A 144,179-nucleotide genomic window follows, 5' to 3' on the forward strand; every position below is an offset into this window, starting at 1 on the left:
CCGTTCGTTTTATTTATTTTTTTCCCCAGCCCGAGGTCCTCAGTGATAGACTCCAGCGTGGATTTTAATTGCCTCAATCAGCAGTCTTTCTCCCCAGCCGTCACTCAAAACCTGGACGGTGGGTCCAGCGCTTGGCTGCGCAGGAATGGCATGCTCCAGGGCCAGCACGGCTCAGTAGGCACGCATTAGGTTCTACTTAGGAGCTGAAATGAGCCCTTCTGCGCTTAGACGCCCTTCCCCCATTATACCCTTCCCAGCTTCTGAATTGCGCCTGATTATGGCCTGACGGCTAGAGCGCTTGAGGTCGCAGCGACCTCCTCACCCGCTTGGAGGGAGAGGGCCAGGGAACCAGGTTTCCTTCCCAGAAGCCAGAGCCAGACCTCAAACAATACATTCTCCCAGGTCCGCCCCGCTCTAAGGCTAGCGCACGGTCGATCGCAGTAGGACCCTGGACAGCGCGCCTGGGCAGCAGTGGGCAGCTACCACCACAAGACGCTGGCTCTTCTGGGGCGCTCGTGCACGCCCCATTCTGTCTCCAGCTTAAGTGTACTGTCTGCCTCACACCGTAAGGATTCAGCTCCCTATCTCTCTCCCATTTTTCCCTCCTTCGCCTCCTCATCCATCCCCTCTAGGCTCCCTGTCCTTGAAAATCTCTCTGGCGCTTTGCGCTTTTTAATACCCAGTATGTGAGGAGCCTTCGGACCCCTTCCCCATTTAACCTCTGCAGCTTCCACGGCGTTACCACATCCCTAAGCCCCAACTCTAACACACGCGCCCACACGCAGACACGCACGTTTCCTGTCCCTGTGTGACACCCACCCTCGTCGCGCGTCCGCACCCGTCCCCGCGCAGTGCCCTCCTCCCGCCCCACACTCGCAAGCACGCGCGCGCAGGGCCGAGCCTAAGGCTGCTCGCCCCGCAGCCCGCACTCAAGACCTGCTCCAGTCTCGCAGCGCGGATGGCATCTCCGGGCTCCAGCTTTTGGTCCTTCGGGTCCGAAGATGGCTCCGGGGATCCTGAGAACCCCGGTACAGGTAGGAGAGTGGGGATCTGCAGCTGGCGAGCTTTGTAGGTGGCCCCGGGTTTTTCAGGGCTCCTGAGAAGACGAAGGAGGTTTTACCACCTGCAACAGGAAACTTCTTAGAATGCTTTGCCCTGCTCTCATGTTAAGTCCTGGTCCGCCCGAGAACCCAAGACCCCCACAGCCCTTTTCTCCCTTGGAAGATGACCAAAGAATCCCAGATCCTTTCCTCCTGAGGTTAGGAGAGCTCCTCAAACGCGGGGGCATCTCCAGAACAACAAATTCCGTGGACCTAGGACACTGCATCTTGGTGTCTAGATTCTGGTCTGGGACGGAGTGGCGGTGGGGAAGGGGAAAATGGGAAGGGGAGAGAATTGTTGGTCTGAAAAGAGAGCTTGCAAGGAAATGGACAGTTTATTGACTAGAAAAACTAGCTCAAGCGAGGCACGTAGGAGAGTTTTTCAGAACCCATCCGCACCTGGAAGGCAAGTACAAAGGGCCGCAGTGTGGGCTTCTCCTTTGAAAACAAATCAGTGTCCTGAGGGCTGGTCGGGGTTGTTAGGACCGCTCTAGCTCCCCGCACCTGTCTGCGCACTGTCCCAGGCGGCCCTTTCCCACATCCCTAGGTTGTTCACTTAGAACAAAATTTCACACGTCCATCAGCTGATCTCTTTATGGTTCCCTGTCCTCCTGCCTGTCTTTCTTTGCAGCGAGAGCCTGGTGCCAGGTGGCCCAAAAGTTCACAGGCGGCATCGGAAACAAGCTGTGCGGTAAGTGCTGGAGCCCAGGGAAGGGGAGCTGGCAAAGTCTGGTGCTCGCGGCCCGCGGGAGCAAAAACGTCTTTTCACCTCTGCACCCCATCTTTGAATAGGGGTGTATTGGCCGCGATGGGCGAGGGTGAGAGAGCTGGGCCTGTCAGGCCGTTGACCTAGGCCCGCGATCTGTGTTCTTATCCAGCTTTGCTCTACGGAGATGCTGAGAAGCCAGCGGAGAGCACCGGGAACGTGCCCCCGCGGGCCGCCTCCCGGAAGGTCGCCTGCACCTGTGACCAGAAACCTTGCAACTGCCCCAAAGCGGATGTCAACTATGCTTTTCTACACTCAACAGGTAAAGGAGTCTCACTGGACCCCAGGGCCCCCCTGCCTCTTGCTCTACCCCGCCCAACTCGGCCTGGGCGACACCCATTGCGCTGGGAGTTTTCGGGAGTAGAGTGGTGATTCCCAAAGGCTGGCCCTATAAGAATCTTGAACTATACGCGAGAAAAGCTTGATGGAGTCCCAGTCTCTTGCGCTGCAGCGCCCTTGCCCCAGCACCGGCCGGAGCTGCGGGTGGCCGAGGGGCCTGGCGCTCTGTGGATCCTTGTGGTCTTCGCTAGGTTGCTGGGGTCCTCGGGTGGGATTCAATTTCTAGATGTCCTGCGGGAGAATTCAAAATTGCTGAGATATTTTAGATCTTTAGATTAGATCGAAGGAGTAACGTGTAGCTGTGATTTCACAGGGGAAAGATTTTGTACGAGTGAGACCTACCCGCTAAATTTTACCCCGTGGGCTTATACCCTCAGTCTCGCAAACACGCGCATACACACACACACACACACACACACACACACACACACTGACTTGGGGAACAGCGGATCTTTAACAGGCCCATTCCACTATGCCTGGTTTGCCCAAAGGCATTTCGTAAATACTTTGGAAGTGAGATATTTCCATAAACATTTAAAATGTTTTAGGACAAGGTCCTGTGATCAGATAAATGGAGGCACAATTTCTGAAAAAGCAAAAGAAAGAAAGAAAGCAAACAATGTTGTGAACTAAAATGCAAGAGTTTTTTCCGGGAAGAGGAGAAATCATAATTGCTCTCATTCATTCCCTTTGAAAAATGCCTCTCCTTTAAAGAAAATGCTCTGCCTTTCCAAAAGTTTTTATTGTTGTTGTTGTTTGTTAATGTAAAATCTCTGGATTCAAAGATACATTGGTTGCCCGGTAGAGATCTCGCCTGAATATTTTCATAGTAAAATGGTGTCGTTTTAATTCCATTCTTTAGACCTACTGCCAGCGTGTGAAGGAGAAAGGCCCACTTTGACATTTCTGCAAGATGTTATGGACATTTTGCTTCAGTATGTGGTGAAAAGTTTCGATAGATCAACCAAAGTGATTGATTTCCATTATCCTAATGAGCTTCTTCAAGAGTATAATTGGGAATTGTCAGACCAGCCACAAAATTTGGAGGAAATTTTGATGCATTGCCAAACAACTCTAAAGTATGCAATTAAAACAGGTATTGTCCTATCAGAAATAATAAAGCTCTTTTTTTCTTTTAGAATTTTTATTTTTTCTATAAAATGTTTTGTTTTATGGAGTTACTGATATTTTCAAAATTGTAAAGCTATTTTCATCATTTAAAAATAGTAATGATTCAAATGACTCAAATCAAAAGCATTTTCTGTTATTGTTAATGCATCTGAAGTTGATAATATAAGAAATATCATCTTAGCATAAACTGTCAGCATTTACATTGCATGCCTTTGAGCATGGAGATTAACCACTGATGTAGAAGCAACTGTTTGTCAGCAGAGGACAGTAGATTTGACCCAAAAATAGAAAAAGAAAGGGAATATGGAAATGAAAGCTCAAAGGCATCCAAACAAAAGCCTGAATTCCAGTATGGTGCTGGTAATTTCCAGGCAAGAACTAGTCAGGGACCTAACCATGTTATGTAACTATTGAGCTGGAGCTATAATGTTGTGGCATTGTCTCAATTAGCCGGGACTTCAGATTTGAATTTCAGGTTTTCTCCTATTTTTTAAAGAAGTGCGTACATGCACGCACGCACACACACACACACACACACACACACACACAAACACAAACACACTATATACACTAGCTTAGCAATTCAGTCATAATATATGAGGATATAAGGATGTGTCCTTCACGGGCATTGTGTAAAAAGATAAAGAAAGGCAAGTGCGGGGATGGGTGAGGGTGGGCAAAACTGATATTCTTAGGAGCACATTTTAAAAAATGTATTTTGTAGCCTAGATTTGAGCAGTATTCTTTATTGTCCATCCATTTTATAGTTCCAGGTGTAACATTTATTTGGGTGCATTCCAACCTTTCTTTTTATCTACACAAAATCAATTGTTCATCAACCCAGGGCCTGATTACCCTTCTTTTTTCCTACATTGTCTCCTATCATCCTGATACAGGTTAGCGTGGCACTTCATTAAAGCAACAAAAATAAATGCAAATGAATTTCTGGGGAGAGAAAAGACCTACTGTATCTAAATTGATTTATAGCTTTAAAAGGATTTACTTACAGATAAAAAATGTGAAATATTATATAAACGTTAATTATCATAGACATGGCATATTTTATATTGCAATTTTTCTTGATGAATTATCAATATTGTCCTAATCAATGACAACCATTTGAAGAATGTTTGATGGGAGATTTTCAGCTTTTTTCATTTTTTATTTTGCACATTCTTTGTACCAACAAAGAAAGGTATGCACAGACAAAGCCTTGGAAAATTGATTTATTGTATTATTTCCCACTTTTGTGAAACTAGAGATTTAGAAGAAGATACACAGAGGAAAAAAAATTAACTTGTTGACTTCCATCAGACTGTGGAGTGTGGCTTTCAAAGGTTTATTAGATATCAATCAATTAACATTCCTGAAGAACACACAAGATGTATATACACCAGTCATTAAAAGATGTTTCTCCCCCACCAGCTTTTAATATACCTATAGATGCAAACCTGAGCAATATTTTAAATCATTTTTGTTTTACCCATGCCCCTTACCTAATATTTAAATGTTGATAGTAAATTGGAGTCTATTGACACCAAACCAAAAAGAATGTATAAAATGTTTTACATCTCCATCCTTGAAAGCTGGTGGTATTTGAAATGCAATTTAAAGGGTTGAGATAATGGCAATGCAAGTCAATAAAAGTAATAGTTCTGTCTATCAATGTTCCATTTAGCGTCAGGAAAAAAAAATGGGCCAATTCAATACTTAGATTTTGCCATAATGCACATGAAACTGTTCATCAAGTGTTGCTCTATTACTTTTTATTTAAAGTTTAGATAAATATCTGATGTAGTTGGATTTCTAAGTAAAGCATATCAATACTAATATAATATCTCAACAATATTCCTATCATATGTAGTATTCTGGCCTTCTTGTCCCAAATAGTATTTTAGAAATTTAACAATAGGCACCTTCTCTCTTCAACTGGTAAGTTTACAGATATTTATGCTTCAGCATATTTGTCAACCAGTACTATTTAGGGTCTCCATCAAAGTAGTTACCTTGCCTGCTACCATCCTGCATTTTCATAATCCTTGGGCAATTCCTTTAGAAAATGCTTGTTATCACCTGGTTTCCACTGAGAGTCCTTAGTTGACTTTCACTTGGGCTCCAAGCTTAAAGAGGAGGTAGGCACAGTGGGGGAATTCATTAAAATGAAGTCTGCATGTGTAGAGTTTTTTTTTTTTTTATGAATGTTGCAATAGGAAAACTTCAGTGAATGATAGGATTCTGGAATAGTTAGTGTTTGCAAGGATTATTAGATTTGGTGGGGGTAGAGGTAGTAAGAGGGGGTAGTAGGGACTAATATATCCTCGACTCTTCAATTGAGCCATCAGACAAAGGGAAGTGAAATATCAGTAAATGATGCTGTCCTTGTTTGGGTCACTACTACACAAAGAGCAGTATGTGGGGGCTGAGGTTATGGCTCAGCAGTAGAGCACTTGCCTAGCATTGGTTCTATCCTCAGCACCACATAAAAATAAATAAATAAAATAAAGCTATTGTGCCCAACTACAACTAAAAAATAAATATTTAGGAAAAAAAAAAAAAAAGAGCAGTTTGGATGTCTTTGGCCCCTCCCCAACTGATTGTGAACACCAAATCCGAGTTGCCAGAGGCTGGTAGTTCGAAGAGTCTGTGCATCCTTTTGAGCTCATTTGCTGATCTGTAGGGAATGTTCCAGCAGCGCCTGGAGCAATCCTAATCTCCTGTCACAAATGGCTGCTGTCTCCCTAGCTGCCCAAGCAGTGAGTGGCCACCAGATTCTCCTGTGCAGCCAGACCTAAGCTCAGGTTGCATGCCGCTGATGGTGCAGCTGGACGCCCAGCGCTGCTTGGGACAGCCCACCGGTTCAGAGGCAGGTCTCTCACACTTGCGGAGAGTCCTGTCTGGATTCACTAGGCAGCCCTAAGAGGCTGCCTGTAGGGGCCGCAGGTGGTGAGCAAATGTCATCAGGGGAATATTTCTGCCAGAAATCAAAAGGGCATGCAGTTCTCACCTGTCAAACTATATCCCTCATGTTTTCACATTATTATCAGTGAATGAGAAACTGGGGGCAGGAGAGATTCAGGTGAAATAGCAGGCCAAGGTCAAATAATATATACAGGGACAGAAAGCTAGTGATTGAAGCATCAAACTTGTATTCACAGTGGTCATCTGGGTGGATTGGTCTTCTGATTTCCAATCCACAGCACATACCTTGGCATTTTTTTCAGACTTATGCAGAGATTTTCATGCCAAATTTTCCATACAGTTGATTGCTGTGTGATAATAGTCACCAGGCTCATCTAGGAAATGCCTGAGCTGAGAAGTAGATTAATGGATAGATTTACTAATCTTTAATAATTTCCTTACTTAAAAAAATGACTCAGGGACAAAGAAATAGAGGGGCATCCGGAGGGAGAAATAGGCTGTGATTTCAGCTGTGAGCTGTAATGAAACGGGGAGTCAATGAGGCAGAGAGGAGTGGGGGGTTGTTCCAGATGTCAGCAGCATCACAGAAAGACTTTTCGCCTCTCCTGAAAGGGTAAACCGATGGGCTCAGCATCAAAGGGCCTGGAAAAGAGCAGAAAAGATGGAAGGGTGCCTCATGAGGCTTTAAAAGAGGTTAAAAAAAACCCCATAATGTTGCAGAATGAACAAGAGATGCTCAAATCCCAGTCTTTCTAAATGTGCTCTTTCTCAGCTCCTATCTTCTCCCTGTGTCTAACTCTCCAGCCTCATGCCTGGGCTGATAAGAATGCACTCTGTCCAGGAGATAAGCTATGTGTTGACTTTTGTCCCTGCTTTCCCCATTGCCTTCCTTTATCTTGTTTTGCCTGCACTGGTGATGAGAGACTACCACATCCCCAGGCATCAGATAGGTGTCCAGTAAGTGGCAGATACCTTTTAATCAGATGCTATTTCCATAATTGTTCATCTTCCCAAATTTTTGTTGCTAAGCAAAGCAGACTTATTGATAGGCTTTTTATGAGACATGATGAGGAAACACAATCCTAATGAAAATTTTATAATTATATTTTAAATAATAGCCTCAGGAGTATATGGATATCAACCCATTTAGGGAATTTTAGAGAAATCCAGAAGTTAATTAGATAAGCCTCTGCTAATGGACTAATCAGTCCCTTGAATACATCTTTATATATCTTGTTGACAAGACAGTGATGTTGACTGCATCCAGCTTTATTTTAAATCTCAACTATGAGAGACCTCTGTTGTTTATAATCAAATATTCAGACGGAGAAGAATTGACAAGAATGAGCTTTGTCTGTGCCATCTTTTTATGCTTATCACCTTTTGTATCCAGGGCAAATTACTCAGCAGTGTGTTCCATTTTCTCATTTTTGCCCTGTCTTTTGTAATCATCAGCCATTTGTCACTGATATTATTATGAATGTTGGCATGCCTGGCAGATGTCATGGTATGACCAATTCTTAGAATTCAACAAAAATAGGACTTTCAGCAGCATGAGTGAGAATAAGAACACTCCGTCTCTGACTTGCTTTGGGCTGCAATGACATTTTAGTTTGCAAAGATGTTGAAAACATGGTAGGACAATATTTAATGTTCACATGGCAAGCCACATCTATTGTTTTTTATAGGGCATGATTAAAGGAAATTTTTTAGAGTGTGTTTTAAAAAATACTAAAATCCAAAGTGGCCTCTGTGGTTAGAGGCAGTGTCCTTTGTGTGCATGTATATGTGTGTGAGCACATATACGTGTGCGCATCCTGGGTCTCTGAATGTGCATTTCCTGTTACTAAAAGATCTTTCAAGGTTCTTTAGTCAGAAAAATTACAAACTTGAGAAGTCTTTATTTTCATTGGATGCCATCTTGATTCTGCTATTCCATTTTACTCAGGGCACCCCAGATACTTCAATCAACTTTCCACTGGATTGGATATAGTCGGATTAGCAGCAGACTGGCTGACATCAACAGCTAACACTAACATGTAAGCAGATAAATGTGGTTTTGTGTAATCCAGGATAATTATTAGTGAGAGTCCATCATCTTAACTTCTTATGTGAAAATCTCCTTTTATTAGGTAGCCTCTAAAATAGTGATACCAACTTCAGAAGTATGAGTGTTTTCACTCTTGCTTAATAAAAAAGTCTGATATATCTTGATGCAAACTATACATGTATTTTAAAATACAAAAGGGACTTATTTCGGTGTTTGGGATTTATAATTACGTACAGTGTGAAAGAGAAATGAGACCAGATGTTGTATTTTACATAGTATGATTCTGCACTGTTCTTCATTCAATATGATAAACCACCCTTGTACATTATGCCAGTAATTAAAGTTCTTAACATTGGGGCTACAGAAAAATGAGAGAGCCTTTTGGAATAAGTTTTTAAAATAATTTTCTCTCCACTTAATATTATAATATTCTGTGAATGTAATATTTGAAGAGGGATATCATTCTGTAGATATTGTAATGGTGAATTATTTCTTTGAGATACATACATAAAATGTGGCCATTTCTACATTTCAGGTTCACCTATGAGATTGCCCCAGTATTTGTGCTATTGGAATATGTCACACTAAAGAAAATGAGAGAAATAATTGGCTGGCCAGGGGGCTCTGGCGATGGGATATTTTCTCCTGGTATATGATATTCCACCTTTTCTTTGTGTTTTTTTCCTCCTGATATGCCTTGTTATAAACCTAAGAAATTAAATACCTGGTTCATATTTCTGATTAGGTTACATAGGGTCTGTGTTGACCAAAAGAAGGAAATATGGCTAAATGCACAGGACCATTGAACCTGCCTACATGCCAACTACACTCTGTGTTTTAATATTAGTTACTTATGTTCAAAAGAAGTACAAGCAGAGACGATATTACCCAGTACTTCTTCCCATCATCCTACATTCAAGATGTATGGATAATATGGAACATAATATTACCCAGTACTTCTTCCCATCATCCTACATTCAAGATGTATGGATAATATGGAACAAAGAAATAAAGATTCTAATAAGGGAATTCATTCTTTGATGCTCTTCTCAGAGTTAGTGAAATAGAAAGGGTAGCCTCATTCAATAATACCTTCACTGTTCGAGGGTGCATAACAAGGCAGATCTATTCAGTAGAGCATATGTACTGCTGTAGTCTTTGAAATAACTAGGAGGGAAGCTGATTTACATTAATTTCAAGGGGGGCAGACAGTGCCTGGTGAGATCATTTCTTAGAGCTAAAAAAAGGGGGATGATGATTTCTTCAAGAGGTTTCTCATTCCTTTTCTTCATTATCATGCCGTTCAGTCTTTTCCATCTTGCTTTTTATAACCAGCCACTGCATTCTAAGCTCCAATGTTTACACCTCTCCCAGCCCAGAGAACCAACCTGAAACAACAAGCTGTGCCCTTGGCTCACGAGTGTGACCTTGGTTGGATACAGAAAAGAAATAGAAAGGCAGTGGGAAGAGAGAGTTACTGACCCAGGGAAAAGAAACCTGGTGTGCAGAGCATCACCTAATCAGTGACAGGGTTGGAGGGCATCAGTAGGCTGAGACAGTGGAGGGGAAGAGGCTGGAGCCATGGTGTCCAACATAGCAAAGGCCAAGTCCTGATCTCCCTTCAGCAAATCTGCAAAGGCAAGTGGATGATGAAAGAGAAGTGGGGAGGGGAAGAAAGAAAAAGGGAAAAGAAGAAATGACAGATAAGCAACAGTGGCCTCCCCCAGGCCCAGGCTTAAATTAAACATGTTTCATGTTTGCCTGCAAGTTCAGATCTGCTATTTTATGTTTTTAAGTATATAGAGCATTTTTTTAGGTGCTAAAGGAAAATGTGTTAGTTAAATGGAAAGGAAAATTAGCCTTTTTAAAAAAATGTCATTGAATACCAGCTGTGATGAATTTTATGCTGACTTTTATTTTATAGGGAATTTAGTAATTTTTCTTTGGTACTAAGTTTTTACCTTTGCCATCATTGCTTGACATTGATGCTGAAGGCATTTTTCATAGGGAACTCAGTAGGATTAGGAGATCAACATCATTTCTATCTTGATTTCTCCTTCCCTTACATGTTTGGTTGTAAGACTGAGCCGTCCCTGAGCCGGCATCCTCATCTCCATTTTAATAGCTCCAAGGAGTCAGGAAAGAATAACTGCACCTGTTGACCCTGAAAATTTGACTAATTTGACAGAGGGTCAGGTCTAATTAACCTGGTTGGTCATAGAAAACACACCCAAAGAAAGACTTCTCTTTGACAGTTACACTAGGCTAAGTATGGACTTAGGACTCACCCTTCCATCCTCATGGATAATGAGGAATTATTAGGAAGAAAACTGAAGCTTGATCATATAATCTCTCCCCTGGAGACTAAAGATCCATATTGCTCTCACCCAAGATGGAAGTCATAGAGGTCATGCTATAGTGTACCATAGATATTCCAAAGTTGAAGGGGCCGTGTCAACAGAGAAACCAATGGACAAAATGTGTTTTTTCTCTAATTCTTACACATCACAGAAGTGAGGCAGTTCATAGCATCCTTATTTTCTAATGGATGCTTTACTAAGTAGCCTCTAGCCTTGTTCCTGGGGTTCAAAGCATCTTATGATTTAAGCAGTAGGGATAGAGAAAATCACCCATCCCTTGTGGCTGTGATCTCAAAGTCCCACTCCTTGGACTAAATGTAAAAAGTTAGGTCTGTGAACTTGCATACAGAACTCAGCTCAGTTGATCTTACACTCCCATCTATAACACCCAGAGGCTTAGGACTCCTAGAAGAAACGTGCTTATGTGATCTCTTTGTGAACTAGAGAGAACTGGAGTATTCTTTGCTGCTCAGTAGGTTTTGAAGGACAAGAACTAAGGGGGGGGGACAGAAAGCTTTGCTTAGCTACAACTTTTCCTATCATAGGAGATAAGAGTATGTAGAGTTTGTGTATCTGTCTCCTGCCTATTTTGCACACAGGCTCTATATTCACTCAGGGCTGCAAAGCCTGAGGATGACTGAGCTACAAAAAGGAGTGAATAAAAGCAAGGACATTTCTTGGATAACTGCAGTGTGAAGATCACCTTCTTCATCTACATATTCCCCTTTCTCCTCTCCCTCTCTTCCTCCCCCAGACTCTTTGAGAAGAATGACTAGCAACAGCAGTTCTCAACTGGGAGGCTTCCCTTCCCCTGCCAAGGAACACTTGGCATTGTCTGGAGGCATATTTGGTTGTCATAACTGGGGATGGGGATGCCGCTGGTACCTGGTGGGTAGAGGCCAGGATGATGCTAAATAACCTATATTCCCCAGGACAACCCTCATCACAAAGAATTTTGTAGCACAAAATATCAGCAAGTTCCAGGATTGAGAAACCATGAGATAGACTGAAAATTTCTTTGACAGCTGGCCTCCCTGTCCAGCATCCCACAGTTAGCCTTTTAGACAGGGTTATCTGCTCAGTGCAGGTCTGACCCGGATTCTGCTTCTCCTGTGTCTCTGGGGTCCAAATCTGCCCTCGTTCTGACTGGTAGGAAGCCAGGATTTGGGTGATGACTATTCCATCCCAGGTGGCCTGTCTGGGTCAGAGCCCAGGGCTGGTGAGACAAAGGTCACAGCCCTGCATGGGCCATTAACCTGGCATGGAGCCCTCCTGCTCCTCAGCCCCCAGGAGAAAAGGCAACTCAAAGCATTCACATCATGGCTGGACCTGGGGGTGTCTCCCTTTGGGTGGGGGGGCACTATCTTCACTCTGCCTGACAGTCTCATGCCTCATGCCAGCATATTCATTTGCATTCATAACAATCTGTCTATTTCCTGGATGGCAAAACTTCGAAGCTTCCCCCACAGCTCTGGGGAAAGCTCACTTTTCTTTGCCTGTCAATTGAAATCCTACTTATAAGATACAAACCTTGTCTTATGAAATTCCTGACAGTCTTAGAAAAGTAGTTCCATATGGGCTTAACCTTTCTTAGTTGTGTATTTTCCTATAATTATGAAATGAGACTTTGTTAACTAATACTATTATATTTTTATATTGTCTTTAAGAGTAAAGAACTGTTTTGAGATGTGAATACATGACTGTGATACAGACTTGGATGTTTATCCTGAATTCTCTAAGAAATCAATTTAAAGTCCACATTGTTAACAGCAGCTTATTTGTCTCAAACATAAGTGGCTATGAATTCACTGGGACCACTGATGCTGTGTTCTATGTAAAAAAAAAAAAAAAAATCCACAGTGCCCTCTCGATACCATCTTTCTGATTAGGTGTTCAGTCAGCTGATCTTATAAATATTGTACCGTCATGGCACTTTGAACCATTTAACTTTTTTTAAAACTATCTTTTTAGTTGTAGACGGACATAATATCTTTATTTTTATTTATTTTATTTTTCTGTGGTGCTGAGGATTGAACCCTGGGCCTCACACATGCGAGGCAAGCGCACTACCACTGAACTACAACCACAGCCCGAGCCATTTAACTTTAATCTTTAACTGACTTGACCAAGGATTTTAGTGCAACAAAGAAATAGCATAGAGGTCCATCATATCTGACCTTTGGGGAAGGTCTGTCTCAGCATGAACTGAAATGAAAAGCAATAACTATTCTCAGGCCAAATGTGCCTTTTCTGAACCCTCTTGTTAGAGCCTTTAAGTCTGAGGATTCAGTTCAAGGGACAAGCAATAAGGTTCTCTCCTACATCTAAGGAGGACAGTGAAAATAAGGGATGTTGTTTGCGCATGAGGTGTTGATGGTAATGAACAGAAAAAGTCACTGTGTCTTGCTGTGCCCTGTAGGTGGCGCTATATCTAACATGTATGCCATGCTGATTGCTCGCTTTAAGATGTTCCCAGAAGTCAAGGAGAAAGGAATGGCTGCTGTCCCCCGGCTCATTGCCTTCACGTCGGAGCATGTATGTGTTTCTGTTCTTTCCAAGTTGAGGTTATATTCCATAAAAAGCTCAGTTGAAGGAATCACAGCTAAAAATGCATAAATCCCAGAGATTCTCTTTCTGGAAGATACTTCTTGGGAGAGAATGAGGGGGAGCAAACAGCTGAGTGGTACAATAGAGTATCCTCCTTGTCTCTAAAATTCAAGAAAAATGTGAAGATAGAGCAGAATGTTTTTATCTCTGGTTCCCATCCTTTGCTTCGCTGTAATGATGTTGTGTGTTGGGGGAAGGGGAGGAGGAGGAAGGTAGAGTGACTGTGAACTCTTTGAATCATCTGTGCTGTGCTCTTAAGTCAAAACTCCACAGAACCCTGTTGATATGTCTTTCCGTCAGCTGATTGGATAGATAGTCTACCATCATGGTGCCTTGAGCCATTTAATGTTAGTCTTTGGTTGACTTGACCAGAGGTTTTATTATCATGAAAAAAAAAATAGCATAGAGGTCTGTCATTTCTGATCTTTGGACCAGCTCCTTCTCAACCAAGCACAGGCTCCTGCCTATCACCTGGATGCTGGCCAAGCAGAAGCCAAGAACTCTGGTCTTTCTTGTGGAATGCTGTGGCATTGAACTTCACAGTCTTTCCATGGCCTTCAAAGAGTTCATGCCATTCTTCCTACATCCACTTTGGCAACGAAAAACGTGACCCAATCTGATCACATAACTAAAGGGCTTTAGCCTGCCTGTCAACCATCCAAACCCATCCTTCCCTCCCCCCACCTCTCTCCGCCTCCCTCTTTCTCTTTCTTCCTCCTCTTTCTCTTCCTCTATTTCTCTCTCCCTCTCTCTCTCACATGCTAGGGTCAAGCAGAAAGCAAGTTGCCAGCCACACTATAGCTGTTCCCCAACCCTCCTGCCACACAGACCCTGCAGTCAACCAGAGCTTCATTCCTTGACAGGTGTCAGATAAGCATTAGCTGCCAAGCAATTCATCAAACTGTTCCTTAATGACCTCTGCCTTAAAGTACCACAACAACTGCCTCAAAAAAGACCCAAAAGCCCTCTAATAGCTGGGGAAATGGGAGAGAGGGAGGACAGAGAGAAGTCTGTAAGAAGACTAAGGGCTTCTGCAAGGAGATGTTGGTGGGGAGAAGCTAGGAGCCATAACAGGTCGCAGGTATACCACAGACTGTTTCTTCTTTCTATTTCAAGTAGGGGGTGTGTCTGTGTGTTCATATCGGGGAAACAAAAGGAAAGTACAGACTGATAGCCAGTGGATACAATTCACTACCATCTCAGTAACCATGGAATTAATGATTGTTTAATTAATTCCATGATTAATACCTTATATCTGATTACTATTTCACAGTCTCCAAATACTTCCAATATTATAAACTTGTTTGATTCTCCTAACCTTGTGGGGCAGGTATTGTTACAAGCATTTTTAAATTGAAAAAGCTGAAGTTAGCCGGGTGGGTAGATCCAGAATTAAATGGGATTTCTCAATTCCCAGGCTGTTGGAGCCCTTGCCCGGACTACTGCTGTAAAAACTAAACTCAAAGATCAGAGTTTTATATACAACACTCTCATCAATTGACCTTGATCCCTAATCAAATTTCCTCCATGATCTTTTTTCTTAATGTGAAGGTTATTATTTTTATTCCCTCTCCCTACCAAAAGAAATCATCCTCTTTATCTCCTAGGTCTGGACTGTGGGGGGAGGGGCACTTTCAGAGCTCATCTGAAGCGCTTCCATGTCACCTTGAAGGCTAACCCATACGTTCTGGACAAATGAGTGCTTACCAGTGTGTCCTTTCCTTGAAGTGCTAGGTTTGGAAGTCACACAATTGCAATCTCTAGTTCCTTTGGGCTCTGTATCTCAGGCTTTTATGTTCAATTAATTATTTAGCATAGCTCTTTCTGGCTTCAGGCCAAAGGCACATATTCCTTTTCTAATTTTACAATAATTTTATTTCCACCTGTCCCAGAAATAGCTCTCTATAGGCTAACAATAGAATATTACCAAATCTTTTCTCAAATGCCTTTTTTTTTAGACTACATGATGTCAGTCCTTGTGTGGTGGGGGAGATTCTTTCTCATAGGGAGAAGGGTACCGGAATGGGAAGGGCTGCTACGTTTATCCAGTGAGGACATGGGGGGGACCAGTGGATGAGGAAGGTTTGCTGTAGGTATCTTTCTTCCTGTTCTTTGAGAGGCTTCCAGAACCCAGGACTTTTGGAAAATCAAGGAGAGCCTTAGAAAACATGTCCTTGCCTCAGTGCCAGAGACATAAAAAACTCTACATAAATATTAGGTACCTTTAAAAAATGACCTTGTTTTATAGATTGAAGTAACTAAGCCTCGGAGATGGGGAATGCTTTGCCTCAGGTTTCACAGTCAGTCCGTGGCAGAATCAGACCTACAGCTTCAACTTCCCACTCATCCAACCCAACTACCGGGCTGGAGGACCAAATGCCTCCTATAGCTGCTGGCTGCTCTAAATTCACTTGTAGCATCTTGTCCCAAATTCTATTATCTCCATGTTGGTTATTCTAGTGCTAATATAATTTCTTGATCTATTGAAGCAGGTCAAGTAACTGATCTTTTTTTCTATTCTGAGCACTGAATTTATAACTTGGCATGCCTAGAACCATAGAGATGGAAATGATGTTGACAGACTCTGTAGTCTACTGCACCCAACCAGAAGCTTCAGGAAGGGAAGAGTCATCTCTTTTCTAAGTGACACTTTACTCTGTCTCAGTCATACATCAGGGTTACCTTCCTCTTTTCTGGCCACCAATTTTGAATAAACCATCACCTAGCTGATAAGGAGGGCAAGGTGTTAAATTTTTCTATTTGTTAAGATCCACTGTTTTCTTATAAAACTTGAACAGAGCTAACTTAAATAATATAGCCAATAAGACTATTAGGAGAAGTAAACAAATCACTAAGTTGAAATAAGAGCTCATATTTAGCCCAAGACTGAGAAGTCCTTAGAGTATTTTCCTCCAAATTACAGAACCACAAAATCTCCCAACAAAAACTGAAAGAGGTCTTAAAGATCATTTGATCCCACCCTCATCCTTTTCTGGAATTTCCCTGATTCTTCAACGATAGAAAGGCTTGGCAAAAATTAAACTGAGGAATCCTAAGTCTTTTCTTGAAAGTAGGTTTAGAGGGAAGTTAAGTTCCCACCTCAATAGTTCACATCTGTAGCTTTGAATCCTTTGAAAGCCTAAACCATGAGCTTAATTTCACATTCCTCTATTTGCTAGTGTGACATAATCTCTTCCAGAGATAGCTTTCATGAAACAGTATATTATCATCTAGGAAAAATGTTCTTCATAATCATAACAGACAATGGGATTTCTTAGGCAAATCACCATAACTAACTCACTCCAGTCTTCACACACCAAACATAGCTCATGTCTGCATCTCACAGAACTGATCATCAGTATCTTACCCTTGTCCCTCCTGGCCCTGGGCCTCTTCCATGGAGAATTCTCACAGGTGCTTCAGAAAGATGGTTTTCACATATGCTGAGGGGGTTTCAATTCCAAGGGTAGATCTCAAAAGCAACAAAAAATACAAAAACATAAAAAATAAAAAAAAAAACAGTGACCCAGGAAGCTTTGAAAAAACCAACTCACACAAAAAAATGTAATTCTCTCCATTAGGCAAAAACTTAGCCTGACAGAATGGACGACAAGTAAAAATGTGAGCTAAGTTCAACACACCTGCTCTGCTTGGCACACCTACTCCCTTTTCATTTCAGAATGCCCATTGCTCCCATGCTCCATCCAGTCCCATCAAACCACACTCTCAGAAAAGAACCTGAAAGCCATGCAGAGGTGTAAATGATTAGGAGCCAAGTATTGCCTCTCCTGGTGGCATCTCCATTACAATGGATGACAAAGGATTGTGCAGTGAGACATTTTCCTGGTTCCTTTCTTCACCCATTCAGTGCTGCTCTGACTCGCACTGTGGAGACATCAATGAACAACACAGATCCAGTGCCTGGTCTCGGGAACATGTGTTGTCCTGGGGAAAAGAGGAAAGAGAGAGGGTCTGGAGGGGCAGTCACCTTTCTCAGTGCCCCCAAGGTCACACCAGGTGACTGATTGACTCCTCCTTGCTCCAAGGTCAGGTTAAAAGTGACAGACTTGTATTTCTTTAGATTAGTAGATTAAAGTCCATGAGCTTTGGAGTTGACCAGAAATGGTGACAAGCCCTTTTCTGCCACCTCCCAGGGCATGAATGTGGAATACTGACTTCATTTTCTCCATTTTTTTTTTTTTTGGTATTGGGGATTAAACTTGAACTCAGGGGCACTCAACCACTGAACCACATCCCAAGCCCAACTTTTTTGTATTTTTACAGTCTCTACAGGCTCTCACTGAGTTGCTTAGCACCTCACTGTTGCTGAGTCTGGCTTTGAATTCGTATCCTCCTCTGTCAGCCTCCAGAGCTGTTGGGATTACAGGCATGCACCACTGTGCCTGGCAATTTCCTCCTTGTTTGTAAGGTGGGAGTGATGATTCCTAGCTACATAGTTTTGGGGAGGATGAAGTGCAATGAGACATATATGCACAGTGCCCAGCATCATGAGCACTCCATAGAAAGTAGCCAACATTGTTGTTATTATAACCAGCCACCCACTGGTGTCCCACAAGGAGAAAGAACTGAGCCCATCCAGGTACCAAACTGGAGGCAACAGAGAAAGCAGTGATCTAGGGACATGTCAGATTATTTCCTTAAATTATGTCCCCAAATACCAGAGCAATACTCAAGATTGAGAGAGTTTAGATTCTCTATTGTTACTTGTAGAATTTTGAGATTCCCTATGTACTCTATATGACATATATGTGTGGGTATATATATTATTTTTTATTTTATTTCTAATTAGTTATACATGACAGTAGAATGCATTTTGACATATTGTACACAAATGGAGCACAACTTTCTCTGGCTGAATATGGTGCAGAGTCACACCAATAGTGTAATCATATATGTATATTGTACATGTGTATATAGGGTAATGATGTCTCTCATTCTACTGTCCTTCCCATCCCCACAGCCCCTCCCTTCACTCCCCTCTGCACAATATATTTTAAGAAATAAAGTGAATTGTTTATTTTAAGAAATAAAATCAATTTTGTTTGAAGGTTTCAAAATTCCATTCAGGCTAACTAGTAAAACCTGAGGATTTTGTCACATCAGGTAGAGGATATGTGACTAAGAAGGGATGGATACACCCTTGGGATCACCCATTGAGTGCTGGATGATCCATAGGCACCTCACGTATGATATCTACATTTCCCATAACAATTCTGCTCTAGAGAAGAAATCGTTGTTGTTGCTCAGCAAACAGTAGCTCAGAATCAGAAATTAATTTGTCTAAATAGAACCAGATGACAAAATCAGATCACTCTGCCTCATGTTACCTCTTTCCATCACATATTTTCATTCACTCCTCTCAGAATCCCCAAATCAAGGAAATGAATTGTTCATTGAGTGCCTCAAATGCCAGAATGCAGGCTCAGTACTAATGTCTGCATTTACGACCAAATATCATCCTTATATCTATTTCCTGTTAAAGAGATTTCCAAACCAGTGTGAAGAGTACACATTATTTCTTTCTTTTAATACATATTTCAATACATCTCACAATTGACTGCAGTTGACTGACCTTAAATGAATAATTAGAATTGGGTATAAATAATAAGGGAGCAGCTTCACAGAAATGCCTTCGGAGTCACATAGACTTTCCAAACATAGCTGAGTGACCTCCTCCTCTACAATAATGATAATTAGAAATCAATAAGGTGGTCTCAAGGAGTCCAGGCTTCTTTGTTCATCAGATGTCTTGGAAATCAGAATCTCTTTTAGGCCAGTTGATGATCAGGAGTAAGAGATGAAGATTCCACTTCCCTCCAATCTTAGGAGGTCTAGGAGGCAAACCAATGGGTATGTGGGAGGGGCGTGAATAGGGAGGAGGCCGAGGGGAATACTCTTGGTACTGCAGTCACTGAGCTGGTAAGGCAATCCAAGGCTTGGGGAAGGGTCAGAGAAGCAGATCAGCTCATTCATAGTTTGAGCTTCGAGATCTACTGTTGGGGATCTCCAATGTGTAATGATCTCACTCACCTCTGCTCATTGTTCCTCCACACTCCAGGGGAGGAGTACTGTACAAAAGGATCAAGTCCAAGGACAATGGATAGAGCGAAGGTAGAACACTTGATGGAATACTATAAGAGTTAAGAGCTGATTCCCAGACTAGTGGGTCCTTTCTTGAACATTATTTGAAGTCTCTGGGATGACTCTTACTTCACCCCACACAGCTGGTCTAGGTAGAAAGATCCATAGCTGCCTGCTGCTTAGGAAGGATCCCATCTTAAGTCTTCTTGGGTGAGTACCAAGAGAGAGTTTTCCAGAAAATTGAATAGCAAGTACAAAGGCGAAAACAAGTGATACAAGCTCATAGAAGACCAGGATGGCCAGAACCACCAGGTAGAGAGAGCAAATGGAGAGGAGGTGCTTAAAAAGGGGGTTAGGTGGATACTGAATATTGTCTTAATTGTCTTCATGTACGCCCAGCCTAGCAGAAGCTGTACCTGAAGCCTTGTGATCTGCTAGGCAGGGAAACCTGAGTCTCAGTTAAATACTTGGATGACTAATAATGGCTTGAAAGCACTAATGAAGCTTTTCATCTTCTCATCTGAACACTAATGGAGGAAGAGAAACTGACATGCAAAGATTCTGAGCTGGTTTGTCTCAGAGCTTTCTATCATTCAGCTTACTCTCCCATTATTCCCAAAGGATGTCCCCATTGAGAGTAAAGGAGCTCATGTTGCACCTACTGGTCATAGGGCTGAATGGAATGGTTGAGCTGGGCCCCTCCTCCAGCCCAATGCACTCTTGTTTTCTTTCATTCTCCCTCCCCCCCGCCCCCAACACACACTGGTACTAAAGATGGAACCCAGGGTACTTTACCACTGAGCTATATCCCCAGCCCTATTTATTTATTTATTTATTTATTTATTTATTTATTTATTTAGAGACAGGGGCTTGTTAAATTACTGAGACTGTCCTCAAACTTCTGATCCTCCTGCCTCAGCCTCCAGAGATGCTGGGATTATAGGTGTGCACCACTGCATCCAGCTATAAGAGTCTTTTTTTTTTTTTTTTTTTTTTTTTAAAGAGAGAGAGAGAGAGGAACAGAGAGAGAGAGAGAGAATTTTTAACATTTATTTATTTTTCTTAGTTCTCGGCGGACACAACATCTTCGTTTTTTTATGTGGTGCTGAGGATCGAACCCGGGCCGCACGCACACTAGGCGAGCGCGCTACCGCTTGAGCCACATCCCCAGCCCTAAGAGTCTTGATTGTTTATTAGTTATGGACAAATTTGGATTCGTGCATCTTCCCAGTTTTGTTCAGATGCAACTCAGAGCAATTTATTCCCCAGCCCCACACTGGCACAGCCTTTCAGATTTGAAAGTCACCTATACCACATGTCCCTAATGCCCTCTGCTCTTGATGAAGTATCCTTCCAGTTCTCTTTAGACACCTGTTTCCCAGGCTCCTTGGCCTTTTGGTAGTTGGTTTTTGGATGCTTTTCTCCTCTAGTTCATCCGCAAATGGTTCCATTAAACTTGGTGCCAAGGATTTAAAGATTCCCTGTGTGTCGTCTCACCAGCACGGAGAGACATGCCATTTAAGCTGTCTTCATCGCTTCTTCTTCATTAAGTAGTATCTCCCCAACCCAGTCAAACTCCCTCCTCTCCATGGGACACCATTTAGCTATTTCTCTACTCCCTTTTCCAGAAAATATAAACAGACTCAATGTTTGGTACCTAATTTTTCTTTTTCATGCCTCATCTCACCTTTGTTCCCCATCTTTAAGCGCTCTATTTGGGCATGTGCTTTTCTCTAAATCGGTGGCATTTGGTACAGTGATCAATTATGCTGGCTAATTGCTCCTCTTTTAAGAATCCCTATTCTTTCTCACTAAAGACCAGAAAGGAATTCGTCCTCTCATTGACCAGGTGCGCCAAATCTCTTACTTAGCCCCACTGTGACATTTTGCAGTTTAGTGCTCAAGAGCTCATTTAGAGAGGGTATAATTTGAGGAGCTTGTGTTTGCTCAGGGGGGCAGCTGGCTCCTCTGTTCTGGACCCTTCTATTTTCCTCTGCACTCCTTTTCTTTGGGGCCAACCAACCTCTGCTAAATACAAAAGAGAAAGCATTGTTTTTTTGGTGGGGGAGTCATTCATCTTTACAAACTCTGCTCCAATTAAGCTTTTCTCTTTCTCCTATTTCCTAGGTACCTTTGTAACAATCACTCTGAGGTTGTAAAATGAGTCTAATGGCCCTTTCTCATTATTTCTAGCTACACTGGGCTTTTAAAACTCTTCCCTTCAGACTGTCTCCTTTACGGGTTGATGTTATTTGCTGCTGTTGTAAATGGGATTCCTTCTGGCTTATTGAAATACCCCCTAAAAATAAGTGTGTTAAGAACTCTTGTGCTGCATATTTAAGAATTCCAATGAGTCAAAAGTGGGCATTTGAAGAAGAGAACAAACGTACACTCTTCGGGACCATCACTTAAAATTCCAGTCATCAGCCCTTTGGAGATGTAAATTGCGGAAGCAGCTCTCTTCTCTCCTTTGGACAGCTTAATGATCTGTAGTTAATGGTAAGAGGCTGATGGGCAGATGCAGTCCAGCTGGGCTTAGGTTAGCCTTTCCAGCTATCCAAATGGCACAGTGATTACAGCCATTGAGACACGAAATCCTAATCCAGAGTCAGCAACCCAAAGTGCAAAGATTGGGCGGTTGGGTGTCAGTGTGGCCTGTTCTCCACACAAACAAGTTATCCTGCTCCAGCCAGTAACTGATGTCACCTTCCTGAGTCTGTCCCAGACGAGTAGTTGCCTGAACAAAGAGCCCCTCTGGGAACTCGGAGATGAAGAGTGCTGGATTAGGACTAACTTCTCCTCTTACCCGAGTGCACAAAGTTTTACTGAACTTGGGGAAAAACTGAGTGTGATCTCTTAGTAGCCAGAAAAGGCTGAGGGCTACACAATACATAATAGCGCCTAGAGGCAGCTGGTATATAGTTATGCCTTTTATGTAAAATTGGCTTGGCGTTTATGTGTCCTGGGGTATCAGATCCAGTTACAATTGCCAGCATCTTTTCATCTTTCCCTAAAATAAATAAATAAATGAATAAAAAGCGGATTCAACAACAACAAACAATACCATTGAAAAGTGGACAAAGGAGCCAGCCGGGCATGGTGGCACATGCCTCTAATCGCAATGGCTCCGGAGGCTGAGGCAGGAAGATGGGGAGTTCAAAGTTAACCTCAGCAAAAGAGAGGCACTAAACAACTCAGTGAGACCTTGTCTCTAAAGAAAATACAAAATAGGGCTGGAAGTGTGGCTCAGTGATCAAGGACCCCTGAGTTTAATCTCCAGTACTAAAAAAAAAAAAAAAAAAAAAAAGTGGGCAGAGAATTTGACGACTTGAATAGACATTTCTCCAAAGGAAATGTACAGACAGCCAATAGGCGTATGAAAAGATGTTCAACCTCCCTCATTAAGAAAAATGCAAATCAAAGTCACAATGAGTGACTGCCTCACATTTCGTAGGATAATTATTATCAAAAAATAGAAAATCAGCAGACACAGTGGCATATTCCTATAGTTCGGCTACTCTGGAGTCTGACGCAGAGTCCAAGGAGTTTGAGATCAACCTGTGCAACACAGCAAGACCCTGCCTCAATAAAATAAAACAAAAAGACATTACAAATGTTGGTGAGGATGTGGGAATATGGGAGCCTTTGTGTGTTGCTGGTAGAAATGTAAAAGGGTGTATGTAGTAGTTGTGAAATGTAGCATCGTAGTTCTTCAAAAAATTAAAAACAGAATGGTCCAGCAGTTCTACTTCTGGGTATCCACTCAAAACAATTGAAAGTAGAGTCTCAAAGAAATATTTGTGTGCCCATGTTTCTAACAGCATTATTCACAAAAGCAAGAATGTGGAAGTAACCCAACTGCCTAGAAATGGAAGAATGTTTAAATAAAATATGGTTTATACACACGTGTAATATTATTCAGTCTTAAAAAAAGGACATTCTGGCACATGCTACTGCACTGATGGACCTTTACAACATTATGCTAGGTGAAATAAACCAATCAAAAAAAGTCAAATATTGATTGATTTGACTTATGTCAGGTATCTAGAGTAGTCAAATTCACACAGACAGGATATAGAATGATGGTGGCCAGGGCTTGGGATGAGAGAAAGAGAAATGGTTGTTTGGTGAGTACAGTTTTAGTTTTCCAAGATGGAAAGAGTTCTGGGGATGGATGGTGGTAGTGGTTGTACAACAATCTAAAAAGACTTAAGGCCCCTGGAATGGCATAACTAAAAAGTGGCAAAGATGAATTATGTGCCATTATATATGATGTATCAAGGTGCATTCTACTGTATGTAGAACTAATTAAAACAAATTTAAATTTAAAAAAAAATGGCTAAGATGGTATTTAAGTTATATATATTTAAGTTTTGCATATTTCACCACCATATTTTAAAAGGGGGCAAGTGAAGGATGCCACCATTTTTTAGCAGCTCATTTTGGAGAAATGAAAGGACACCAAGAAAAAGATTTTAAAAACCAGCAGTGGGAATGGATCTTGGCCATGTATGAAACTAATTACAAATTTACTTTTTTTTACAGAGTCATTTTTCTCTCAAGAAGGGAGCCGCAGCCTTAGGAATTGGAACAGACAGCGTGATTCTGATTAAATGTGATGAGAGGTGAGCATGAATCTGCAACCCTTGTAGGTTGGCAATTTGCAAATCCACACAAATACCCCTTGGTGTGCACACGGGTGATGACTACCAGGCAGGAAACCTGCTGTCACCCAGCCACTGACCTTCACTGTTTGTTTTCACATGGGCTCCTGCTTGGAGTCCACAGATGCTGTGCCTCTCTACCACACTCTTGACTCAATCAGAAACTTTGGTAAATCAATCAAAATATTCTTTACCAAGATGGTGCAGAAGGACATTTATCACCTGGGTGCTTTAGCGACAACTGGTAATTGGAACACTGATGTATAAGGGATCATCACTTGAGGCACCGTGGCCTGTGTAAACTTGTGGGAGTGATTACAGACGGGGGACAGTTTAGTGAGCAAGAAGTAAATAATGTTAGTTGTGGCTGACTCAGCAACTTTGTGCTGGGATCAAAGAGCTCTCTTGCAGGAAAATCCCTGTCTTAATTGTCACCCAAATTCCAGAGGTACATGGGTATTAGGTGTGGTGCTTTGCAGGATAGCTTTAAAGGCATTTTCAGAATATCTGTGTAAAATATTACCTGTCAATAAGCCTGAGAAACTGACAAAAATTAGATTCAGTTTCTAAAGGATTCAGTAAGAACTTTGACTAAATGAAAAGAAAGCTACTCAATTAACCATTTATTTATTCATCTATATGTATCAGAAAGCTGTGTACAAATTTCCCAGCGTGACACCAGGTTCTAGAAAAGCACAAGGCACATCTCAGTTCCCTGACAGCATGTCATCTAGGTGGGGAGATGTCAGTAGCATCAGAAGGTGATAATTGTATGGTTCAGTCTTGTGACACAGAGTACATAGTCGCATGTCGAGAAGACATCGAAAGCTTCATGCAGCACGGGGAAAGCTTCATGCAGCATGGGGGACTTGCTGAGTTTTTCAAATTAGCAATGAGTTGAATGGGTAGTGGGAAAGGCAGAAGCAATCGCAAAAGGTTGAGTAGCAGAGGCAAAGCCTCAGAAGAAATAGGAACAAGCACCTGGGGGGCTCAAGGAGGGGGCCTGACCAGAGGCAGGTGGAAGAGGACAATCATGGCAGATGCAGTTTACCACGTGGGACTTTAAAAGCTCTAAAAACCCAGCAGATTAGTCACTACATCTACCCCTTGGTGGTGAGATTAAAGAGGATCGGCACTTTCTTGCTTACACTTTTATGTATTGGCTGATTTTGTTTGATCAATAGCTCTGAACACATTGTTTTTATAATCAGGTAAAACCAAAAAAGATGTATTTTTCCTTTAGGGGAGGAGGAGCTAAATTTATCATTTGATCTTTATAGACCTGGAAGCAAGGTTGAAAGCATTTTTATCCAAGTAGAATGTGAATGAAGCCCCCCTTCAGGAAGCAAGGAAGGGGAAGGGTCTCTGATCATTAGACCCGTAAAAGACATAAACAATAAGAGAGGCATGAAGTTATAAAGGATTGGTATGAAGCAAACCCATCTTGAAGAAATAATTCCTATCTTTTGTTTTGTTGGTGGTACTAGGAATTGAACCCAGGAGTGCTCTACCACTGAGCTACATCCCTACCCTCTTTTTAAAAATTTATTTGTTTCTTATTTTTATTTTGAGACAGGTTCTCACCAGGTTGCTAAGGCGCATCTGGAACTTACAATCCTCCTGCCTTACCCTCTTAAAAAAAAAAATTGAAAATAATAGGAAAAAATAGTTTTGCCACCCCAAGATCATTACTAATACCATTATGGCATCTAAACCTTTGAATCTCCTTTTTCAAACTTACAAGTCCATTCTTTCTTTTCTTTTTATATATTTGTGATCATGTTTCTTTTTTCTAACTATACAGGATAACATAAATATTTTCCCACCTCATTACAAACACAAACACACTTAACTATATAATGTCAGAAGGTATCAGAGTGTTGTACAGAGTTGGGTCTGGAGCTGGACGGTTTGATTTCAAGTCTCAACTACAGCAGTAACTTGGGCAAGTGCCTCTATGTGCGTCAGTTTCTTTATCTGAACAAAGGAAAAAGGTCATGGCATCTGCTTCATAGGATTGTTACAATGACAAACATAAAATGCAGAAAGAATGGGGTAAGCGCAAAATATCAATCTGCTACTGTGTATGTTCTTATTTCTGAAATTACAATTATAAATAACCTTTCTATCCATCAGTGAGAATCCTTTGTTCCAAGATTTCTCTATTTGGACTATTTCTTCATTATAAATACTAGCTTAAATTATATGGATGCTTTTAAGGAAGGGGGATTTATAATACCAATTGCCTTTCAAAAGCCTTCACCCATTTATCCCCCTAACAGTATTGTACCTGAGTAGGTTGGGGGAGGAAATGAGAGCTGATTAATATCTACATTCACTCTTTAATTCTACATTGTTAATTCACATGCTTTGTTTTGTATGAGGTTAAGACAAAGATCCTGAGTGTGTGTGGTTGGCAGTGAAGAAGACCCTGGACAGGCATTTGCAGTCACCACTCCAGTCAGAATCAGTTAAGACACCGGGCAGCCATTTTGTTTTTGTTTCCCTGGGGGACAGACATGCAGTTTGGATGGCTCAAGCTGTCAAGCTGTCCCCCTGTGCTTCTTTTCCCTCAGCCTAGAAAGTTCTTCTAGGCTCTCCTCAAACACAAACCTGGACTTGCTATCTGGGGCCTTCTTTTCTTGTATTCACTCTTTCCGACTCTGCATGTTAGTCTGAAGGTGGGGAGACGGGTATTATCTTGTTATTCCATAGAAGGTTCACAACTGAAGGGGAACAGTCTGTGCCTTTCTAGTGGCACACACAAAGCCACACATGATGGAAGATCCCGGAAGAAATCTCCCTTCGTTAGCAGTCACAGGGGCTTACTTCAGTGACTCTCTTCTTCAAAGAGAAACACAGTTGTCAGTTAAGATGAAAAAAGAAAAATGTATATTAAATCCTCCTTTGTTTGGCCTAGGTTCTTTCAGAGCTGAAAATCAAAAAGCACTTTAATTTTATTATATATATATATATATATACATATATATATTTCAATAAGTAGAATGAGATATGGTAAAACAAGACTTCTGTTCAACATGACTTACATTTCAATGTGAAGGACTGTTTTCTAAAAATGACCTATTAAATTCAAAAGGGGGAAATGTGTAAAGTAAATCCTGGATTTCATAAATCCTGGTCTAGGAGTTTTCTTTCCCTGTTAGCAAAAATATTGAATATTCACAGGGACAGGATTAATAAATTTTTACTCTAATGTCACTGGGTCCAATATTTGTAAAATTTGAATTAGTAGAATCCAAATCAATGATGTCCTGATGGAGAAGAAGAGTGAATTAATGTTTAGAGGAAAGAAAACTGAGTGATATTTTGAGAACTGGATTAGACCACTGAGGAAAAAGATGTTTCCCAAAGATTCACTCAGAGGAGAAGAAAGGAACTCTCTATCATATGGATGATAATTTGAAAGAATATGAAATTCCTGTATGATAGCAGCAGGATTCCTTTGGCTCTAGGCAGTGTCCTTGGATGGAGCCCAGACAGACAAGATGGACATAGTCACAGACACAATGAAACTTAGTCTACTGTGAAACAAGCAATAACACTTGAGGAAAATAATCATTGTGGAAGGAGAAGTTACTGATATTCATTAATTCTACATCTAGAGGATCATGAGAGTTAGCCAGATGAAGAAGAAAGGAAAGAATGTTCCAGGAAGAGTCACAGCACATTGGAAACTGAGAGAAGGGGTGGAGTGGTGGAGTGGGAGGGTGGCGGGGGGAAGCAAGCATATTTGGCTTGTTCAAAGAACAGGAACAAGTGCTGGGAAGGTGTGGTCAGGATGTCCTTGTCATGAAAGGCCTTCTGAGCCATAGCGAGCTGTTTAACTTTTGGTTAGAAGACATGGGACATCTCTTAAGGGTTTTCAGCAGGAGGGCAACATTGAAGTTTCTTGTTAGAGCATTTTTAAATGCAGAGTGGCATGTGGGTTAGAGACTGCCAGTCGGTGGCTATTGTAGAGATAAGAATGGGAGATGGTGGATGGTGGGCTGACTGGGTGTAGAACAGAGGAGATGGAGTGCTGGGTAGCGGGAAGTGTTGACTGAGTGGTGCACAGGTTGAGCGAGGAGTCAAGGGTGAATGCCAGGCTTCTGGCTTGGCAGCTAAGTCCATGCAGGGCTGTTCTCTAAGTCACCCTGGCCTGCGTGGCATATTCAGATGTGCAAGATATTGAGTTTGAAGAGCTTATTAGATATTCAAGCAAGAGGGGGAAATAGGCACTTGGAAATATGAGCCTAGTGCTCAGGACATAAATGGAAGAACTCTGAGGTGCCTCCATGTTTCAGGGACAGGTAGAGTAAGAAGAAACAGCCAGAGTTGTCAGAGAAGATTCAGGAACCAGGTCCAGAAGGGTTATGAGAATATTTCTTTAGGAAATGAGAATATTTCTGTGGTGAATTGTCAGATGTTACCACTAGGTGAAATGAGAGCCACCAACTGCCCACTGCCTTTCCTTATAAGGAGGAGTCTGGTGAAGTGGGCAAGAGTCATTTCAACAGAAGGATGAAGGCAGTTTGCAGTGGGTTGATGGGTGAGAGGTAGATGAGGAAAGAGGGAGACAACACAGGGTAGGTTCCCTGGAAATTGAGCTGTGAAGGAGAGGACAGGGCAGAAGCTGGAGGGGAGCATTCAATCTAGGTTTTGCTGATTCTTGGTTGTCCATTGTCATGGGTAGCACAGGTGGTAAAAAGGAATGTTCAATCCAAAAGGGTTTTGGGTTTTATTGTGGTCTTGTTTATTTGTTTTCATTTAATAAATAGGTAAGTATTTATTGAACATTTACTATATGTACAGTGATAGGCCCCATGGAAAATACAAACATTAAAGAAACTCAATCTTTTTTTTCTTAAAGATGTTGTAAATATAATTTAGAAATGATATGTAACAATAAAAAGACAATTCAGTTGAAGTTGATAAATTGGTGAATAGTAGACCATAATATCAATAATGATTTATTTTTACAATTTTCATATTTTAATTATATAGATTTATGGGGTATGGTGTTATACTTTGATACGTGTATACAGTGTATCAATGGTTTTCTTGTCTTAAGCAGAAGGTTAAGGTCTTTGTCACTGTAAGGTGAAGGACATGCTAGAGAGGAAATATAAATTATGTGAAAAATGGGGGTGAAGTAGACAGGTATCTTATTGAGTAATTTATCCTTTTAAAAAATATTGATGTGTACTTGTGTTTATGGAGGAATAGATAATAATTGAATGGGAGAAATTAGAAATTAGATGTAGTGTTCTATAGCACAGTGGAGTTCTTTATTCTTTTTTTTAACTTTCACAATTGTTAATATTTATTTTTTGTAGTTGTAGTTGGACACAATAACTTTATTTTATTTATTTATATGTGGTGCTGAGGATCAAACCCAGGGCCTCGAACGTGTGAGGCGAGAGCTCTACTGCTGAGCCATAACCCCAGCCCCGAATTCCATATTATTTTGGCTAAAATTGTGTAGGATCTTCATCTGAGGAGCTTATTCTGAAATTATCTCACATCATAAAACTGGAAGGGAAACAGGGAGGAGGCAACAGGAGTTGTATGAGGAGGACAGGCCCTGCCTTAGACTGCAAAAACATTCGCTAACAGACTTCTAACCAGATCCCCCTTAGAGTTGGAAAGGTTCTTAGACGTTAACTCATCTGACCTTTTTTTTTATTTTGAATTTTTAAAATAATTTCAAACATAAAAATTGCAATAGTAACAAGAATTCCTATATTCCCTATACCCCAGATTCACCAACTTTAAACATTCAGACACATTTACTTTTTCCCTCTCTTCTTTGCCATGTGTCTGTGATTCAGTATTCCATATTGAATATAATAAATATTACATTATAATTACATTATACATATATACATACCTATATTTTTCTGAACCATCTGAGAATTCCTTTCAGGCATCATGTCCCATTACCCCTTAACACATTAATATGTATTTACTAGAACAAGGATGTTCACTTACACAATCACAGGCAAATTAGCAGAATCAGGAAATTTGACACCAACACTGCTAACATTAAATCTACATACCTTATTCAAATTTCATCAATTGTTCCAATAACATTCTTCAGAGCATTTTTGTTGTTGTTATTTTTTCCCACATATGTCCTTCAGTTGTCTCCTTAGTTTCCTTTAATCTGGAGCATTTCCTCACCTTCCTTTGACATTGATATTTTTGGAGAGCGTAGACCATTTATGTTGTGGTTAGTTTGAATTGGCTGATACTTCCTCATGGCTAGACTCCCATGATGCACCTGGGCAGGACTTCCAGAGAGCTGATGCCTGTCTTTCTCCTTCCTGTGCATCTCCTCGGGAGATTTGTCCCTTTATCAGTAACCTTCGCTTTGACTGTTTGGTTAAGATGCTGCCTGCCAGGTTTCCCCACTATAAAATGTCTATTATTTCCTCTACAGCTAAGAAGTGTCTTGTAGCAGAGTCCTTGGGACTGTAAATATCCTGTTCTCCTGAAACATTCACCCATAGTTTAGCATCTATTCATGATTCTTGTCTGAATTATAGTTATGATGATTACAAAATAGTGATTTTCTAACTCCATCATTTCTTCCTATTTATTAGTTCCTGCATTCCACTGTGGGGAAGGCCTATCCCTTTTTTCATGTATGTGGGCTTGTTCTTTCTCATTTATTATCAATGTGGACTCACAGGGGACTCGTGGGTACTTTTAGAATTCATTCTCTCTTACACTCTCTCTTGCTCTCTGCTCTCTCTTCCATTTCTCCATCTTTTTCTCCTCCCTTCAGGATTCCCTTTACATTATCTGAAGTGCTAATAATTTGCTGGAACCTTACAGAAAACAAATCTAACAAAAACATATGCTATCTGGTTGGCATAGGACTAGAAGAGTCATTGGCTATCCTATCTCCTACTATAAAAATTCTGTTGTTTTAATTAATGCTTTTACACCACAAATTAACTACTTGTGTTTTGTGTACATTTTAGTCTTTTTAAAAAAAAAATCACTAGCTTTATAAATCACAATTCGATTACATTTCTCTATATTTGATAATTATCACATTTATCATATAATTGATTTAGACTATTCAAAATATAAATAGTCTACAGTCATTATACTCTTTTTATTAAATTAGCTAAATTGTGGCCGGTGCCTGAAGGTAGTTAGGGATGCTCATTCACTCTTTCAGGTCCCTGGGGAGCTGTGGAGAGCCCTGCAATAGAATAGGCTTTGAAGAGACACCAAATCAATTATTATCAAACAGTGTGTGGGGGAGCTGTCTGAGTGTCAGATTTCCTAAGAGTTTAGATGCAGAGAACTTGGGCACTAGTGGTGTGTGTGCTTCATTAAACCTCTGTGAGAACAGATTTAAAATAACAATAGCTGGTACTCATAGTGTTTTTCATATGCAAGGCACAGTCCAAGGCACTTTATACAAATGAACTAATGCATTTCATTGGAGACACAACAGAGTTATTCCCTTACATTTATTTATCTGGTGCTAACATAGTTTATGAAGGGTTTCCATATATGCAACAATTTTAAGCAGTATGGCAAGTTTTCCTTTCTCCATTTGACTCAACACCTCACAGGTGCCATGTCCAAGATCACAATGCTTGTTCACTGGGAGGACTGAGACTCAGAAGAGAACTAGCATTCGCCAGCTAAACATGCCTCCCCTCTTTACAATTTTAAAAATTGTGGCAAAATACACATAGCAAAGAATTTACCATTTTAACTATCTATAAGTGTACATTTCAGGGGTGCTAAGTACTCTCACATAGTTGTACAACCATCACCATGACGGTTTAATCACTCTTTAATCTTTTAATCTTGCAAAACTGAAACTCTCTGCCCATTAAATAATAACGCCCATCACTCCCTCTTCCCAGCCCCTGGCAACCGCCATTATGCTTTCTGTCTTGATGGATTTAGCTACTCTAGTATCTCACTCATATAATCAAGATATTTGGCTTCTTGTGACTGCCGTATTACACTTAGTATAATAGTTTATCATATTGTAATATGTCAGAATTTCTTCCTTTTTAAAACTGAAGAATATTCCCTTGTATATGTTCATACCACATTTGTTGATTCATCCATCCATCCATGAACATTTTGGCTGTTGTGAAGAATGCTGCTAAGAACGTGGGTGTACAATTACCTCTTCAAGACTCAACTTCACTTATTTTGGGTGATGCCTAGCAGGGGAATTGTTGGGTCATATGATAATTCTATTTTTAACTTTTTAAGGAATCCCCATATTGCTTTTCACAAATGCTGTACTTATCCTGTTGAAAGTGTCTTTTGGTGCACAGAAGTTTTTAATTTTTGTGAAGTCCAATTTGGCTTTTCTTTTCTTTCTTGTCTTGCCTTGGTATCATAATCAAGAAATCATTGGCAAATCCAATGTCATGAAAGTTTTCTCCTCCTATATTTTCTTCTATATTTTACATTCCCACCAGCAGAGCACAGAAGGCCAGTTTCTGCACATCCTCACCAATGCTTTTTGTTTGTAAGTAGCCATTCTAATAGGTGAGATCCTATTGACCTAACAACTAGTGATGATGGGCATCTTTTCACGTGCATATTCACCATCTGTTCATCTTCATTGGAAAATACGTGTATTTAAGTCCTTTGCTTATTTTTGAATTGGGCTGTTTTGTTATTCTTGTTGTTAGTTTTAGGAGTTATCTGTGTATATTCTGGGTATTAATTGTTTATCAGATAGATGATTTTTTTGTAAATATTTTCTCCCAGTTTGTGGGTTACCTTCTTATCCTGTTGACAGTGTCTTTTGGTGCACAGAAGTTTTTAATTTTGATAATAACCATCCTAACACTGTGAAGCTATATCTTATTATGGTTTTAATTTGCATTTCCCTAATGATTAAGTGATATTGAACACCTTTTCATATACTTACCTGATGGCCATGTCCCTGTCTTCTTTGAAAAATGTCAATTCAGATTCTTTGCCCATTTTTCAATCAATTAAAATTGAAAGATCAATTTTTCAATCAAATTACGTGGGGGGGGTCTTTGCTATATAGTTGCTTGAATTCTTTTTATATTTTGGGTATTAACCTCTTATCTAACATTTGTTTGCAAATATATTTTCCTGTTCCATAGATTGCTTTTTTCCTTTTCTTAACTGTTTCCTTTGCTGTGCAGGAATTTTTAGTTCGACATAGTCTCATTTGTTTTTTGCTTTTTATTATCTGTAGTTTTAGTGTCACATTAAAAAAAAAAATCATTGCCAAGACCAATGCCCCTGTTTTCTTCTAGGAGTTATATAGTTTTAGGTCTTATATTTATGTGTCTTCAATCCATGTCAAGTTAATTTTTGTGTGTAGGGCAAAATAAGGACCCAATTTCATTGTTTTGCTGCAGATACCCAGTTTTCCAAGCATTATTTATTTAAGAGACTGTACTTACCCCATTGTGCATTGTTACAACCTTCGAGGCAATTAGTTGACCACTTATGCATGGATTTATCTCTGGACTTTCTATTTTGTTCTGTTGGTTTGTGTGTGTTTACAACAGTCTCATATTTTTTATTACTATAGCTTTGAAATTTAATTTGAAATCAGGGAATGTGATATATCTAGTTTTGTTCTTCTTTCTCTGAATTTCTATAGCTATTCTCAATTTTTGTGTTTCCACATAATTTTTTGAATCATTTCTCTATTTCTGTGGGGAAAAAAACATTGGAATTTTAATAGGGACTTCATTGAATCCATAGAATGCTTTGAGGAATATGGAAATTTTGACAATATTGATTTTTCCAATTCATAAACCCAGGATATCTTTCCATTATTTGTGTTAATTTTTTTTCCTTCTTAAGTTTCTTCAATTTCTTTTGCCAATGTTTTATAGCTTTCATTGCACATATCTTTTACTTCCTTTGTTAAATTTTCTCCTAAGTATTTAATTATCTTCAATGCTCTTATAAATGAAATTGTTTTCTTATTTTTTTGGACAGTTCACCTTAGAATATAGTTATGCAGCTGATTTTTATGTGCTGATTTTTGTATCTTGCAACTTTATATAGTTTGTTTATTAGTTCAAAATGACTTTTTGGTGGAGTCTGTAGGATTTTCTATATATCACATCACAGCTTCTGAAAACAGAGATAACTTTTTCCAGTCTGTTTTGGATATCTTTTGTTTATTTTTCTTGTCTAATCTAATCTGGCTAAGACTTCCTATAACGTGCCTGGTAAATGTGCCAAGAGATGGCATCCTTGACTTGCTCCTCACCTTAGAGGAACAGCTTTCAGTGTTTCACCATTGAATGTGGTGTGTTTGAGGGCTTGTCATATATGGCCTGATTGCACTGAGGTAGATTCCCTCCACACCTAATTTGTTGAGAGTTTATCATGAAGGGCTATTGAATCTTGTCAAGCGCTTTTCTACATCTCTTGAAATGATCATATGGATTTTTTTCCTTTTCTTTTCTCAATACTAGGGATTGAACCGAGGGACACTCTGTCACTGAGCTACATCCTCAACCCTTTTGAAATTATTATTTCAAGACAGGGTTCTGCTAAATTGCCAAGGCTGGCCTTGAACCCTCAATCCTCCTGCCTGAGTCTCCCAGGTAGCTGGATTATAGGCATGCATCATGGCACCCAGCTGATCATATAGTTTTTATCTTCTATGTTGTTAATATAGTGTATCACATTTACTGATTCAAATGTGTTGATTTATCTTTATATCCCAAGGATAAATCCCAGGTGGTTAGTGTTTATGATCCTTCTAAAAGTGCTGTTGACTTAATCTGGTAATCTTTGAAGATTTTAACTTTGGTATCCTTCAAAGATATCAGCCTATAATTTTCTTTTCTTGTAATGCCCTTTTTCTGGCTTTGTTATCAGAATAATTCTGGTCTTGTGGAATAAGTTTGAAAGTTTTCCTTCCTCTTCAATTCTATGTAAGAATTTGGGAAGCATTGTTATTAGTCCTTCTTTAAGTGTTTGTGTGTTTGATAAAGCTCACCAGAGAAGCAATTAGATCCTGGGTTTTTTTTTTTTTTTAATGGAAGATTTTTGGCTGCTGATTTAATTTCCTTACTAGTTAATGTTTGAATTTTCTATTCCTTTAAGAAGAACATTCTTATTCCTAAATTTAATGGAAATGGATCTAGGATTTTTCATTAAATATGATGTTTTTAAAAAAATATTTCTTTTTGTTGTAGTTGAACACAAGACCTTTATTTTATTTATTTGTTTTTATGTGGTGTTGAGGATCAAACCCAGGGCCTCCCACATGCTTGGCAAGCGCTCTACTGCTGAGCCACAACCCCAGCTCCTAGATATGATTTTAATTTTGGATTTGAAATGGATGTTCCTCACTGTGTCAAAGAAGTGCCCCTTTTTCTTTATTCACCAAAAATTGTTTCTTCTTTTTCTATTTTCACGTTTCCTCTCTCCTGTTCTTCTCTCCTCCCTTTCTCCTCTTCTGAAATAGATGATGACTTTCTTAAAATGCCTTTTATTCATCAATTGAAAGGACACTATAATTTTCTCACTTTGGTCATAATTTTCTCACTTTGGTCTACCAGTTGGATGACTTGTGCTAAAAAGGTTTTATTTGCATTCTTGTCCTATGCTAATATTTAATTTCCTTCTGAATTATATTTTCTAATATTAAGTTCAGGATCTTTTGTAGCTGTATTTGTAAAATACACTTGTATGCTTTTCTGGGATATATTTAACACATTTTTGTTTCAGAAAGTGAATTCTTCGCTTCCCCTTGTCTTCTCTATGAGTTTAAAACACATTATTTGCTAATAGTATACTGATTAAAGTTCTCCAGCAAAACATAGGAGCCTGATATTTTTGTTGAGGAGTGGAGTAGATTTCAGGGAACTTTCTTTCTAGTTATTTCTTGGAAATTAATTTTTTTCAAATTTTCTATATTGTTTCATCAATTCTTATTATTTACATTTTCTTGGGGGGAAAATATGTATAACCTCAAAAAATAAGTTAACATAAATAGTTACACATAGTTCTTTGATAGTATTCAAATATATTTATTGGATGAGTAGATATAGAAAATGTGATACACACACACACACACACATACATACACTCTATACATACAGACACACACACACAATAGAATTTTGTTCAACCACAAAGAAAAATAAAATTATGTCATTTGCAGGAAAATGGATGGAACTAGAGACCATCGTGTTAAGCGAAATAAGTGAAACTCAGAACGTTAAGGGTGATATGCTTGCTCTCATATGTGAAAACTAGAGAGGAAAAAGGAAAAGATGGAAGGGGTCTATCTCATGACAATCAAAGGCAAATCAGTAGAGTAAAGGGACTAAGAAGTGGGAGTCAGGGAAGGAGGAGGAAAGTCCTGGGTGGTGATATTGGCCAAATTATATAGTTATGTTGTGTGAATGTAAAATATATAACAATGCATCCCATCATTATGTACAAATAGAATGCACCGATAAAAATGTGGGGAAAATATGTTTATCAATAACCTCCTTTCTCATTTCAAATACTGCATTTTCTTTCTTTTTTATTATACTAATCAGATATTTATGTATCTATTGGTCATTTCAATGTGACACTTTTATTTTTATTTTTAATTTATTTTTTATTGGTTCATTTTAGTTTAATAATGACAGTAGATTCCATTTTGATATAATTGTACAAGCATGAATATATCTTATTCTAATAGGACCCCTTTTTGTGGATGTACATGATGGTGAGATTTACTGTGGTGTCTTCAAATATTCATAGGAAAGTTATGTCAGATTCATTCCACCATCTTTCCTCGATGTCACAGTTTTTAAGTTTTAAATTAAGTCAACTTTAAGTTTTCTAATTCATTGAAAAATTTATTCTTTCTTTCTACCTACATTTTTTCTTCTATGATCTTTGTATTGGTGCATTATAGTTGTATATAATGGTAGGATTCATTGTTACACATGCCTACATGCACACAATAAACAACACAATTTGGCCAATATCATTCCCCAGTATTTCCGCTTTTACTTCTGTCTACATTGTTTGGTATTGTTTCTCAAGCTTCTTGAATTAAATATTTCATTATTTTTTTCTGTTTATTTTTAAAAAAATATTTAGGACTGTACATTGTTCTCTGAGAATGATTCCGTATCCTTCCCATATTTTTATATGTAGTATTGTCATGTCACTACCTTTTAATGTTCTGTAATTGCCATTTTTATTTTCTCCTGACCTCAAAATTTCTATATAATAGCCAAAATGATTTCTTGCATGGCAAATTGAAACTTTTGTCATGACCCTTCTCTCTATAGACACTTTCAGGGAAGAGGGATGGTAGTTTGGGAAGAGGTATGAGGTGGTCAGCGCTCCTTGCCCACACCGACACTATCCTTCACTACTGACTTCCTTACCAGATCTCATTCTAGTCCTCAGTGTCAGCAAATGGGAAGTTTCATGTGAAAAGGAGCATGGTTCCTTCCCACATCGTGGCTGGGGTCCCTAGGTGCTCATACTGGGATCCTTGTGTAGTGACAGTGGTGTGTATTAATAAGTGCTTTTGGATAAAGTCAACAAAAAGGACACATTTTACAGAATTACACAAAATAACAACAACAAAAAAATCCTACTCCCATAATCTGACCATGTGTGAACTGAACCCGTTGTCCGTATTGGAAAACAAATCTCAAAGGGAAAAATATAGTTAATCATTATAGTTCATTTTTCCCCAAAATCAAAGTATATATCAAAGGGATGAAGAAATTCTACACTTTAGAAGTATGATAAAATTCTCTACAAAGAGGTTGGCTTTTGTAATGCTAATACTTCTTAAATGATCTCTTTTGATTTCTGTTTGTTCATTTCTCTTAGGGACCTTTCCTAAGACAGGCTGCCCATGTTAGTGACAGTCGTGCAAAGACACAAGCAACCCTTTTCCCCAGGGAAATACTCTGATCACTTTACCACTGTTCTGCGCTTCATCATCAATAATCTTTCCCTCAGTCAGTCTGTGCGATTTCTCTAGTGACCAGGCAGTCCGATCAGTTCAAAAATTCACGTGGGTCTTGAATTCCCCTTCCCATCTACATATTGCAATCATGTAAGGATCATGGATTTGCTTAGTATTGACTAATTCAAAAACAAAACAAAAGCCAGTAGATTTTCTCTTATTCCTGTGGCATTTGGGTGCTGCACTGGAAAGAACATCATCAAAGGATGATAAAATACTATGTTTTGGAGTGAAGTTATATGTCTTTCTTATTTACTAGCCAGTGTCGATAGCAGTAAGAGTCAAGGTCAAGGAACTATTCAATTCAGGGAACTTTCAGGAAACCAAATGGGAAATTTTCATAAATCACTGCAGTTCTAGAGCTGAACTTGAAAAGTTTCATGTTAAGTCAATACTGTTATGTAGGGCTAGGAACCTGAATTTTGATATCAGACAGCTGTAGATTTGAAATCTGCCTCCTACTAGCTTTATGATATTCTGGCATCTACATGATTCTTGTACTACTACTGAGAATATCTAATCTGTGCTTATCATTTCCAAGAGTGTGATACTCAGGGTTTTATGGTGTTTATACTTACTCTCATTTAATCCTCATACAAACCTCATGAAGAAAGAAGCTAATTCTTCTAGTACATTTAGTTGGCATTGATTCTGGGGCAGGTATTCAGTTATTTCAACTCCATATTCTAAGCTTTTAGTCACATTCAGCTGCCTTTCTGAACATCTGTCTCCCTATCGACAAGGTAAGTACAATAAAAAACTTTCTTGTAAGTTTATCAGGAGAATGAGGGATCACGTAGTAAGGCATAGCTTCTAAGACTGGTTATTCACCAACTCTGTTGGTGATGCCACTATTAGTAGTGATTTAAGACTTGGTCAGTGTCTGGTAGGAAGCATTCGCCATCTTTTCTTCTTTGAACACTATGCTATGAACCGAATCAAACTCTACTAACTTAGGAAAGTCTGGTAGAATTTCAATGGTTTGGGCAGGGTCAGCCAATGGGATCCTGCCTGGAAGTACACACACTCCGGTAATGTACTTGTAGATAAGATAGTCATTTCTTTCCTTTGGAGCCACAGGAACACAGACATGGGTCTGAACCCACAGTCCACAGTGTAATCTTTTTCTTCCCACAAAGAGAAGATCTTTCTCTCTGGTAGTTCTACAAGGCATGCTGCCTGGGATTTTGCCAGACAACATTTTAAAGTTATCTGGCCCAATAGCATCAAATGACTTTTTAAAAGATACTGGTAACCAAGAATCCCAATGCAAATATGGGCCTCTGGTCACATCCAAAGCAACAGCATCACTTTGGTGGCAATCCCTTCCTAAGCACAACAACTAACTGAGGCCAGTGTTAGAAAGCACCAGTGACTGTTACCTGTGAGCTTAAAGGCTGGATGTGTAAATGTTCAAGATACGCATTTATGCTATAGAAATACTTTCAGACCAGACATAGTAGGTACAGCACGGTCCTCCAAGCCTCCCATGCACCAAAGGAAAAGCCAGGACTGGACAGACAGCTTCTAATCCTTACATGAGCCTGCTGGTTGTCACCCAATGTTCTCTCACCCCACAATATACGGGCAGGCAGAGAACGTGCAATGCTACATCTGGAGCGCCTTCTGCTTGCTGCCCTGCAGCCATAATGGCTCCAGACCCTGGGTCATATGAAAAATACTTAACTAGTATATTACACAATTATTTAAATATGTCCCAGGCTAAAATTTCCATTTCTAAATAGTATTTCTCAACATGCAAACGTGGATCTCCCTACATCAGAGTCACCTGAGTGCTTGTCAGAAATGCAGATTCCTAAGCATATCTGTCTATTTATCAGTTTATTGTCTCCCTTTTGAGCATGTAAGAAGACCCTTGGAGTAGAAACTGGTCTGTTTATCCTAATACACCAGATTCTAAAACTTGTCAGCTCATAGTAAGCGTTCAATAAACAAAGTAACTCCACAAGCCTACACTGACCTGCTGAATTAAAATCCCAGGAACGGAGTCCAGAATCTGCACCTTAGACAAGTATTTATTTGATTGTTGTGTATACTAAGTTGCAGGAACCAGTGTTCCAAAGTAGTTCAGTTAATCCTAAGATCAAGAAAGAAAAGGCATTATTTTCAGAGGCCCCCCCCCCATATTCACTGTCTGGTCAGATATTAAGGTATAATAAACATTTTAATATCCTGGGGCTAAACTTTTCCTTCTAGTCTATACCTGAGACAAATGTCTGTCTACCCTCTGCCTTATGCCAGGCTCTAGGTTTCTCAGGGACAAGACACAAATGGGCTTGGAAGACAGAATGTCTAGGAAAGACTAGGGCCACTCCCACCTCTCTCCACTAAGCCAGAGGCAAACACTCAGTTGATTATTGAACAAGCTCCCTCCCCCTGCCCAAAGCTCACTGATAGAAAATGAAACACACTCTGTGTTCATTCCTGTTTCCAGACAAGCTTGGATGACACCTCTCATTCACCAAAATCAGATACTGTCTTATCCTGAAGGAATCCAATCTTTCCACAAGGCCCCTTCAAGTTTATTATGGAAGCTTGGCGTTTTATGTCTAGTTCCAGCCCATCTTTAACCATCAGCAACTTGTCTTGGGTAGGTGACTTGACTTTGACAGTCACTGCACCTCTCAACCCATTTCTTGTTTGGAAAAAAATGAGGTTTGACTAGTATCATGTCTGGAGCCTCTTCCAATTCAGGTGTTCTCTAACCTCTGGCTTCTCAGTGATACTTCACTGCCTTACAGTTAACAAAATGATCTGATGGGATTTGATGAGAAAATAATGATTGTCAAGCTTGTCTACTCAAATTTCTCCAAGCTTCTGGCAAACTAGGTAAATTTCAAGATTTGTAAAACAATTTCTAAGAATGCTTCTCTCGAGTTCCATGTTTACTTATGAAATTACTATGACAGTACTAATGTGCTCAGAACTGTTTGTAAAGGATTGATATAATGCCCAAATTTCCTCTGAAATGTGAACAGAGTTCACAATGTTCATAGCAGGACCAGAACATCACCTGGTCTTGGAAAGGTTGAATGTCACTGCTTGGCACAGTTTGCCCCCCCCCCAGCTGTGAAGGATAGCAAAAATATAGGGAGCAAGACACCCTCCCTCTTCTCCCAAGTCTCCTGGGAATTCCTCAAAGGTGGGCCGCTCTGAATCTGAGCCCTTCCCTTTGCACCAAATGTATCTGTAATGCCCTTTGTCTGATTCCAGCCCAACAAACTAATCACTACTAACTCGTCCATTACCATTGCCCAGGTAATTACATGTGAATTGCTTTGCTTTGGAAAACAATTTCACCTAAATCAATGATTCTCAGTGCTTTGAGGTTTATTGCCTGCTTTATATTCTAATTATTTTGTCACACCTCCTTTATTAGTCTGAAATAAAAATGGTACACAATATACCTACTCGATACTCACTGTATAATGCCCAAATTATTTTTAAAAATGAAGAAAAGTAGCTGGGAACAGTGGCTCACACCAGGAATCCCAGCAGCAGGAGGACCAGGAGTTCAAAGCCAGCCTCAACAATTTAGCAAGGCCCTAAGCAACTTAGTGAGCCCTGTCTCTAAATAAAATATAGAAAAGGTCTGGGGATGTGCTTCAATGGCGAAATACCCCAGGGTTCAATCCCTGATACCAAAAGAAAAAAAAAATGGAGAAGTAATTTGTAATAAAATAACATATTTCAATATGTTAAAGCTTAGGCAAGACAACACCATAAGATGTAATAAAGTCGCCCAGTACACCTTATTTTTCCAAATTCTTTATGATCCTGATATGAAAATCTTAGTAACCTTAGTGACTGTTTCACTGCCTGAAGCACCTTGTAACTACTCTGGTTTTTGTTTGTTATTTTCTTCTACTTGTAGTCTTGAAGTAGGAATGGCACACTACGTACAAACAATCTGGACAATTGAAGCTAACATTTATTGAATGCTTACCATATGCCACGTCCTTTTAAATCATTTCGCATTTGTTAACTTATTTAATTCTCGTAACTCGCTGTTATTTTCCAGGGATATTTGGCAAAGAAAATTAAGAAATTTTAGTGTAAGTTCACACTCCCAGCCATTTCTAGCTTTCTAGAAATCATCTCCAATTATCATAAAAATCAGCCAAGCTCTATCTATGTTTCTATCATAGAAAAGAAACATTTGGGGAATGAAATGATGTTCCTTGTTCCAATGCCATTTTACAGTTTGAGCCCAGGAGTCGCTGGCCTATTTTTTGCTTTTAGCCCTGGGAATCTACTTAGAGGGCTTTTGGACTTAATATTTTCATATGAATGTTTCAGAATGGATTCTTCTTGGCATTTTATCTTTATATGAATTGCAGATCCATTCACTAGACATTTTGGAATAAAAATTTTCTTTGTACACTCTCCATTCATTGCCAAATGCTTGCTCTGAATCAGACTTGTTTTAAGTGAATTAAGAGGATGAGTTAGAAAGCAGAGTAGGGGGACCCCATGACCATTTTACCAAGAACAACACAGCATGGTCAGGAGTCTCCCACATGTGCTAAGAAATTGTACTCTGACGTCACTCAGGAAAGTAAATGTGTTTTGTTTTCTTGGAAACTGCCAAGGAATTGTTTTAACTGAGCATTGTAATCAACAATATAGGGCTCAATTTTACCCTCATGTGGCTGCTTACATCATTGTCATGAAAGTAAATTATTCTAAACAAACCTATAATATATATATATATTTTTTTTTTCTTTCAGAGGGAAAATGATCCCATCTGATCTTGAAAGAAGAATCCTTGAAGCAAAACAGAAAGTAAGTTTTTGCAGAGATCTTTATCTAGCCCGTAACAAATCGAGGATCCAAATTTGTAATGAGGAGATCTCATTTATCTTTTATTTTTAAAACGGGATCCAATCCCAAACTCCCAGCTTTAATGAGAATCTGGAATTCTGCATCCAGCCTGTGTCTCTGAGTTATGTATAGGCTCTGCTTTAGAGAAACTTAAGTTCCTGAATAAAATATTTGCACAGAAATATTGTCAGAGTTCCCAAAGCTTTTGTCTCCCTGTGTGTCGAGGGTTGGCATTAAGCAGACACACATTTGGAAGATCATCTTCACAAGTAGGAAGCAGCAGAATGCATTTTCCTGCCCTCAGCACATGCCTAGATGATTGGTGCTCCATATATCTCATTTTACTGGCAACCATTTAGAAGTCTTTTTAGAAGTTAACAAGTTCTGAAGAATCACCACAAAGCTCTGGAAAGTCATCCCCTCCCTGGATTGGTTTGTAAGTCAGAGAGTTTGGTTTTAGAATTCTCTGTTTAATATTTGGTTTTAGAATTCTCTGTCAATATAATCTATGGTTCCTGGTTCGGTACAATATTTGTGCATTTTATTATTAAGAACTCAGAAATAATTATTTTCCGTATACTTTTCTCCCTACAACCTGATTTTTGCACCAGAATATTTCCAGTCACATAAACCATAAAATTAAACCTTTGCTGCCACCTAAAGACCGATTCTGTAACATCATGTTCTATAAATCAACAGGACACAGTCATAGGATGAGTGACTAGACTGATCCTATTTGTGGCATTCTTCCCCGGATGCCTTCAGCCACAGCCTATTATTTCCATCAATTTTCATTTAGCCATGGCCAGACAGACTGAGGGATACTTAGATGGATGAAAGCCCTGGCTTATTGTTTAGCTCCATGTGAACCATCCCTTCTGAAAGGCTCCACATAAATTATTGGAGCATTTTCCAAATAGCATTTTCCAAACAGGCTAGTCAGGGTTCCTTCTCTTCCTTCTGCCTGCTCATGCTGGGAGATGTATTAAGTTCAAAGACCCCCACGGTACAAAAGGAAGACTAGAAAATTAGCAAAGAGAGTAAAGGGAGCCAGAAAGTCCACCTGGAGCACACAAATGTCTTGTGGACACCACTCACAACCTTGGGTTCCACTTAGCCTCTTTGAGGAACAGAATGTCTGTTTTCACAAGACAATGGTCAGGACCAGCAGAATGACCTGGATTCTGTGGAGTGGACATTGATTTGTACCAAGCTTCAGGGGGGTGATAACCCTTCTGAGGGTTTCAAAGGGGCAAAGGAGTATGAGAGGGGATGGGGTTCCATTGATTTTAAATCAGCTTTTAGAAGAAACCTTGAACCCCTAATTACATTATTTGGGGCTCTCTCATTTGTGTAGGGATATGTTCCTTTCCTTGTGAGTGCCACAGCTGGAACCACTGTGTATGGAGCATTCGATCCCCTCTTGGCGGTTGCTGACATTTGCAAAAAGTATAAGATTTGGATGCACGTGGATGTAAGTATCCCTCAGGGACTGGCCAGTAAAATGTCCTTGCACATTTTTCATCTGGGTCTCATGGAATATAATTTCTTTTTTTTTTAACTTATGCAGCTTTGTTTTCAGAATAGTGGTATTTAAGCTTTTCACAGTTTCACAGGCAAATTAACACACAACTGATATGTCATACAGAATTTGCTCAAATAGTTGTCTACATTCTCAATCTCAGATTGCTAATCCAATTTTAAATATCTCAAATAAATCTTGTGTATCATTCCCCCCCAAAAAAAAATTTGCTCAAGCAGCCTGAGGTGATTCTGTTTTAAATTTCCCAACACGAAGATATTCTTATTTCTATGGTCAGTGCTCAAACTGATCACGGTTCTCAATTCTTTGAGCCATATGCCTTGGAGGAACATATCCTGCTCAGTCAGGTGCATGCAGCTCTTCCTTCCTTAAAAGAATAAAAAGGTAAAAAAAATTCATTTATATAGGAAATTCAGAGAATAAATGACTTTGGCCCAAGTTAAATATTTGTATATTTGGGGAGGAAAGCAAGTTTGACAACTTAATAGGAAATACAGATTATCAGATTTCTAGTCTCTCAGCTTGGTCAACCAAGAAGCTGAATTATATTTGAGATGTTTTGATTCCAGATTTAATCACACACAAAAAATAATGGAAGCATACCACCTTTTTCAAATAAAAAAAAAAGAGTCAAGTTTTAGAAGGATGAATTGAAGGGATTTAAGTTTAGATCCTTTTTACTCAAAGGCTGGCTTGAAGATCAGCTGTTATCTGCAAATTGTTTGCTAATAATCCATGGTGAGGTAAAGAGAGTGCCAAACCATCACTAATAACAAACCACCACAAACTAATCACAATGTTTAGTTTCCTTGTCTTGTTTTCATTGTAAACTCTCTCAATAAAGGAAGCTGTAAGTTGATATATATTCTGGTGCAAGATCCTTATGCTGCTATGGGTCTGGGATCATTTTGGCTTGCCACTTTAACTGTAGTAATGGGTGACCTTAGTGATTCTCAGTGATAGTAATGAGGTTGGGGGAAGGATCTATCTCCTTCTCATGTAAACTGAACTGTGCCTCAAAATTTGGCTTCTTATACCCACATAAGTGTAGGAAAAAATCTGAGACCTTAGGATGTTTCTCTAACTCAAACTTTAATGGTCTGCTCCCTTCATTTGCCTGGGGTCAAGCAGATCATTTTCATACTATGAGACTCTTCATCTGTAAGATACCAAACTATAGACATCTAGGTAATTAAAAACGGCTACTTTTTCCTTTGTCTGATCCTTTTCAGGCAGCTTGGGGAGGGGGATTACTGATGTCCCGGAAACATAAGTGGAAGCTGAGCGGCGTGGAGAGGTACGTGCATTTTCTCTTGTTAACAACATAAAGCATTGAAAGATAAATGTGAAAAGCAAATGCATTGCATTTTCAGTATCTTTAGGATGTAGCTGAGCCCCCTCTGCTCCATTCTCATGTGCCTTGCCTTGTGTGAATCACATTCAGGAATACTATGTGTAAGCTACAAAAATAAATAAAATGAAATCCCATATCGAGTGACCTCAATAGAACAGTTCTCAGGCATAAAAATTCTTACTTGGGCTCCATTCTTGAGATCTCTGAACCAACTACCAGTATCATTTAAAATCTTCAAGTAGTCCATATTTTCCTAGGAAGGAAGAGGTTCTATAGCTTTCAAGTTCCTTAAACAGATAACATGCACTGCTTTCCAGAAGGCTGTAAATAAATTTTTCACACCAAATAAGCACCTTGGAAGTTATCAATGTTGAAAGTTCAGATTTGGAATTAAATATAGTCAGTTAACTTAAAGTGAGGCATGCTCAAGATAACCTCATGTCATGGCTTCGTCCCATAGTAACCCTTTTCTTGCATAGTTCTGATTGATGCTGGAAAGTAGCTCTTATTTAGAGACTAAGCAGTAGACCATTGAGAAAAGCTGAAAAACACAAAGGAGGTCATATCTGATTATCATGAAGCAAATTCAGGTCCAAAGGGGGGGAATGCAGAATGTAAGCTACAGCCGCAGGCTCTGGTTCTGGACCATGTGCAAAGGGAGTAGAGTTTTCCCATCACGACATGGCCAGTCAGCCAGGTCAACCACAGTTGTGAGCTCTGACACTCTCTCTGACACTGAGAAAGGCTGAATTCATTAGAGGCTGCCAAATGCCCACCATGCCCTGCCAAGTAGCCAGATGCTACCCAGGAAAAGGTTCACACTGGCTCTGCCCCCAGACATTTTGGCACAATTTCTGTTCCAGGGCAAGGAGAAAGGCTGATGAAGTTTTAGAGCATCTGTCAACATTGGTCATACAGGGCACGCAGGCCAGAGAGAATGTGTGGAGTGTGCTGTGTGACACCCAGGCCAGAGGGAATGTGCAGAGTGTGTTGTGTGTCAGGCAGACCTATCATGTGCAGAGAACTCAATGTGGAGATGGACGTGTATTCCCTGCTAAATTAGTAGAAAAAAGATTAGGGAAGTATTGGGACAGACCAACCAAACCCCATGTCACAGGGTGACTGTCCCAGATCTGCTCATTAACGTAAAGTCTAGCCTAGGCATTTCTGAGTTAAGGCACTAGAGCTGCCCATGCTTGAATGGCAGGACATATTAAATGAGGAGGAATATCGGCAGGGATCATCATCCTCCCACAGTCTATCAGTTCTAGGGCTCTGCTCCTGGCCCTTCAGGCTTCTTCCAAGTCTAATATCTTAAGAAAGGTACAATGAACTAAACAAGGAGAGACAATGGAGAGAGAGAGAGAGAGAGAGAGAGAGAGAGAGAGAGAGAGAGAGAGCTTGAAAGGTGCTGCCCAATGCTGAGAATAATTAAATTCAGAGCTATGGGTGTGACTCAGTGGTAGAGTATTTGCCTAGCATGCTTGAAGCCATAGTTAAATCCCCAGCAACACACACACACACACACACACACACACACACACATACATACACACACACACACACCTCGACCTGCGTGGCTGTTAATTCAGAAACCAGTGAAAGGCAATGGCGGATGGAGAAAAGACAAACAGATACACATAGAAAAATCTGGGGCCCAATGGTCATTACACCCTGATAGAGATATAATGACCCAAGCTAGCTCAGCACATTTATTATATTATTATTATTTTAACATCAAAAGGATTTTGTGTGTGTGTGAGAGAAAGTTTATTCAAAGCATGTAGGACAAAAGATGAACTTCTGGGCAGCCCAATTATAATTACCAACTTTGCACTCATAATTGTTTATCCCCAGCAGCTGATGTTTGATCTCAGGGTCAAGACTGAGAGTCCACGTGGCAAGCATGGAAACTCCTTTGAACAGGGTGTCACCACAGTGTCACAATCAGAGACCATGATTCAAATCACCCTTACACACACACACACACACACACACACACACACACACACTAAATCCAAGTACTTTCAGCCTATGTACAGTACTTTCTTTTCTGTGAGTTTCTTTCTGACTAGAACAAAAGGTGAGCACTTATATTTTACCTCTAATGCCACCCATGGCTGCAAAATCTGGAAACTACAGAGGCAACCTCCCCTTGAAGGCTCTCTAAATTACCTATCCAAAGCCTCAGAAAAACAAACACCCACACACTTTTGTACTGAAGACTATTATTTGAAAGCAAAGCTTGGAATGTTCATCATGGAACACAGAGTCCTCTATGTTCTTATACCACAATTCCTGATACTTGTTATAATTAAATATACTACCGGAATAAACAGATACAGAGCCTAAAGTAAGGGAACTGTCGGTGTTCTGCTTCAAGCAGGACTCCCTTAGTTACATTTACCTGAAAGGGTACATCTTGCTGACTTCTTAGCATGAGGCACACTCTTCTTTGGTGAATTAAGGCTGTAGGACCAGTGTCATCTACTGGGGCCTCATGTGCAGGGGCTTGAGTTTAGGAATTGCCTCACTTGAGGCAATTACTCTTTTCTGAGCATCACAAACCAAGCTAAAGAACTCATTCTACAAGTGAAGGGAAAATCTATGGTTAATTTCTGTACCCAAATCCAGCTCTTTCTCGTGGTCACAGAGATCCCCAAATGGCATCCTCCAAGATGGCAAAGCCCTGGAGTCCTGCCTGGTAACCCCTTTCAGAATCAACCGAATCCTCATAAGATGGCTCTCATCCTTCCTAGTTCTGTCAAAATTGCTAGAACTGGTGTATCTGGGGGGCACGCCACAAGCCCTGCCTCTCCCGAGCGTGTTGCTACATTGTTCACCAATATTCCTTTAGTCCCCCTCCTCTGGGAAACCCCTTGCCTGTAAGAGTTCTTTGCCATTCTCAAGTCCACTCCCAAGGCTTTAAGGCCCCGCTGAAGGAACCAGGGCTGCAGCTGCTGCATGACCAGCTGCCCTCATTCCCAGCTGAGAACCGAGGGCCCAGACATTCATTCAACAGTTGCAGACCCAAGATGAGTATGAGATGAAGCCTATCTTGAAGGAGCTTCAAATCCAGTAGGAAAGACTGACAATTAACAATGGATTAAAATTCAAGGCAGTGGCAGTGAAGTCTCAAGAGACAGGCAAGTGAGCTGACTGGAGAGCAAGGGAGAAGGAAAGACCTAGGCAGCATTTTTATAGGGAATGTCCATCATGCATCAGCATTGGAGCTTAGAAGCATACCGTGAGGGATAAGTAGAAATGAAAAAATGTCTTCAGGCTGAAGAGCAGAGACCCAAAAGTTTAAAAGTGCATAGGGTCCTTGGAGAAATTTAAGACAAATTTAGTTGAAGGAAGAGGTAGATCCATGGCGGTGGTTAGGAGGAGACTGATGGAAAGTACAGAGTCCTGTCCAGGGGGTGCTGTCCACATAACTAGACCCCTCAGCTGGAAATCAAGGTAATGTGTTTTTGTCCTCCAGTCGGGACAAAAAAGATGGAAACCCTGAGCTGTAGGATCCATAGCCAGGTTTTGAGCAGAGGAGGGATGCCTCACTTGTGTTTGGAAAGACAGCTGCGCATTAGGGAGCAGATGGAAGCTGGGCACTAGATCTGTGAGACAGCACCTGCCCATCCAGGTGCGGGAGGTGAGAGCAGCTGACATTGGCTGCAGTAGCAACTGGAGAGGGGTGAGTGGATGGCCCAGGAAAGGAAAGTGAAACCACAAAGGGTGACATCAGGAGAGGAGGGGAGAGTGAAACCAAACCAGTACTGAAGTTTGGGGGCTGAAAGCCTAGGAGGAAAGTGGTGCCAGGAACCAGGATCTAGAGAAGAGAGAATAGCTCTGAAAGGCTGAGCTGTAGGAAGCTACTGGGTTCATTTGGGAGCTGCTGATTTGAGGTATAGACAGAGGAACAAGGGTCTGTCTTAAAATAGCCCTAAAGGATTCAGTTCTTATGGAACTTAGGGAAAACTACAGAAGCCACATAGCCGAATCCCACCGCAGAGCATTTTGCAATGAACCCGAGTCTGTTTTACGTAAATTGCCAACATTTCTCAAATAAACTAAGGCCATGTCATCGAATCATTCCGTGCAGCTTTTTGTCATCTTTATGAGACATCTTTATGCCTTGGAGAGAAAGGCAAGACAGAATTAAGAGACAAGTGGTTGTGTACCTTGGAAGCTTCTGTCCCCAAAAGACAAATAGGCCATGCATGCAAATAAATACTCACTATCACAGGAATGAAACTGAGGTTTTGTTGTCCTAGCAGGCATCTTTATTGATAAAGCCAAGTTCATCAGGATTAGACAGATAGCTATAAATTGTTATAGAATGATGGCATGCATGTACCCATTGTCACAGAGCTTATGAATGACAGGGATGAAATCAATAGCAAGATCCAACCATATTTAATGCTTACAGCTACAAAACTCTTACCCATACTATTTACTACTATTTCTTCTCTTACAGAGGAGCCATCTAGGTACAGAGAGATTAAGTAACTTGTTCAAGGTCACACAGCTAGGAAGTAATGAAACCTTAATTCCTTGAAGGAAGTTGAATGGGGCTGCAGAGATAATACTTCAAGAATCTGAGACCTTAAAGAACAAGTAAGAGTTAACCAACCCAGTGAAGCCAAGGAAGACAACATTCTAGGACAAGGAGATAGCATTAAAGGACCTGGGAGCACAGGAATATAATTTTCTGGGAACAAAAAAAAATCTGGCATGATGAAAATAGATAAAGCGAAGGGACACAAGCCTGAACACACAATATCAGAGCTCACTCTGGGGGCATCATGAACCATGCCTTACAGTTTGGAATTTGGGCTGAAGGCAACAGGGAGCCACCAACGATTAAGAGAGTTCAGAGACTTGAGATGTAGCTTGGTGGTACAGTGTTTGCCTAGCATGTGCAAGGCCTTGGGTTCAATCCCCAGAATAATAATAATAATAGAAGAAGAAGAAGAAGAAGAAAAACAAAAGAGAGCAATAAACAGCTAGAAGATAATTCTGATACCAGGTAGAGGAAAGAGGCAGCTAAGACACCAGATTAAAATAACAATAATTCTTATTAAAGAAATCTGAATCAGGACTATGGTTCAGGCTTTTCAAACAGCATAAGCCCCTGAGCCGGGCACCACCATTGTGTGAGAAGCACTGGATCGCTCAGTGATTTAATCTCAGGAAAGATTAAAAGTCTCTGCTGTGGGAGCCACAGCATGGCTCACCCAGGGGCTGGAAAGACAGCTCTGGGTTAGAGAAGACATGGATGCAGGGGACGAGGCAGAATGTCCTACAAAAGGACACCTTTGAGAAGTCTGGTCACTGATCAATAAGAAGGAGAAAGTAGGTACAGGAAACAGGTATATTGTGCAGTGGAAGGAGTGTCCCCTCTGAGCTGCAGGCCACGGCCACAGTGACAGCACAGGAGCAGTGGAGGTACACAAGGTACTGATCACCAGTGACCAAGGGCAGGACCCTGAGCTCTGTGACTCTGGTCTCTTTGAGGCTGAGACCACCTTGGAGGCAGAACTCAGGTTTGCCTGGGGCTTGGGAGAGGAGACACATGGAGAACCATGCCCTCACCTGCCATGTCCTTGGACAGAACACTCGTACAGTTAGAAGTGCATCTCAGTTTTGTGACCGTGGTGTCATCCTGGAGTGGCAGAGGCGGTGCCAGCACACTGAAGCTCACGGCCCCTGTGCAGAGCCTCAGCAATCTGCGCCTGACATGGGTGCCACCTGCTTACCTAATGTGTTTGTCTTAGGGCCAACTCTGTGACATGGAATCCACACAAGATGATGGGAGTCCCTCTGCAGTGCTCCGCCTTCCTGGTTAGAGAAGAGGTAGGTCTTCCCTGATTCTGTGTCCCAGCCCTTGGGTGGGGTTTGGTGGTCTTTGCAGAGAAGACTTTCTTTGGAACCATCAGGATCTTTAGGTCTTCCTTCCTGCGTGGCTCACACTCTCCAGAAAGCACTCCTCCAAACTGCTGTCGGGAGGGTGGGCAGCAGGTGTCAGGAGGTCCAAAAAGGCTCAGGAGACCTAAACCTTCAGAATAGAAACTTCAGACTAATCTCCATGCTTTCAGTATAAGCCTCCTTTCCTCAGCTACACTTGGTGTCCCTGACCCAGAGACCCTCCATGCTACTCTCTTAGAAAATTAAATTTCCAGTTTTCTTCTAGAATATGAGAAGAAGCAATTTTTTACCATAAGAAAAAAAGAAAAATTATAGTTTTTACCATAAGGAAAAATATGCATGATATAGGATTAGTGTATTATATATCAAATAATTCTGTCCTATTTGATTTAATATTTAATACCACAATCGGAATGTAAGGCATCTGCATATGTATATATGTATTAATCAGCAAAGAAGAGAATAAGCAAAGACCATTTTTATTAAAGATTCTTCTATGAATAAAGTCTAAAGTCACTGTGCAGATATTTACTGTGCCTCTGTGTCTCCCTCGTATGAGGGAGAAAGGAGGCAGAAGCCACAGCTCACTCCTATGCTTATTTTGTTGATAAGACCCATCAAATAAAGAGTTTTTATTTTGTTAGAATCAATAAGGCAACCTCACATTGAAGAGACTTTTAAGTATTTATCTTTACTTGCTTTAAAATATTTTGTTTTTCTATTATAAACTCGATGTATAATTATTTAAGAAAATTTGGGCAGGACAGAAAATAGAATTTAGAGTTGGCCAAAATTCTGTCATTTGAAGATAAAAGTTATTTACTGTCTTAAAATATTTTCTCCTACAATTTTCTAGGAATATATATATATCATATGTTTATATATGTATTTATAATAAATACATATATTAAGTAGCCTTGCTATCATCTACATCATATATACATTTTTCTTTTTATACTTAATATCATATTATAAACATGATATTCCATAATGTGATTTTTCATGGCCTCAATATATCCTATTTTATGAGACATAATGGTTTGATAAAATCCTTAAACATGTATCTTTGATCACATTCCTGATTATTTTCTTAAAGTAGATTCTTCAGAGTGGAATTGCTAGGTCAAGGCATATTATTTCTATGGTTCTTAATACCTCCTCTTGGCAACTGCAAATTTCAGCAACGTGCCTTCTGTCTGCATCAAATAAATTAAAATTTTGACACAGGATTGAAGACAGACTGCCTTTCCAAAACAAGATGAATGCATTGAAAAAAACCTTTCAAACTGGTTGTTCATCAAGTAAACATCCAGTTTGATATATTCTCATCAATTCTAGCTCATGCATACTCCAGCTGTATTACCTGAAGGGAAAAACAAGTTTGTTTGTTTTTTTAATATTTATCCTTAAGTTTTAGGTGGACACAATATCTTTTTTTTTTTTCTTTTATATATTTTTATTCATTTTCTAAGCGATATTTGGCAAAATTATTTCCATTTCTTCAGAAGCTCATTGAAATTTTAAGTGATAAATCATTGGAAAAAGCAATATCTTTTTCCCTTCAAATATAGCGAGAAATGTGATTTCATTTTCAATTGCTCACTTGTTTACTTTTACAAAATACAAAGTGTTTCCAAAATACAAAGTAATATTTTTTTATTTATCTGACTAATTTAAATTTAAAAGTTCCTTTAAAGGCTGGGGATGTAGCTTATTGGTAGAGTGCTTGACTAGCACACACAAGGCCCTGGGTTTGACCCCAGCACACATAAAAAAAATTTCTGTAAAATGGTAGTTTTTACTCTGAACACATCAAATTTTCAGATAGACCATAATTATTATTTTTACATATTCCTTTTTTTTTATTGGTCCTTCATAACATTACATAGTTCTTAATACATCATATTACACGGTTTGATTCAAGTGGATTATGAACTCCCGCTTTTACCCCGTATACAAATTGCTGTATCACATCAGTTACCCTTCCATTGATTGACATATTGCCTTTCTAGTGTCTGATGTATTCTGCTGTCTGTCCTATTGTCTACTATCCCCCCTCCCCTCCCCTCCCCTCCCCTCCCCTTTTCTCTCTCTACCCCTTCTACTGTAAATCATGTCTTCCATTTGTATTCTCTTGACTTACCCCTCCTTACCTCTTATATGACATTTTGTATAACCCTGAGGATCGCCTTCCATTTCCATGCAATTTCCCTTCTCACTCCCTTTCCCTCCCACCTCTCATCCCTGTTTACTGTAAATATTCTTCTCAAGCTCTTCGTCCCTACCCTGTCCTTGTTTACACCCCTTATATCAAAGGAGTCATTTGGTATTTGTTTTTTAAAGATTGACTAGCTTCACTTAGCATAATCTGCTCTAATGCCATCCATTTCCCTCCAAATTCTATAATTTTGTCATTTTTTAATGCAGAGTAATACTCCATAGTGTATAAATGCCACATTTTTTTTATCCATTCATCTATTGAAGGGCATCTAGGCTGGTTCCACAGTCTTGCTATCGTGAATTGAGCTGCTATGAACATCGATGTAGCAGTGTCCCTGTAGCATGCTCTTGTTAGGGCTTTAGGGAATAGACCGAGAAGGGGAATAGCTGGGTCAAATGGTGGTTCCATTCCCAGCTTTCCAAGAAATCTCCATACTGCTTTCCAAATTGGCTGCACCAATTTGCAGTCCCACCAGCAATGAACAAGAGTGCCCTTTTCCCCGCATCCTCTCCAGCACTTATTGTTGTTTGACTTCCTAATGGCTGCCAGTCTTACTGGAGTGAGATGGTATCTTAGGGTAGTTTTGATTTGCATTTCTCTGACTGCTAGCGATGGTGAGCATTTTTTCATGTACTTGTTGATTGATTGTATGTCCTCCTCTGAGAAGTGTCTGTTCAGGTCCTTGGCCCATTTATTGATTGGGTTATTTGTTATCTTATTGTCTAATTTTTTGAGTTCTTTGTATATTCTGGTTATTAGGGCTCTATCTGAAGTGTGTGGAGTAAAGATTTGTTCCCAGGATGTAGGCTCCCTATTTATCTCTCTTATTGTTTCTTTTGCTGAGAAAAAACTTTTTAGTTTGAGTAAGTCCCATTTGTTGATTCTATTTGTTAACTCTAGCGCTATGGGTGTCCTATTGAGGAATTTGGAGCCCGATCCCACAGCGTGTAGATCATAACCAACTTTTTCTTCTATCAGATGCCGTGTCTCTGATTTAATATCAAGCTCCTTGATCCATTTTGAGTTAACTTTTGTGCACGGCGAGAGATAGGGATTCAGATTCATTTTGGTGCAAATGGATTTCCAGTTTTCCCAGCACCATTTGTTGAAGATGCTATCCTTCCTCCATTGCATGCTTTTAGCCCCTTTATCAAAAATAAGATAGTTGTAGTTTTGTGGATTGGTTACTGTGTCCTCTATTCTATACCATTGGTCCACCCGCCTGTTTTGGTACCAGTACCATGCTGTTTTTGTAACTATTGCTCTGTAGTATAGTTTGAAGTCTGGTATCGCTATACCGCCTGATTCACACTTCCTGCTTAGTATTGTTTTTGCTATTCTGGGTCTTTTATTATTCCATATGAATTTCATGATTCTTTTATCTATTTCTACAAGATATGCTGTTGGGATTTTGATTGGTATTGCATTGAACTTATAGAGAACTTTTGGTAATATCGCCATTTTGATGATGTTAGTTCTGCCTATCCATGAGCAGGGTATGTTTTTCCATCTTCTAAGGTCTTCTTCTATGTCTTTCTTTAGGGTTCTGTAATTTTCATTGTATAAATCTTTCACCTCTTTTGTTAGGTTGATTCCCAAGTATTTTATTTTTTGGGGGGATATTGTGAATGGAGTAGTTGTCCTCATTTCCATTTCAGAGGATTTGTCGCTCATATACAGGAATGCCTTTGATTTCTGCGTGTTGATCTTATATCCTGCCACTTTGCTGAATTCATTTATTAGCTCTAATAGCTTCTTTGTAGACCCTTTTGGGTCTGCTAGGTATAGAATCATATCATCTGCAAATAGTGATAATTTAAGTTCTTCTTTTCCTATTTTTATGCCTTTAATTTCTTTTGACTGTCTAATTGCTCTGGCCAGTGTTTCGAGGACTATGTTGAACAGAAGTGGTGAGAGAGGGCATCCCTGTCTTGTACCAGATCTTAGAGGGAATGCCTTCAATTTTTCTCCATTCAGAATGATGCTGGCCTGTGGCTTATCATAGATTGCTTTTACAATGTTGAGGTATGATCCTGTTATCCCTAATTTTTCTAGGTTTTGAACATAAAGGGATGCTGTACTTTGTCGAATGCTTTTTCTGCATCTATTGAGATGATCATATGGTTCTTATTTTTAAGTCTATTGATGTGGTGAATAACATTTATTGATTTCCGTATATTAAACCAGCCTTGCATCCCAGGGATGAATCCTACTTGATCATGATGTATAATTTTTTTGATATGTATTTGAATCCGATTCACCAGAATTTTATTGAGGATTTTTGCGTCAAGGTTCATTAGAGATATTGGTCTGTAGTTTTCTTTCTTTGAAGTGTCTTTGTCTGGTTTCGGAATCAGGGTGATGTTGGCCTCGTAGAATGAATTTGGAAGTTCTCCCTCTTTTTCTATTTCCTGAAATAGCTTGAAAAGTATTGGTGTTAGTTCCTCTTTAAAGGTTTTGTAAAACTCTGCTGTATACCCATCCGGTCCTGGGCTTTTCTTAGTTGGTAGTCTTTTGATGGTTTCTTCTATTTCCTCTATTGTTATTGGTCTGTTTAGGTTGTCTATATCCTCCTGGCTCAATCTGGGCAGATCATAGGACTCAAGGAATTTATCTATGCCTTCACTATCTTCTATTTTATTGGAGTATAAGGATTCAAAGTAATTTCTGATTATCTTCTGTATTTCTGAAGTGTCTGTTGTGATATTGCCTTTTTCATCCCGTATGCTAGTAATTTGGGTTCTCTCTCTTCTTCTCTTCGTTAGCATGGCTAAGGGTCTGTCAATTTTATTTATTTTTTCAAAGAACCAGCTTTTAGTTTTGTCAATTTTTTCAATTGTTTCTTTTGTTTCAATTTCATTAATTTCAGCTCTGATTTTAATTATTTCTTGCCTTCTACTTCTTTTGCTGTTGTTTTGCTCTTCTTTTTCTAGGATTTTGAGATGAAGTATGAGATCATTTATTTGTTGGTTTTTTCTTTTTTTGAGGAATGAACTCCAAGCAATGAATTTTCCTCTTAGAACTGCTTTCAATGTGTCCCATAGATTCCGATATGTTGTGTCTGTGTTTTCATTTAACTCTAGGAATTTTTTAATTTCCTCCTTGATGTCTTCTAAAACCCATTGGTCACTCAGCAACCTATTGTTCATTCTCCAGGTGATGCTTGCTTTTTCCTTTCTTCTTTTATCATTGATTTTCAGTTTCATTCCATTATGATCAGATAAGATGCATGGTATTATCTCTACCCCTTTGTATTGTCTAAGAGTTGCCCTGTGACATAGTATATGGTCTATTTTTGAGAAGGTTCCATGTGCTGCTGAGAAAAAAGTGTAGCTACTTGATGTTGGGTGGTATAGTCTATATATGTCAATTAAGTCTAGGTTGTTAATTGTGTTATTGAGTTCTATAGTTTCCTTATTTAACTTTTGTTTGGAAGATCTGTCCAGTGGTGAGAGAGGTGTGTTGAAGTCTCCCATGATTATTGTATGTTGGTCTATTAGACTCTTGAACTTGAGAAGAGTTTGCTTGATGAACACGGCTGCACCATTATTTGGGGCATATATATTTATGATTGTTATGTCTTGTTGGTGTATGGTTCCCTTGAGCAGTGTGAAGTGTCCTTCTATATCCCTTTTGATTAGCTTTGGCTTGAAATCTATTTTATTAGATATGAGTATGGACACTCCTGCTTGTTTCCGCGGTCCATATGAGTGATATGATTTTTCCCAACCTTTCACCTTCAGTCTATGTATATCTTTTCCTATCAAATGCGTCTCCTGTAGACAGCATATTGTTGGGTCTTGTTTTTTGATCCATTCTACTAGCCTGTGTCTCTTAATTGGTGAGTTTAAGCCATTAACATTTAGGGTTATTATTGAGATATGGTTTGTTCTTCTATCCATATTTGTTTATTGATGTTACTAAACCTGATTTGTTATCCTCTTTGACTACTTTCCCCCCTTTACTGTCCTACCTCCCATTGTTGGTTTTCAATGTTATTTTCCATTTCCTCTTCCTGTAATGTTTTGCCAAGGATTTTTTGAAGAGATGGTTTTCTAGCTGCAAATTCTTTTAACTTTTGTTTGTCGTGGAAGGTTTTAATTTCATCTTCTAACCTGAAGCTTAATTTCGCCGGATACACGATTCTTGGTTGGAGCCCATTGTCTTTCAGTGTTTGAAATATGTTATTCCAGGATCTTCTAGCTTTCAGAGTCTGTGTTGAGAGATCAGCTGTTATCCTGATTGGTTTACCCCTAAATGTAATCTGCTTTCTTTCTCTTACAGCTTTTAAAATTCTCTCCTTATTCTGTATGTTGGACATCTTCATTATAATGTGTCTAGGTGTGGATCTCTTATGATTTTGCACATTCGGCGTCCTGTAGGCTTCTAGGATTTGGGATTCTGTCTCAATCTTCAATTCTGGGAAGTTTTCTCGTATTATTTCACTGAATAGACTGTTTATTCCTTTGGAATGGAGCTCTGTGCCTTCCTGTATCCCAATGACTCTTAAATTTGGTCTTTTGATATTGTCCCATAATTCTTGGATGTTCTGCTCATGGTTTCTTAGCAGACTTGCTGAGCTGTCTATGTTCTTTTCCAGTTGAAATACTTTGTCTTCATTGTCTGATGTTCTCTCTTCTAAGTGATCTACTCTGCTGGTAGTATTCTCAATTGAGTTTTTAAGTTGGTTTATTGTTTCCTGCATTTCTAGAATTTCAATTTGTTTGTTTTTTATTACCTCTATCTCCCTGTGAAATTGATCTTTTACTTCCTGGATTTGTTTGTCAATGTGATCTTTCATTGTCTGATTTTGCTGTCTCATGTCTTCCTTGAGACTCCAGATCATCTGAAGCATATATATCCTGAACTCTTTATCTGATATTCCATCTGTTGCAGCTATTACCTCTTCTAAAGTTGAGTTGACCTGCATTGCTTGTGGTCCTTTCTTTCCTTGTCTTTTCATACTGCTCGCGTTTCTTTCTGCTTGGTGCAACTGTTGTGTTTTGAAATTTACCCCCTATTTATTTATGTTGCTCTTGTATACTTGAAAAGTCTCCCTTGCAGGTGCGGGCGGCGGCTGTGCCCCTACTCCAATTGGGGTGACGTGTCTACCACGCTGGCGGCTCTCTGGGCCTGTTCCGGGAGTGGAAGGCGGCTCTGCTCTGTCCCTATTCCAATTGGGGTGTCGTGACTACAATGCTGGCAGGTCGCTGGGCCTGTTCCGGGCGTGGGCGGTGGGCTTGGCTGGCGGGATTCCACCTAATGGCAGTCCCTAACCTCCCTGCTTGCTAATTAATGGCTTCCCTGAGGCGCCACGCCTTCTGTAGCTGCGGGGCAGGCCGCGCGAATCAGTTGGCCTGGATCTCCGGGGTCCTGCTGCTGGCTATTTTGATGTTGCAAGCTGTTGGAGAGTGGTGGTGTATTCTTCAGCTTTCCCGGATGGTGGCCGCTGACTGCCTGGATGGAGTGTCCGCTGTTTTGATGTTGCACTCTGAAGGAGAGTGGCGGTGTATCCTTCAGCTTTCCCGGATGGTGGCCGCTGACTGCCTCGGTGGAGTGTCCGCTGTGGGGGATGGGACTGTACCGCTTCCTTCCCCTTCTGAGATCCCGTGCTCGGCCCAAGGGTCCGTGTGGGCTTGGCTGGTGGGATTCCACCTAATGGCCTTCCCTAACCTCCCTGCTTGTTAATTAATGGCTTCACTGAGGCGCCACTCCTTCTGTCGCCGCAGGGCAGGCCACGCGAATCAGTTGGCCTGGATCTCCGGGGCCCTGCTGCAGGCTGCTGGGATCCCTGGCACTCTATCACTTTGATTTTTTCTGCTTGCCCCTCCCCCAGCGCTGACTAGCCAGGTTTCCTTTTGGCTGCTACTGGGAGGAGGGGTTGGAGGTCAGGTGTCTCTGGTTTCCCCCTAGTCTGTATGGAGGCTCAGCTTGATACTCCCTCTCCCGGCAAGCCTAGGAGAGATTTTATGCGAATTCCCGCTGTCTGGGGGGTGAGCTGAATGACACCGACCTGTTTGGATGTTGCACTCTGAAGGAGAGTGGCGGTGTATCCTTCAGCTTTCCCGGATGGTGGCCGCTGACTGCCTCGGCGGAGTGTCCGCTGTGGGGGATGGGACTGTACCGCTTCCTTCCCCTTCTGAGAACCCGTGCTCGGCCCAAGGGTCCGTGTGGGCTTGGCTGGTGGGATTCCACCTAATGGCCTTCCCTAACCTCCCTGCTTGTTAATTAATGGCTTCACTGAGGCGCCACGCCTTCTGTAGCCGCAGGGCAGGCCACGCGAATCAGTTGGCCTGGATCTCCGGGGCCCTGCTGCAGGCTGCTGGGATCCCTGGCACTCTATCACTTTGATTTTTTCTGCTTGCCCCTCCCCCCACAATATCTTTATTTTACATTTTTTTATGTGGTGCTGAGGATCTAACCCAGTGCCTCGTGCATGCTAGGCAAGCACTCTACCACTGCGCCACAACCTCAGCCTGAAAAACAAGTTTTTGTTACTTAGATTTCAGACAGATGTTTGACAGTGGCTCCCTTAGATCTATCACCATAGATTCAAAATGTAATGTCAGCCAACAGGCAGATTCGGAAGTGATTAGATGACTGCATGGGAAAGACCTGCTGATAGGTAATTTAATATTTGTTCTCCAGGAGAGACTCGTGGCTTGGCATCTAACCCTCTTACATTCAAAATATTCATTGATGGTTTGAGTAAAACACAGAAGTTTATTTTAGTTTCAGATGAGAAGAAGCTGGAAGAGAGAGGAGATAAGTGTAGTGACGGAATCAGAATACAAGATGAGTTTTACAGACTGGTCCTGCAAGCCACAGTTAAGAAAGGGAAGTTGTTCATGGGAATCATTGCAAAGCTCTGCCCTTAGGTCCAAGGATGGGTGATTATTTTGACTGAACATAGCAGCCTTGTTTCACACATAGCTAAATTGTTGGACTTGTGTAAATAAAAGATGTAGGACTTTAGGTTGTACTCTTCAGGATCAACCAGGAATAATAATAAAAATAAAATTATCCAAATAACTATGGCTTCTGTGTGTGTGTGATGCTGGGGATTGAACCCAGGGCCTTGTGTATACAAGGCAAGCACTCTATCAACTGAGCTCTATGCCCAGCCCTCAAATGACTATGAATGAGATAAAAGAAGTCAACTTTCAGCAGAGAGATGTGGTAGGGTCCCATGCCCTCTGGTTAAACCAGGGCTTGCAGTGCTTTGCTTAGCTCTGTGCCAAATCTTATATGGGACCTCATCAAGCAAGAATTCCAACATAGAGGAACCATTGATGAACATGCAAAGGGGAATGGCTCAAAGATTTAACCTGGGAGAAGAAAAAGAAAACAAACGTACTAAAGGGCTGAGAAGGGGAGAGGCACTTTCACAGTTTGGGACTCTCAAGTGAAAGAGATTCATTTTGCTTTGTTTTCCCAAGCATTTGTGAAGGGGGGGGTGGGTTAATAACACCGGGTGACACAAATTTGGTGGCAAAAATCATAATACACAGTGGATTTTAAGTTTGACTTGGGGTTGATAAAAGCAATACTTTTTTTAAAGTAAGCTTTTTGATAGTAGGAATAAGCTAATCATCAGGAGAGATGAATGAATATGGATTGGACAACCACATGTGAGTAACACAATAGGTAGGATTCCTTAATTGGATAGAAATAGATTAAATGAGCTCTAAACTCCCTTCCAAATCCAAGAGTTTATAATGTTCTCATAAACAGCTTATTTTTTTTCCTTGGGTCCAAGAAATAATAGCATCTTATAAGATGGCAATAATTTTTCTGTGGTTATAGAGATCTCTGCTTAAAAAAGATGGAGATATTTTGAATTAGAGTTAAAACAAGTTTTAATATTTCTGGAGTTATTGAAGACTTTCATACAGTGCCTGAAAAAGAGGGATTTATGATGCAGAGTTTCCTAAATTTATTTGAGTTTGAGAACTCCATTTTGTATAGCAACTGTACAAAATGATGGTTGATAGCTACCAGAACCAGGTAGTTTGCTCATTAGAGACTTATGCATGGATATTGTCATCACCTTTCTTTGTTCTTTTGCATAGAGTAAGACTGGTGTGGCCCAGCATTTAGAGTTAAGCGCTTTGAGTCGTTTTTTCTTAGATGGATCTTGGTCTGATCCATCCAACTTGGGAGGATCTGTCTGATCCATCCACCCTTCCACACTCTCTGAGATGGTCCCCCTTAGTTTCAATGGCATCTAATCTGTGAGTTTACATGGCCAGAGAAAGAACCATACAAAGTTTCTGTGAATGAATCAAGATGGAAGCACATATTGTAATTTTCACGTCTTATTTGTCTCCAAGTGAATTTTCTTTTGTGAATTCTTTCTACTGATCCAATACAAATATGTCATATTTAATTTTTCTTATTCACAAAGTAACTTGGTGGATTCCATGAATAGGAAGTACCAGGTAAAGTCCAGTTCTCTTTTCTACCACTGGGGCACTCTGTCTTTCAAAACCTGGTTGAACTTTTGGTTGCATTTCACAGTGTCTTAGTTAGGATATTTTTAAAAATGAGTTCCCATTTCTAACTTCAACTCAGTGATCACATTGTAGTCTTTTCTTCCCTTGTCATGAGTCACACTAGAAGCAAAATCCAAATGCCAAAGCTTTTATAAAATCGCAATTACACGGTAGAAAACAAGAGTCACAGGCTTCCAGTAGTTCGTGACAAATTGAAACGTGGTGGGGTTTCCAGGGAGGAGACTGGCAATGCTATTTTAGTCAGAAAGCATGATTCATGCACTGTTCTTGGGAATGTTTGATCACTTTGTCACTCATTTCTGTGGCAGAGCCATGGTACCCGGGCAAATTCATGATCACGGACAATAAAATTTTCCTTTGCAACTTCCACAATCAAAGAACCCTGACCACTGAGATGGAACATGACATGGGAAAGATTGGTTACTTAAATTCATCTCAGAATTGCAATGTCTTTGCTTTTTGAGATTTTAGCACATACAATAACAGCAATAAAACCTTATGGTTTTCAAAGACAACTTGAGCTACATGATAAAATCCTTCAACGAGATATAGATGGAAGTGCTATAAAAACCACACTAACAGTATTTTACAGAATTGGATAATTTACAAAATATTCTAATTATAATTAATTATTCAGAACATCAGAATGTTTTCCCAAAGAATGAGCATTACACTGACTGCTTGCTCTTCCTTCCTTCCTTCCTTCCTTCCTTCCTTCCTTCCTTCCTTCCTTTCTTCCTTCCTTCCTTCCTTCCTTCCTTCCTTCCTTCCTATAAAAATGCCTTCTCTTAAAAGGAAGAGTAGAAATATACATCCTTGTTAGTTTTGGTAACATTCAATCCTGAGCTTTTTATCCCAGAGTTAACCTATGACAGTAGCCTGCCTGGACAGTCCTATTCAGAAGTTGGCCCCATCTTTTCTTAATCTCTCTCTTTCTTATTCTTATTGTTTTCTTTTCACAAGACATACAACATCCCTTTTGTTTACTTTTCTCTTAATAATTCCTACCACAGTATAAAGCTAATGGATAATCGGTAGCGTTTCCTAAACCTCCTCTTTTTTTCTTTTAGGGATTGATGCAGAGTTGCAACCAGATGCATGCCTCCTACCTCTTCCAGCAAGATAAACACTACGACCTGTCCTATGACACTGGAGACAAGGCCTTGCAGTGTGGACGCCATGTCGATGTTTTTAAACTATGGCTAATGTGGAGGGCAAAGGTGAGTGGGTGCAGACCAGCTGAATGTCAACTAGAGGTTGGGGGCGACCTTATCTGTGTTAAGGAACTGATTATCAAACTGAAAATCACTCACTCAAGATAGAGTTTCTTTAATCCTATATCTACAACATTCTACATGGGAAAGAGTATAATCAAACCCATTGTTTGTTTCCTTTTTGGCCCAACTATTTTAATGCCCACACTCATCTAGAAAACAAATCAATTTTGATACACATGGCAGAACATCTTGATTTTTGAGAGATATTTCTTCTTATTGTCATCATCATTTTTCTTGGATTTATTTTATCACCTACTCTTGGCTTATACCCACTGGTGGATCATCTAGGTCGTTGAATGCATTCTGAAAGTATATGTTTGGAAAATAAAAAAGGGTTGTTCCACCATGATAACTTGTTTTTGACATTTCAAAGCATAACCTCTAATGACAGGGCTCTTTTTAAAGCTCCAGAAGTACTTAACTACCTCCTTCTGTATGGGTTCTGTTTAGCTTAGAGTTCACCTGTAAGTGGTCTCTCCTCTCCCTGTAGGATAAACTCTGTAACTAATGGTGTGCACAACTGGCTGGATCTCACTATTGCCTTCCAAGAGAATAGATTTATATTAAATGAAAGCAGGCTGGAAAGGTCAAAGATTTCACTTTTAATTTTGACCAGATTCTCAACTTACAGATCACAAATCAGTCATTTCCACCAGATTTCATTTATCTCCATGCAATGGCCAAAGCTGTCTATATAGTATAAACATTCAACTTTAAAAAAACCATTCCAGGAAAATCTGATGAAGGAAATGAGAAAGGGGAAAATGAAAGGAAGCTGGTATGCCCTGAGGTCTTGCATGCTTGGCTCTAAGCTTTGTTGGTAGCCAGCACACAGAGGTAACAGATTTAGTCTCTTAGGAACCAGCAAACAATTTGGTCAGCAGGAGTGAGGTAAACAAACATAAAACCAGGGCTTAGCTCCTTCTGCAAAGTGTATGGGGATAGGAGACATGTTCCCAGCGACAAATTCCATAGACTGTTATTCGTGGAAATTTTCCTAGTAAACATAGATGCTTTAAAGCAGTTCAGAGGGGAGTGGGATGGCTGACAAGAAAAGGAGGGGTCTTGGAAGAGAAACAATGCAAAACACAAGTATTTAACAGAATCTTCTTTAAATCTCTTCTGGACAAAAGAGGCAGTTTAAGTAGAAAGTTAGTCTTTTTTTTTTTTTCTTTTTTGGTACTGGGGATTGAACCCAAGAACACTTAACCTCTGAGCCACATCCTCAGCCCTTTTTACACTTAATTTTATTTAGAGACAGGGTCTTGCTGAGTGTGGTGGTGCACACCTGTAATCCCAGTGGCTTGGGAGGCCGAGGCAGGAGGATTGCAAGTTCAAAGTCAGCCTCAGCAAAAGCGAGGCACTACGCAACTCAGAGAGACCCTGTCTCTAAATAAAATACAAAACAGGGCTGGGGTTGTGGCTCAGTGGTCAAGTGCCCATGAATTCAATCCCTGGTATCCAAAAAAATTAAAAATTAAAAAAAAAATAGATTCAGGATCTCGCTGAGTTGCTTAGGGCCTGGCTAAGTGGCTGAGGCTGGCTTTGAACTCAGTCAAGCCGCTGGGATTATAGGTGTGCACTGCCGCACCCGACACAGATTTTCTTAATACAGAAATAACTCATAGATACCAGATGTAACTAGACTACATACCCTTCAGGCAAACTTCTATTATAGTATTTACGCCAGGCAGATTTAACCAAATATTCCTAAATCATATATAGTCACTTTTCCGTGATGCCTGATACAGGTAATATAATGGGTTCCAGTCCCTTGCAGTGGGCAGGGATTCCTTTCCCCTTTTGAAAGTTGAGAACCTGATAAGGATGTGTAACTGGTCTCTTCTACCCAACATGAAGCTCATTCTGTTGTGCACAATGCTTTCCTTCCGGGGGGGAAAAAATCAAGGGTATAGATTGTCGGTGTATTCTCAATCGGCTTCAAAATGAGCAGGTTTTTATTGCAGTGAAAGAACAGCAGAGTGATGACTGTACATATCAGCGAGCAAGCTGAGGGAAACTTGGTCTCTAAGCAGTGAGCAAGATCCTTCTTATCTTGAGCATCATCCTTTTTGTCTGTTTTTCCTGTGGTGTTTGTATTAAGATGATCATCAGCTATATTTACACAAAATTGTTCCTGTCACGGTTCATCAGTTCCGCTGCTCCTTTTCCATCTGAAGCCTCCTCTCCAGCATGGGGCAGCTGGTTGTTTCTCAGAGAAATAACTTGGAGGACATCAGATGTGTGTCAAACAGTAGAAGGAGGTGAGGCCTGAAATGAAGGCACGGGAGCCGTTTTTAAGGTATAGAAATGAGGGCCCCCAGAGAGGGGGCAAAAAAAGAAAAATCACAGAAGCTGCATTTTGTAGGAGTACAGATGTTTTTAATTGCTTATGCAGAACTTCAAATATCTAGACATCTAAATGGCAAAAACTTGCTTTTGATTTTCAACCTAAAAGATGCATTTTTTTTTTTGCAACATGAGGTGATAAAAATTATGAAAGTAATAGGCTCAATCCTACACCCTAAACCAGAAGTCAGGATAATTATCCCATCAAAAACTCCCTACTCATGCCATCCTTGGAAGGAGCAGTCTTCTCCCTGGAAGAAAACCCATGGAAGAGTTGGCTCTGAGGGTCTAGTTTGTATTCCCACAGGAATGAGGAAATGATCTGGAAAAGAATACAGAGAAGGAGAAAGAGTAGAGTGTTAGTGGAATATTAAGTCCTCTGTTATTAGATGTGCCTGAAGACTATGATGCTCAAATTAATCTGCATCTTCTCTTTAATGAGATAAACCACATGAAAAATAGTAACCTAAGTTTAAAAAAATTACTCTTATTCAAACTAATCTGTTCATGATCAAGAAAGCTGATGACAGCCCTCAAATTAAGTCCAAGATAAGTTCATTAGTAAATTTATGCAAAAAAAAAATGAGCCTCTTGATGTAGAATGTTAAAGAAGTATTCACCACGATAAAAATCCACGTTAAACCTCTTCTATTGAGTAGGGTTTTTATTTCATCTGCACTTTATTACAGAATCCTAGGCCTTATGATTATTTTCCTCAGTGGTTAACACTTGGTGGCAGGCATAAATAAATAAATAAATAAATAAATAAACCTACCTAAAAATTTACCCCCCCTTTTTTTAAATATATGCAAGGATGACTTAATACGTAACTGCAGAGGGCAGTTTGCATGTGATTATGCAAATTGGCAGGTTTCCTTAAGGTTTCTCATGATCAGACTCTCTAATTGAAAATGTGGATAATAAAGGGACTGGCAAATGGCTGAAGGAAAATTATTTAAAGGGAGATTATTGTCTGGCATTCTTTGCCAAGTAACTGAAATTTCACTTTATCTCTGATAAAATATTAATTAATTTTAATAAGTAGCTATTGAGTATCTGTTTTCATGCCTGGGGCTGTATGGGATGAGATAAGGAGGTTATTATTTTCCAGGCAGGATCAGATTAGTGCAGAGATATCTTCATATAAAACACAATACAACTGGTCATAAAAGAAACACAAATAAAGGATTTAAAGAATGGAGAGCTCCTTCCTATTTTGAGAACCAAGAAAGCTGTATTAAGAGACAACCTTTGAGGGCTGGGGATGTGGCTCAAGCGGTAGCACGCTCGTCTGGCATGCGTGTGGCCCGGGTTCGATCCTCAGCACCACATACCAACAAAGATGTTGTGTCCGCCGAGAACTAAAAAATAAATATTAAAAAAAAAAATTCTCTCTCTCTCTCTCTCTCTTTCTCTCTCTCTCCCCCTCTCTCACTCTCTCTTTAAAAAAAAAAAAAGAGAGACAACCTTTGAGTTGGGATTTGAACAGAAGAGATAGAATGAATAGGATTTCAAGCAAAAGAGCTGAGAGGATACTCCACGAAGGGCAAATATGGACTTCAAGTGCATATTCTGAGAGTAGTAGAGCGTCCAAATTGACTGAAGGGTGGTTAGGGAGCTAGGATGAAAAGCAATGGGGCCTGAACGAGGGTGGCAGCAGCAAAATGGAAATGGCAGCAAGAGATTCTGTAGGTATTTCAAAAGTGTCATTTAGGAGAAATCAGATCTTGGTACTGAGGCCACTCTTTCTGTAAGTTCCTACAGAGTCAGAGTTCATTCCAAGTGGACCCAAGCTGTCAGGCTAAGCTAAACCAATCAAATTTTATTAGTACCCACAGGCCGATGGAGCTCAGGGTACAGATGCTGAGCTGAGTATTTGAGTATGAGTCCAAGCCCTTCTTAGAGGTCATCAGAACAGACAGATATCTTGAGCCAATCAGCTTGGGAGAGCCATCTTCAAAGATTACTGAAACCATTAGATTCCTTCAGTGAAGCTTGTTCTTAAACATGTTTTGGATTTTGCAACCCAGGGCTATGCTGGGTCCCCATTATACTGAGATCATGAGACCACATGTGAACAGGAAAGTCAGTCCATCTTATCTCCATTACAATTACTCCCTGGAGTTTCCATGTTGGCTTAATTCCTGATGGGCCAGTTCTAAATGCTCCCAGGATGAGCACTAGCTGTTTTTCTAAGCTTTCTGTTTGCATTTAGGAAATGCTGAAGGAGATGAGAGGAGAAGCATTTTGAAAAGTAATTCCCTCGTGTGTCCTGACATCAAACCACCCCTATCCTAGGCACTCATGTTGTCTTACATAAGTCCAGATCCAAGGCTTCCAGAGCTGAAAACGAAAAGACCTCTGTATCAATCACTATTCACCCACCACAGACATGCAAGTCATTTATCCACCAAACAAAGGAGCAATCTAAGGAGCCTGGCAGAATGACAGGCTCACAAAGCATCTGCATGCACCCTAAGATTCATTCATTCATTTGTTCAACTTACATTCAGTGAGTGCCTACCCCATTTGTTCTATAATGAGGGTACATTAGTGATCAAATATGGGGTCTGGGAATAAAAAATTTACATGGTGGTGGTGGGGCCGCAGCAGGCATCCTGGTGACAGGGAGAGGGGTCTCTGATGATGCTTCTTATCTGCAGGAAGGGACCAGCCCAGCCCTTCTGTTATTAATGGCTTCCATGATTACTTCTATGAACTGCAAGGCAAATTTTCCCCTCGAGTAATCAAAATAATTGCCTGGGGAATGGAGGCTTAGGAAGAAAAGGAGTCAGCTGTGGAGAACACTAATGAAAGGGAACAAAAACACCTGATGGGGACAGCATTAAAGGGGAAATAATTGAAGAAAAAAAAGCCTCTAGAAATAGTTTTGTGTAAAGAAAGTAGCAGTACAGCCCTGAGAATCACCATCAGTTTCCAGGGGGCTCACTTCTGTCCCACATCTCTGCTTAAAAACTATACTGACATCCTCAACCTGCCTAATGGGCTTTGTTCTTCTCATCCTTAGGGGACTACTGGATTTGAAGCACACATTGATAAGTGTTTGGAGCTGGCAGAGTATTTATACAATATCATAAAAAACCGAGAAGGATATGAAATGGTGTTTGATGGAAAGGTATGTAATTCAGAGTTCCACAATCCCCAAAGTTTGGTGGATTCCAATTCTTATCACTGATATTTTCTGATATACATAATGTGCTGTCCAGCTACGTGGGATCATTACAAAGGGGAAGTAGGGAATGCGGGGTAGCTCTTCTGGGCCGGTATAAAGACCAGACTCGCAAATAACTCTATGTAATGTGAAAATGAGGTACTCCAAAGACCACTACTGATTTAGAAGTAGGAATTGTACTCTGAAACTGACAGGTAAGCAGATTTGAAATGCCTGTGGAATTTTCAACATGGCCAGTTTGGGCTACATGTGAATTTTACTCTCCTCTTTGTAGCCTCAGCACACAAATGTCTGCTTCTGGTATATACCTCCCAGTTTGCGTACTCTGGAAGACAATGAAGAGAGAATGAGCCGCCTCTCAAAGGTAAGTGCTGAGTTGCTTTGATATGTGTGCATATTGGCCCTGTCATATGCTTATGGGCTTTATGACATATGTGTATCTTTATGAGAAATCCCACCTTAGTGCAAGGACCTCCCCCCATTCTGTGGCTCCCACAGAGCCAATATAGCTAGACTTTCCACACACCTGTTTCTTGTTTTTTTGTTTGTTTGTTTGTTTTTTTGGTTTTTTTTGAGAGAGAGTTTTGGATATCTTAAAATAAGCGATTAGGTGATAACATTTACTGGCATTCAGAAAAGCTGCAAGAACCTTTGTTGATGTTCACTGATTTTCCAAGCAAAACTGGTACTCAGTTATGAGCACAAAAGAGACTTCAAGTGCCAGAATCTTTAAAAATCAGAGCTGCTGCTGACCCTCTGGAGAGGCCAAGGTTAAGCTTGCCCCAGAAAATAATAATAATCAGAAATAAAATAACAGCCACTATTTAGTGTATGTATTAGTCCCAGGGAAACGTGACTTGGGCATTAAGTCACTTAAAGTCTCACAGCAGACTGGTGTGGGTTGATGTGGGGAAGTACTGCTGTCACCCATTTTACTGATGGAGGAACTGAAGAACAGAGAGAAAAAGCCAGTTTCCCAAAGTCATGAAAACTGTCTGACTCTAGAGCCTGAGGCTTGAACTTCTGATTCTACTCTGGTCAGTAAGCTGCCTTTTATCTTTAATTATTTTTCATACCTTTCCCCAGCATTTACACATTGGGCAAACATGGTTTACAATGCTCACCTGGGGAGACAAATGCAGGACCCATCTCCCGTGGCTCTGTAAAAATAGGAACTAGGGATGATCATGTGTATTTGCATCTCTGAGCATCTGTTAGTTTGGGGGTTTCTTCATTTACCATAGAAGAAGGACCCTCCTCCAGTCACTTCCAGGAGCTAGACAGGCCTGCTCCCCAGCTTTTAAGGAGCTGCACCAACTCATTGACCTTTCAGAACACTTTGTTTAGAAATGTAAAGAAAGATGTAAAGAATGGAATTTTTTATAATTGTAAAGGCCTCTGAAAAGCTTAAAACATCTATCCTTAAGGGACCCAGAATCAAACTCCTCATGAGGAAGAAATTTACATGCTGCTGAGGTCTTCGGCCTGTAGAGTAGTGGTTTCTAACCGCAGTGTTAGAAGCATCCAGAAGCTTTACATCCAGGATGACCAGATCTTACCCTGGAAATTTAACCCAATCACTCTTGGATGGTGGTGGGAGTGGTTCTAAAAGTGCTCCAGTTGATTCCATGTGCAGCCAGGCTGAGAACGTGGAAGTAAGCATGTAGAACCTGGATCCCTGGGACATGTATCTAGGTTGGCAGAGGCTGCAGTTATATTGAATTGATTCATCTCAAGAAATCAAGCCCAAGAGGCGGGAGGGAGGGAGTAGAGAGGTCACATTAGACTAGACAATAACCATAGGTTAAAACTTACAAACAAAAGCAACTGGGGTTGACAGTCATTTGAGAGAGAAGCCTAGAGTTTTCTGGTGTTGCTTTTCCATATTGTAAATTATCTTAATAATGACTAATTTTCTTTTATAAGCTTGTTAGTTAGAAGTTAGTTAAAAATTTAGACTTTTCCATTCTTGTTGCCCTCTGTTTCTTTAATCAACCCACTAACCACATAGAGATTGCAGAGTGGTTCAGCTGATGTCATTTGTTCACTCAGTTCATTAGCACTGCGCTGAGGGAGGGGCAAGATAGGAATACAGACCCGAAAGTTCTTTTTCTTCATTTTCTGAGAAAAAGTCCAATTCTGAGGCTAATGCATTTAAATACAACCCTTCAAATGACTCTTGGACTTGAGTTTATCATGTAATCTGTGTTACGAATGGAAATTACTTCCTGAAGACGGTGATTACAATCTGTATTAGTAGACCGTGTTTATACTATTAATCATTCAAATCTGAAAGTCTCTGAGAATGGCAAAACAAATTCTGATTTTTCTCTCAGCTGTGACTCAATTTTCATGACTATAATACAGAGAATTCCGATTTGGAAATGACAATAGAATCACATGAAATATTGAGGTTAGCTTTTGTCCATCTTTTTCAGTAATGTTTCTGAGTTTCAGAAAACTTCCCTAATTAAGTATAAAACCCTTAAATTATAATGTATAGGAACCAGTAAAATCTCACACACTTAGGAGAGAGCTGAGGTAAAATAATCCATAATGTCTAGTATAATAGTAATACCCACATGTGCATCTATTTGCATTTAAATTTAAATTAGTTAAAATTAAATTCAACTAGAAGTTTGGCTCTTCAGACATACTGGCCACAAGTGCCCAACTGTGACTTGTGGCTGTCATAGATAGAGCAGACAAGAAACATTCTCTTATTTCTCCCAGAGCTGTCATAGATCCAAAATGGAAGGAGACATGGAGTCTTCAGTATAGTATGTGGGTAACAAGAGAACAAAGTTCAATTCCAGACAACACAAGGCCAAATACAGAAAGTACTCTTTGTGTCTACATGCCTGATAAGGGGCTTCAGCATGTAAAACATTCAAAAGTCATTTGCTGAGTAAAGCCCCATCTTAGGTTTTTTGGATTACTATAGACTGAGTGTTTTATAAACCACAGAAATTTATTTCTCACAATTCTGGAAGCTGGGAAGTCCCAGATCAAGATGCTGGTGGATTCTGCACAAGCTGAAGGCCCACTTTCTGGTTCATAGACACCCCTTTTCTGATTTGTGTCCTCACATGGCAGAAAGAGGGTAGAGGAGCTCTCTGGGGTCACATTTATAAGGTTTTTCCCATTCATGAAAGCAGAGGCTTCCAAAGACCCCCACCTCCTAATCCCATCACTTTGGAGGTTAAGATTTCAACATGCGAATTTGAAGGGACACGTTCAGACTATAACAAGCACCTTTTGCACATTCTATAATAAAGAAGGGGAACAGCATTTAGGAAACCTAATAGTGGATCATAGGCCTTTTCCCAGAATACACAGACTTGGGGACAGATAGCTAGATGACAAGTAGTTCTTACTATCACAGGTTGTCACATCCTCACTAGGAGATAAAGATGAGCAAGATCAGTGTGTTTCCTGCTGCCCAGGAGGGTGCAGGTGGCGTATACCCAAGCAGAGTAGATCAAGAATGCTTGGGGCCCTATAGGACAGCTCCCAAACACACACCTTAGACACAGGGAAGGGGTATCAAGTAGATTCCAGGCAAAAATTTATTTAAAAAGAATGAAAAAGCTAGTCTATTTTTAAAAAATATCTCTAGTTTATTTATTTATTTTTTAATGTGTTGATGAAGATCAAACTCAGTGCCTCAAACATGTGAGGCAAGTGCTCAACACTGAGCTACAACCCAAAAGCTGATCTATTTTTAATTTTCCTTTTTAAGGTACCAGGGATGGAGCTCAGGGCCTCAAGCAGGCTTGGGAAGTGTTTACCATTGAATTACACTCCTGACCCTAATTTCTGGTTCTTCTTTTCATTGTTTTGTTTTGTTTGTTTTGTTTTTGGTGATACTAGGGATTGAATCCAGTACTTTGCAATGCTAGGCAAATGTTTTACCACTAAGCCATACTCCCAGGCCCTCTTTTTTTTTTTTTTTTTGTACTGTGAATTGATCCCAGGAGGATTTTATCACTGAACTACATCCCCAGTCTTCTTATTTTTAATTTTGAGACAAGGTCTCTCTAAGTTGCTTAGGGCCTCAATAAATTGCTGAGGCTAGCCTTGATTTGCAATCCCTTGTCTAAGCCTCCAGAGTCTCTAGGATTACAAGAATGTGCCACCAGACCCAGCCCCTCCCTTTAATTTAATTGTAATTTTTCTTGATCTTTATCTGCATCTCTTCTATCAGCTTTTATAGTTCTAAACTATTTGTCAGCTTTTAAAAACCAACTATGAATCTCTAATAATAAATTGTTAAGGATGTAATCTGGCCTCATATTTAAGATAACTCAATGTAAGTGTAATGGAAGATCTAATGGATGAAATTCTAACATTTCAGAACATAACTACTTTGCTTTCTCGTTTTTCAAAAATTTATCAGGTTTCTAAGATTTAAAAACCAGAGGGCTTTCTAACACATAATGAAAAATATATCTGATAGCTTGAAATAGCTTCTATTTCATGGTGAAGATACCCCCTCTTAGGAAGAAACAAATGTGGATTTAAATTACAGAAAAGTTCCCTGGCTACTGCTTGCTAAAGGACTGAAAAAAGTTAATGGCACAATGAAGAGAAGAGCACCCTATATCTCTTAAAACAGCCCCCCAAATCTCTTACAGATTAGGTCTTTAGTGACTTCTTCAAAATGTAGCCACTGTCTTTCCCAATTCACTTTCTTTATTCAGAAAATCAAGAATCTGACTTTCAAAATTGAGAAATAAAACTCTCTATCAGAACCACAGGACTCTTAATATTCTTTTTAACTTGCAATTAGTGAAAATGCAATGAGGTAGATATTCCATGTTCCAGCTAATTTTAGTTCATTGTGTTTTCTGGAAACAACCAAAAGTTATGTTTTTAAATAGCTGTGATTCCTGCCAACTCAGCTTGCTTCAGGAACTGAGGGGATTCAACTTCACTTTATGTCAAAATCTGTTGCATTAATCTTTTGACCTTTGATTTACATTCATCTGAGAGGTTAAAGATTATTCCCACTGCCATTCTTATGTGTTTTTGCATGGGTTGCCCGTGAAAATGAATTGAGAGTTCAAATTGCTTTAGTCAAGCATTACCATTGTTTTACCAATACTAAAGATCAAGAATGTCTTGTACAAATAAAACTGAGGGATGGTTATGTGACTTTTTTCCCTTGAATTTCTGTAGCCATGTGGATTTGGAATTCTTTTTCTAATTTAAGATTTTTCTTCCCAGAACACAGTGACTTGTGACGCCTCTCAAATTTCATGTCCTTATGCTAGAATATTCTAGTAGATCTACTTTCAGAACTTAATTCCAGACATAAGATATTTAAATTTTTAAAAAATATTTATTCCCTGGGATGAGCCCAGTGCTCTGTGTACATCATTAACCCTTTAGGTGAAAGGATTCATCCAACAGAAGCTTTCCTCTTTATATCACCCCCATGGAACAAGGAAGAGGCAGGAAGGGATATAAGAACTCTTTAATCTAGAGTCAGAAAATATTAGTGCTGGAATCATTATCCACATTTATTTTTAGATGAGGAAACTGTTTTCAGAATGTGAAGTGAAGATGAAGGTGAATTCTACCTGTCTCCCTTGTCTTTCTTTGGTAACCAATGCATAGTTGAACCTTTGTTCATTGAGTACATTGAAGATGAAAGCATTGTTGTAAAGCAATGATTACTTATAAGTTGACTCTCAAGGGAATTCCATTTGAATCTAACTTTCATTGAAAGTGAAGTCCAGTGTGGTATAAGATATGGTTACCATTTTCAGCTGAGTTTCTAATCATGTATATCTCAAATAAGACTAAGCCTTCTTTGACTCCTACCATTCCTGGTTATATATTTGTAGCAATGAACTTAAAAGATCAGACATTATATTTACGAATTCCAACAGTAAATTGGACAGATCATACATCCATTTGGGATCACCTTAAATGTATGTGTCTTCCTAGATAGCTGTTGCTATTATTGCTACTCTTTATAGTCAATTAAAATTCAGAAAGCCCTCAACATATATCCATCACTATACTGAAAAACAAAAGAAGCAAAAGACACTGCACCTGCCCTCCAGGAGTTTACAGATGAGGTAGAGAGGGAAAATGTATTTGCTCATCAGTAGCAGGTCAATAGAAAATTAGCATGTAGTTGGAATCTCTGGGTAGGAATCATGTAATTACAACCTAGAAGAAAGATACTAATGGACTAGAGAAGATAGGAAAGGCTTTATAGCTGTTGTAGGATCATGGCAGAGTCCTGCAGCCTATGCAGGATGTGACCTGAAAGAGAAAGAGATTCTAAGCAAAGTGAATATGCATGACATGGTTAGATGGATGACTGTATGGAAAGATGAAAATATGGGTGGTACATCCAAGGATATCTGTAAAAATTAGTCTTGTCAGACTTGAAGACTCATATTGGTGAGCAGAGGAAGATGGTGTCTCAGGGCTGGATGACAAAGGCCTTTGTACCAAGCTAAAGAGCATAAATTTCATTTTATAACCCACAGAGAACTAAGGCTGTTAGGAGCAGCCTGGCAAAAATCCTGTAAAATCTTGGCCTGGGATATGTTCCTGTCTTAAAGTCCTTATGGGTTCAGTTTTCTATCCCGCCAGTTCTTCATGCTATTAATGGCTACCTTTCAAAATATCTTACAAATAGAGGCAATGCCAAAAGAAAGTAAAAAGAAACTAGAACAGTTTAAGGTCTCAAGAAAGTTGCCAAAAGTCTATTATTTTCATACATCACTAGATACTGAGGCTCACCTCTTGGTAACAGTTCTCTGAATTATGTTTTATTTCCAATGATTTTATAATTTCTAGCTGGCGAGTGGCTCAGGGAACCTCCTCTAGATTTGTACTGCTGAACCACTCCACCTTGGGATCCAAACCAGATCCTTCTCATTCTCCCAACACACTAACTAGAAAGTCAAGACTCAGGTAGCAAGTGCCTGAGAACCTCCTATTATTATTCTTGCAAGCTTCAGGATCTTGAGTGGATTAAACTGTTCAGGTGCTCTGATCCCATGAAAACTTGGAGGCAATTCCTTCAAGAGAGAACGAATATGTTCTGCTGAGTTAAAAAATAAAAATGCTTCTTGCTAGTGGGTTCCTTGGCAAAAGGATTGTCCCCAGAGGAAAGGACCACCATGCTGATATGGTCTCTCCCACAGGTGGCTCCAGTGATCAAAGCCAGAATGATGGAGTATGGGACCACTATGGTCAGCTACCAACCCTTGGGAGACAAAGTCAATTTCTTCCGCATGGTCATCTCAAATCCTGCAGCAACTCACCAAGACATTGACTTCCTGATTGAAGAAATAGAACGCCTTGGGCAAGATTTATAATAACTTAACTCACTAAGCTGTTTCAATTCTCTAAGTAGACAATTAAGTTGTCACAAACGGTGTAAATGTATTTGTAGTTTGTTCCAAAGTAAATCTATTTCTATATTGTGGTGTCAGAGTAGAGTAACAGTTTAAAAATTGCTCCTTTTAAAAACCCTTTCTTAAGTTCAGAATACCTCTCTAATAATTAGTGACAAACGGCTGTGTTCTAATCAATAAGGAAAAGCTTAAAATTGTTATAAATACTTCCCTTACTTTTAATATAGTGTGCAAATCAATTTATTTATTTTCATGTCAGAGTAGTAGGATTGAATAGTGCCAAATTGCCCCTGAATCCTAAAAGGTTCTTTGGGGGTGCAGTAAAAAGGATAAAGTAAATATAAACTGTATGTTGACAATAAAAACTCTTGCCTTTTTCATAGTATTAGAAAAAAATTTCTAATTTACCTATAGCAACATTTCAAATGTATTTAAATACATATAATTTTACAAAAGGAAAATATATATATTAAAAAGAAATCCTATTTTGTAACATATAGATTTTTATTTTATATGGGTTATACAAACTGCAGGGGCAGATATGAAACCTAAGCCAGATTTTTTTTTCTCTCTCTTTCTTTTAATGAAGGCACAACAAAACACTTAGCAAGGTTATTTTAACACATAGGCCCACAAAATTCTTAAAGGGTATATAAGACCTTCTTTCAGAACATGTTATGGCTTATCACATCTCTAAAGTTAGTAGTTCAAAGCCAACAAAAAAGAATATTGCAAGCTTATAAAACTGATTGATCAGATCAGCAATTAAGATTCTATTCCCATTTAAATTTCTCACCCAGTTTTCCCTTAGCAGACCCACCCTGTAAGCATGACAAGTTACGTTTCATCCAAGATTAAATTAGGGTAGGCATCTATTCTATTATCTAGTTGGGCCTGTTTTGGACAGAAGGTTGATGCTGATTCTTGAGGCATCTTCCCAAACAGTATTCTTTTATGAGGTCATTTGGATTAATTAGAAAAAATAAAAATAAAACCTAATCAGCCTGAGCAAAAGGGAATGAAACACTTTCCCAGAATGTGGTGAGCCCATAATTTTCAATTCAGCCTTGGGAGAAGAGAGCCCTGTGAGACAACAATAACATCACCCTGGATGCCATATTGCTACCATCCCTGGAAGGAGTCATTTACCTCCTGAGTAATTACTTATCCCCATCCCCTACCCATTCCTGTACACAAAAATTTCTCCTGCTAGACTCTCTCTCACTTAGATCCTAAATAATGAATTAATATTCCAATGAGTGGTTATTTTTCTTTCACGAAATAAGCTCCTCACCTTAGATTTTGAGATATATGAAGACCTTTTCATCATATGTCTCCCATCAAAAGCCAAAGTAACCAGAATATGAAGAAAGTATTAAAATTAGAACAGTATTTTTTTAAAAAATCTGTCTTCCTTTGCAAACCTCATGGAGAGACTAGCAAAGCTCCCATAGATATTTATGGGGCCGTAGAATGTCTGATTCCAAGAGCTGGTAGGAGAACTGCAGCCTCGGCTATACAGAGTGCAGATACAAATCTAGCCACATTCTTCCTGTGGACTGGGAAGTTCAATAGTCAGAAAGGCTACTACTGGTACAGAAGAAATAGGGCTCTGTCCTTTCACACATACCCCATAATATAACCAGGATGTGGCCATCTAAAATCTTCATGAGTTTGCCCCTACCTTATTTCTCCCAGGTCATATATAACATTCAGACTTGATATGGCTTTGGGCTTTTCTGTCTAGAAAGCAAATGGATGCCCTATGGCAACTAGGAAAAAAAAAAGAAAGAAAGAAACAACTTTATCGACATTGCAGACTTTCTCTAATGGGCAAGCATCTCTCTCCTTTCTAGAATTGACTCCTGAGAATAAGCACACCATTGCCCATCCATCTTGAGCCTCAAGCCCAAAGGTCTCATTTCAGAGACAGAGACTCTATCAAACCCGCTGTTTTGCTTGGAGAAGATGACAGGGCCCTGTACCCTGTTGGACCAATCTCTCTCTCCCCAGGATGCTTAGCACTCAGAGGACAGATCCTACAGCAGAACCTGTTTTTAGCTTGATGGCATGGCAGAATTTAAAAGGAGAATTTGTACCTGGGTATGAAATTCCAGCCAAATAATTTTTACCAATAAGGTTTCTTCTCTCTCCCACCTCTGCCCTTTCTAGGTCCTTCTAGATCTTTTCTCAGATTTGCTGGGAAACTTGCCCAGGCCTGTCCAGGGAAATCTTTACCACCCATAGCCCAGGAAAGGAGGCAAATTAAAGCCTAATATCTCCCAGTAATATAATAAGTACTTTTTAAGGTAGATCTGTAGTCCTCACAAGATGGAAGGAGGAAGGGAAGAAGGAAGGAACAAAGGAACCAAGGGGGAAAAAAAAAAAGAAGAGAGAATGTTTTGAACATTAACCAAAATTCCCAGTGCCAGAAATCTTTATGTGGGACCATTCTTTAAAAATCTTAGAAACATTTGGTTTTAGCTTTAATCATAATTGACATGGCCATTTTTATTTATACAGCAATATTGTGTTAATTATTTAAAATACTTGAAAAAAAAAGTACAGTATGTCTTTATCTGAGACCTACAAATGGTATGGACTTCACGTACTGTCACAGAATGTAAGGCAAGAAAAGGAAATTGAGTGTGTGTGACTGTGTTGCCTTTATTACATTGATAGTACTGTCTTGTCACCTCAGATTGGGGTTGTGCACTTTATATCTGAACTGTACAGTGTCGCAAATCAACATGTGTTGCTGTAAAAGCTTGTACAATATATTATTGGTATGTTTTCTTCTGTGTGGTAGCTGTATTGAACTTTGATATTATGAGAACTGCACTTGCTTGTGTTCCTGTTCTTTCTCTCCCCTCTCTCATCCTCCCCTGCCAAAATAAACTGTACGCCCTCCACATCAGCTCTAATAGAGAACCTGCCCTCAGCTAAGTCCCCTCCTGAGAAATCTCCTTTGAGAACTGTGTGATTTCAGAAAATGCAAGGTGAACACTACTTCATCTGGAGGAATAAAAGAAGCCAATTATGGAGTGTCACAAATAGCCAACATTGCAGGTGTTGACTTCTGGGTCTTGGAGTAGGTGCTACTCCTCAGAATATGGACCAAGAAAGCACAGGTGTACATATAGTAGCAGGGCAAAGGATCGAGGAACCTCAAACTGGGAATCATCTTGCACGTGCTCTTCTGTTTTAAGTGCTAAATGCAAACTGTGTATCTATTAGTCATGTGTGCCAAAATACTGTTCCCAACTGGTGTTTCTGAATGACGTCAACATTTCCCCAGCATCACTCCATTACTAAAGACAGGAAAAAAATTAAAAAATAAAATATACAAACATGTGGTAACCTGTTCTTCTTACCAAATGTAAACTTGTGTATGATCAAAGTATTTTATCTGTGTTGTCTCTCTTAACCTAAATAAATGTGTAAATGTGGATACCTCTCAAGCAGTGGATGATTATTTCTGACTCTGTCGTGGGGTAGAGATAATTTTCAATGAATTTCTTGGGGAAAAGACCCTTCCCTTGTCCTGGAGTTCAGGGTGTTTGGGGGTCTTACCTCTTCATCCACTCTTTTCTGGAACTTCTGGAGGATATTGTTTGTACAACTATGGTTCCTTCGCCAATCAGATGCAATCTTTCAAAAAACATTTTATTATGGAAATTTCACATACATAAAAAAGTGGGGAAAATAATGTAATAAACTCCTGAGTAGCCTTCACCCAGCTTCAACATTTAGTGATTCAGAGTCTGAAACTTGGTTCATTCGTTCCTCCATCCCATTTTCTCCTCATACCACATTATCTTGGTATGAATCTGTGAAAAATAAGGACTCTTAAAAATTGCCAATAATATTGTTGCAGCTAAAACTATAATCATATTCCATAATAATATAAAATATCAAGTAATATTATTTCCCCCATTCTCAGTTCCATAGAAAACCCCATGACCCAGAAAACTCAGAGAGGTCACATGTTTTTGAATGGCGGGGATATCCAGTTCAGGCATACAATAGAGCGCCATATGCACATAGGCTGTGATTATGATGTGTATTTTCTGTGGCAAGTTTATTTCCAGACCTCTGTGGTGTATAAGTGTTGGAGGTCATATGTGTGTGGGTAAGTAAAAGCTAAAAAACCATAGGGATTTAATAGATGGATGTGCTTTGGGGGGGCCAGGCTACTCCCAAAAATCTGAGATACCCTTAATGAGAGAGTGCTGGAGTAAAGAGATACTATTTCAAACAGATGTGGGGGTGAGGAAGGACATAAGGGGGGGGGAGGTTACAAGATTTTCTAGCTAACTGCAATGGAGCTCATAGGGAAACCGGTAGAAAATTACCAACTAAAGAGAAACTGCTGTGCATTCCTGCCTTTGTTCACATTATTCCCTGGGCCTAAAAAAGAATTTCCATTCCTCTTTGATCTGGGGAGCAGTATATCATGAGTGTTAGAGTACAGGCTTAGGAGCCAGATTACCTGGGATAAATCACAGCCCTACTACTGACCATCTGGGAGCCCCTAAGCACATCAACTAAACTCCCTGACTCTGTTTTCCAGTTTTGGAACAGTAATCTCCTTTATAAGGTTTTTGTTGGATTGGATAAAATGTACATGTGACACTTAGCATGGCTCTTGACACCCAATAAGTGCTTAACAAGTCTTGTTCTTGCACTGCCGATGTAATGATATATGAATTCTATAAGTCATCTCATGCCACCTCCTTAAACCCCATCCTTCTGGGAACTCCCCAACTACTTACTCTTGGTTAGTAGAGCTCATTGGATATCTACCCAAAAAGTTCAGACTGAGAATGTCATCTTTTGCATTGTCTTCTGCTTTAATTGCCTTCTGTTTATTATAAACAACATCTGTTTCTTATCTTCCCATCTTAGTTCCTCTCTCTTCTCACCTCCCTCCAACAACACACAGCCCTAATAGGATTCTCCATGGTCTCTGTAGTGTACTGTGGGTAGTCCTCTATCCATATAGGTCCCTGGATCCTCCCCTGGTGCATGGCATGAACTTGGCCAAGCCCATTAACATTCCCCGGCTTCTCAGCTGAGGAATGGGGGGGGGGTGAGGCCACTTGATCTCCAAGGAACAATGTAGGTAGAAGATGGTTTGACATTACAGGCTTATAGATCTTGCCCATCTAGAGGAGCTTCCATATATTAATCCAGCATCCTCATTTTAGAGATGGGAAAATTAAATCTCTGAAAATTTAGTCATTTTCCTGTCAAACAGAGAATTCATAGTATAGGAATTTTGGATGAGCTGGTGAAGCCTCAGTTCATGACCCAGACATTCTGGACTGCTTTGTTTTATCCAATCTACCCTGCTACAACTCTTCCCCATGTCTTATGGCAGTGGGTCTTTACTCTTGATGCTCCCAGAATTTTCTACAACCAATTCCTTCTTCTCAGTTGGGTTTAGTTCCACTTCCACCTCCTCTGTCAGACCTTCTCCAATTTCCTTACTACCTATCATGTTTGTGCATTTTGTTTTCTGCATAATTTATTTTTCACATAGTCAATGTTCCCTCGGTTGTTTGAATGACAATCCAAATGATTGCCCATCTATGAAATTTATGATTAAAATCAGTAAATTTTCTCAGACTATAACTGTCAAAAATAAGAAAATTCAAGCATGCATGTGATGGTGCTCAAGGCCCACTGTTCCAAAATACAGCGCCTTGCATTTGAAGAAACCACAGAAGCAGGAAGGTCTCTGACCTTCTCTCCCCTCACCATTTCTACTAAAGCAAACCATAAAAACTAGAAAGAATTCCCTGCACACCTTCTTCCCTGCAGCAGGACATAAAACTTAGCTGATCTTTCCTAGAAGTAGATCATAAGATTGTCATTCCAGAAGGGTCCTCCCTACACCCAAAAGAAAGAAATGTGCTTATCTCTGAAAACAGAGGGATGCAAAGAAGAATCTGAACAAACAGGCTTGCTAAGTCCCCCACTTTATTACCTTTAGATCATGTCCTTTGTTCTCCAGTTGTACTTGTGTGTGATTGTCCATTAAGATTCAGTCTACCTGCTTCAGCCATAAACCTTGTAGTGGGTGAGGAATCTTTTCTGTCCTATGCAGGCACAACCAGAGGAAGAATATGTCCCTGTCTAACATCCTCATATTATGCAATTACTAAAGGCTTTTTAGTAGTGTCCTTCCCTAACTAACTTTCTCTGATCACCTGCACCTCAATTAGAGCTTAAAATTTGCTGTTACATACTTCTTCACACTTTAACTTGGGCTTCTTACACTCTGCTTCTATGAATTAGATTTTTTTTTGTTTTATCATTTGAGCTGGCTTGAAGAATGGCTGCTACACCAGTTAGGTAAATATATCTAGCTCAACATTGAACCAAAGCAATGTTCAGTTTAATTTTTTTGTTTTGTTTTGTTTTGTTTTTGGTACCAGGGGTTGAACTCAGAGGCACTTAACCACTGAGCCACATCCCCAATCCTATGTTGTATTTTATTTAGAGATAGGGTCTCACTGAGTTGCTTAGCACCTCACTTTTGCTGAGGTTGGCTTTGAACTCCTGCCTCAGCCTCCCACGCCAGTGCGATTACAGGCGTGTGCCACCAGGCCCAGCTTAACTCAGTTTTTAACCATATGGAACCATCCTGAGTTTTCACATGCATTTTCCATTAACAGGGACAGCAATAGCAGTCTTGCTCCTTGAGCTCTTCGAATTTATTTGCCTATCAAAACACACATACACAAATACATGCATACACACACACATACTTAAATACACTACCTATAGGTATGTGGATAAAAGTGCACCTGCACACACACACACACACACACACACACACACACACACACATCCACCATCATCTAATGACCCTAGTGGTTCATCAATAAATTATTTTTAAAAGAGAGACTGAGAGAAAGAGAGAGAGGATTTTTAAATATTTATTTATTTTTTCAAATCAGTGCATATTATTATGCAAATTAGGGCTTCTCCATTGTTTTCAAATGTTTCATATGATACACTTTATTTTTTTAATTTTTTTTACCATGTAAGTTTTCTTTTTATTTTATTGTTGGTTGTTCAAAACATTACATAGTTCTTGACATATCATATTTCACACTTTGATTCAAATGGGTTATGAACTCCCGTTTTTACCCCATATACAGATTGCAGAATCACATCGGTTACACATCCACTGTTTTACATATTTCCATACTAGTGTCTGTTGTATTCTGCTGCCTTTCCAATCCTCTACTATCCCCCCTCCCCTCCCCTCCCCTCCCTTCCCCTCTTCTCTCTCTACCCCCTCTACTGTAATTCATTTCTCCCCCTTGTATTATTTTTCCCTTTCCCCTCACTTCCTCTTGTATGTAATTTTGTATAACCCTGAGGATCGCCTTCCATTTCCATGCAATTTCCCTTCTCTCTCCCTTTTCCTCCCACCTCTCATCCCTGTTTAATGTTAATCTTCTTCTCATGATCTTCGTCCCTACTCTGTTCTTAGTTTTTCTCCTTATATCAAAGAAGACATTTGGCATTTGTTTTTTAGGGATTGGCTAGCTTCACTTAGCATAATCTGCTCTAATGCCATCCATTTCCCTCCAAATTCTATGATTTTGTCATTTTTTAATGCAGAGTAATACTCCATTGTGTATAAATGCCACATTTTTTTTTTATCTATTCATCTATTGAAGGGCATCTAGGTTGCTTCCACAGTCTTGCTATTGTGACTTGTGCTGCTATGAACATCGATGTAGCAGTGTCCCTGTAGCATGCTCTTTTTAGGTCTTTAGGGAATAGACCCAGAAGGGGAATAGCTGGGTCAAATGGTGGTTCCATTCCCAGCTTTCCAAGAAATCTCCATACTGCTTTCCAAATTGGCTGCACAAATTTGCAGTCCCACCAACAATGTACAAGTGTACCCTTTTCCCCACATCCTCGCCAGCACTTGTTGTTGTTTGACTTCCTAATGGCTGCCAATCTTACTGGAGTGAGATGGTATCTTAGGGTGGTTTTGATTTGCATTTCTCTGACTGCTAGAGATGGTGAGCATTTTTCATGTACTTGTTGATTGATTGTATGTCCTCCTCTGAGAAGTGTCTGTTCAGGTCCTTGGCCCATTTGTTGATTGGGTTATTTGTTATCTTATTGTCTAATTTTTTGAGTTCTTTGTATACTCTGGATATTAGGGCTCTATCTGAAGTGTGAGGAGTAAAGATTTGTTCCCAGAATGTAGGCTCCCTATTTACCTCTCTTGTTGTTTCTTTTGCTGAGAAAAAACTTTTTAGTTTGAGAAAAAAAGTCCCATTTGTTGATTCTTGTTATTAACTCTTGTGCTATGGGTGTCCTATTGAGGAATTTGGAGCCCGACCCCACAGTATGTAGATCGGAGCCAACCTTTTCTTCTATCAGACGCTGTGTCTCTGATTTGATATCAAGCTTCTTGATCCATTTTGAGTTAACTTTTGTGCATGGCGAGAGAAAGGGATTCAGTTTCATTTTGTTGCATATGGATTTCCAGTTTTCCCAACACCATTTGTTGAAGATGCTATCCTTCCTCCATTGCATGCTTTTAGCCCCTTTATCAAATATAAGATAGTTGTAGTTTTATGGATTGGTCTCTGTGTCCTCTATTCTGTACCATTGGTCCACCTGCCTGTTTTGGTACCAGTACCATGCTGTTTTTGTTACTATTGCTCTGTAGTATAGTTTGAAGTCTGGTATTGCTATACCACCTGATTCACACTTCCTGCTTAGCATTGTTTTTGCTATTCTGGGTCTTTTATTTTTCCATATGAATTTCATGATTGCTTTCTCTATTTCTACAAGAAATGCCATTGGGATTTTGATTGGCATTGTGTTGAACCTGTAGAGAACTTTTGGTAATATCGCCATTTTGATGATGTTAGTTCTGCCTATCCATGAACAGGGTATATTTTTCCATCTTCTACGATCTTTTCTATTTCTCTCTTTAGGGTTCTGTAGTTTTCATTATATAAGTCTTTCACCTCTTTTGTTAGGCGGACACAACATCTTTGTTGGTATGTGGTGCTGAGGATCGAACCCGGGCCGCAAGCATGCCAGGCGAGCGCACTACTGCTTGAGCCACATCCTCAGCCCCTCATCAATAAATTTTTAACTTTATTTTATTTGTTGATTAAAAAAAGAGGAACAAACACCTCAAGTTCAAAGAGAATCAGAGAGATCATTTTCTCCAGAATTAAACAATGGTACTATTAAAACACATTGAGTATTTAATATGTTAAAAGGCATTTTGTAGCCAGGTGTGGAGGTGAATGCCTGTAATTCCTTTAATTCCTTTAATTTAATTCCTTAGCTTGGGAGGCTAAGACAGGAGGGTTGCAAGTTCAAAGCTAGCCTCAGCAACAGAGAGGCACTAATCAACTCAGTGAAACCCTGTCTCTAAATAAAATACAAAAAAAGGCTGGGGATGTGGTTCAGTGTTTGAATGCTACTGAGTTCAATCCCCAGTACCACCCCCCCAAAAAAGGGGACGCATTTTGTCTATATCTATAAAATGTAAGGATTGGAGCAGAGAGACGACCAGAGCAGAGTAGTTGAGGGGAGCAGCGGTTTCCGGGGAGTAGCTCTGTGCATCTTCACCATCAGTCTGCTCTGCCATTTCCTCTTCTTGCTCTCCCAGCCCTCAAACCACTGTTACATATCGCAAGGTGACCAGTACCTTACCAGGGTGATTTCTCCTGGCCAGGAGGGGATAAGCCACCTGAGAAAATAGAGTCTGAAATAATTAATGGAGAAATCAAACAAAATCAGAAAAATAGTTTTAAATGCAGAGTGCCTGATGTCCAGGCCACAAAAGAACTGGAGCTGAACAATTAGAAAACGGCTCTGGAGATTTATTAAGTGGGGATATCAAAGGAAGGGATAAGGTGTCAGGGATGGAGTCTTGGTTCATGGTGTCTTGCAGTCAACAGGTGTATTGGCATCTTGGCAGGCTACACCTATCTCTGAAAAGCTGTGTGGCTACAGCAGGTCATCCCATCTCTGGTGCTGTGTGGGACCTGGCAGGGCTGACTAGGACTCACATATATCTGAGCGATCTTACCAGCAAGATTGCCACTGGATGTTCCCAAATATCAGATTTCCCTATTCGATGGGCTTCCAGGCTGATTCAGTCCACCACATAGTCCACGGATGGCTCTCGACAGTTATACCAGCCATCTCTGGGGGAAGTGTAAAATAAAAATTGCTTTAAAAGGGTAAAGTAGCTACCAATGGATGTTTTCCTACAGGAAGAGAAGATGGGTGATTCTGAAAGATGGAATAAAACTTCTGACGTAGGGTGGAGAGAGAGGGTGAACAGACATAGACCCAAGACCACGTAAGTGAGATCTTTACCTTGGGCTTATCAGCCCAGGATGCTACAGTCCTTTCTGCATTAGCAGCAGCAGCAACTGCTCTCACTTGCTACATCCGTCCACAGAAGAAAATCTGTTAATTAAAGGGCCTAACAGTTTCACCCACCCCACAAAGCCTTCCTCATCTACCCTTAACAAATACGGTTTGCTTTCACATGATTAGTCCATGTCACTACTTACATCCGTTGCCTTAGAGTGGTTCTTCCTCTTTCTCATCTGTAAATTTACTCTCCAGTTTGTTTGATGGCAGGGACATGCCCTCCAGTCATAGACCAAGAGACCTGGAGAGACGATGAATGATCATCTAGTTCAGAGTTTTCCCACAGTTGTCTCATCCAGAGTTTCCCAAACTCTGGTCTTTGGATCCAGGCAGAATGAAGATTTCTCAATCTGGCAAAATGAGAAGCCCAGGACAAAATTTGAATTTATAAAGCCAAATCTATTCAATTGGACAGGCAGTCTCTTCCCTTCTTCCCTGACTCTCTAAGTCAGATTATGTTCTGGTTATATTTTATTGTTGTTAATCAAATGTCCTTTTATTTATAAAATGAAAGTGGTGGTATTTTAGTTGACTGAAGAAAGAACGAGCAATTCTTAGACCTCTGCATTTAAAATTTTATACTGGTTATGTAGACCATAAGTCTTAGACCCACTAATTTCATCAGATATTTCAAATGCTCATCACCAACCCCATTTCCAATCTTCACTTAATTGGCTTTTAATAAATGCTATTTAAATTGGCTTTAATATTTACAAGTCAATTTGGAAGCTTTGAAAGACTGTGGAAGGTATAACCAGCATGCTATTAGAAGCTAATGATCCACCTATAATGTTTTCATTTTTAAAATCACACACACCCGAGATACCTCTAGGCACTGAACTCCTCCTACCTGGTTATATGCATCTTATTGCAATTTGACCAGACAGGTGCCATAGTTGACTTCACTCTGGCAATGCTAAATAGTGTGACTTTTTCACTAGGTATTCATTTAATGGCATTAGAACCTAAGTTCTCTCATGATGTTTTGAAGAAACAAAAACTTTCAAAATTAATCTTTGATAGACAGATGAGAAGCAGGGAACATGAAATACCAAAACCATCTCTTTGCTTCACTTGGTTTACTTCAAAAGAGAGTGGAATACAGGGATGTCTCATCGCGCAGGTGCTTCCCAGGCTCCAGTGAGCAGAGTGGCAATTTTCTTTTTATTTCATGTTCCTAAAATTTTCTTGTCCATGATTTAAACAAATTCACACATTTGACAACATTGGCTGCTGCACGGAAAACTGACAATTCTCAGCCACATATTTCAAAAATGTCCATTTAGGAAAAGCACCTGGTTTAACATCTGTCTTTGATTATTCGGAGAAAGCTCTGATTTGAAATGACTTTAGCAACTCAGTGCTTTTTCTTCTTGCTGTCCTAGTTAGTCCCCAGGGGAAGCTGCAGCAGGGTATAGGGAGAGAGATGAATATGAAGAGAGAGAGAGAGAGAAACGAAGCAGCCACTGTTATTTTTAACTTCTTCGTTCCAAAAGCACATTAGAGAGTTTCTTTTATTCTGGCCTTTGACGTACTGCACTTAACCAAACATCTACATCATATGCATATGTGAGTATTTAATGACTAAAGGGATTGTAAAAAGAATATCATCCCAAAGTATGTGAGATTTTTAAAGATGCATCTTGTCTGATTTTTTTTCATGTATAACAGTAAAGGGATTCTACTTACCTTGCTAACCCAACCAGCATTTGAATTACCTGCTTAGTGATAAAATAACCAACTGCAGATGTTAATTCTGGAAGCTGAGGTTCTTCTGCTCGTTCTTGATACCTATGGAGGAACAGAGTCCTCTTAACTTCCTCCCAGGGACTTCCATGGCCACTGAACATGAATCTGATATAGTGTGTTATGGGTGCTCCAATCGCCTAAGTAGAAGCATCACAAAGGGCTGAGTTTGTGACACTTGGCAGTCCAGGCTCTTGCCAGGAGAAGTCAGATCTGTACGCTCAGTTTTCATTCCTCTCACGAGACATCTGCCAGAACAGTGGCTGGAGACAGACTGTCTGACCTCAGATGCTGCTTCTTCCATTTATTTGTTTGGTGGCCCTGAACAGATCAGTTAACCTCTCCAAACCTCAGTTCTCTCATCTATAAAACAAAGACAAAAATATCACTTGCTTCGCAGAGTGACAGTGAGGATTCAGCTGAGAAAAGAGCCTGAATGTCAGCTCGTGTTCATCTCATTTTAATTCTGTGCTGCTGCCTGTAAAGACCAGATTTAGATGTGAGCCCTCCGTCCTCCATGAACTCTCCTAGAGGGGATTGTGTCCTGACACACAAAGATCAGCAGCAGGAGCATCTCCTGGTGTGTTATGCATCACCCCTGAGATCAGCAAGTGACTGAAGCAGCCCTGGTCTCAGCCTTAGTCTAAGCTTTAATAGGGACTAGGGAACAACCCAGAGGGCTAAGCAGATAGTTGAGAAGAAAAGGAAGAACAAGAGCAGATAAGTTAGTTTGTCTAGGACCTGTTCGTGGTCCCTTATCCCAGGTATATTTCTTTCTTAGACAGATACCTATCAGAACAAAATGATGTGAAATGTAGACTTTGGTTTCGTTGGAATTGCAAATACGGTCAATTGCTTAATGGTTACTGGCTTCTCTTCATACAGTGAGAATTAATCATTGGTCCAAACTAGTACCATTTGTGTCCCCCCAAACCTAAGAATATTCAACATGATGGTATTTAGAGGCAGGGCATTTGGGAGATGTCTAGGTTAGAAAGGTGAATCCCTCATGAAGGTGATCACTGCCCTTATAAAAGGAGCCCCTGAGAGATCACTCACCCCATCTGCCAAATGCAGATGCAGGAGAAGTCAGCAGTCCTCAACCAGGAAGAGGCCTGCACCAGAACTCAAGATGCAGACATCCTCTTCTCAACATTTAGCCTTCAAAACAGTGAGGAATATGTTTTTTTTTTTTTTTTGGTTGTTCAAAACATTACAGAGCTCTTGACATATTATATTTCATACTTTAGATTCAAGTGGGTTATGAACTCCTATTTTTACACCATATACAGATTGCAGAATCACATCTGTTACACATCCACATTTTTACATAATGCCATATTAGTAACTGTTGTATTCTACTGCCTTTCCTATTCTCTACTATCCCCCCTCCCCTCCCCTCCCATCTTCTCTCTCTATCCCATCTGTTGTAATTTAATTCTCTCCCGTGTTTTTTTCCCTTTCCCCTCACAACCTCTTATATGTAATTTTGTGTAACAATGAGGGTCTCCTTCCATTTCCATGCAATTTCCCTTTTCTCTCCCTTTCCCTCCCACGTCATGTCTCTGTTTAATGTTAATCTTTTCCTCTTGCTCTTCCTCCCTGCTCTGTTCTTAGTTGCTCTCATTATATCAAAGAAGACATTTGGCATTTTTTTTAGGGATTGGCTAGCTTCACTTAGCATAATCTGCTCTAATGCCATCCATTTTACTGCAAATTCCATGATTTTGTTATTTTTTAGTGCTGAGTAATACTTCATTGTGTATAAATGCCACATTTTTTAATCCATTCATCTATTGAAGGGCATCTAGGTTGCTTCCACAGTCTTGCTATTGTGAATTGTGCTGCTATGAACATCCATGTGGCAGTATCCCTGTACTACACTCTTTTAAGGTCTTCAGGGAATAGTCCGAGAAGGGGAATAGCTGGGTCAAATGGTGGTTCCATTCCCCGCTTTCCCAGAAATCTCCATACTGCTTTCCAAATTGGCTGCACAAATTTGCAGTCCCACTAGCAATGTACAAGTGTACCCTTTTCCCCACATCCTCGCCAGCACTTGTTGTTGTTTGACTTCATAATGGCTGCCAATCTTACTGGAGTGAGATGGTATCTTAGGGTGGTTTTGATTTGCATTTCTCTGACTGCTAGAGATGGTGAGCATTTTTTCATGTACTTGTTGATTGATTGTATGTTCTCCTCTGAGAAGTGTCTGTTCAGGTCCTTGGCCCATTTGTTGATTGGGTTATTTGTTATCTTATTGTTTATTTTTTTGAGTTCTTTGTATACTCTGGATATTAGGGCTCTATCTGAAGTGTGAGGAGTAAAAATTTGTTCCCAGGATGTAGGCTCCCTATTTACATCTCTTATTGTTTCTCTTGCTGAGAAAAAAACTTTTTAGTTTGAGTAAGTCCCATTTGTTGATTCTAGTTATTAACTCTTATACTATGGGCGTCCTATTAAGGAATTTGGAGCCCGACCCCACAATATGTAGATCGGAGCCAACCTTTTCTTCTATCAGACGCATTGTATCTGATTTGATATCAAGCTCTTTGATCCTTTTTGAGTTAACTTTTGTTCATGGCGAAAGAAAGGGATTCAGTTTCATTTTGTTGCATATGGATTTCCAGTTTTCCCAACACCATTTGTTGAAGATGCTATCTTTCCTCCATTGCATGCTTTTAGCCCCTTTATCAAATATAAGATAGTTGTAGTTTTATGGATTGGTCTCTGTGTCCTCTATTCTGTACCATTGGTCCACCTGCCTGTTTTGGTACCAGTACCATGCTGTTTTTGTTACTATTGCTCTGTAATATAATTTGAAATCTGGCATTGCTATACTGCCTGATTCATACTTCCTGCTTAGAATTGCTTTTGCTATTCTGGGTCTTTTATTTTTCCATATGAATTTCATGATAGCTTTATCTATTTCTACAAGAAATGCCATTGGGATTTTGATTGGCATTGCATTAAACCTATAGAGAACTTTGGGTAATATCGCCATTTTGATGATGTTAGTTCTTCCTATCCATGAACAGGGTATATTTTTCCATCTTCTAAGCTCTTCTTCTATTTCTCTCTTTAGGGTTCTGTAGTTTTCATTATATAAATCTTTCACCTATTTTGTTAGGTTGATTCCCAAGTATTTTATTTTTTTTGAGGATATTGTGAATGGGGTGGTTGTCCTCATTTCCATTTCAGAAGATTTGTCACTGATATACAGGAATGCCTTTGATTTATGCGTTTTGATTTTATATCCTGCCACTTTGCTGAATTCATTTATTAGCTCTAGTAGTTTCTTTGTAGACCCTTTGGGTCTGTTAGATATAGTATCATATCATTTGCAAATAGTGATAATTTAAGTTCTTCTTTTCCTATTTTTATGCCTTTAATTTCTTTTGTCTGTCTAATTGCTCTGGCTAGTATTTCCAGAACTAAATTGAATAGAAGTGGTGATAGAGGGCATCCCTCTCTTGTTCCAGTTTTTAGAGGGAATGCCTTCAGTTTTTCTCCATTCAGGATGATGCTAGCCTGAGGCTTAGCATATATAGCTTTTACAATGTTGAGGTAAGTTCCTGTTATCCCTAGTTTTTCTAGGTTTTGAACATAAAGGGATGCTGTACTTTGTCGAATGCTTTTTCTGCATCTATTGAGATGATCATGTGGTTCTTATCTTTAAGTCTATTGATGTGGTGAATAACATTTATTGATTTCTGTATATTGAACCAGCCTTGCATCCCAGGGATGAATCCTACTTGATCATGGTGTACAATTTTTTTGATATGCTTTTGTATTCGATTCGCCAGGATTTTATTGAGAATTTTTGCATCTAAGTTCATTAGAGATATTGGTCTATAGTTTTCTTTCTTTGAAGTGTCTTTGTCTGGTTTCAGGATCAGGGTGATGTTGGCCTCATAGAATGAATTTGGAAGAGCTCCTTCTTTTTCTATTTCTTGAAATAACTTGAAAAGTATTGGTATTAATTCTTCTTTGAAGGTTTTGTAAAACTCCGCTGTATATCCATCCGGTCCAGGGCTTTTCTTGATTGGTAGTCTTTTGATGGCTTCTTCTATTTCCTCCTTTGTTATTGGTCTGTTTAAATTGTGTGTATCTTCCTGACTCAATCTGGGCAAATCATATGACTTAAGAAATTTACCGATATCTTCACTGTCTTCTATTTTATTGGAATATAGGGTTTCAAAATAATTCCTAATTATCTTCTGTATTTCTGTAGTGTCCATTGTGATATTGCCTTTTTCATCTCATATGTTAGTAATTTGAGTTCTCTCTCTTCTTCTCTTCATTAGCATGGCTAAGGGCCTGTCGATTTTATTTATTTTTTTGAAGAACCAACTTTTAGTTTTATCAATTTTTTCAATTTTTTTTTTGTTTTGATTTCGTTGATTTCCGCTCTGATTTTAATTATTTCTTGCCTTCTACTATCTTTGCTGTTGTTTTGCTCTTCCTTTTCTAGGGTTTTGAGATGAAGTGTGAGTTTCTTTATTTGTTGGTTTTTTCTTTTTTTGAGGAATGAACTCCAGGCAATGAATTTCCCTCTTAAAACTGCTTTCATTGTGTCCCATAGATTCCTATATGTTGTGTCTGTATTTTCATTTATCTCTAAGAATTTTTTGATTTCCTCCTTTATGTCTTCTGTAACCCATTGATCATTTAGTAACATATTGTTCATTTTCCAGGTGATGCAGGATTTTTCCTTCCTTCTTTTATCATTGATTTCCAGTTTTATTCCATTATGATCAGATAAGATTCACGGTATTATCTCCACACCTTTATATTTACTAAGAGTTGCCCTATGGCATAATATATGGTCTATCTTTGAGAAGGATCCATGTGCTGCTGCTTGCTTCCAAGGGCCATGTGAGTGGTATGATTTTTCCCAACCTTTCACCTTCAGCCTGTGTGTATGTCTTTTCCTATCATATGAGTCTCCTGAAGGCAGCATATTGTTGGATTTGTTTTTTTAATCCGGGTTACTAGCCTATGTCTCTTGATTGGTGAATTTAAGCCATTAACATTTAAGGTTACTATTGATTTATGGTTTGTACTTCCAGTCATGCTTATTCATTTATTTATTTTAATATGGCTAGTTTTTCCTTTTTGGTTATTTTTTTTCCTTCCCTTTACTGAGTTACCTCCCACTGTTAGTTTTGGGTGCTGTTTTTCATTCCTCTTCTTGTAGTGTTTTGCTCAAAATGCCTTGCCGTGCTGGTTTTCTGGCTGCGAATTCTTTTAACTTTTGTTTATTGTGAAATATTTTAATTTCATTGTCAAATCTGAAGCTTAATTTTGCTGGGTACAGTATTCGTGGTTGGAATCCATTATTTTTCAGCATTTGAAATACGTTGTTCCAGGATCTTCTTGCTTTCAACGTCTGTGATGAAAAATCAGCCATTAACCTAATTGGTTTAACCCTGAATGTAATCTGCCTCCTTTCTCTCATAGCTTTTAATATTCTCTCCTTGTTCTGTATGTTGGATATCTTCATAATTATGTGTCTTGGAGTTGGTCTATTATGGTTTTGTATGTTTGGGGTCCTGTAGGCTTCCAGGATTTGGCAATCCATTCCATATTTCATATCTGGGAAGTTTTCTAAGATTATTTCATTCAATATATTGTTCATTCCTTTGGTTTGAACCTTCTTCTATCCCAATGACTCTCAAGTTTGGTTTTTTTATGACATCCCATATCTCTTGGATGGATTGCTCATGATGTCTTAGGATCCTTTCTGTGTTGACTATATTCTTTTCAAGTTGATAAACTTTGTCTTCATTATCTGATGTTCTGACTTCTATTTGATCTAGTCTATTTGTAATATTCTCGTTTGAGTTTTTAATTTGGTTTATGGTTTCCTGCATTTCTAGGATTACTGTTTGATTTTTTAAAAAATCTCTATCTCCTGGTAGAGCTCATTCTTTGCCATTTGAATTTGCTTATGTAATTCGTTTTCAAAGTATACTTTCATTGTTTGGACTTGCTGTCTAATGTCTTCTCTAAGATTCCGTTCCATCTGAGTTAGGTATGCCTTGAGTTCTTTCTCTGTCCATTTTTCTGATGCCTCTACGTTCTCCTGTGAATTTAAGTTGTCCTGCATTGTTTGTAATCATTTTTTCCCTTATTTTTTCATGGTGCTCACATTACTTTCCAACTCTGTTTGACTGCTGTGTTTCTGTTTTCTCCTTTAAATTTGTTTTGGTTTTTATAGTTTCAATATCTCTCCTTTGTGTTGGGAGACAATGTTTAGAGATGTTGGATTTAATTGCGATTTAAGGTAAATTCATTAGTTTCATTAAAGGCCTACAGATTTTGATGGCATATAGAGAATTGAGGTTTGAACTTACGATTTTATGTTGCGGTCGGGCGATTTGATGGTATGGAGGTTAGTATATGTTAGCTTCTTTGGGGGGTTGCTCAAATGCAGGCAGATATTAACAAGAGAATAGACAGGAGTACTTGGGGGTAGTTAAGGGCTTAGGCGGACTATAGACTGATTTGTAGTATTCATCTATTTGCATTTAGTAAGTTGTACGTAATCTGGGTGGTCATGCTTAAGAGGAAAGATGGGGAAAAGGTAAGGAAGCAAACCAAGAAAGAGAGAGGGAGAGAAGAAAGAAAGAGAAAAGAATAGAAAAGAAAAAGAAATGATAAAAAATAATAAAATGCAGTAAAATAAAAAATTACAATTAAAAAATAATAATTTTTAAAAATTAAAAAATTTAAAAAAGAAAAAAAAAGGGCACTGTTAGGCTTCTATTTTCTTCACTTCCAGTAGGTGGTGCTGTGCCTTCCGGGCCAAGATTTTGCCCTCTGGCTGTAGGAAACAATCCTTGTGAGGCCGCTCCCTCCTCCCCCCACCCTGGTGTCTCTCAAAACCTGTTAGCTTAGGTTTATTCCTGGTCTCTAGTCACCTCGCTTCTCCTGCCAGCCAGGCCTTCCCCAGTGTGATACCTCTCGGCAGTTCAAGCTACACTCTGGGCCTGCAGTTTCCTGGATGTGGAGCGCGGCTATTGGGAACGGCCCCTATTGTTTTGATTCCCTCTGCTAGCCCCTCCTCCGAGAGCTGGTGAGACAGGTTTTCGCTGCTGGTGGGAGGGGGGAGTTGGAGGTCAGGTGCCTTTACCTCTATTCACGCTCACTCTGTTAATCATGCCCCTGGAAAGCCAGGGAGAGATTTTATGCGATTTCCCCGCTGTATGGGAGATGTGCTAAATGCCACACACCTGTTCTATCGATAAATGTGCTGCAATCTGTCGAAAACTGGTGATGGTGACGTCAGCTCTCCAAGATGGTGGCCGCTGGCTTCCTCGGTGGGCTATCTGGTGTGGAGGACAGAACTGGACCGTTTCCTTCCCCGTCTCAAACCCAAAACTCAGCCTGGAACACAGTGAGGGCACAGCCAGCAGGACCCCACAGAATCTGCAGTACTGTTCCTCTGTGTTGCTAGCACCCTGTTTCCCAGCGCACCGCAGTCTCTAGCAGTGGGGCGGGCTGCCGATCAATCAGCCTGAATCTCCGGGCGCACAGTTCACTCGCGAATGAGCCCCAGTAACCGATCCTCGAGCAATGGAAATCCTTCCTCTAGGTTTCAGTGTGCCCCAATTTTGCTGGAAATTCCTAACAAGATAGCTTTTGGCCGTTCTAGCTCGTCATTCACCTGCACAGTGACGCAGTACATGGGGGTGATGCACTCTATTCGCCGCCATCTTCCACGGAATATGTTGTTTATAAGTCACCCGGTCTTTGCTATTTTTCATAACAACCAAGCTGACCGAAACAACTGGGGACACACCATGAGGGAGGAGTGACTTGTTCTTCCCCGAGTCATTAAAAGAGTATCCAACACCTCCAAACCAGCAGAAAATGAGCATAAAATTTTCTGAATGGATGGTCAGCTTTCCCCATGGTGAGTCCTTGACTTACAGCAGGTGCATGGGTAAACACAAGCTATGGCCCCGAGTGGGATGAACAGCCACTTCTCTCCCAGGAATATTGTTTACACATTGGAGGGAAAATGCCCCATCCTCACTAAAGTATGAGAACCAATGGTTCTGGTTGTGGGAAATAATGAAAAACTTATTACAGTTGGCAAGAAAATAATTTTCAAGAGAAATTTCTTTATTTAAACACAGTAACTTTGTAAATTCCAAGAAAATTCAATTATACTCTAATTTGGATCTTGAATGTTCTCCAGAGACCCATGTGTTAAAGACTTGGTCCCCAGCTGGTGGTGCTGTTGGGACATGGTAGAACTTTTAAGAGGTCAAACCTAGTAGAAGGAAGTTAGGCCACTGGGGGGTGTGCCCTGGAAGGGGAAATTAGAACCCAGGCCTCTTCCTGTTCCTCTTTGCTTCCTGGCAGCCATGAGTTGAACAAACTACTTCCCCCATAATATACTGTGCATCACAGGGCCAAAGCAACAGGGATAAGCCACCATGGTCTGAAGCCTCTGAAGCCGTGAGCAAAAACAATTCCTTCCTCCTTATAAGCAGATGATCTCAAGTATTATGTCACACTGACAGAAAGTTGACTAACCCAAACAAACTTAAAAAAAAAAAAGGAGAGAATCAGAGACATCTCTCAATTCAGATTTTTGTCAGTTAAAAGGAAATCTTGCCTTCTTTTTACATCCTTACATGTTCATTTTAGGAATATAATGATTTCAATAGTAAAGAATAAGGTTTCAGTTATTCATTTTATTTAAGTTGTTGTATAAGTTTTTCACTCCCTGTGTATTATGGAGATATATTCTAGTGGGGAAAAACCATTGCTCATGGTGTACCTCCACAGCCGGCTGGGCTGAGGCTGGTACATGTTCAGGAAGAACAGATGATTCCAAATATTACTTAACAGCCATGATGTAAAGAAAGATTGATTGACTGTGTGTATGTGTTTGTTAAAGTTCGCAAAGACAAAACATGCTCTCACGTCACTTTTTTAGAAGGGTGTGTGGGATTTCAGATAAAATGTGTATCAAAAATGAACCAATTACAATTAGGCATGGGTGAGAAATTAAATTCTGACATTGAGTGATTATCTTTGCTCCTATCATAATGACCTATAATCATTTATTATAAGAGATTATTTAGTCTATGAGTAAATCCAATGCCTGAAGGACCCTGACCTATTGACATAGTTAATCTATTAATTATAGCAACATTTGATAAGGACATTCAGGGATGAACCTGCAAAGTCATGGCCTAATTTTTTACCTTACCCTCACCCTGAATCTAAGACAGTTCCTCCAAAATTCCAAAGCCCCTTTGATACTTCCTAGATTAATGCAAAATTCTCTACTGCCCAACAATATATTGTCCCTTCTTTTTATAAATGCCAAGTGTCCTTTCTCTACTTATAAAATAGGGTTATTGAAACTTATCAGAGAGGGCTATAAACATTCAAAGAGAAAATGCTAGCAAGTTCCTTGGCAATAATAAACAGCCAGTGAATTGTTCCCTTTGTTCCCCTCCAGTGCCCTGGGATCACTCTTCCTATGGCATTAGAACTGCCTCCTAATGAACTAGTGCTGGTGACTTGACTGGATCAACAATTCATTATGAATGGGATTGTTTGCTACCCTGAGTAGCTTCTCATGAAAACTAAGGGTTTTGTTTAAACAAAACATCAACTGGGTCTTTGTACATCCGCAAAAAGAGCTGTGGGTTTGAGCATCCTGGAATCAGGTTGTATTCTGTGTAACTCATTTGTAAGGACTTTATTGGATTCTATTTAGACAGGGCCCACAAGGGGCAGATCAGATAATCACCCATTAACGGCTGAATAGCTGCCATCTGAGACAGAAGACCCCAAGCTGACAGAAGCCAGGGCAGCTGCCTTTGCTGCAAAGAAAACGGGGTCATGTGGCCATGGAAGGCCTGGCATGCAAGGAATGGAGTCAGTGATGCAGTGTCTCCACCGTGAGGCTGCTGCTCTGCGGGAATCTCATTCTGCCTTTGTTCACCTCACACACAAACAAGAGGAAGCTGATCTCCCTGTCTTTCCCCAGGGTCTTTTGCAGGAGTTTACACAAGGACCTGTGCCAACCAAGAACAACCTAAGGATGGACCATGTCCTTTCAGCTTCTGTCTGGCACAGGAACCATAATTGTTTCATTCTCCCTGTGCTCAACCAAGGGAAAAACAGAAGGAAGGTTTAAATAACACACATGTGCTTCAGGAATAGAGGAAAACATAATGAAGTCTAAGGGGTAAAAGATCTCTCTATATAGAGAGAGTTATGATTTAGATATGAGGTGTCCCCAAAAACCTTATAAGTAAGACAATGCAAGAAGGTTTATAAGTGAAATGATTGGGTTGTCAGAGCTTTAACCCATCACTGAATTAATCTCCTGATAGGGATAGATTTAGTAGTAACTGTAGACAGGGTGAGCCTGGAGGAAGTGGGTCCCTAGGGATGGATATATTTATTTATTTATTTATTTTGTTGTTGTTGAGCAGAGCTCTGACTCTCTCTCTCTCCCTCTTTTTCTTCCTCTACCTCTCTTTCCTACACCCATGTTTTGACTAATTTCCTCCACCATGATGTTCTGCCTCACCTCAGACCACAAAGAATGAAGTTCGCCATCTATGGACTGAGACTTATGAACCTGTGAACTCAAAATAAACTTTTCTCTTTGAATTATCCTTGTCAGGTCATTTAGTCACAGCAGTGAAAAAGCTGACTGAAACATAAATATTCATATATATATATTTCCCCATGTTAAACACACACACACACAATCATATACTTGTATACACTATATAATAAACATCCTATGCCCACGGTCTTACTTTCCCTCTCCAGCCCTCTGCCTCCCAGGCCCCATGCCTTAGCTACTGAAAGAGTAAATCAAAAGCAAGTCAGGATAAATCTGGTGTATTTGCCATGTTAGCTGCTAGAAGACAAAGGTGACATATTATACTCTCATGCTTCAAGAAACTTACAATGTGGCAGGAGAGACAGGAAGTGAATCAACACAGAACATCATATGGATTCTCATGGTTTTGTGATGATGCCTTTGTGAGAGCACCAAGAAGTCTGGGACTTGAAGAAAGTTTGCCAAGAGGGCCAAGGGGAGACGGGCATTCTAGGTCTTATGATGAGTATGAAAAAAAGTCATAGAAGTCCATCCACTCCAAGCAGGAGAGCTCTAGGAGAATGAGCCACTCACAGCCCAAGATCATCTTGGGCCAGACCTCCATTTTGCCCAGTGGGGAACTACAGACCATAGGGCACTAAATACATATCATTGACTAATAGACACTAAAACTAATGAACCCTGAACACTGCCCTTTGCAAGTTCTGAGTTCCTAGGGTTCCTTGGGTTCTATGAACTTTTCTAGTATTCTGTCAATTTTTCTTTTCCTAAACTATTTCAAAAACTATTGGTTTTTGTTGCTTGCAATCAAAGAACCTTATCTAAGTTAGTATTGCTATTATCCTGGAAGCACGTAAGAGGAGTTCAAGTGGTCCAAGGATAGTGACACAAACATTTATTTGGTGTGGGGATGATGTGTAGCCCCTCAGACCAGCTCATCCCTGTCAGAGAATTTTCACATCACTTGACCTTGAAAGTAGAGGCCTAGAATGGTGATTCTTTACCAAGGATATCAACATAGAGAAGTCTGCAGTGGAAATTTTTGCTTCTATAGGGACTATATTTTTCCACAGAGAGATGATATTAGAACAAGTAGTTTTAGAAGTAGCTGCAGGCTCAGTAATCCATCAGTGCCATAAACTCTAAGAAACGTTCTTGCACATTTAATAAAGAGGGAAGAAAACACTTGATTTATTATATTTTAAGAAAGTAAAAATCTAGTGAAATCATTTTTATGCGGTTAAATCTATTTGATTGGAAACAATGAATGTTCAGGGATATGAACTACTTCCTGGGTAGTTTCCCACAGAACATACTAAAAACCATTTGTTTCCCTTTCAGACATTGAATCTTGCCCAGTTTATCACCAAATTCTATCAAAATCAAGTGTATTTCTTCAAACCTATCACTTCCTCTCTATTACTCCTGCCATTCATCCAAGTTGTAGCCCACATTTCTGACTTGGAATTTTGTAATACTAAGTTAGATAAGGTTCTTTGGCTGCAAGCAATAAAAATCAACTTGAAATAGCTTAGGACAAGAAAAATTGGTAGAAAAGTAAAAAAGTCCATAGAATTCAAAGAACCCTGAGAACTCTGAACTTGGAAAGGGCAGTGCCAGGGGGCTACAGAGCTGATATTGGTACTTGTAGCCACAGAGCTTATGTTTGTACTCTCTGGAGCCCTGCCATCGGTAACCTCATCTGCCCCCAGGTTCCCAGTCTCTGTCCCCAATTCTTAAGGAAGAATGTGACTGAGTGAGTTTGGGGACAAATCATCAACTGGGGCTTTGTACTTCTGCAAAAAGAGCTGTGGGTCTAAGCATACTGGGATCAGGTTGTATTCTGTGTAACTCATTTGTAAGGACTTTATTGGATTCTATTTAGACTGGCCCCACAAGGGGCAGATCAGATAATCAACCATTAATGGGTGAATAGCTGCCACCTGAGACAGAGGACCCCAAGCTGACAGAAGTCAAGGTGGCCATGTCCAAAATGATAGTATCATATAGTGCAAATATGGCCCCCAGGCCCTACCCTTATAGATCATGAACAAATGTCAGGAAAAGGGGTCTGGTTCATGGACTTCCTAGGCTTGGCAGGCACCCCAGTAGGTGCTATTGGTTACTTAATGTGCCACAACTCTATCCATAGGTGATGTCATTCATCTTCTAAACCATTCATCTAGCCAGCATCCAACAAATATTTATTCAGTGCCCATTACGTCTGGACCTACCTAGATATATCATTATATCCTTATGGGAAGCAAAAACAGGCATAGTCCCTGTTGTTATGAGGAAATTCCTAAGTAGAGAGAAGACAATAAAAAGTGTACAATTGCAACTTCAGAAAGAAATACACATGATGTATGAGAGCCTAGGCTAAAGAAATCCCTTTCTTGAGAAATTAACTTGAAAACTGAGATCTTAAGGATGAAAAAGAATGACCCAGGTAGAAGGGAAAGGACTGGTGTTCCAGGAAGAGGGAACTGCATGTGTAAATGTCCTGTGGGGACCAGGAACATGACTTAGCAAAAATAAATAAATAAATAAAAAAGGAAGAAAATAAATTGAAAAAAAATCTGGGGGGGTCCTAAACCATAGAGATTATTAATAGCTTTACCTATCTTGTTCCTGCTTTCTCCCATCATCTAGAGGGGGACTGGCACCTGATGTGAGGTCTCCAAGAGGAGAGGAGAGCAGAAGGAATTTGCCAAGGGGAACTGGAGAGCATATTAAGAAGTTGTACCTTTGTGATAAGAGAAAGCATAATGTGGAGGAATGACTGGAGAGCCTTCCTTCAGCCATTACTCACTGGGAGGCTACTACAATGGTTCAGAAGAGCATGACAACTTCTTGGACCAGGGAAGTGACCGCTGACAAGGAAATGCCAGGGTCCACCGTTCCTAGAGCCTTAGATCTCCAGAGCATCTCCTTCTCCCCAGTCCGTCATGCTGCACTATATTGTGCTATATGGATACACATTCAACCACGGACCCACACATCCTGTGTCAAATAAGGGGAGGATATAAAGAAGACAGAGGAAGAAAATATCACTGCTTTTCTAAAATGGAAAAGAATCTTTTATTCAAATTCTAGTATGAGATAATAGATGGGATACATGTATTTCTTCTTCCTTAGCCAGATTCCATTAAAAGGAGAGGAAACGTAAGGAATTAAGTCACACAGTCTTAAGAACAGAAGGGGGTATTACAAATGGACCAGAATTACAGGTTTGTGAAAGAAGAAACGCTGAGGAACTGGACAGTGTAGAGAAAATAGCAATCTAGAACTGGCCCAGGAGAAGCTACCGCAGAGGAAGGAGCCAGTCTTCCTGGCAGAATCTCAGCAACATCTAAACCCCAGCTCAGCAGACCAGGAGAGCAGCAGTGAGAAGGGGTCAGCCATCAGGGTAATTAACTGAGTGCATGTCCCCAAACAGCTATCCAAGTGACCTTCACCACTCACTGTTCTGTTAACTTGCTAAAAAGTTTGCGCCTAGACAAAAGCTGATAAGCCTTTAATAAAATTAAACAGCATGTTATTTTCCTGAGTCTACTTGTTGTCTTTTTGTCTTGGTGGAGGCTTCTACTGAGAAACTGATGTGACTCCATTTTTGAGAAACCAGCCTCTACCTCAGAGCAAAGCCTGTCCAAGGAAGGGGTGTGACCTTTGTCCTTGGAAAAAACCCACAGAGCACTCCTAAGCACATACCCACCCTGCTGAGTTGTTTGTAAATAACAGGAGAGGTCCATGGCTCCAGGTGTCCCTGACTCAGGCTAGGTGAAGACCCATAGCAACCCCCCTAGAAACCTCCAATCAGCATGAGACAGGGAAAATACCTAGGATGCCAGATGACCTCCCAGTAGTTTATGGTGGTTGATAACATGTTGGGAAACCATGTAGTTCAGCACATACACCCCTCGTGGCCTAAACCAATCAGTTCAAAGGAATCCCCCTCTTGTACTAACCAACCACCCCTACCCACCTTGTTCCCACCAGTGAATGTGCTAATCAATGTTAAGAGGTGTTGTTTGATTTTCCTGCGGTGTGGAATGATTTGCTGTGTGATGTTGTGGCGCATAGAGTATCCCCCAAAATCTATAAAATCTCACTGAACAAAGGACTGGGACTCGCTCCCTGGGACCCCTGCGTCGGGAACAGTTGTGAGTCCAGGCTGGAGCTTGCAATAAAGACTCTTGTGTGATTGCATAGGATTCGGCTCCTGGAGGTCTTTTGAGCAACAGCAGAGAACCCAGAAATTAAGAGATACCAGGAAAGTGAGACATCTGCTGAGGAAAGCTGCAGGAAGTGAGCGGAGCCAAGCCAGAGAGAGGTCATGTGGGCTGCAACTGGCAAGGTCATGGGGCGGGGATGTCCTGGCCCTTTGGGCATCACCTCTCAACTCCCTGTGCCTAGATACTAGACACGGAACTCTAGGACTTGTTTGCCCTGCTGGGTTTCAGTCTTGTTTTGGTCCCACCCCTTCTTTCTATGCTCCTATTTCCCTCTTTTGCAATGGGGGAATGTTTATTCTGTGCTTTTGACTTTTACAGGGGCTAACAACCAAGTGTCTGTCTTGAGTCTCAGAAAAGATATTTTGTTTGGACTTTGGGCAATGCTGGAACTGTTAAGACTACGGGACTGTTGGAGACAGATTAAATGCATTTTGCATTGTGAGATGGACATGAGCTTTTGGGACCAGGGACAGAATGTTATGGATTGACTCTTCAATGTCTTCCAAAAAGCTCCTGTGTTAGGCAAGGCAGGAATATTCTGAGGTCAAGTGTTTAAAATATGCAAGCTATAACCTAGTCAGTGGATTAATCCGTTTGATGGATTAATAATTTCAATGGACTACCGGGTAGAAACTGTAGGTAGATGGGGCACGGCTAGAGGAAGTAGGTCACTGAGGGTGTGGCATGAACCATATCTGTCCCTGGACCCCGCCCCCTCCACAGCTTCCTAACTACCATGAGCTAAGCAGCTTTCCTCCACCTCGCGCTTCTGCTATGACACTCTGCCTCACCCCATGCCCAAGGCAATGGAGCCAGGTGACCAGGGATGGAACTTCTGAAACCACAAGCTCAAGATAAAATTTTCCTCCTCTAAGTGGTTCTTATCAGATATTTTGGTCACAGTAGCAAAAAGCTAACTAGTACAACAGATATATTCACAACAACAACCACTTTTCTTCTCAGTGCCAATTTCTCTGTTAGGTTTTTTTTGTTTTTCTTTTTTGTCTCTGTGACCAAAATCCCTTTTTGCCCCATTGTTCCAGAGGCCTGAGTCCATGGTCCTCTGACTCCATTGAACAAACATCATGGCAGAGGGCATGAAGGAGGGAAGCTGCTCTCAGCTCGTGGCAGCTGAGAACTAAAGAGAGAGATCGAGAGGAAGGGGCTTAGGACAGATTCAATGCCCAAGGTCATGCCCCCAGGGACCCACTTCCTTCAGCCACACCCATCCTGCCCACAGTTACCACCAAGTGGTCCGTTCAAATTATTAAACAATTAAACAGACTAATCCACGAAGGAGGTTCCAGTTCTCACAATCTAATCACTTCCTAAAAGCCCCACCTCCAAACCTTGACACACCAAGGACCATGCTTTTAACACATAAGCTTTTGGAGTGACATTCCACGTCAGTCCGAATGATAAATAAAGTTAACTGTACTGATTTAAAAAACAATACTTGCCTCAAACTTTCCCATTCCCTTTACTCACCTTTAGACATACAGGGACATATAAGACTTAAGTTGTGTGCTTAAGCTTAGCCGACTGTAATTTCACTCAGTTCCATTTTACATGCTCTATTTTCAACTATATTTGTTTACAAGCAGAAAATAAAAACAAGAAGATAGTCAAAAATAACTCATCACATGAAAATTAAGAATACTATTCAGTGTGCCTCAAGAGAGGCATAAAACTAAAACGATAGACAAGGAGTCAATGACAATGAAAATATTTTAATACATATGGGAAAGGGGGAAGTGCCACTCAGTACAAAACTTTAAAACAAACTTTAAAAATATGAACTGAAAGGGGAAAAGACTCAGAGATGGAGCAGAGATCAGTGAGAAAGTAATTGTTGTGGTTTGTGTGAAAAGAGACCAGCGTATTGCCAGCAGTGGTGCCCAGAAGTCTTTGGAAAGGGTGATATTTTATAAAGACAATAGAGTTACTGACATATTGGATGAGTTAGTGAGAAAAAGAGAAAGGATTAGTCATTGCTTGATAACTTTTCAAGGAAACATTCTCCAGCCAATATGTTAATAAAATCAGTCATTTTCACTTTATGCTCTCATCCACTCCCATTGGGAAAGCAAAAGAGATTTCCAGAGGAAGGAATTTCAGGTGTCAGCCAAGAAAATGAGTAAGACTTTGGAGAGGAACAGAAACTCCCTGAGATAATTCCACACCCACTTACAAGACCTATTCTGAAGTCAACCAGACTTACCTCTTTCAGGATGCAAAGCGATGTCCATGGCTGGGAGTTAGAAACCAGGGAGGGAGTGATGGGTGGCTGTTGGAATCGGAGGAAGGGAAGTCAGTATCAGAAGGGCTAACACAGTCAGCTCTTCTCTACTCTCCACTACTGAACCAGGGGAGTCTACCCTTGGATGCACCCTTAGATATACACATTTGAGAGGTATTTATTGGTTTCCTGTGGTTTTGTTTGTTTGTTTGTTTGTTTGTTTTTTTGGTGTGGATCTTCCATAGATTTTTCCCTGGATGAAGAAACTTTCTAGACCTTAATGAAGTCATCCCTCATTCCAGCTGTGTTCTCAGCCCTTGGTCTCCATCATCACTTGAATATATATTGGTCACCTGCCTTTCCAGGCCTATATCTTTTCCCTGCAAATTTCTCAGACTTCATAATTGTTTTCTTGCAAATCTGTATAATTTTTCAATTTCTTAAACTATAGCTTTATGGATAATGGTGCAAGAAATGACCAGGGAATTTGGGGCCTGGGATTCAAGTTCACATGTGGACCTCCATGGCTTGGTGACATTGTTTGTCTTCCTGTTTCTTTGTTTCCTCATTTGTCAATAAGGAAGTTGAAGAAAGTAATGTCCTTTACCTCCCAGACAGTACAGCAACTTGGAGAAAATCCCTCACAAATACATGGCCTGTTAGTATCCTGTTCATTAGTGTGATGTTCCTATAACTCTTTAAGAAAATTTGGCTGATTTTGATAGGCATTTTCCTTAGTCTCCACACATCATGGTTCATGAATTTCCAATTTGAAATGCCGAGTATAAAAAATACAGAAAAATCACAAAGTTGGGGTTAGAAAAAAAAATTTTAAATGAATTTTTAAAAAGAGAGAAATACCTATATTTTCTTTGCTCTAAGAAAAAAATTCTGGAAACAACAATTTCCTTTGTGCTTGTTTAACTGTTTAGTACTGGATCAAATAAATCAGAGATCAATTATACTTAGAGACAACAACATCAACAAAAACAACTTTTTGTCTGAAGAGGTTTTTTCTCTTTAACATAAAAAAACAGCATATTTACATTCACTGAAGTACTAAAATGCTACAAAACCAGAAGATATTTGTTTAAAATTTTCTTTTAAACTATAAAGCAATGTCTCTTGCTTTCTCTTGGAGATTATCGTTTATCCCAAATGTTTAAATTATATCTTTTTGTCTTTATAAATAATTAAATTAAGAGAATGCTAAAAATGCACTTGATTTCATGGTAACATATTAAAGAGAAAATTTGTGGTCTATATTTTCTTAAACAGTGTACTTTAAAAAAGTATATTGAATAAAATATATTTAAGAATTTCTTGTCACCATCTAGAACTAGTTTTTAAAGCAACAGTCAGTAAAACACAAAATGAATTTATGTAAGGGGTGTGTGTGTGTGTGTGTGTGTGTTTATAAAGAGAGCAAAAGGAACAACTGAGAATACATTTTTACTGAGTTGGTACATCATGATGAGTGAGGGATGCTGGTGTCCATTCTCAGGTTCTTGCCCCTGAACCCTTCATGTCTCTTAACTTTGCTTTTGTTATTTTGGTGTCTTTATTCCTTTCTTACAGTTTCTGGAACAGTGCCTTGACCAATTAATTCTTCCAGGTCCCTGGTTGGTTCTTCACCTATAGGTTATCCAGTTATTTTTTAATTCATCCTGTTGAAGACTTTCCTGTGACTATCATTATGACTACCCTGTGTTACCAGCTGCTTTCTTATTCATGGCTATTTCTTCTTAATAGCATTCCTTATATATTTATGGACAGTTCTAAGGCTTATTTTAAAGCCTTATTCTGTCTGGGGTATTGATTCTCCTTTTTTCTAGTATAAATTATCCTCATTAGTCTTTCTTTTCTAATGCCCAAGCTCTCTAATTATCTCATTCATTTTTCTCAGAAGTTTATAGCCTCAATCAGCCACCTTGGCTTGTCAAGTGCACTGTGACCTTGTTTCTCCCAGCATGACCTCTTAAAATTAATGATAAATGGATGTATACATGAATGAAATAACTAGAAAACCAACAGGATAAGGTCAAAGAAGCTTTGGTGAGAATTTGGAAGGTGGGAACAATTGAGCACAAATTGATAGAGACTTTCTGTGGCAAATTTTAGCTGTAAATACTAAAAACTTTACAGATGCACCTACTGTTTAATTAAAAACATCAGCTTCAAGAGTTCACATTAAGAAAACAATTAATCCAGTGCACAAGCATGTGTAAGCAAGGATATTCATCGCAGTGTAAGTTACTATTGAAAAGGACTGCTCAACTGAATTTAAGATGCACATAGAATTTAAGAATCTGCCTCATTGATTCTTCAAAGAGCTCCCTCTACTCTGTAAGTTCTTAACTTTAAAAAACCATACGGTGGCTCTGGGAATGGATAAGGCCCTTCTCTCTGAACTTGAGCTTCTTTGTAGTTTCAAATCAAAATTTATTTCATGATCAAAAGTTTTAAACCTGTGATCCAGTGACCCCTCTGGGACTGATGATTCAGTTTTTGGAACTCTGTGAACCGTGTACCAAAATACAATTCATTTCATTCCTGGCTTTTTTTTTTTTTAAGAAAATGAATATCTAGTGCATTAAAATATTTTGTTTGCAAAATCTTTTGTTTACATACATTTTCCTAGGCAGGGGTCTCATGGTTCTAATCTCAATCACAAAGGAATTTGTGAAAGAAAAGGAAGTAATTAAGGCAGAAACTTTCAAAAATGGTGTTGGGGGATTGCAAGAGGGTTGCACTGGCCCCTTAAAGAATCAACACAGAATGTTCCAATAGACTTGGATGAACCATTGAAGTCATGGTCTACCTGTCTTTAACATCTCTCCTCCAGGACTACTCTAATTCACTAACCAACCAGAATGGGTTTGCATTTCAGGATTTTTGCTCACCATTGAACTGCCTCCACACACAACTGCTGAGGAAATCTCCTATGTGGAGGAGGAGTGGACTCCTTCCCGCATTTACCTTAGAAGACACCATTTAGAGCTGACCTGATGCAGTATGCCCAGGCTGCAACTCTTTGTTGCCCAAATACATGGTATTTATTTTTTACCATGTGTCCGTCTTCTTTTGATAATAGATTTATATCTCAAAAATACTAGAATTATTGCCACAGACCATTGCATTGTGTATACCAATTTAGGTATTGCTAGTCAGGACCCTTCCAAGTACTATTAAGATACTTTTTGTGGTAAGAAATAAAACAAGGGTCAGTTACTAAATTTCTATTTAAGCAGATTAATCTGTGTTTTCATTAATTACAATCCTATGTCTTATTTTTACTCCTTGTTTGCATTTGTCACTCAAATTTCTTAGAAAATGTTTTTTCTCCCACTCTTGAAATTGAGATTGTCAGCATATCAGATCTGATATTCAGAGAAGGATGATCTGGGCACAGGAGGATTGAGGTGAATTCTGGGTGCATGGCTATTTACATCTTTTCCAGCTCTCCACTTGCACCATATACCAGCAAATCTCATTTTTTAATACACTAGTGACTAAAACACTTTAAAATAAGTTGGCATAAATTCACACTTTCTTCCATTGATTTCAAAAGTGCTCCCTGCCCCTCACCTAAGCAGCAATCAATATTTCCAATCCAATTGAACACGTGATTGCATTTAGACCTCCTTTAGGTTTTCTTTATGTAGGACATAGCCAAGCTTGTTTACTCAAACCTTACTTTTCATTGCTGCTTTCTTTCCATTTAACACTTCTCCACATAGAATCATAACTGTTTCACAAATGAAACAGTTGAAGTACTTGAAGTTCTGCCAGAATCACTAAAAGACTATAAGATCAATTTGTGCCTCTCTTGTCTGGAATTTATTCCAAGCTTGTGCCTTAAACAAGCACACCTTCTCCATGGTCATTACTTTTTCATTATTGTCTACCTGACGTGTATATTTTAGTTCTTCTTCCAGAGTGCATTTCATTTCTTCAAATTAAAATTTATATTTTATTTATAGGGCCTAAATTAAAATTTGATTTTTGAATAGTAAAAGAATAATTGAAATGTGTTTAATATAATCATTTTAGGAAAAGGATGGACATTTATAGTATCATACTCTAAAATGTCAGTTGGATTCCCAAATTACCTTACAGTTTTTGCAAGTGATCTAGTTAGTGAAAAGCAGAATAATATTCCTGTCAATTCTCTTGAAATGATGAATTCCCTATGAACTTAGTGAGTTTTTAGGTGAGATGATAATTATTTAAATTTCTGGCTAAGTAAAATTGTCCCTTGGTACCCATGGGGATTGGTTCTAGGACACCCCTTAGATGATAGCAAAACCCAAGGATGCCCAAATCCCTTATATAAAATGGCAAAGTACTTGCCTACAACCCATACACATCCTCTGTATGTTTTAAATCATCTCCGGATTACTTATAATATTTAATATTATTTGCCTTGTATATAGCTGTTATAATGTATTATTAGGGGATAATGACAAATAAAAAGACTGTACATATTCAATAAAGATACTTTTTTCAATTTTTTTTATCTGTGGTTGGTTAAGTCTACGGATGAATTTTGTAGATATGTAGGGCTGACTGAACATGATTCATTATTGTAAATATTTAGTGGTCACTTCTATATGAATATAGATTTTTATGTGTGCCTATGTTAGTATACACATATACATACATTCATATACATGTACTTTTAAAATTTCCATTTAATATATATATACATATATAATTTCCAAGCTTTATATATAGATAGATAGGTTCTTGCATATATACATATATGCATATATACATATATATAATCTATGTATCTATATATTTATGCAAAGATATAATGTAACTCTAAATTTTTCTGTTTCCATCCTCTGTGTCATACCACGAGGGAAGGGGTTTTTGTTTATTTTTTCCTTGCTACAACCCTCAACACAAAGAACAATTTATGGAACACAGTATAAACATTTTTTATTGACTAAATGATAAAAATTCATAGACTTTCTGCATGCTAAGCCAATTTTTGAGAGAGAGGGATATTAAAATGTCCCATTACAATCATGACTCTGTCAGAAACTCCTTGAAGGCCCAAATGTTCATGAGAGAAAAGCATTGACAACACTGTTGGGAAATTTAAAAGGCCAAACAAAAACCCCTGATTGATTCAGAGAAGACTCGATATCTACCTCTGGCTTGCCAGGCATTGAGAATTCAAAAATGTCAGAGTGTACAATCAATCAATAAGTACATGAAAAAATGCTCACCATCTCTAGCAGTAAGAGAAATGCAAATCAAAACCACCCTAAGATACCATCTCACTCCAGTAAGAATGGCAGCCATTATAAAGTCAAACAACAATAAGTGCTGGCGAGGATGTGGGGAAAAGGGTACACTTGCACATTGCTGGTGGGACTGCAAATTGGTGCGGCCAATATGGAAAGCAGTATGGAGATTCATGGGAAAGCTGGGAATGGAACCACCATTTGACCCAGCTATTGCCCTTCTCGGACTATTCCCTGAAGACCTTAAAAGAGCATATTATAGGGATACTACCACATCAATGATCATAGCAGCACAATTCACAATAGCTAGACTCTGGAATCAACCTAGATGCCCTTCAATAGATGAATGGATTAAAAAACTGTGGCATTTATACACAATGGAGTATTACGCAGCACTAAAAAACGACAAAATCATGGAATTTGCAGGGAAATGGATGGCATTAGAACAGATTATGCTAAGTGAAGCTAGCCAATCCTTAAAAAACAAATGCCAAATGTCTTCTTTGATATACGGAGAGCAACTAAGAACAGAGCAGGGAGGAAGAACATGAGGAAAAGACTAACATTATACAGAAACGAGTGGTGGGAGGGAAAGGGAGAGAGAAGGGAAACTGTATGGCAATGGAAGGAAACCTTCATTGTTACACATAATTACATATAAGAGATGGTGAGGGGAAAGGGGAAAAAAAACAAGGGAGAGAATTGAACAACAGCTGATGGGGTAGAGAGGGAAGATGGGAGGGAAGGGGAGGGGGGATAGTAGGGGATAGGAAAGGTAGCAGAATACAACAGTCACTAATATGGCATTATGGAAAAATGTGGATGTGTAACCGATGTGATTCTGCAATCTGTATATGGGGTAAAAATGGGAGTTCATAACTCACTTGAATCAAATGTATGAAAGATGATATGTCATGAGTTATGTAATGTTTTGAACAACCAATAAAAAATGTCAGAGTGAACGTTTTTGCATAACTGCAAGATTATCACTCATATTCCAGTCTACATGAAGGTTACCTCCAAAAGCTGTGTTTCCTACAAGGCTATTTGCTAGGGCTCTGACTGTGGACTGTGTGTCCTCCAGAACTCATGTGCTGGAAACCTTATCCCCCAAATCATGCATTAATGCATGTGGAATCAGCCTTTGGGAGGCCATTAGGACATGGTCATAAAGGTGAGTTGCCCAGATGGCATTAGTATCTTTAGGAATAGAGACCTGTTCTAGCATACCTGCTCTATCTTACCATGTGACACCCTCTGCCATGTTACAATGCCACAGTAAAGCCCTCAGCACATGCCAAGCAGATGCCAGTGCCATGCTGTTGTACTTCCCAGTCTCCAGAATCATAAGCCAGGCATGCTGTGAGCAGGCTGTGCCCTGCTGAGTGACTCCTCGATGTGGAGGACAGGAGTTGTCAGGCTTCACCCAACCCCAAGTTACTCCATTTTTGTACAGCGGCAGTTTATCTTGGGTTACTCTATTTTCAGTACAAGTGCCAAGGTAGAGCAACTCCATACCTTGTTCATACATGTAAAAAGTCACCATCTGCCCAGCACAACCATAAGGTATAAATTGATCGATAACTTATTTGTGCCAGCTTATCAAAATAAACCAGGAACACCTGGACACATGGCCAGACATAATCATATCAGGAATACCAGACACAGGAGTTTATCAACCTCACCTGACATAACCCTTAAAAGGAGGAACCCACCCAAGGACTGGACAATGTGGCACCTGACCCTGTCACCTGGTCTCTTGCCTTGATATTGAGATTTGCCTTGATATTGAGATTTACCCAGGAAAATCACCACAGTGATGAACCTTTGGTTCTGTTCCAGGGCTTCATCCCAGTGCCGGTTCTACCCATAGCTGACACCTCAAGCTGACACTTCGAGTTGCAATTTTGAATCTTCCATTTGTCCAGACCTTCTGCCTTGACAAGCCTGTGGAACTAGTTTGTTAAAACCCTTATCTGAACACCTACAGTGACTCCTGCACTCTAAATTCTATCTGTTCTGCTCTAGGCATAGCATCCTGTAATCTTGCTGCAACCTTAACCTTTTCTGAGTCTTTCTGTGAGATATATATATATATATATATATATATATATATATATATATATATATACACACACACACACACACATACATATATATATGCATATATATATAAATGTGAGAAAGTCATATATATATATATATGTGTGTATATACACACATATATATATATATGACTTAGAGATATTAGAAATCAAGATTAAAATTGGATAAAAGAATTTCTGGTTGCCCAGCTTCTGACTACCAGGTGACCCATGAATATTCAGTGAATCATAACTGCTAAAAGTTAACTTGTGAATTTATTATCATTTAATAAAATCTGACACATCTGACACTGTGGAAAAACAAACATGTCTGGTTATGTTGATGGCATAGCTTGTTCATGGCACTCCTATTTTTTATAAATTACAAACTGTCCTGTATTTCATCATAGCAATAGAAAACAGACTAAGATAGGCCTTGACAATTCTTATCATCAAAGGTACTTAAAAGATATATTGGTGGCTCAGATATTTCTTCTTTGAGCTCCAATAATTCTATATATGCATGGATTCCCATTTTCTGTCCTGCCACAACCTTGAGAACTCCTCCCTCCCTCTCTCTCTTTCTCTCTCTCTCTCTCTCTCTCTCTCTCTCTCTCTCTCTCGGATGATGTATTATATGCTGGCAGGTTTACTTTGACAGCAAAAATTCTTCTCAGAGACTATTTAAGTCTGCACTTTTTACAATAGTCCAAACCACACACATCTACAATAAAAAACATCTGTGAATAAGTCTTATTTAGAGCTGTCTGCCACAAATTGGTAGAGTTCAACCCTTAATATGTAAACATTATAGCTCTGGGAACACCAGAACTTGGAAGAGCCTCCCATCAGTAATTTAATAACTGTAAAAGTGACTCCAATCATTTCTCCTTGGTCTTACTCAAAATCTGCTGCCAAAAATTTAAAGCATTTCTCTAAGGAACTTTTCAAAGCAAACGATTTCTTAGAAATTATGAAAGAATCATAAGACTCCACATGGCCAATATCAGAATGAAGTGATGTCAATGAGTTACATGAAACTTTCTATTATGGAGAAGCAAAAATGTGCCGTAAGATTTTCCAAATATTCAATAAGTATTTTATTATTTTATTCTTTCCTTGGACATTTCTCTATTTGCAGTTGAGTCTAAAATCTGTTCTGAATTAATCCACTGATAACTGGATGGACTATTGGGTGGTAATTATAGGCAAGTGGGGTGGGGCTGGCAGAAGATCACTGGGGAAAAGGCCTTGAACTATATCTATCCCAGTTCCCTTCTTCCTTCTCTGATTCCCAACAGCCAAGAACTAAGCAGCTTTCTTCCACCACTTCATTCTGCCCATGATGTTCTGCCTCACCTGAGGCCCTGAGCAATGGGATCAGATGACCATGAACTGAACTTCTGAAAATGAGCCAAAATGAGATTTTCTTCCTCTAAATTGTTCTTGTCAAGCATTTTGGTCACAGCAATGAAAATCTGTCTAACACACCAAGTGTTATGATTTAGATATGAGGTGTCCCCCAAAAGCTCATGTGTGAGACCATGCAAGAAAGGTTAGATGTGAAAGGATTGGGTTAAGAGATTTTACCTATTCAGTGTATTCACCTCCTGACTGGAGGAGGTAGGTAATTGGGGGTGTGCCTTCACGTTGTATATTCTATCATGAAGAGGAGAGTCTCTTTCTTTCTCTGCTTTTTTGGTGGCCATGTCCTGACCTGCTTTCCTCCACTCACTCTTCCTCCATGATGTTCTCTCTCACCTCAAGCCCCAATGAATGGAGTTAGCCATCTATAGACTGAGACTTCTGAAACCATAAGCCCCCAAATAAACTCTAATTGTTCTTATCAGGTCTTTGGGTCACAGCTGTGAAAAAGCTGATTGAAATATCAAGTCAACCCAAAGAACCCCAAAGATTTTGGAGATGAAGACAATCAGAAGCAGTTTCCAAGGTTAATGACATATCCACAAAAATAAACTTCATGTCAGATAACAGTAGTCAAAATAGGTACTGAAATTTCAGTTGATCCAAATTACATAAAAACTTAAGGTTCACACTAGCAACTAATATTCAAATATCTCAAGAACATCTCTTAAATTTCATTCTGTTCTTATTTCAGCAGGTGAATATCATCTTTTGTTCCTTTTATCACTCATGGGTTATTAGGGATTTATCTCATGGAGACTATCATTTAATACGATGAATTGGTTTTCATTCTTATAATATTACTTTTAGGTCATGTACTTTTCAAAGGAATAGGGTAAATACATAGAGATATCAAATTATTGGGAAACAGTATAATGGATGAAACGTTGTTAAGGTTTCCCATAGAACTAGCACAATCAATGAATAACAGTGGAATACTTTCTTCCTCAATTCCTCCTCAAATGGATGGGCTCATTAAAATTCTGTCAGCTCATTGGTTCAGGATCCTGTGCTCATTCAATAGGATTTTATAAGAAATGGATGCCCAGAGTGAAAGGGCATTAAAGAAAGCCTATTTCAGTTGGCTCAGTATAACTGAAAATTGGAATGTGAACATTTTGAAGAATATAAATTCTTGAAATTTGCCTTACAGAAATAATTCCTTTATAAGCAAAAAGGTATACATATACATGTGTGTGTGTGTATATATACACACACACACACACATAAAAGCATGATTTACAAGTGAATGACTGAAAATAGTCTAAATATCCAACAATAAGGCAAGAGTTAAAAAAAATTGCCACCTTCATACAAGAGGCCACAACATTTTCATTAAAATAACGTGATATTATGTATATATTATGTAATATTATGTATTATGTAAAAAGGACCCAAAACCGTATATGAGTATGAGCCCAGTTTTTTATTAGTTCCATTATAATATACATAATGATATGTGTATGTGTCTGTAATTTGAGACAGAGACACAGAGGCAGGCAGAGAGGGGTAGAGGAAAATATACCAAATGTTAAATCTATATGCTAACCATAATGAATTTTTCCTAATACTTTTTTACGTTTTTTAAATTTGCTATGAAGATAATGTTGCTTTCAATCATAAAAGCATGCATCTTAAAAATAAGAGCGATTAAGAAAATTGTGTGCATTTATGTGCTTGTATGTTTCATAGAATTTTTTGAAAATAGAGAATAACATGTAGGAAGAGTATTTTTTAAAATTAAACATTCAACAGAAACAACTTTTGTTTCTGTATATCAGGTCTCTCTCCTTCAAGCACTTGTTAAATGTTTCCTTAAAGGCCCACAAGTAGTCAATAAAGACAAAAGAGAAAGACTCATGGACAACACATTCAACAACAGTGATAGAGTTCTTGTAAGAGAATCCAAAATGCAACTAATGAAAACATTTTGATGGAGAACTAAGAAAAAATATATCTTCAAAATTTCTTCCCTGATGGTATAACTTGATTCATGGATCCTGAACCACACAGAAAGGCAAATGTGCATATGTCTTCTGGACAATGCCCCATAAACCTTTCTCCCAACTGGACTTTATTAAGTACCAAATGGAATAAAATATTGGAGTCCTATGTTATAATAACCATGTTATTTCCAAGAGTGAAGTCAAATAATCAGCCTTGACCATGGCTGAATCATTCTTTTCTGGTGATAGATTCCATGTGCAATTCTGACATGATAGTCTAATTAAGAGACTGACATGAAGTACGTATGCTGTGACTTCTTTTTGTGGCCATTAAGGATAATCAAGATTTTCACCTTGATGATCACCTTACTTCTACAGAAAGGTGGGTTGAGGGAAAAACCTGCATGCAAAAATGGGATTTCATTTATTGTACAATTAGGATTAATGCCAGAATGTAAAAGTTGAAGTGCTAAAGCTTCAATATGGTAGAACATGGCCAAGACATCATTAACTGGGGAACATGAAATTAGATGTGACACGAGAAGTAATTTCTTGCTCACAGATCTGCAAGACACGCAAGACAACTTTTTAAAACATGTTTAGCTTTTTGAGTTCTTTATATTCCCTAGAGATTAGTGCTCTATCTGATGTGTGAGGGGTAAAAATTTGCTCCCAAGGTGTAGGCCCTCTATTCACCTCACAGATTGTTTCTTTTGCTGAGAAGAAATTTTTTAGTGTGAGTCCATCCCATTTATTGATTCTTGGTTTTAATTCTTGCACCAGAGGAGTCTTATTAAGGAAATTGGGGCCTAATCCCACATGATGAAGATTAGGGCCTACTTTTTCTTCTAATAGACCCAGAGTCTCTGGTTTAATTCTTAGGTCATTGATCCACTTTGAGTTGAATTTTGTGCATGGTGAGAGATAGGGGTTTAACCCAATCAATAAATGGGCCAAGGACATGAACAAACACTTCTCAGAAGAGGATATATAATCAATCAACAAGTATATGAAAAAATGTTCATCATTTCTAGCAATTAGAGAAATGCAAATCAAAACTACTCTAAGATATCATTTCATTCCAGTCAGAATGGCAACTATTTGAAGACAAACAACAATAAGTGTTGGCAAGGTTGTGGGGAAAAAGGCACACTCATACATTGCTGGTGGCACTGCAAATTGGTGTAGCCAATATAGAAAGCAGTATGGAGATTTCTTGGAAAACTGGAAATGGAACCACCATTTGACCCAGCTATTCTTCTCCTCAGTCTATACCCAAAGGACTTAAAAACAGCATACTACATGGACATAGCTACATCAATGTTTATAGTAGCACAATTCACAATAGCTAAACTGTGGAACTAACCTAGATGTCCAGCAATAGATGAATGGATTAAAAATGTGGCATTTGTACACAATGGAATATTACTCAGCAATAAAAGGGAATAAAATCATGGAACTTTTGGGTAAATGGTTGGAGTTGAAGAAGATAATGCTAAGTGAAGTTAGCCAATCCAAAAAAAAAAAAAAAAAAGAAGCGGAAAGTTTTCTCTGATATAAGGCGTCTGACTCATAGTGGGGTAGGGAGGGGGAACATAGGAGGAATGGATGAATTCTAGATAGGGTAGAGGGGTGGGAGGGGAAAGGAGGGGGCATGGGGTTAGCAATGATGGTGGAATGTGATGGACGTCATTATCCAAAGTACATGTATAAAGACATGAATTGGTGTCAGCATACTTTATATACAACCAGAGATGAAAAATTGTTCTCTGTATGTATAATAAGAATTGTAATGCATTCGCTGTCATGTACTTAAAAAATAAAATCAATTATAAAAAAATGTAAAAAACATATTATTTTGCCCCAAAATACTTTTCTTTCAGGTATTAATTAGGCTTGGCCCTATGCTTCTGGTTGAGTTCAGCTCTTTCACATATTTCTGATCCTATGGTTGAAAATTACCTAGAGTGGTTTTTTTTGTTTTTTATTTTTTTCATGATGGACTGCAGAAATACAAAAGGCCAAGTTATGTCAGACAAGCACATTTCAAGCCTCTGTGTATGTCCTGTCTGTTAACATTCAATTGGCCAAAGCAATCACATAAGAAAGTTCAACATCTCTTAATCCAGTAGGAGGCACTACAAAATGAAGTTGGGAAGGGAATAAAGAATGTAGAACAGAGCCAGGTGCTGTGGTGCATGCCTGCAATCCTAGCAGCCTGGGAAGCTGATGCAGGAGGATCCCAAGTTCAAAGCCAACCTCAGCAACTTATTTGGGCCTTGCACAATTTAGCAAGACCCTGTCTCAAAATTTAAAACCTGTCTGGGATTGTGGCTCAGCTGTACATTGCTTGCCTAGCTCATGTGAGACGCTGGGTCCAATCCTCAGAACAACATAAAAAATAAAATAAAATAATAAAGGTATTGTGTCCAACCAGAACTAAAAAAAAAATTTAATTTAATTTAAAAATAATAAAATAAAAAAGGACTAGGGATGTGGCCCAGCATTTTAGCGCCTCTAGGTTCAATTTTTAGTATACCCCACACACACCAAAAAAAAAAAAAGAATAAAGAACAGTAATTGACTTCACATTGTTATAGTAAAATATCAATAATATTTTACTATAGTTCTGAACTATAGTAAAATATCTCCCACCCCTCTGCCCTATCTAGAATTCATCTATTCCTCCTATGTTCCCCCTCCCTACCCCACTACACCCGCTAGTTCTGAACGATGTTAATCATCTAAAGTGGAAAGTTTGGAAGTTCTTTTGTCTTTACTTCTTCCTTCTAATTTGAGAGCCGTGATTCTGTCTTAATCATTTTAAAAATCTATATTAGTGCCCAGTATAAAACCTTGCTCACTGATTCTAACACAAAATAGCTTGACTCTTCCTCAACTAGACCAAGTCAGCAAACATTTTTGACATTTCTAAGAAGTTCAATTTAAGCCAGCTTTCCAAACCTTTCCCTAATTCCTTTAATATACTCGGAATGATAATTAATTTAGCAGTAGCCTTTATAATTCAGCTAACCCTCTTATTATGTGCCTGTTTGCAATTACTTTTTTTATGAATTCTGCATCCACTGAGAAAGCAACTCACATAAGCAATATAAAATGATTCCATTCAATTAATGGATTCCATCCAAAGCCACAGAAAATTTCTAGTTTCTTTATTACACTGAAAATTTATATTAAAATATATTTCACCTCACCTACAGACAACTATTACAGTCACAAAAATATATTTTAGAATCTGTCACAATTGGTGATGAAAGTAAACATAACACTTGTGCCAAATGTTTGTAGGGTCAAACATTTAGAGAAGGGACTTGGGCAAAAGCATTCCCGTGATAGAAATGTCAGATGCAGAACTCCCCTAATGGAGGTCACAGGCTTGGGTCTGCCACTCTCCTTCACCTGGAGAATGCCAGGATCCTCAACACCTTAGCAGTCACCCTAAATTTCTGCTTCCTTTGCCTATTGTCTAACCCAGGTTTTTTTGAACAAATCTGGCACAGTTTGACAAGCATTATATCAGTTTGTAAGCTGTTTCATTGGAAACATCTTTTTTATTCTTAAAAACATATTATTTTGCCCCCAAACACGTTCTATTGTTTACTAAAGCAAGCTCAAGATAATCTAAATTTTAAAGAACTTAGTAATAATATTTCAATCCCCAGCATCACAATTTTTTAAAAATTATATTCATGTGTTGTTTTTTTTTTTTCTCTAATTGCTGTCTTCTCTGATTAATGCATATTCCCAACTGTGGCCAACTGTTACCAGGTGCCTTAATTGCTGCATCAAATTTCATCAAATTACAAAAGGAAACAGGAATAGAAGATATGAAGCACTAAGATTACCTAACATCTTTACACAATAATAAGAAGTCACTTACCTAAAAATAAATAAATAAATAAATAAAATAAACATAAAAAATAAATTAAATAAAAGGGAACCCAGGACTCTGCTGCAAGCTGTTGCTTGCTCAGTGAGATTCCCTGGTCCATTCTCTGCCACCACTTAGAATCCTTTCTCTGTTTCCAAGGGATATTTCAGTCAGCAATCTATATCCTCCCCCAAATGTCTCTTAGTTAACAGTGAACAGGCTTATTACCTCTGCCAATGTGCAAAGCAATTCTGACCCTCTCCCTGTGTTTTAGTCAGGTTTTTCACTGCTGTGACTAAAGGACCTGACCAGAACAATTGTAGAGATGGAAACGTTTATTATTTAAGGCTCACAGTTTCAGAGGTCTGAATCCATAGACAGCCGGCTCCATTCCTCAGGGTTCCAGGTGAGGCAGGAACAACATGGTGGAAGAGTGTGGCAGAGGGAAGCAGCTCACATGGTGATCAGGAAGCAGAGAGAGGTCTCCACTTGATACGAACAAATATATACCCCAAAGCTATGCCCCAATTCCCACCTCCTCTAGCCACACCCCACCACTTCAGTTGTCCCTCAGTTAATCCCTATCAGGGGATTAACTCACTGATTGAGTTAAGGCTCTCTCAACCCAGTCATTTCTCCTCTGAACCTTCTTACAGTGTCTCACATGTGAGCTTTTGGGGGACACCTCACATCCAAACCATAACACCCTGTCATCTCTTCCTTCCCTCTCCACCCCCACTTGCACCCAGGTTGTGGCTTTGCCAAACATGACTTGTTAGACATTACATAGATTCAGAATCATGGAGAAACCACAGAACATGTTAACTGCAACAAGAACTGCCACTCCACTTGTCCTCAGACTGTGTGTCTAATGGTGTCACTAAAATGAGCAAACAGCATGATTTTCTGTGAAGCAACCCTCGAATATGTAAGATGTTTCTGAAATGTTTTAATGATTTTTATTAATAACTTGAGATTTGCCTCATATATCAATCTTTTCTCTTATGCCCCAAATTCTGACATCTCTTAAAAGCCCTAGAAGAAAATTTCAAAGAGCCTCACTAGCTTTTTCCAGGATGTGGTACTTCAGAAAAGCACATTATTTTTTTCCTCATAGAAAGCTTCTCACTAGGGTTTTTCTTTTTTTTTTCTTTTTTTTTTTTTTGTTTGTAGTTGTAGATGGACAGAATGCCTTCATTTTATTTGTTAATTTTTATGTGCTGAGGATCGAACCCAGTTCCTCACGCATGCTAGGCAAGCGCTTTGCCACTGAGCTACAGCCCCAGCCTGGGTTTTTCATATTTCAACAATTTAATTTTTCCCTTGTGTCCTCCCACACGGCTACCAACAGTTCATAAACTCAGGCTGTTCTTAGAATAAGTGGATACATTTTCTCAGAAATTAAAGAGAGGAGGGAAAAGTGCATTTATCACATTGCCCATCCCTGTGAGCTTATTTTCCTTAGCAAACAGTATAATAAAATTGGGAAACTTGCCACGTACCTGGACTACAACCATAGAAATTCAGGGGAGATACATGAACTCAGTGCTGAACTGGTCGCCTGAATATCTGCATTTCCTTCTTAATCCTTTAAACCCTTTCAACAGCTTCAAAAACCTGACATCCACACACAGTAGTCCCAATTGCCCCCCACATGCTCACTTTTCAACTTCAGGTGAAGCCACCTGATAGTGTCTTGTTCATCAGCGTCTTGGTGGCTCATGTGTGGCATTGAGTCAATACTTGGAAGCTGGAACCAATATTATTATCTCAGGGACTCTGCTCCCATATCTAGTATTCACTGTCACCTTTATAGTTTCAACCTGTTAAAATGGCAGGGCCGGGCAGCAGCAATAACTTCCTCAAGGAATTCATATTTTTTCCCCAAAGTACCTTGTAATTTTAATTTTTTTTCACTTTTTAAAAACTTGTTCTAATTATTATACATGACCATAGAATGCATTTTGACACATCATTCATAAATGGAGTATAACTTCTCATTCTTCTGGTTGTACTTGATGTAGAATCACATTAGTCGTGTAATCATATATGCACATAGGGTAATAATGTCTGATTCATTCTACTAGCCATCCTAACCCCGCACCCCCTCCCCTCCCTTCACTCCTATCTACCTAATCCAAAGTAACTCTATTCTTCCCTAGCCACCCCTCATTGAGAATTAATCTGCAAATCAAAGAAAACATTTGACCTTTGGTTTGGGGGGATTGGCTTACTTCCCTTAGCATGATATTCTCCAGCTCCATTCATTTGCTGTCTTCTCTGATTAATGCATATTCCCAACTGCGGCCATAATTTCATTCTTCTTTAAAGTTGAGTAATATTGCATTGTGTGTGTGTGTGTGTGTGTGTGTGTGTGTGTGTATTACATTTTCTTTATCCCCTCATCTGTTGAAGGGCACCTAGGTTAGTTCCATAGTTTAACTATTGTGAATTGTGCTGCTATAAACATTGATATGGCTGCATCACCATAGCACGCTGATTTTAAGTCCTATGAATATAAACTGAGGAGGGGGATAGCTGGGTCAAATGGTAGTTCCATTCCAAATTCTCTAAGGAATCCCATACAGATTTCCATAATGCTTGCATCAATTTGCAGTGCCACCAGCAATGTATGAGTGTACCTTTTCTCCCCACATCCTCACCAACATTTATTGTTGCTTATATTCTTGATAATTGCCCTTCTGGCTAAATCCCATGTGCCTTTTAATTCAGGCAGCATTTATACTTGCTTTCTTTTCCTCCAACGTTCACTTAAAAAAAAAAATGGACCTTTTGCCCGGATCATCCTGTGTAATAGAACCTGTATTCTGGGTCCTCATTTTTATTTTCTTCAGCTCTTTTCCCACTGCAGGAAATAAGAAGCACAATGATATTTTTCTTTGCAGAGCTGGGACTCTGGCAGTTTCTGTGAGCTCTCTCAGCATCTGCAAACTTCTGGCTTGTGCACATTTTTCACCTCAATTTCTAAGGACACATTGAAAATTATTATTTGGTATGCTTGCCATTTCCTCCTGTTCCATTTCTAATTCTCTATTGTGGTTCTTGGGAGAGAAAATCTTTTCTTTTGCCATTTATCTATTCTTCATACATAATTAGACTCCTCAATTTCCTTTCACAAGCGGAGCAAGAACGACGGAGCACATTTAAATCGAGAGAAAGGGTGTTCTGAGCCACATTGCCAGCACACTGATGAGTATGATACTGAAGCTGGCAATTCACAATTGATAGTACTTGGAAAAAGTAAAATGCTCTGTAGTCAGTACATGCTGTATATGAAGTGTTATATTACTCCCCAGTGCCCAAGTCTACAAATAGCAACCTTTTGCTTCTGTGGGGGTCTACTGTAGACACCTACCAATATAAATTAGGAAGTACACACACACACACACACACACACACACACACACACACAGAAGGAGCACATTAGAATATTAGGTTTTATATTTTTTCTCTTCCATCCTCCCAAAATGATAAGAAATAGTAAGAATATCAACAAGAACAAGGAGAGGAAAGTTAAGATGCTGCATGACCCACAGCTCTAGCCTGGGCTCCTGAAAGGTTGAAGATGTGGGCTTTGTCTTTCTCCATGGGACACACCAGCTCTGTAAATGTTTCACACTGCTAAAGGAGAAAGGGTCACCAGTCCCTTCTGTTTGTTCTGTTAAACAAAATTTTGGAGGAGGCCATTCACTTGGACAAGGCCCCTGCACTAAGCACAACAGACCAAACAAACATGGAATTTAATTACAGTCACTGAGCCTTGGTTAATTGCAGGAGTCTCTGTGACCATGACCCAATGAAACTGTGGTCAATTAAGTTGTCTCTATACTTCATTTCCATGTTCTATAAACACTGCCAATCACATTGTTGGTGTGAATTCTTGGGACCTGTTCTGGTTCTGAAGGCTGCCCTACTTTTGTTTCATTTTCCCTTTTTCTGTTTATTATAGAATTGCTGAAATAACTAGGTTGAATTTTACTGGTCTAATGGTCTTTTTGTTTTGACAGTTTGTTTTTAAGTAGACAGTGCAAAATTCAAGAAGCCATTCAGCATTCATATGATAGTGGTAAAATCATTTTAAGTATTTTGGCGAAAATATTTTTAAGTATTTTGGCGAAAACCTGGAAGTATTTTCAAACTTCATTTTACCTTTTATAGTCCTTTCAAACATGCTTTCATTTCTAAGTTTTTTAAAAAAAAATAAGACAGGGAGAATTCAACCAATACAAAAAGGTAAAAAGCAAGTTGGAAGACCTTTAACATGCCACTCCCTAGAGATAAGCTCTCTGAAGAGATTTTTCTATACATTCGAAAGTAAATAAAGATTTATAAAGCATAAAAATGTTTTATGTATATACATAAAATATTTGAAATTACATATGTTTTCTATATTTAGTTGCATGTCTGAACATAGAAGCAAACACACTATGTAAATTTTGAGAAATACATATGTACTTATGAGGCTGTATTTTAGGTGTTTTTGTGTTTGAGTGAATGTGTGTGCTGTACTGAATGGATCATATGAATGTGTGAATGGATCGTACTCTGCCTAACATTTTGGAAAACAATGGACTGCATATCTGATGATGGTCCCATAAGATTATAATAGAGCTGAAAAATTCCTATCACCTAGTGAGGTCATAGACACCCTACCAAATTTTTCAGAATATTTTCAGACTTATTTTTCTAGATGAACTTTGGATGAATTTTTTTATAAATTTCCCTTTAAATATAATTTTGCATGGGGACTCTTACTGAATGTACCCATTCATTATTGATGTCTAAGGAGGCTTCCTCTCCCCAAGTACAATACCGTCTTTGAAAGCTCTTTATAGGGATGATTACAAATATCTTCATGAAAACAAGACCTGTCTATCCACTCTATTTCCTAACTAATTAGTGCTGATACAAGAAAACTGTTCACTTTTGTATATTACTGTAAAATAGCAGGAATAATACCAGCTCAGTCTTATTTGTGGTTTTTAAAAATATTATTTAGTTGTCAATGGACTTTATTTTATTTATTTTATACATGGTGCTAAGAACCGAACCCAGCACCTGCCACATGCTAGGCAAGTGCTCTGCCACTGAGCCACAACCCCAGCCCTTATTTATGGTTTTAATATGATTGCTTCCAATGTTTGGCCATAAGTCTAATCCTACATTTTGGTTTGATAGATCTACTTTCATCATATTCACGAGTATTCATTTGTTCTGTTTTGTATGACTTCTTTAAAGTCAGGAGCAGACATTGACTTTTATCAATGTACTCTTATCTTTTTATCTTTTAAACTATAAATTGGGGGAGTTATATTTTTTCTCTTTCCACATTTTTTATTGGTGCATTATAACTGTACACAATGATGGGATTTGTTGTTATATATTTATATATGCATATAATATAACAATATAATTTGGCCAATATCACTCCCCACCACTTCCCCTTCCCTCCCTACCTTCCACCTATTGATCTCTCTCCTCTACTGATTTTCCCTTGATTTTCATAAGTTCTACTCCTACCTTTCTTCTCCTTTTTCCTAACTTCTATATATGAGAGAAAATATACATCCCCTGATCTTCTGAGTTTGACTTATTTCACTTAATGTAATAGTTCTAGTTCCATCCATTTTCCCTCAAAGGACATAATTTTTTTTCTTTATGATGAATAAAATTCCATTGTGTATTTATAACACATATTCTTTATCCATTCATCTGTTGATGGATGCCTAAACTGGTTGGGGAGCTATATTAACAAATATCCTAATACTAAGCCTTTCTTGAATAAACCCCATTTGGTTTTGTGCATTCTTTTAATTTATTGCTGGATTCTTATTTGCCTTGTCATTTAGGATTTTTGCATAGATATTCACATGTGAAATTAGTCTATAATTTTCTTTTTTGTGCTATTTTAATCAGAGTTTACATGCTGATTTTGCAAAAAGATTTTCTCTATGCTCTGGTATGGTTTTAAAGACTTCATAATTATCTCTTTCTTGAATATTTGAAAGTATTCATTCAAGAAAACATTGGGGCCTGGTACTTATGAAAGGCATAGCTTTTAGAAACTCTGAACAGGCTGGGTGCCATGGAACATGCTTATAATTCTAGCTACTCGGGAGGCCAAGGCAGGAGGATCACAAACTCAGTCAGCCACAGCAACTTAGTGAGACCTGTCTCAATTTTTCAAAAGGTGAGGGGGAAGGCTAGAAATGTAGCTCAGTGATAAAAGATATCACTGACATAGTGTACATATGTATACACATACATATATATGCATATACACACATACATATGGGAATCATACTTATAATAGATAAAGATAGAAGACTCCTGGATTCAATCTCCAGTACCATGAAAGAAAGAGGAAAATCTAAAAAGATCCAAATGAATAAATAATACTGATATCATTCTGACAAATCTCAATAATTGGTACAGATTTCCATAGTTTGGGAACAGATTGAACTTAGGTAAATCGAAAAGAAAGGACAGAGTATAGATAGGACACACAACAAAGAGATTAACAACATCACCCAGGCAACAAGAGGTTCAGGCTTCTGGAAGCCCAAAGTCCTGAGCAGGACATGAATGACTGTTGATGGCATTAGAAGCCTCAATGTCCCCCTCCAGGTAGGTCTAATCTGGAGTATGCTAGGGATGACCTTACCTGCTCTGAGATCACCTCTTCATCCCAGTTATACAAGCAGCAGTGCAACCTCAGGAACAGGCACCCCATCCTCCACCTCCCCAGGCACCCCTAGCTTGGATCAAGCTCATTTCTGAGCTTGGCACTGGGAACCAGAACAAAGGCCAGTTTCCTAGAAGCCTCTGAGTCTCTTGACAGGAGCCTTTAGAACAGCCCAGGTGTATTAAGGGACATATCCACATACTTCTTAAAGATAAAGAAAGTAGTTTCCAAGAAATTCTACTACATGGAAAGTTATCTACTTACCAGATCACAGTCTTGAAGGTGGATTCTACCTTGTAAATGCTCTCTAGTGTACCTGATAACCAAAAAATAATTTTCTATTTTTTTAATATTTTTGTTCTATGCTCCAGTGTTAGTATAATTTTTCTTGTTCTTGACCTTGAAGGAAAGAGAGAAGTTGGATAGCAAACATGCACGGTAGGAAATATGCTTCACCACTGAATAGAATGAATAAAGGAAGGGAGTAAGAAGACATAAAGCAACTTCAATGAAAAGTTATTGGGGTTGCAAGGCTTGTTTTGGAGAATGGGAAAAGTTGGGCAATTCATTAGGGTCAGACTGTGCTGGAAAACTGGGCTAATTTTATTTCAGGTATTTTTTTCATTAGGAAGTTACATGAACACTTGAATTTCCATTTTGAAAAACTCCTTCATTACTCATAGGAAATGGGGATTAAGGTGGAAGAGACAAGAAGTGGCAAAACCAGAGAGCAGTTCAGAGAGATGATAAAGGTTAGGGACAGAGCAACTGCCTTCACTATACAGGAAAGGGAGAGAGCACAGACTTAAAATGCATTAAGAGGCAGGGCATGGTGGCACAGGCCTCTAATCCCAGGAGCTCGAGAGGCTGAGGCCAGAGGTTCATGAATTCAAAGCCAACCTCAGTAAAAGTAAGGTGCTAAGCAACTCAGTGAGATCCTGTCTTTAAATAAAATACAACATAGGGCTAGGGATGTGGCTCAGTGCCTGAGTTCAAACCCTGGTACCAAAAAATAAATAAATAAATAAAATGCATTAAGAGGAACAAATGGTAGTACTTAGTGACTATACTAATGGGCTAAAGAGGATAAAGGAGCTAACAGAATAAATTTCAGTTTTATGAGATTCACTAAATGAGCCCAGGACCAGGAGAAGTCGGCTTGGAGTTACATTGCATCTTACCTTTGAAGTGACCTTGGGACACCTGTGTATAAATATTTATTTATCATTCTGTTTGGAAAACTTGGATTGTTTAATGTCTGAACAAAAAGGAACTGAAATATGCCCGAAGAAGTAGCAGCTTATTTTAAGAACACTGGAAGTTGACACAGGAAGTCATATCCAACAGGAATTGACTCTCCCTGGTACCCATCCCTCAACCTTTACTGTCTTTCTGGGCCATTTGTTCCTACTCTTTGCTCACTCCAACTCATTCTCTATCCATTGCTAGAAAAAAATTCAAAATCCTTAATTTGTCCATAGACCACCCTGTAGTCAAGCCTTAGGGTATCCTTCCACTGCTTCAGTAACCTCGTCCATAGCCACTGATGAATGAGAGGAATAAAGAGGATGGAGAGGTGATCTCTCGTCTTTATTTTTCTGCACATCAAATCCCCTCCAGATCCATTTCCTATGTGAGGCTCCATATTTCTGCTCCATCCTTTAACTTTTATTCTTCATGGCTCTTTTTTTTTCTCATAAAATTCACTTTTAGTACTGAAATCATGTCTCAGAAATATTTTTTAACAACATGAGGCAAAATTCTCTTTTTTTTAATTTTTTAATTTTTTTTATTGGTTTTTCAAAACATTACATAGTTCTTAATACATCATATTACACGGTTTGATTCAAGTGGGTTATGAACTCCCAATTTTACCCCGTATACAGATTGCTGAATCACATCAGTTTCCCTTCCATTGATTGACAAATTGCCTTTCTAGTGTCTGATGTATTCTGCTGTCTGTCCTATTCTCTACTATCCCCCCTCCCCTCCCCTCCCCTCCCCTTTTCTCTCTCTACCCCTTCTACTGTAAATCATTTCTTCCATTTGTATTGTCTTGTCTTACCCCTCCTTACCTCTTATATGTCATTTTGTATAACCCTGAGGATCGCCTTCCATTTCCCTGCGATTTCCCTTCTCCCTCCCTTTCCCTCCCACCTCTCATCCCTGTTTAATATAAATCTTCTTCTCAAGCTCTTCGTCCCTACCCTGTCCTTGTTTACTCCCCTTATATCAAAGGAGTCATTTGGTATTTGTTTTTTAAAGATTGACTAGCTTCACTTAGCATAATCTGCTCTAATGCCATCCATTTCCCTCCAAATTCTATGATTTTGTCATTTTTTAATGCAGAGTAATACTCCATAGTGTATAAATGCCACAAGGCAAAATTCTCTTATTCTCTATATTGCAATTCCAGATTTCCCTGGGAGAGAATCTGGGTGACTGGTGAGGATTCCATGGTCACCTTCATTCCAACCCACTGTGGACAAGGGTCAATGTCATATTGAAGGTGTAGAGGCACCCTCTTGTCCACAAAAACCATTAACTAAGCTTCTCCAGAAATCTTCACCATAATTGATTTTAAGACTATAAGCAAAAGAGTCTCTACAAAAAAGTTCAATGTAGGTAAACTTCCTATTTTCCTGTTGCTCTATTTTACTTGGCCACTGGCCTGGAAGAAATCAGCACTCCAGGTGCTGAATGCCCCTTGACTAGTTTTTCACAAACATTTATCTAGTATAGTAGTTTGTAGAAGTGTGTTTGCAAATGCAAAATGTGATAATAAAAAGACAAACCCTTTAACAAGGCCTCTGGCCTTGAGCTGGAGCTTCACAGAGATGTCTACATTTCTAAGATAAGAGAAGTTACCAAGTTGTCTCCATGGTAACAGCTGGCAGGGGAGGAAAGAAGGGGAAGAAGAAGCTCTCCCCTTCTCAGGTGTTGTCCTTGAAGGGTTAACTTGTCCAAAACAATGAAAGAAAAAGCTGCTTTTATGTAAATTTCTGCTGACTGTGAACTTCTGAGCCCCTCCCCTTACAGGCTGAGTATAAAATTCTGAAACTACCTGAACTTGGGATTCAGGGGATTAATTGATTTCAGGGAAAGCTGTATCTATGAACCTGGCTGCAGCCAAATAAAACTATTTCCTGCTGTCTTTGGTGCCTGGCCTCATCTGTCCCCTACAACAAAGGGAGGAAAACCTCCTCAGGGTATGGGGACAGTCAGATTATCAGACAAGAGATTAACTTCTCCAGCCCAAATTTTGTCCCTTTGGGGGGTGACTATATTTCAATTTTTTCAATTTCTATTTAAATTGTATTCTAATATTATAGTATCAGTACAATTAACTAATGTGGTCTTTCAGTTTCAACCAAGTCAATATCAAATGTGAATCTTCTAGGCCGTTTTTCTTTTCCTGTATTCAGATCACTTATAGAAATATTTTAAATAGAATTTTGGCTTCCTAGTATGGTAAGGCTCAGGGCTCTTAAAAAAAATAGACTCAGAAGAAAAACATTTTTAAAAATCAGGAAACCAAAAACGAGCTTATTGACGACATCTGCCTGCACTAACAGATGGTAATGCTAATTGTTGTTCAGGAGTTGCATATTGTTTTAATTTTCTCAAGGGTAAAATTTGAACGTAGACATGCACAGGTTTTTTTAATATTTCACTTCCATATTCACTACATAAGCTTTGCAAATTACATGATTCTCTTAAAATGATTTAAAAATAAGAAAACACATATCTTCATTTTTTGAAAGGATGTGACCCTTTTTAAAGAGAAATGGTTCTTGAAAGTATCAAAAAAAATCACAACTTGGAAACATTCATCTGAAATTAAGTTGTTTATTTGCATTTGAATGAGATGCTATTTCTGCTCATTTTGATAAATTCAGCATTTTCCTTCCAGTGATATTCAGAGACTTAACTATCAAATTTTCAGTGAAAGTTGCTGTGATAAAGAAGTTACATTTCTCACAATTCCAGAAGGCACAGAACTCACCTCTTGTTCTTGGGCTCCTTTGGTATATATACAGGGTTTCATCACAGTGCAGTGTCAGGGTAGTACTATCCTCAGGAACAGTTTATGTTTAGGTTTTTCTCTCTCCTGACTCGTATTTCAGGATATACTCAGAGAAGTCACTCCATCGAAAATATCCAGGGAATTTGGATTTAAAACTTTAAAATTTCTTATCATCTAATGAATATGAAGACATAGAAAGTTGTAGGCACACTAAGGATACCCAAAGATGTCTACATGCTGCTACCTGTAACCTGTGGCTGTGTTAGGATACATAGCAAAGAAGAATTAAGAACTGCAAATAGAATCAAGGTTGATGTTCTCACTCTAAATGTGAGAGATTATTCTGGATTATCCGAATGGGCCCAATGTAATCCAAATTTCCTTAAATGGAGAAGAGAAGCAGAAGAGGAGGCAGAGTCAGAGATTTGAAGATGCCAGCCTCTGGCTTAAAGATGGAAGAAGGAGCCATGGATTCTCTCCTAGTGTCTCCAGGAGGATGGAAGCCCTGCTAACACCTTGATTTTAGCTCAGTGAAGTCAACTTCAATCTCCTGACCTCCAGAATTAAAGGTTAACAAATGTGTGTTATTTTAAGCCACAAAGTTAGTTTGTCTATAACAGCAATAGAAAACTGCTATCAGTCCCTTATGCTGCTACATAACAGTATATCTGAGATTGAGTAATTTATAAAGAAGAGAAATTATTTCACACAAGCCTGGAAACTGGGAAGTCCAAGATCAAGGCACTGGGCAGGTTCATTAATTGTTGAGATCTCCAGTCTCTGCTTCCAAGATGGCGCCTTGAATATAGAATCCTCCATAGGAGAGGAACATCATATTGCAGAAGGCAGAGGGCAAAAAGTTATAAACTTCATCCATCAAATCTTTTTATAAGGTCACCTAATCCCATTCATGAGAGAGGACCCCTCATGGCCTAATCATATTTATTTATTTAGTGGGTGTGAGGATCACATCCAGGACCTAATACATGTTAGGCAAGTACCACACCTCTAACTCCTCATCACCTCTTAAATGCCCCACCTCTGAATATTATCACATTGGTAACACTTAAGTTTTGGAGAGGACAGAAACCATAGAAATAACTAATACAAATTTTGATACTGAGAACAGGGCACTGCTTAAACAAATATCTAAAATATAGAAGTGTCTTTGAAATTGGGCAATGGACAGAGACTGGAAGAATTTTGAGGAGCCTGATAGAAAATGCCAGAATGCCTTGAATGCAATGTCAGCTTCTGTGTGCCACAGCACTACCCACATGGCACAATGCATTATGGGAATGCAGGTGTAGTGGGATCTCAAGGAAGCAAACCCAAATTTCAAGGAGCAATGCTGGTTGCATCTAAGGTATCCCTGTGAACAGTCTAGAAGACAGTGGTAGCAGCTGGCCAACTGTCACGGGCTATGTGTGTGAACTATGAGCATGAATACATGAGGGGACCAGAGTGACGTTGCCTCTCTGTTTGGGCTGGTGACATGTGTGTCCTTTTTGCTCGCTCTGCCTTTTGATCCCACACAGTACCTGAGATGCGTGTAACCTTCCAAGATGTCGGTCAATCTGCTGACTGCAAGACATCACAAAGCTAGACTCAACCCCCTGAAAACTGACCCCTTCCCTTGTTTGGTTAGAACTTTCTCCAGTGTCTTCCCCTCAATAAAAAGGGCTTCAGAATGTGCTCCTCCATGTTTTGTCTGCCTCCCTTGTCTCCCTTGTGGGAGGGAGCAGAGGAACCACCTCTGAGGAACTCCAAGAAAAAGATATTTTTTCTGTCTCAGTGTGATTATTTTGTGCCAACCCAATTCGCCTGGAATGACCCTGATTTAGTCACATGTCGTGGCAGTCAACTGCTACATCCACCTTAGCATGGAGCGAGAGAGAAGCCCTCCTTACAGTTTTTCAAAGAAAGATGGATGCCCCAGCATCATGCTACATTCAGTTCACATTAGACCACAGCTCTTAAAAAAAAGAGCAGTAGCACTTCTACACATCCTAAATGCATGCTATCCTCCTGCACCACACAGTCCTAAACAATTTTAAACTGTCCCTCTGATATATAAATAGACAAAAAACCTGGATATAATTATCTGAAATTAAAGTCTAGGTATATATAAAGCAATTTCACATGTTTTTAATATACACTGAATTTTCCAGGAATACCAGTCTGTGACAATTATGTTCTTTAGTTTGAAAATTTATCAAAAATGGTCACTATTTCAGAAAACCATATCACGAGTGGCAACATTGCATGGGATTTATATCACCAACATAATTCATCTCCACCAATTTGAGCTGCCACTGACAGTGATTCTACATACAAATACAAGCAACTGACTACTCCATTAGGTCTTTGGGCATAGCGGCTCCCAAGAATTTACAAATGTCAATTCAATATGCATTCAAAATTTTGGTCAGTGGCCACACACTGACCAAAAGTGTAGGAAAAGACATTAGATTGCTGATGAGATTGCAAAATAGTACAGCCACTTTGAAAGACTATTTGGTATTTTTTACAAAGCTAAACATGGTCTTACTATAGGATCAAGCAATCACATTCCTAGGCATTTACCCAAACAAGTTGAAACTTATATTCACACAAAAAAAGTACTTGTTGATAGAAGCTTTATACAGGATTGCTCAAACTCGGAAGCAGCAGGTGAATGAATAAACAAACTCAGACACACCTGTCCAATGGTACATTATGCAGTAATAAAAAGAAATGTTACCAAGCTATGAAAAGACAGAAACTTTAAGCACATATTGCAGAGTGAAAGATCTAAGTCTGAAAAGGCTGTATCCTGTATGATTCCAACTCTACAACATTATGGAGAACTGTATAGAGTGTGGAGTATAGGAGACTGTTGGAGAAGTGACACTATTCTGTATGAAATATAATGGTAGATACATAACATTATGGATTTGTCAAAACTTGTAAACATGTACAGTGAACCCTAATGAAAACTATGCAGTTTAATTAATAATAATGTATCAACATTGGTTCATCAATTGTAACACGTATACCACACCAATGCAAGCTATTAAAGTATGAGGAACTATAGAAAGAGGATTAAAGAGTGAGAGGGAATTATATGGGAATTCTATTTCCTGCTCAATTTTCTATAAATCTAAAACTTCTCCAAAAAATGCTTCTATCAAAACAAAATGGAGAACATCCCTAAAGGAATATTTGTGGGGTAAGAAATGAGTGTCAGAATCCTACATGTGAGTCGAAGAAGTCCCAGAGAGGTCAAATTGGTAAAGAAAAGGGGCTCTTTCTCTCAGGGAAAGAAAAAAAGCATGTTAGCCTTGTTTATTCATTCTTATTACCCTTGTTGTTTGTTTGCTGTTTGAGAGAAAGAAAGTGTCCTAAATCAAGAGTTCTATTTTGCGCAAATGCCTCTTTCCAAATAACGGAGGGCTTCTGGGAGAGCATGTCTCAGGGGAGAGGGTCTATGTTTAGGATGGTGGAAAATGGGAAAGAAAAGTGAGAGGTTTTCAAGGAGTTGATGAACAAGTTTGAGTGGAGATCTTTGAGAGTACGTGCCCTATGCTCTTCAGCCAGGTGGTTTTTGGGAAAATACCCAGTAATTAGGAATTTTTTTCCTTTCTTATCTTTACTTTTCTGATTTACAGAACCCCACTCCTGGACTTCCCACCTGCATTTACAGATGAGTGCACTGGCTTAAAAACCATAAACATCCATTCTCTCATATGTCAATCAATATGTCAATCAATGGAAGGGTAACTGATGTGATTCAGCAATCTGTATACGGGGTAAAATTGGGAGTTCATAACCCACTTGAATCAAACTGTGAAATATGATGTATTAAGAACTATGTAATGTTTTGAACGACCAACAATAAAAAAAAAAAACATCCATTCTCTCTTTTGAAAGGTCTTAGCAAATAATAAGTCTATAATATATGTAACATAAAACTATTTTAAATAAGGGAGCAGGAAATACTCTACAAATGGACAAAAAAAAAAGGTCAATGTCATCGTCAATGCTGAAAATTAAAGAAAATGATCGCCATTTCTACCATTCTGTAATTTTTATGAGCTCTCTGTGAGACAGACCTATCCATGAGAAATACTTCTCACAGAATTTATTAGATGAAAGGTCATTAAAAAAATCCTGCACAGTTGCTCTTTTGAAATACTTCTAAACACCTCTATGAGGTTTTTCAGAAGACTTAAACCCCTGGTTCAATTTGTTTCCAAGGTCTTTGAAGATAATGATCAGCTGCTACTTCTTGTAAAATTCCCAATTACACTGGCACAAGCATTTCTTCCCCCCCCCCGGGTTTGATTTATTTCTTATAAGCTGTGAGGCTTCCCATCAGTCACTTATGCTCTCCAAACTTCAGTTTTCTCATCTGTAAATTAGGATGGTAATGCCTCCTTCGTTGTTGGAAAGATTTAATGCCTATTAAATACCAGGTACTATTAACACTATGAAAAAAGGGTTTTGGATCAGTCTAATAAATTATGGAATGTCATCCAATGGAATATTGTGCAGCATTGGGAGTAAGGGAGGTAAGTCAGGGCCCTCCATGGCAAATCTCAAGGGCTCAGGGAAACCTCCCCACTTTCTGGATGCTTCAGGAGAAAGCTTAACCCTGATCATTTGCTCCAGGTCTATCTGATCCCCATCCCACTTTCAACACCACATTCAACTGCAGACAAGTCCCTCTTCTCTCCTTGTCTTGGAAGGCTTGGCACAAGCATTTCTGACACACCAATCTCAGTCTGATTTAAAACTTTCTCACTTAAACTTGCACTTCAGTCTTATGCCAGCCTGAATTCTAAACATAACCCATTTTTCTTTACCATATGAGTTCAACAGGGGTATAAACTCTAGACAGAACTTCACACAATTTTAAATACTTACCTTAAACTCAATGCCTTAGTCCTAAATTTCCTAAAGCATAAATTTTAAAATTATATAGTTAAATCATCAGAGTATTTCATTCTAAACTATCACTACTAACACTTACATGATCAGAGATGACATTTTTATTTTTATCTTTAACTGACACCTAATATTGATATGCATTTACAGGGTACAAATGAAAGTGTGATACAGGTACCCAATGTGTGATGACCAAATCAGCAAAATTAGTATGTCTATCTCCTCAAACGTTTATCATTTCACTGATTTGGGGAACTTTCCTAGATCATTCAAAATATGTAATAAATCATTGTGGTCTATCCTCACTCTGCTCTGCTGAACACAAGAACAATTTCCTCCCATTGGCTGTGTTGGGATGTCAATATTTAGTCCCTTATTTAGTCTCTTTCTCTCTCCCTCCCCCTCCACCTTGGACTCTTGTAACCACAGTGCTAAGGTCCACTTCTACCAACCAACTGTCTACAAAATAAGTGAGAAAATGTGAACACACCACCATGAAACCCTTGTGATGCGAAGATAAATTATTCAGAACTGATGCAGACAAATATGTACCACAGTCTCTGTTATTTGTCTTTCCGTGCCTGGCTTATTTCACTTAGCATGACGTCCTCCAGTTCCATCCATGTTGTCACAAATAACTGGGTTTCATTGTCTTTTTTTAAGGCCAAATAGTATTTTATTGTGTATATATACTACATTTTCTTAATCCATCAAAGGACACCCTGGTTGACTCCATATCTGGGCTATTGTGAATAGTGCCTCAGTAAACATGGAAGTATAGATATCTCTTTGATACAACAATTTTATTTTTAAAAAATATATACTCAGGGGCTGGGGATGTGGCTCAAGCGGTAGCGCACTCGCCTGGCATGCGTGTGGCCCGGGTTCGAACCTCAGCACCACATACCAACAAAGATGTTGTGTCCGCCGAGAACTAAAAAATAAATATTAAAAACTCTCTCTCGAGATTAGAGACTGCCATTAGGTGGAATCCCGCCAGCCAAGCCCACACTGATCCTTGGGCCGAGCACGGGATCTCAGAAGGGGAAGGAAGCGGTACAGTCCCATCCCCCACAGCGGACACTCCACCGAGGCAGTCAGCGGCCACCATCTGGTAAAGCTGAAGGATACACCGCCACTCTCCCACAGAGTGCAGCATCAAAACAGGTTTGTGTCAATCAGCTCACCCCCCAGACATCGGGAATTCACATAAAATCTCTCCTAGGCTTGCTGGGAGAGGGAGTATCAAGCTGAGCCTCCCTAAAGACTAGGGGGAAACTAGAGACACCTGACTTCCAACCCCTCCTCCCAGTAGCAGCCAAAACGAAACCTGGCTAGCCAGCGCTGGGGGAGGGGCAAGCAGAAAAAATCAAAGTGATCCTCCTTCCTGTGGAGCAGAGATAACTCAAGGAGAATCGGAAGATGGCGGCGAAGGGAGTGCATCACCCCAGGGCGCCGCATCACTAAGTGGGAGAAAGACGATGCAAAACAGCTGAAGGATATCTTTGGGAAGTTCCAGTGAAATTGAGGTGCTCCAGAATCTAGTGGACAGATTTCCATCGTGAGAAGTTCGGCTCTGAGAGCTCCATTTCCCCGCACGGAGGGTCGCATAGCCTGACAGGCGATCGCCCGGAGGCTGGAGTCTGTGGCGCGCGCCGGGGAGCGGCAGGGTGCCGGAGCGGGGGAACAGCGATACGGATCGGGGGGGGGGGCGCTCCCACCAGTGGTACATCGGAGCCCTTAGTGCTGAGTTCCGGCTTTGAAACAGAGGAGAGAAGCGGCCCAGTTTGGTTCCAGACACCAGTCGGACCACAGTGGAGGACAGCAGCCGCCATTTCGGAGAGATGATGTAATCATCCCCGTGTTCTACTGATCTCAGCCCATTCAACTACGGAACAGGTGATATCAGGCTGGTATTTGCCTGCGTCTAGCAGACAGATTTCTTGCTCAGGCTCGAGGCCGGGGTTCTTGTGGAGAATACTCCTAGAGGCGCATGCTGGGCAAGGCATGCGCAGGGCACTGAGCAGCTGGTTTCTGGTTCCCGGGGCTAACCTGGCCCAGGACTGAGGAAACTGCAGAGACTGCCAGTGGAGGCCAGCTCCAAGTGGAGCGTGCGCTGAGCTTGGGGCGACTGGGTTCTGACTCCCGGAACAGTTTTGGCCTGGGGCTGGGGAACCCGTGGGGTCGCTCCCTGGAGCCAGCTCCCAGCGGAGAGTGTATCAGGATCGGAGAGGCGGGGTTCCGGCTACCTAAGCTGCTTTGGCCCAAGGCTAGGGAACCGGCAGTGACTGCTTCTCAATCAGGGTCCAGCGGGGTGCTGGAGGGGCAGATTGGAGCTTTCACCTGCGCCCAGAGCAGGCCAAGTGACCCGCCAGCGAGGTACCATGACACCCCAAACGCAGCTGGGGCTGAAGAGAGCAGCCGCCCACGCCTAGAATAGGACCAGCGATTCCGCGGCGCGGTAGCCAAGTAACCTCATTTGGAGTAGAGGCTGTGCAGAGCTGACATCCGAGCAAGCAGGGCAGGCAGACCTGCCGCCAACTGGCAAGACAGGCCAGGTAGCTTGCCAGAGTGGTGGACACATAACACCGAGGCAGTCGCGTCACACTGGTTGGAGTGGGGGTGGAGCAGGGTCGCCGCCCGGGTCCGGAGGGGGCTCAGTGACCCGTTGGAGAGGTAGTCAGGTACCCCCATTGGGAGTGGGGGCTGTGCAGAACTACGACCCACTGGCCTAGAGGTCTGCCAGCGCGGTAGACTCGTCACACCAATTGGAGTGGGGGCCCAGCAGAGCCGCCACCCACATCCAGATCAGCACCAACGACCCCAGGGCGTGGTAGTTACATTACCACAATTGGAGTGGGGGCGGAGCAAAGCCACCACCCGTGCCCGCACCGGGGGCAGACCTGCGACCGATCAGCGGGGTAGACAGACCACCATAATTAGAGGAGGAGCACAGCCAATACCCGCCCTGCAAGGGAGACTTCCCAACTATACAAGAGCAACATAAAGAAATAGGGGGTAAATTTCAAAAACACAACAATTTCACCAAGCAGAAAGAAACGCCAGCAGTATGAAAAGACAAGGAAAGAAAGGACCACAGGCAATGCAGGTCAACTCAACTTTAGAAGAGGTAATAGGTGCAACAGATGGAATGTCAGATAGAGAGGTCAGGATATACATGCTTCAGATGATCTGGAGTCTCAAGGAAGACATGAGACAGCAAAATCAGACAATGAAAGATCACATTGACAAACAAATCCAGGAAGTAAAAGATCAATTTCACAGGGAGATAGAGGTAATAAAAAACAAACAAATAGAAATCCTAGAAATGCAGGAAACAATAAACCAACTTAAAAACTCAATTGAGAATACTACCAGCAGAGTAGATCACTTAGAAGAGAGAACATCAGACAATGAAGACAAAGTATTTCAACTGGAAAAGAACATAGACAGCTCAGCAAGTCTGCTAAGAAACCATGAGCAGAACATCCAAGAATTATGGGATAATATCAAAAGACCAAATTTAAGAGTCATTGGGATACAGGAAGGCACAGAGCTCCAAACCAAAGGAATAAAATGTCTATTCAGTGAAATAATATGAGAAAACTTCCCAGACTTGAAGAATGAGACAGATTCCCAAATCCTAGAAGCCTACAGGACGCCGAATGTGCAAAATCATAAGAGATCCACACCTAGACACATTAAAATGAAAATGTCCAACATACAGAATAAGGAGAGAATTTTAAAAGCTGCAAGAGAAAGAAAGTAGATTACATTTAGGGGTAAACCAATCAGGATAACAGCTGATCTCTCAACACAGACTCTGAAAGCTAGAAGATCCTGGAATAACATATTTCAAACACTGAAAGAAAATGGGTTCCAACCAAGAATCGTGTATCCGGCGAAATTAAGCTTCAGATTAGAAGATGAAATTAAAACCTTCCTCGATAAACAAAAGTTAAAAGAATTCGCAGCTAGAAAACCATCTCTTCAAAAAATCCTTGGCAAAACATTACAGGAAGAGGAAATGGAAAATAACATTGAAAACCAACAATAGGAGGTACGACAGTAAAGGGGGGAAAGTAGTCAAAGAGGATAACAAATCAGGGTTAGTAACATCAATAAACAAATATGGATAGAAGAAAAAACCATATCTCAATAATAACCCTAAATGTTAATGGCTTAAACTCACCAATTAAGAGACACAGGCTAGTAGAATGGATCACAAAACAAGACCCAACAATATGCTGTCTACAGGAGACGCATCTGATAGGAAAAGATATTCATGGACTGAAGGTGAAAGGCTGGGAAAAATCATACCACTCATATGGACTGCGGAAACAAGCAGGAGTATCCATACTCATATCTAATAAAATAGATTTCAAGCCAAAGTTAATCAAAAGGGACAAAGAAGGACACTTCATACTGCTCAAGGGAACCATACACCAACAAGACATAACAATCATAAATATATATGCCCCAAATAATGGTGCAGCTGTGTTCATCAAGCAAACTCCTCTCAAGTTCAAGAGTCTAATAGACCACCATACAATAATCATGGGAGACTTCAACACACCTCTCTCACCACTGGACAGATCTTCCAAACAAAAGTTAAATAAGGAAACTATAGAACTCAATAACACAATTAACAACCTAGACTTAATTGACATATATAGACTATACCACCCAACATCAAGTAGTTACACTTTTTTCTCAGCAGCACATGGAACCTTCTCAAAAATAGACCATATATTATGCCACAGGGCAACTCTTAGACAATATAAAGGGGTAGAGATAATACCATGCATCTTATCTGATCATAATGGAATGAAACTGAAAATCAATGATAAAAGAAGGAAGGAAAAATCAAGCATCACTTGGAGAATGAACAATAGGTTGCTGAGTGATCAATGGGTTTTAGAAGACATTAAGGAGGAAATTAAAAACTTCCTGGAGTTAAATGAAAACACAGACACAACATATCGGAATCTATGGGACACATTGAAAGCAGTTCTAAGAGGAAAATTCATTGCTTGGAGTTCATTCCTCAAAAAAAGAAAAACCCAACAAAGAAATGATCTCATACTTCATCTCAAAATCCTAGAAAAGAAGAGCAAAACAACAGCAAAAGAAGCTGAAGGCAAGAAATAATTAAAATCAGAGCTGAAATTAATGAAATTGAAACAAAAGAAACAATTGAAAAAATTGACAAAACTAAAAGCTGGTTCTTTGAAAAAATAAATAAAATTGACAGACCCTTAGCCATGCTAACGAGGAGAAGAAGAGAGAGAACCCAAATTACTAGCATACGGGATGAAAAAGGCAATATCACAACAGACAATTCAGAAATACAGAAGATAATCAGAAATTATTTTGAATCCTTATACTCCAATAAAATAGAAGATAGTGAAGGCATAGATAAATTCCTTAAGTCTTATGATCTGCCCAGATTGAGTCAGGAGGATATTGACAACCTAAACAGACCAATAACAATAGAGGAAATAGAAGAAACCATCAAAAGATTATCAACTAAGAAAAGCCCAGGACCGGACGGGTATACAGCAGAGTTTTACAAAACCTTTAAAGAGGAACTAACACCAATACTTTTCAAGCTATTTCAGGAAATAGAAAAAGAGGGAGAACTTCCAAATTCATTCTACGAGGCCAACATCACCCTGATTCCGAAACCAGACAAAGACACTTCAAAGAAAGAAAACTACAGACCAATATCTCTAATGAACCTTGACGCAAAAATCCTCAATAAAATTCTGGCGAATCGGATTCAAATACATATCAAAAAAATTATACACCATGATCAAGTAGGATTCATCCCTGGGATGCAAGGCTGATTCAATATACGGAAATCAATAAATGTTATTCACCACATCAATAGACTTAAAAATAAAAACCATATGATCATCTCAATAGATGCAGAAAAAGCATTCAACAAAGTACAGCATCCCTTTATGTTCAAAACTCTAGAAAAATTAGGGATAACAGGATCATACCTCAACATTGTAAAAGCAATCTATGATAAGCCACAGGCCAGCATCATTCTGAATGAAGAAAAATTGAAGGCATTCCCTCTAAGATCTGGTACAAGACAGGGATGCCCTCTCTCACCACTTCTGTTCAACATAGTCCTCGAAACACTGGCCAGAGCAATTAGACAGACGAAAGAAATTAAAGGCATAAAAATAGGAAAAGAAGAACTTAAATTATCACTATTTGCAGATGATATGATTCTACACCTAGCAGACCCAAAAGGGTCTACAAAGAAGCTATTAGAGCTAATAAATGAATTCAGCAAAGTGGCCGGATATAAGATCAACACGCATAAATCAAAGGCATTCCTGTATATCAGCGACAAATCCTCTGAAACGGAAATGAGGAAAACTACTCCGTTCACAATATCCCCCCCAAAAATAAAATACTTGGGAATCAACCTAACAAAAGAGGTGAAAGATTTATACAATGAAAATTACAGAACACTAAAGAAAGATATAGAAGAAGACCTTAGAAGATGGAAAAATATACCCTGTTCATGGATAGGCAGAACCAACATCATCAAAATGGCGATATTACCAAAAGTTCTCTATAAGTTCAATGCAATGCCAATCAAAATCCCAACAGCATTTCTTGTAGAAATAGATAAAAGAATCATGAAATTCATATGGAATAATAAAAGACCCAGAATAGCAAAAACAATGCTAAGCAGGAAGTGTGAATCAGGCGGTATAGCGATTCCAGACTTCAAACTATACTACAGAGCAATAGTTACAAAAACAGCATGGTACTGGTACCAAAACAGGCGGGTGGACCAATGGTACAGAATAGAGGACACAGTAACCAATCCACAAAACTACATCTTTAAAGGGGCTAAAAGCGTGCAATGGAGGAAGGATAGCATCTTCAACAAATGGTGCTGGGAAAACTGGAAATCCATTTGCATCAAAAAGAAGCTGAATCCCTATCTCTCGCCATGCACAAAAGTTAACTCAAAATGTATCAAGGAGCTTGATATTAAATCAGAGACTCGGCATCTGATAGAAAAAAAAAGTTGGTTATGATCTACATACTGTGGGATCGGGCCCCAAATTCCTCAATAGGACACCCATAGCACAAGAGTTAACAACTAGAATCAACAAATGGGACTTACTCAAACTAAAAAGTTTTTTCTCAGCAAAAGAAACAATAAGAGAGATAAACAGGGAGCCTACATCCTGGGAACAAATCTTTACTCCACACACTTCAGATAGAGCCCTAATAACCAGAATATACAAAGAACTCAAAAAAATTAGACAATAAGATTACAAATAACCCAATCAATAAATGGGCCAAGGACCTGAACAGACACTTCTCAGAGGAGGACATACAATCAATCAACAAGTACATGAAAAAATGCTCACCATCTCTAGCAGTCAGAGAAATGCAAATCAAAACTACCCTAAGATACCATCTCACTCCAGTAAGACTGGCAGCCATTAGGAAGTCAAACAACAATAAGTGCTGGAGAGGATGCAGGGAAAAGGGCACTCTTGTTCATTGCTGGTGGGACTGCAAATTGGTGCAGCCAATTTGGAAAGCAGTATGGAGATTTCTTGGAAAGCTGGGAATGGAACCACCATTTGACCCAGCTATTCCCCTTCTCCGTCTATTCCCTAAAGACCTAATAAGAGCATGCTACAGGGACACTGCTACATCGATGTTCATAGCAGCACAATTCACGATAGCAAGATTGTGGAATCAGCCTAGATGCCCTTCAATAGATGAATGGATAAAAAAAAAATGTGGCATTTATACTCAATGGAGTATTACTCTGCATTAAAAAATGACAAAATCATAGAATTTGGAGGGAAATGGATGGCATTAGAGCAGATTATGCTAAGTGAAGCTAGTCAATCTTTAAAAAACAAATACCAAATGACCCCTTTGATATAAGGGGAGTAAACAAGGACAGGGTAGGGACAAAGAGCTTGAGAAGAAGATGTACAT

At 39.5% G+C, this 144,179-nt stretch overlaps 1 protein-coding gene across 1 annotated transcript; it reads left to right on the forward strand.

The window, feature by feature from the left end:
- Positions 1 to 958: 958 nt before the first annotated feature.
- On the forward strand, positions 959 to 76,603 carry Gad2 (glutamate decarboxylase 2). The gene is made up of 16 exons (XM_026401189.2): positions 959 to 1,034; positions 1,732 to 1,791; positions 1,979 to 2,128; positions 3,068 to 3,301; positions 8,204 to 8,294; positions 8,841 to 8,953; positions 13,085 to 13,200; positions 23,920 to 23,999; positions 42,786 to 42,840; positions 44,237 to 44,353; positions 45,655 to 45,719; positions 51,551 to 51,629; positions 63,509 to 63,658; positions 69,093 to 69,200; positions 69,532 to 69,621; positions 76,430 to 76,603. Exons 1-16 carry the CDS (start codon positions 959 to 961, stop codon positions 76,601 to 76,603), a joined length of 1,758 nt encoding a protein of 585 aa, XP_026256974.1.
- Positions 76,604 to 144,179: the final 67,576 nt, after the last annotated feature.

Source organism: Urocitellus parryii, chromosome 9 (assembly GCF_045843805.1).
Source record: "Urocitellus parryii isolate mUroPar1 chromosome 9, mUroPar1.hap1, whole genome shotgun sequence".
NCBI classification, from domain to species: Eukaryota; Metazoa; Chordata; class Mammalia; order Rodentia; family Sciuridae; genus Urocitellus; species Urocitellus parryii.

Bases quoted from the DNA above. Each gene is read 5' to 3' on its own strand.
- Gad2 (XM_026401189.2), top strand. From the start codon at position 959: ATGGCATCTCCGGGCTCCAGCTTTTGGTCCTTCGGGTCCGAAGATGGC. The intron at 63,659-69,092 runs GTGAGTGGGTGC...TCTCATCCTTAG, and splicing joins GGCTAATGTGGAGGGCAAAG to GGGACTACTGGATTTGAAGC. The intron at 69,201-69,531 runs GTATGTAATTCA...TCCTCTTTGTAG, and splicing joins AAATGGTGTTTGATGGAAAG to CCTCAGCACACAAATGTCTG.